The sequence below is a fragment of the Mixophyes fleayi genome, chromosome 4, assembly GCF_038048845.1.
Source record: "Mixophyes fleayi isolate aMixFle1 chromosome 4, aMixFle1.hap1, whole genome shotgun sequence".
NCBI lineage: Eukaryota > Metazoa > Chordata > Amphibia > Anura > Limnodynastidae > Mixophyes > Mixophyes fleayi.
Window position 1 is genome coordinate 234233867 of NC_134405.1, and position 104358 is coordinate 234338224.

The window sequence follows — 104358 nt, forward strand, 5'->3', positions numbered from 1 at the left end:
AGTAAAAATGAAACAGACAGCCCCCCCCCCCCCCTCCCACACAATATTGAAGTGCGCCAAGGGAGTAGGCATGCACAGGATATGGGGGCAAGATGAAGTTGAAAATAACAAACCAATGGTTGTTCTCTGACAAACATCATCTAAAAGACAGTAAAGTTTTCGCTTACGTGAGGATTCATGGTTGAGCTCTGCTCTTTGTACCTCGAGATGATTCTGTGTTTCTGTCCTGGAAGTCTGTGGAGAGTCCTGGAATATTGGCATCTGTTTGGAAAATGTACAGGTACAGGAAATATAAAAAGATGACCAATAAGTGAGCACAGCACATAACACAGATGACTCAGTATATAATACATACATCCTTCAAAAAGGACAGCACATACCCTTAATTTAGACAATGAAAAAACAGTCCAAAAAACATGCTCCTCACTTGCTTCTATATTCCACTCAGACCTCCCACATGCTCCAGAAGAGCAAAACATGCCCTCAGAACCCCAATGCGACATTATGCAACCTCATGTACTCAGACTTTCATAAATCCTCACATCCCACATGTACTCCAAAGATATAAGCGTGACATTATCATCACATGAGGTCCATTGTCACTTTTATGGGCAGGGCACGAGGCTGGTGATTCCTTCCATCTGTGACAGTAAATCAGAAGCAGTTCAAGTCTGGGATCATTGGTGGGGGGCCTCCTGGTTAGTCTGGGCGCTTTACAGGTGTACATCCTGATGGCAACCCTGCCTAATATCATTGATATACATACTTATTGTCACGGGCACTAGGAGTTCTGACCAGGATTCACCAGTTGACTATGCTTACCAGAGGGGCGGAGTTTGCACAGCGGTCCTCTGGCAGCAGGGTGAATAGTGGAACGTATATAACAGCAGATGGAGAGAGGATGCCAATGGAATTGATGATAGTCAGTGACTTGCAGCTATACTGGTAGATGAGTCAGCGACTTGCAGCTATACTGGTAGATAAGTCAGCGACTTGCAGCTATAGTGGAAGGCAGGTTTCAACCACGGAGAGCCGGGTGGACGTGAGCAGGTGAAGGAAGGTAATGGGTAACAGTCAGTATTTAACTTATGTGCAAAACAGAAAACTAGTTTGCACCCCTTGCATTGTAACATGGTTTTGTCCAGGGGATACCTCTTAATTTAAGATCCTTAATGAATCAGGCCCCTAGTTATTTATTTAGTACATATTACAAAATGACAGCTAGAATCTGAATGGTTGCTATAGGCAACATCGCCACGTTTTTAAACCCACAGTTTAGTAAATATATCCCTAGAAGCAAGGAGAGTACTGCTGTTGATATGAACTTGTTTTGTTTATTTGTGAAGTAGTCCTCAACATACATTCTGCTAATTTCCTGCTTTTGTATAACTACATTTGACAGAGTTAAAGTGGAGGTTAAAAAGCATAATAATATTATGTGTGTGGTGTGAAGATTTGTATAAACAGCTGCGAAGGATATCCTTATCTCTGTCACTCTACATCACTTGTCATCACATATTATAACATTTCTCTATTGTAGCCAACTCAAAAAATCAGCAGCAGCCCCTCCATGCCAGAGAGTAACAAATATAACAACATATTTCACAACTGTTAATACATTATTAAAGTAATTTTATGAAGCACAGAATGAAAGCTCTGCAATGAAAAAAGCAGCTTTGCACCTAAATGAGCCCTACAGACAAAATCCGTTCACAACACACAGCTGAGGTGTCTGTCAGCTTATCTTTCACTCGTTAAAATAAATATAAATTAAACTAAAATAAAATGGTATTAACATATTTACATTTGAATGTATTTGATAAAAAATACTACTCTTCTAAGTAATTATGCATCCCCTAATGTGGAATATAAAGCTATTTAGGAGTTCTATACACCGTATACAGGAATGGCTTGTGCATTTCTATGGACCTGAAACACCTCTGTGATTTCTAATATCATTGTATTTCACAGTAGAATGCGTATTATCCCAAATATAATCAGTGAATTTTGACATCACAACACACCAATTATGTTATTTTGCACAGACATTTACAAGTTTATTATTGACGAATAATAATAATAACCAAAATAATTTCCCCATATTAAAAAGTACTAGAGAATAAATATTTTAACTAATGTGATAAAGTGAATACACCTACTGGTTGACTGATATGTTGACTTATAATATAAAATAATAGGAACAAACAACGAAATGAGAAAATATGATCTGATTATATACAACATTCATATAATCTAAAATTTCTACAAAGAAACTCAGGAATATGTACACAGAACACATTATAAACAATTAAATTTATTTCAGTATAGTTGTATAGTGTGCATATCATTTATTTGGGTATGATTAGTAAACTGTGCTTGATGAACATGACTAGCATGTCAAGCTTTTCCTCTCTTTGATGTTTTAGTGATGTCTTTGTTACATTGCAGTATAAACCCTTTTTTATTACCCTAATTAGCTAATGATTACTTGGTTAATGGCTGTTTTTGCTATCTGCAAAGCACTTTTCTTAATAATGTTTGTAAACTAATTAATCACATTTGCTTTATATATTTTCCATTTCTCAGCAGTCAGCTCAGTGTACAACCAAACTTACTTTTGTTTTCTACTTCTATAACAAAAATATTTGCAAACATTCTCAATCAAAGTAAAGTAATATTAATAGAATTATTTATGGCATGTCTAAAACAGACTACGGGGAACAGTCTATGGAGAAATGGCTGGAAATGGTGATGTCCAGCAGCATATCGCGGCCAATTGAATTTCTCCCTATGACAAGAAACTGTGGATTCTGTTGCATGAGTCAACCAAGGCAAATAGAATATAGGCCATAAAAAACACTGGTCAGATACACTGTCTTGTAAAATGTATGTAACGATACCCAAATCTGTAAAAATTAAAATACTTCTTTGATCCATTTCTTGGCAGTAGCCAATTAACCTACTACTATGTTTTGGGGCAGCACGGTGGCTTAGTGGTTAGCACTTCTGCCTTACAGCACTGGGGTCATGAGTTCAATTCCCGACCATGGCCTTATCTGCAGGGCCGTAACTAGGGCTGTGCGACGGGGCAACCATTCAGGGCGCTGTTACGAGCCGCGGCGGTGCCCAGCCGCCGCGACTCACTCACCTGCGTCCCGGCCGTCGCTATGGCGACCTGGACGTCACTTCCGGCCCTGACCCGGCCGTTGCCGGGGCAACGAGAAGACGCTTCGGCGCTGCGTCCCGGCAATGAGAGGAAGCCGGGCGCAGCGCTCACCATATGTTCTAGCCTGTGGGCTAATTAATGCAGCCTATTAATTATGCTGGGGGCTGTGTCTAATTCAGAGCTAGGCTCTGATTGGTGGCCACTGGTATTTAAGGCAATGAGGTCTGCTGCCTCATTGCCGGTTATAGCTTCTGTTTTCCAGTCTGCTAACCTGCTAGTTCCTGTCCTGTATCCTGATATCTCTATTTGACTCCCTGTGTATGACCCTTGGCTTTGATTTGGACCTTGCTCGTGTTTCCTGTGACCCTGATCTTTGGCCTGTTTACCCGTTCTGCTATTTGCCTGTGACCCCTGACCTCAGCTTGTTCATCGATACCGTTGTCTGCTCCCGGCCCTTGACCTTTGCGTGGACCTGACTCCTCTTGCCTGGGTTCTCCCCAGCTGGTACGCACTTCACGACCCTCTGTCAGTCTGCGGCCCAGTCTGTCCCCACCATCAGGGGCTCCAGTGAACACCTGACTGGCAGAGTAGATTCCGGGTTATGTTGTGCCGGCTGGAGGGGTTCCTAACATTATAACCGGCCCACTCACGGAGACGAGGTTGGAATGGATGCAAGTGGATCCTCACCGTCTCCGGCACAAGCCCTAGCAGCTCATGTTGAGTCCTTATATCAGATGATCCAGGGATTGGCTGAGCGTCTGTCTGTTCAAGAAGAAGACGCAAAAGTGTCACAACTCACTCCAAGTTCCGTCTGTGAACCTAAGATGAACTTGCCGGATCGCTTCTCTGGAAATAGGTCCCTGTTTCGGAATTTCAGGGAGAGCTGCAAGCTCTATTTCCGATTGAGACCCCGCTCCTCCGGGTCAGAGCATCAAAGAGTCGGGATTATCATTTCCCTTCTACAGGGTGACCCCCAGTCCTGGGCGTTTTCCTTGCCGCAGACCAGTCCTGCCATGCAGTCAGTAGACGCTTTCTTCGAGGCGTTAGGTCTACTATATGACGACCCGGACCGTACTGCCTCCGCTGAAACTCATCTACGGGCCTTGAAACAAGGCCGGCGCTCGGCAGAGGAATACTGCGCTGAATTCCGTAGATGGTCACCTGATAGTGGATGGAATGATCCTGCCTTGCGGAGTCAGTTCCGTCTTGGCCTGTCGGAACAGGTCAAAGACTCTTTGGTGCAGTACCCATCTCCTACCTCTCTGGAGGATCTCATGCACCTCTCCATTAAAATCGACAGGAGATTTAAAGAGCGGAAAATCGAAAAGGAGACATCATCACCTCTATCCGGCTTCATTCCTGTTCCCACGGATGGTGAGGAACCCATGCAATTGGGGGCGTATCGTCTCTCCCCTGAGGAAAGAGACAAGAGAAGATCACGGGGCCTATGTCTCTATTGCGGCACAAAAGGCCACTTCTCCCGTTCCTGCCCGAATAAGCCGGGAAAAGAGCATGCCTAGGGAACGAGGGGAAAGTTCACCTAGGTCTGCAGATTGTCTCCCCGAAAAACGCCGTATTGATCCCTGCACAGCTCATGTTTAGTGCTCGTTCAATGGACCTGTCTGCCTTCGTTGATAGTGGAGCTGCAGGCAACTTCCTGGACATCGGGTTCGCCCGCGCTGCTAAAATCTGGATGGTAAAACTCAAGTCCGCTATTACTGTCTGTGGCTTAGATGGAGGTCCGTTGCCTGGTGGCAAGATTTCCTGGGAGACCTCGCCACTACAATTAAAAATCGGAGCTCTCCATTCAGAGTCAATAACTTTCCTTCTTATCGATTGTTCATCAGTTCCCTTGATCTTGGGCCACCCATGGCTTTCCCGTCATAACCCTGTCATGGACTGGGTAAAAGGAGAAATTGTCCAGTGGAGCTCTTACTGTACACAGTCCTGCTTGTCACTGCCCCTGCGGGTGATTCAGTCTATTCCGGAGCAGCTTCCCTCACAATATCATGAGTTCTGGGATGTGTTCTCCAAGAAAGCTGCTGACACCTTACCACCTCACCGTGACTTTGACTGTGCCATCGAGTTTATTCCTGGTTCCAAGTTGCCTAAGAGTCGCCTGTACTCTCTCTCTGGTCCGGAGACCAAGTCCATGCAGGAATACATTGAAGAAAATCTGGAGAAGGGCTTCATCAGGCCATCTAAATCTCCCGTAGGAGCAGGATGCTTCTTTGTATCCAAAAAGGACGGAGGACTAAGACCCTGTATTGATTACCGGGGATTGAATCTTATTACAATCAAGAATACCTATCCCCTTCCGCTAATCTCCCTATTATTTGATCAGCTGAGAGGTGCTACTGTCTTCTCAAAAATCGATCTTCGTGGAGCATATAACCTCATCCGTATCAAGGAGGGAGACGAGTGGAAGACGGCATTCAATACGCACTCTGTCCATTATGAATACTTGGTTATGCCGTTCGGTCTTAGCAATGCACCTGCAGTATTCCAGGACTTAATCAATGAGGTTCTTCGGGACTTTCTTGGTAGTTTCGTGGTCATCTATTTAGATGATATCCTCATCTATTCCAGATGGCTGTCTGTACATCAGAATCACGTTAAACAAGTTCTACGAAGACTGCGAGAGAACCACCTTTACGCCAAACTAGAAAAGTGTGAGTTCGAGGTGCAGAAAGTATCCTTTTTAGGTTACATAATCTCTTCTGAGGGATTCTCCATGGATCCAACTAAGGTTCAGGCTATTCTAGATTGGGTGCAACCAAACAACCTTAAGGCGGTGCAGAGGTTTCTGGGCTTCTCCAATTATTATAGAAGGTTCATTCCAGGTTTTGCGGACATCGTGGCTCCCATTGTCGCCCTAACCCGTAAAGGAATGGATCCAACTAATTGGTCGCCTCAAGCAGTAGCCTCATTCGAAAGCCTGAAAAAAGCCTTTGTCTCCGCTCAGGTCCTTAGACACCCGGATCCAGCTAAATCATTTGTTCTTGAGGTCGACGCCTCTGACGTCGGTGCTGGGGCTATACTATCACAGAAGGACCCTCATACTAATCGTCTACACCCGTGTGCCTATTTCTCCCGTCAGTTCTCTTCAGCAGAAGCCAACTATGATGTCGGGAATAGGGAACTGTTGGCAATCAAATGGGCCTTCGAGGAGTGGCGACATTGGCTGGAGGGTGCTCCACATCAGATCTCTGTCATTACCGACCACAAGAACTTGCAATATATACAATCGGCCAAACGTCTAAATCCCAGACAGGCCCGTTGGTCGTTATTCTTTACCCGGTTCAATTTCCTGATCACCTATCGACCGGGTTCCAAAAATGTCCGGGCAGATGCTCTGTCCAGAAGTTTCTTGGCACACCACGTTCCAGTTTCGAACCCAGAGCCTATTATTCCTCCTTCCATAATCCATGTTGGATTAACCCAAGATCTGAGTATCACACTTCAGAGATTCCAGAAATTAGCCCCTGATACTACTCCGGAACAACGTCTTTTTGTTCCAGTCCATCTAAGGAAGGCGTTTCTTGCAGAGGCGCATAATAGTAGGTCTGCTGGACACCCTGGAGTTTATAAAACGCTGGAGATCCTTTCCCGTACGGTCTGGTGGCCATCCTTGTCCGCTGACGTCAAAAGTCATGTCCTCTCGTGTGAAATTTGTGCCAGGAACAAAGTCCCCAGGACTCGCCCGGTGGGTCAATTGCTTCCATTGCCCATTCCTGCAAAACCTTGGACACATTTGTCCATGGATTTTATTGTTGATTTGCCACCTTCTGCAGGACATAATACTATTTGGGTTGTGGTGGACCGTTTCAGTAAAATGGCACATTTCATCCCATTAACCAGGCTTCCTACAGCTCGAGATCTGGCCATTCTCTTCATACAACATGTTTTCCGGCTCCATGGATTTCCTTCCGATATTGTTTCTGATCGTGGTTCACAATTCATAGCACAATTCTGGAAATCTTTCTGCACCCTCCTCGGAATCCGGATCAGTCTGTCATCGGCATACCACCCTCAGTCTAACGGGCAAACTGAAAGGGTTAACCAAGCACTTGAACAGTTCCTCCGATGTTATTCCTCAGAATTCCATGACAACTGTTCATCTTTGCTGCCTTGGGCAGAGTTTGCCTACAATAACTCATCTCACTCATCTACTCAAACTTCCCCGTTCTACTGTAACTTCGGTTTCCATCCCAGGTCTAATTCTCTGTACTCTCTCAAATCTGCTGGTATTCCGGAGATTCATTCCACAGCTGCTGATCTGAAAGTAATTTGGGGGAAAGTTCAGTCCTCCTTGAAAAAATCCTCATTGTCGGCTAAAAAAAATTCGGATCGCCACCGTACCACCTGCCCATTCAAAGTGGGCCAGAATGTATGGCTATCAACTAGAAATCTTAGGCTCAGACAGCCTTGTAAAAAACTAGGGCCTAAATTTATTGGGCCGTTCATGATTACCAAACAGATCAATCCGGTAGCTTTTAGATTGAAGATTCCTAGCTCACTAAAAATTCCGAACACATTTCATTGTTCATTGTTGAAGCCGGTATTGTATCCTAGCCAATCCTCAACTGTGCCTGGGGGAAGTTCGAGTAAGCCACTAAGATATGTGGTTCAAAGGATTTTAGATTCCAAAAAAGTGCAAGGACAGGTGCACTTCCTGGTGCAGTGGAGGAATCGCGGGTTAGAAGAGCGATCTTGGGTTCCGCGAAGACAACTCCATGCCCCTAAACAATTGAAGGAATTCTTCAGGAGGTTCCCAAGAAAACCTGGATGTCGGGGTCCCTCGACCCCTCCTCAAGGGGGGGGTACTGTTACGAGCCGCGGCGGTGCCCAGCCGCCGCGACTCACTCACCTGTGTCCCGGCCGTCGCTATGGCGACCTGGACGTCACTTCCGGCCCTGACCCGGCCGTTGCCGGGGCAACGAGAAGATGCTTCGGCGCTGCGTCCCGGCAATGAGAGGAAGCCGGGCGCAGCGCTCACCATATGTTCTAGCCTGTGGGCTAATTAATGCAGCCTATTAATTATGCTGGGGGCTGTGTCTAATTCAGAGCTAGGCTCTGATTGGTGGCCACTGGTATTTAAGGCACTGAGGTCTGCTGCCTCATTGCCGGTTATAGCTTCTGTGTTCCAGTCTGCTGACCTGCTAGTTCCTGTCCTGTATCCTGATATCTCTATTTGACTCCCCGTGTATGACCCTTGGCTTTGATTTGGACCTTGCTCGTGTTTCCTGTGACCCTGATCTTTGGCCTGTTTACCCGTTCTGCTATTTGCCTGTGACCCCTGACCTCAGCTTGTTCATCGATACCGTTGTCTGCTGCCGGCCCTTGACCTCTGCGTGGACCTGACTCCTCTTGCCTGGGTTCTCCCCAGCTGGTACGCACTTCACGACCCTCTGTCAGTCTGCGGCCCAGTCTGTCCCCACCATCAGGGGCTCCAGTGAACACCTGACTGGCAGAGTAGATTCCGGGTTGTGTTGTGCCGGCTGGAGGGGTTCCTAACAGGCGCAACACTGAAGGGGGGTGCAATCTAGGAATATTTTAGGTTCATTTGGTTAAAATTGATGGCATGGGGGGGCGGCATTTGTCTTTCTCGCCCCAGGCGCTAGAATTCTAAGTTATATATAGAAGTGGCGCTATGGGAAAAGTAAGTGCATGAAATCTGATAGTTTTGCAATCAAAGAAGAGAAATGGTGGTATGGCATACCAATGTCTACCAGCCCACTTTGACCAATATATATATTGGAAAATTATTATTTTATATAAGTTAACTTATTATTTTTTTTATTTTAGAGAGTGTTCTGGTTCACATCGGTGTCCTTTGCCTCCACCCTTGTTGCCCAAAATTGTTCTAATCTATATTAAAACTACTGTAACTAACAATGTAAATTACGCCTATTGTGAAATCCAGCCCATTTAATTAATCTAGAATGTAAAAATGAGATGCATTTCTTACAACAGAATTTGCCTTTCCATCACTGAATCTTACCCCCTAATCATGATCTCTGTGTCCTTTGATTTGACATACCTGTGTCAGAGCCTAGAACAAAACTCAGTCAAGATAAGATGAGGAAGTTAGCAGTAAAGATGAACTGTTAAACATGTCAATGAAATTGTTCCATGTGGAAAATCTGGATTCACGTGATTTCCTTTAACTTTTCCACTTCCAGTTTTACCAATGAACGGGAAGGAGATACTGCAAACTAAGCAAACACTTTTTTTAAAAAACAATTTATGCATCAATGTGTTTGTAATGTACAATTGTTTTTTAGAATAAAGAATAATAAAGAATGAATCCAATGTAAACCATATTAGTGAGGCATTGTAACCCGTATGCATGACTTAAACCCTGATTAACATACACATTTTGTTTGATCTAGCGAGGTGTGATATATAACTGGGGATTGTGTGGTTTCTTTTAGGACACTGTTCTTAATTTGTTGAAAGAATTATAAATGTATGTAAAAGAGTAAGTAGGGTAGTAAGAGTTTCCTTTTTAACAGATCTGCAGTAGAGTGTCAGGATAATGTTAAACAATGTATTTTGCCCTCATGGCGTATACATACTTGCCCACTCTCCCGGAATTTCCGGGTGACTCCCAAATTCCGGGTAGGTCTTTCAGACTCACAAGAAAGCAGGCCATTATCACGCATCATGCCCCATTCTCAGTCATACTTGACCTCCCATCCAGGGGTTCTCTGAGGGGTAAAAATTGGCAAGTATGAGTTTATATCTGAAAGTTTAGATGTTTAAATATTCTGGTTTAGTGGTCCTTTAAACCTCTTATAAACATTTTAACAGAGAGTCTGTCTGACCTGTAATCAGGGGCTGGCTGGGGTGAAGGGCAGGGGGGCATATGCCGCCCGGTCTGGTCCCATAGTGGGCTAACTTGGGCTGGGTCACTGGACTACATGCATTTATTTTCCTTTAAGACGTTCCTAATAGGCTGCTGAGCTGAGTCTTGCCCCATGGGCTAAAGTCTGCCAGCTGTTATGACTCTGCCTTGACTTTGTATGTGGCAGCAGTACCTCAAATCCACCGGAGATGCTGCTGTTCTGTCCCTGAACTTTACACCATGCCTGTAGGAGTTAAACTCCTTACCTGATTAGAACTGCACCTGTCTCACAGCTTCTAATACCTGCCTCAATCTGTGCTCTGGGCAGTTTATCATTTATACCTGGCTGCTGCTTGTCTCCTGTTTATGCCTGTTCGAGTTTTACTTTGCTGCTGTCTGATCTCCTGTTGTGATCCTCTGCCTGTTTACTGGACCCTGCTTGTTTGCTTGTGACCCTGACTTCAGCCTGGCTACTGGATTCTGCTTGAACTCTTGTTGTCCTGACCTCTGCCTGGTCACTGGACTCAGCTAGTCTGTCTGCTTCTCTGGACTGCCTTGTACCACTGGCAATCTGGAATCCTGACCTCTGCCTCCTTAGTCTGGAGCCTCACGCCTCCTGGCAATTGTGTAACTCATTATACTTGCCCCTGCATTTAAACTGTATTTGTCATTGCTTGGAACCAGTTGCTTCTATGGACTATTCCTGCCATTCATCACACCTGTTCATAATTGAGTATTGGAGTATACCTGTTTATTCTGCTACCTAAAATCTGCATTTTCCACGAACGCAATCCTTCTCCACATATTATGCCTAAATAAAGACACTTGGTTTTTCTATTGCTATTGCCGTGTCCTGAATTCGCTAGGAATCATAACACCAGCCCTCCCCTGCCTATAATGACAGCAGAGAAGTCCTCGACCTGGGTGATGCTCTGCGATGGCCAGATTTTGGGTAAGCTACATTGCATCATCAGGTCACATCATCATTTTGCATCATCCGGTCACCACATGTATTCCCAACCCAGCTTTTTGAGAGCATTTGCACAATCCAAAAGCTTAGTCTACTCTCCCATGCATCTGTGATGTCTCCCAATATTTTGGGAGTCTCTGTTTTGGGAGATTCTTCTATAATTATAAATATATTCCCAACTGAGACCAGTGTGAGAGCAATGTTAATTTAATATCCGTCCTCTGGCTGCAAGGCCAGCGCCAGCTTTACAGGTAAGAAGTTGTAGACCAGTAGTGGGCAACAGGCGGCCTGCAGGCTTTAGCAGAGAATAAGTTAGTGTGGGGGCAGCCGACTTCCATGTCACATGACCTCACGTGATGCAAGGTCAGACTGCATAATGGAGGAGGAGGGAGTTAAGTGTTCTCCCTCTCTTTGCTCAGTGTGCCCTTTGTCTTCTAGGATGGCGGCATCAGATTTCCATCACTGCTGTAGACTGATAATCCTTCTTATCAGATGCCATCGCTCTGTGTATATGGGAGCATAATGTCACTCATCCAGTTTAGAAAACTGGATGAGTGACATTATGCTACTTATTCTGTGTTTTAGGCATGAGGTGGATTGGTCACAGATCTTACAGGGAAGTTTCCCGGTAGGCTGGTGGCCTAATAAGGCCGTCTCATGTATCACTATCACTATTTTTAAAAATTATTTTATTTCTTTTTTTGTTGACACCCGGCCTGGGGCATGGAGTTATGTGTATGGGGGAGTCCACAATCAAAAAAGTTGGCCATATCCTATGAGGGGGCGGGGCAGTCCCATCAGTGGAGAGCAAGAGAAAGCGAGTCGCAAGGCAGCCTGTTGCTGAATGGGGTCCCACAACAGAGTGCACTCAGACAGGAACTATTCACTTCCTGTCTGATCTGAGCAGCATAGAATGAGTATAGACAGTGACAGCAATCGCAACGAAAGGTAAGGGGGCTGTAGATAGGACTATAGGGAGGGGGCTCTAAATAGAACTATAGGGAAGGGTCTGTAAAGAGAATTATAAAATTATAAGGATGGTCTGCAATAACAGCTAGAAGGCAGCAATGAGAGAGACATGGAGGGGGCAAAGGGAGACGTGGCGAGGGACAAACGGAGAGATGTGGAGAGGGCTCAAAGGGAGAGATGTGGAGAGGGGCAAAGGGAGAGACGTGGAGGGGGCAAAGGGAGAGACGTGGAGGTGGGCAAAGGGAGAGACGTGGAGGGGGGCAAAGGGAGAGACGTGGAGGGGGCAAAGGGAGAGACATGGAGGGAGGCAAAGGGAGAGATGTGGAAAGAATCAAAGGAAGGGGTGTAGACGGGGCACAGGGCGGGATGTGAAGGGAACAATGGGAGTGACGTCAGGGGCAGGCAGAGCTGGAGGGCAGGGGGCATCTGCCCCCAGGGCTGGTCCCATAGTGGGTTACCCCTTGGGCCGGGTCACTGGACCATCTGCATTTTTTTGCCCTTTAAAATAGCCTGCTGAGTCGAGTCTCGCCCCCCGGGCTAAGATTTGCCAGCCCTCTCCTGAGAGACGTGGAAGGGGCAATGGGAGAGAGATGGAGGGGGTGATTAGAGAGTTATGAGGGTAAAAATAACAGTTTTTCTCTTTCTTTTTTTGTGAATGATGAACCTATGCCCTTAATTTTAGATTATAGGGGCCCATCTGTCTTTAGTGCCCGGATCCCCCAAAGCCTTAATTCAGGCCTGTTCGCACGAGACTTCATGCAGTGGTGTTCTGTTCCACCCATACGGATACCAGCGGTGCCACAGAATCAGGATCAACAGTGCACGTGTCTAGACAGGTAGGAACAGGCAACAGACTAACAAGCTAATTAAATACATAACTTATACTGCTGAAAGTCTTTTAGGGCAGATATATTTTTTTCTTGTTTTCTTCATGTAATGGCTTTTGTTATCAATAATGGGTATTTGCATTCCTTACATCAACATTAGAGATTAATGTGTCAGAGCAATAGCTTTCAAAATACAACCTTCCATCCACAATTGGTCCAAAAATCCCACAACAGTTTGTAATATTTGTACAAATTGTAATATACTAAACAGCTTGCTAAGTTGATTTTGCAAAGGGAAGTACATCTTATAGCATAAAAATATCTCTTATATTGCAGAAAATAGTTGTAAATATTACTCCACCTACCATTGCATGTTGTATTAGCCTTACCTACCACAGATGCAACTGCGAATGACTGTGCTTGGCCCCACCTACAGTCAGGGCCGGTGCTAGGGTCCATGGCGCCCTAGGCATTTTGAAAAGGCGGCGGTGGTGAGCAATAGCCTCTCCCCCCTCCCCCGTGCATCTGAATGCTGTGCGGCGGCCGTGACAGGTATGGTCAGCGGTCGCCGCACCGTTTTAAAGTAATTTACATTCTTGTGGCGCCCTCCAGAGCCCGGCGCCCTAGGCAAGTGCCTAACCTTGCCTAATGGGAGCGCCGGGCCTGCCTACAGTTGATTTGGTTCCACCCACAAGAGGACATTTCCAGAATTTTTTCCAACGGCAGTGGCGCACGCAGTGGGGGGTTTCTGGGTCACCAGAAACCCCTCCCCTCCGCTGACAAAGTGCTCCTACATACGACACTGTACTATACAGCAGCCACGGCGCTGTCAAAGAAGCGTCCGCAGTGGTGTTGTACAGCATGTGCGGGCACATACGCAGCAGCTCTCTCGCTGTTTTTTGGGGTTTTTTTCCCCTTACAATCCAGCGTGCGCCCCTGAACGGCCATTGTAAATTCACAATCCACCCCTGGTTTTAAGTGTCCTTGTCCTTGTCCCTGTCCCCTCCCCCTAGAGATGGATATAACAGAACAGGCATTGTGGCTGTACTACCAGCTGTGATACTTGTTAACAGGCTTCCCCGTGCATACATTTCTAAACCACTTTCCATAAATCCTGAGTTTGCCCTAATACTACAACTACATATAAGTATATGGGAGGAGAGAAATGATTGGCTCCAGTATCCTGAGAAGAAAGAAATGTCAATAACAAAGAAGCTCACAAAGGACGATTAATATTTGCATGACTTTTACCGATTCTTATACTTTGATTTCTTTTGTCTACAGCTTGATGTTATGTCATTGGACATGTATGTTTTTTTTCAATGTGAATGACATGATCTTGTTGACCTTAAAAAAAACCGCTTTAAAAGGAGAAATAAGTACAGGGACATATGTAGTCATCACGGCGGAGATGTAGGGTGTAAGCTGCCCCACCCCTCGCAGTGAATGGGTTAACTTGTCCGAGGCTGGTGCGCATGCTCCGCTCTCCCGGCTACGGGAACGCGCACAGTAAAGGAAGGGTCGCCTTTCAGAATCTGAGCCGCGGGAGCGCGCACGGAGTGAGCGAGGCTGGCGCGGTGACGTTACGGGGGGGAGAGCTGGGAGCCTCACCCAGGCTGGGCTGGTGGCGCTGTGTGTCCCGAGCTGAGGAGGATAAGCGGGAGGCGGCGGGGATCCCAGGCAGCGCCCGGGCCCATCCAGGAGAGGGAGGACAGCAGGGTGAGTGCATCGGGAGCGGATTTTTCAAGCGCAGAGTATGAGTAGGGCGCCGGTTGTGGGGTAGTGAAGCGAGGGCCGAGCCCAGGCACTGCACAAGACTGAGGCCGGCCGATGGACACTGATGTGATGTCCTGATACAGGGCAACTCTTTGTGATTAAGGGTGTGGACAGCATCTCCCCATGGTTAGACAATAGCTCGCTGTAGGTAGACATGACAGTAGCTGTGGATGTGCAGGGGATGGGCACTCTTGGAAGTGATATCAGTGCTTGCCATTTTCTGCATACTTGCAATGTTTGTCATGGCACTCCTTTATGTGTGCATACATAGTGCCAGGATGTATTGCCTGCGAGCGTGTCATCTGCAAGCGAGCCTTTGTGGTAGTGATCAAATCTCAGCTGCACTTGGATCCTGCCTTGCTGCATAGCTGCTGCTAAAACAATTCTGTACTTTCCGCTTTTTTTAAGTGTTTGACATCTACAGAAACGACAGGAGAACATATATTGTGTTTATCACAGTTCGGTAAGATGAGTGACCAATTTGTTGCATTTTAATTATTTCACAGTACAGACCCACTGTCATTATATGTCCTAAACGTGTCTTGTCTTGTAACTCTTGCTTGAAGCTTTTCTTTCAAAGTTACAGTAATGTAAGATGTCTTCTGCTGCGGAAATTCGGTGATGCAGGCAGTGGGTGACCCCCTAGGCAGTGATTGGCCAGTGCAGTGGTAGCTTGACACTAGACTTGTCTATTAACCCTTCCACTGCCTCTGGATCTTTCAGGTAGACAGACAATATTAGAATTTTTCTCTGGAGGGCAGTCAAGGGAAGGTAAATTAATCTAATTACTGTACATTAAAATGACTGAAGATACAATATAGTGACTGCTATGTGAACATATAAACTACCAAGAAAAATGAGCCCCACCTAAACCCTTTAGGAGACACTGTTACTGTGTAGATTGCCAACTCCCATCTGTGGCCTGCAAAAGGAAGAGCGATCGGTGCGTTAGAACAAAATTGAGTTTCTGATGATTTTTAGTGACTGTTTTCATTGTTGAGAAATTTCACCTTTTTCAAATCATGTTATAACCGTGTGATCATTGTGTAATCACTGCTACCAATCATGCAATTATGTTTTGTATGGCTGCCTTAAATCTTAACTACACAATTGTTAAATTGGCAAGAGATAGCTCAATAAGGCTTGCTTGCAGAAAATGAGACAGGGTAACTGATTAATGCCAGATTATATTAGATAAATTGATGTATCTCACTAGACATGTATCATTTATGTTTCTTAACTAGAGGAGTTTGTGTAGTTCCTTGTGGCATAAGCTTTATAATTCTGTATAATGTCTATGGTTTTTTGTTTTGATTTTTAAAGATAATGGCAGCTGGAATAATGGTGCTCTGTACATTTTAAGGTAGTATTTATTTTTAGTATTTTATTTAGTAGTTATGTTAACTTTGTACATGGCTAGACACCAAAAAGCAAATATGGCTGAGGGATATCCAAAGTAGTAAAAGTTCACAAACCACTGATGTCAAAGTAAACATAACTAACAGCTTAGTAGGTAACAGGTAACCTATATGCCATCTGGTATAGAGGACGATGTTTTGGAGAGCTTAGCATTTTAACTTCTGAAACTTGACTCTTTGATATGCTTATACCTGATTGTAATAAAACTATACTTTTTTATTTTTGTTAGCAAAACCAAAGTTCATTTAAAAGTAATTGTGTTCTTCATATAATTTACCTGATTGTCATGAAGGATATTTTTTTTCTGTTCTGAGTCCAATTTAGCCACTACACACTAGAGGTTTTGTTTTACCTTGCTCTAGATCAGTGATGGCTAACCTGCGACACTCCAGGTGTTGTGAAACTACAAGTCTCAGCATGCTTTGCTAGCTATCAGCTAGTTATCTACTGGCAAAGTATGCTGGGGCTTGTAGTTTCACAACACCTGGAGTGTCACAGGTTAGCTATGACTGCTCTAGATCAACACAAAATACATTTTGAATGTATATCAGATGCTTTGTATTACTACTGAGCTATTAATAATATTATCTGAGATGATATATTTAAAATAACTTGTGTTTAGCACTGTTCAGTGCTGCCGAATTTTGTAGCTCCCTATTAACAAAGTAATATTAATTAACACAATCTCTGTTCTGCAAGCAGTGGTATTCAATTGATTTTTAGCCTAAGACCCCAATCAAAAAAAATTGTTAGAACACTATCGGTCTTAAAATCTCTATGCATGCTGCTTGCCACCAGGAAACAGGTCAGTTTTGCAAAACAGAAAGCAGTTATTGTGAAGGATACTGCAAATAAGTAAATACTTGTCTTGTATGTCATGACGATAAAGAATATGCCTAGAGTGCTATGGTTAGTTAGAATATAATTGGCATGCATTGCAACAGACCTAATTGTTCATCATGTTATATATCTTCATTCAAACAATAGGCCACATGGCACTGCCACGGGGTAACCAGCAAACCATAACAATTACAACAATCTATTCCAATAGCGATATCTTTATTGGCAGTGGTTTTAAAGAATAGCTTTATTAGTTAATGTTTAAGGGAATTTATTCCTCTTCCCCCCCCCCAATATTATTGTGGAACCCAGTTGGATCATGCCCTGCAGATATTTTTCTTTTTGTATCCATGTAATGTAAATATTAAAGAATATATGTATAATATTATTCTTAGTGAAGAGCTTCACCTAGTTCCTATGAAAGTGCTGAAAGATGTTAGTAAGTCCGCCTGTACGACTCGCTGTTTTTTGCAACATTCTTGACTTTATTATTTTATTATTATTATTATTACTACCATTTATTTATATAACGCCACTGATTCTGCAGCGCTGTACAGAGAACTCATTCACATCAGTCCCTGCCCCATAGGGGCTTACAGTCTAAATTCCCTAACATACAGAGATGGACAGACACACACACAGAGACACAGACTAGGGTCAACTTTTGTTCCCAATAATCAATTTACCATCTCCCAGGGCCCTCACGTTCTCTTCGTTTAGGTGTGGTAATCCTATACCAATGCAAAAGTGTGGCAAGTGGGTAGTTGTTGCTTCATTTGGAGCATAGTATGGAAAATATGAGCAGACGAAGTAGCATCAGACACTGCTCCCTAAGTTTGTTCATCATCTGCGTCAAGGGATAGTATGAAGTTGTGAGCACCACATATAGTCCCCAATTAAGCAAAGAAAAATGACAGTCCTTAAAGGATGACACATATGTCTTATATAACTGTCAGTTGACTTCATATACAGGGACAGGTCCAGTGATGTCATAGAATGTCCACAGTTGCCATTGACATATATTTGATTCCTTTTACATACTACCCAAGTGCTGTTGGGGTGACCATAGCTTTTTATAAATGAAGTTGGAGGAAACCATTAGATTTTATTGTTTTCCAAAGCTGAAGTGGAGAGTAGTGGTAAGACTGCAATGTAACACCTAGGTGTACGAGATCTAATTGTAGCTGGCACAAAGGAATGTATATACTATACATAGTTTTATGCTATCTCCGTGGACATGTAATTATCAAACTTGGGGAGTTTGAAAAAGGTCCGAAAAATATGAGAGGAAAGCATTCAATGTCACACACGTCACTTGCCATTTTGTCCTAAGCTATTGTATTGTGTGAGGATTATTCCACCTCAGTTAGATTGACAGTAGAGCTTTTTGAGAAGATAAAGGGATTACGTGGAAAAGAATGTCAGACAACCTGCAATGTTTATATGCCAGTTTGGCTCAAAGAGCCTAAAAGCGATAATCGTGACATAACATTTGGGATGTAGGTCCAAGCTTGTTGTTCATTTTTATAGTTTAGACTATTATTAGTTACTTATTGGTACCTGTGTGGAGGTTTGAGTTGTTTTTTATCATAAGAAGAATCGTTGGGTTATGGGAAATATTATTGCAGGATTAGTAAATAGTAGAGGTTTTTTTTACCTATACTAAACTGGATGCTTTAAAGGAGGAGACGATAAGTGGCTCTGTATTTAATTGATAGTCGTCATAGGTAAATGAGGACTGAAGTGGAAGGAGGACACTGCTGCACATCGTCTTCAAATCATAATTTTGACAATAGATTGGAGAAACTTTGTGCGTTATAGTTTTGTGGCCGAACAGGATTATTTGCGGAGGTGCCATGTTCTGGCAATACGTTCTTTGTGTTCTGCTTTTGCTTCACTGTATTTTTGTAAATTCAGATGTCGCTGAATTTATAGTCTATGATTAGAGCTGGAACGACAATGGTCAATTCATTCTTCTGTGCGGGATAGGAGTGGGACTAAGAACTGAAAAAGCTAAGTTCCGCTGATAAATGGTGCAACCTTTCACTGCCAAATGTGAAATAAGATTAATATTTTGCTCGTTGAGTTTGTCAATGGCTTTTGTTCTATTTTATTTGGCTACAAAATGGCAATACATATGTATTATTTAGAATATACAAACTGATCTTTGCTGTGTTTTAGGGCAGAAGGAAATCTGATAATGTGGAGTTTAAATGTTTATTATTTAATGGCTAAAAGTTAACCTACACAGTCCACCTTGTCACAATGTATTGTTCCAATACCTTCTTTCCTCACATGACTGTTTGAATATGGATGTGTGATGAGACCCATGGTCATGTTCTGTGACTTCTGGTTTTGATGTACTTGAAAGCAGTGGAATAGGGGCTGTAAAAGAAGATTGCATAGGAAGCATGCTTTAAAAGGGCAGCAACTCAAGAATAACAAGGGTTAATAACAATGTCACAATCATGTACTCAACAGTTAACATTTAATTAAAAATAAAACATCTATGTTTGTGACCCATGCATCTTCTAAAAGACTAAGCAAGCAGGGTTTTCATTTACCCAGTGCAGACATGTAAAATTTTGTGGTCTTTTTGGACCTGACCCCCTGAATAACACCATACACTGTCCCTCAAAGATGGCACACACATCTATTTCCTGTCAGTCTTGTAAATTTACAGTAGACCAATAGGAAGGAAAAAGTGCAAACAAATAGATATAACTTTTTTTTATTATTCTTTTATCAAAGGTATCTAAACGCTAACATGGTGGACATAGAAATTCAGTTATTATAATTTTTGTTCATTAATACACATGGTTTTATACATTAATGTCCATTTGTGGTTTTGCTTGCTATTTAATTAATAGTATTTTGAGAAATAACATTCTCTGTGGCGATTTACTTTAAGTATTTATCTTTCTACGACTGTCCAGTAAAAGCTAAAGATCAAGTAAACCAACAATTAAATAAAGCTTTAAAAACTATGTTGAGCTGAATAATATTGCTGCATTTACTGAAGAGTTTCTACTTGGCTAAATTTGTCCACCATTGTATTTATTTCGCCCCTTTTTTTTGCAACAGGCTATCCTGTTAAGTTGCTTCTTGCAGTAAGGTAACTGGAATGCTCTGCCTTGCAATTTCAGCTTTTGGCCTGTATCGGATTCCTAAACATGTCTACGGTTACATGTTCTATATTGTGTTTATCTTTACAGCTGCTGTAGAAAGCTATAGTAAGGCTAAACTACATTTGACCATATACTTCATATTTTTTTTTGGGCACTTTAATATAGATTTTATTTGTAAAGGTGTTTACAAATATTGAGCAGGTATACATTTTTTTGTGTCGCTGGAATATGCATCATGTATAATTTTCAAATAAACTTGTTAAATCCTATTCAAAATAGGCTTTTAGCTAGTGCAGGGTTTCTTTCCCAAACCCAGTCCTCAGGGCTCCCCAACAGTGCAGGTTTTCCATATCTCCTTGCTGGAGCACAGGTGTAGTCATTACTGACTGACACATTGTAACAGATCCACAGGTGGTCCTAATTATGTCACATGTGATCCGGAAAACCTGCACTGTTAGGGAGCCCTGAGGACTGGGTTTGGGAAACCCTGAGCTAGTGAATATGTGATATCTTTGACTGTGGCTAATGTAGTTCAACTAAATGAAGTCATTTTAGTTTTCCTATTAGTACTTTTTTTAATTCTCAATTGTGACTTAATTAATCTTGCGGGCCCCACCATTAAATATCTGTCATATTAATATATTTTCACATACAGAGAAATATTTATCATTGCATAAATGAGGTAGACAAGAAAAATGTAAACACTGTAATAAAGTCGCTTACTAGTGCGTTGGCAACATTATTATCCTTTATTTATAAAGTGCTGATATGACACAACGTTGTACATTGAGGTTTTCTGCTGGCTTGTAGTAGCTGTCTGTAGCCCAGTGTATGTGTTTAGCATCATGCTCACTGCTGAGATCAGTCTGGACACTTGATCCCCATGTTCGGCAGCAACTTCTGCCACCATGGATGCAGTGGGGATCATGAAAGGAGGAACAGAGATGGCAGCAGCGCTGACATTTGCACTTTCTGGGTCCAGCAGCTGAACTGATGTGGCTTTCGGTAGATCTTCTAAACAACTGTCCTTGGTGTGATGACAATCCTCCTCACTGCCTTAACAAATTGTTAACATGGCCTGAAGATGACCACACTGTACCATTAGTTAATGATTAGGATTGACATTGCCTTCTAAGGTAAAGACTACACCTAAACCATTATTATCCTTTTTTCATAAAGGGCCAACATAGTATGTAGCGTTGTACATTAAGGGGTTCATGAAACAAAAAAGACATGAAACAGAAGGAAAAGATGGTCCTGGCCAAATGAGTTTACAATCTAAGAGCTGTGGGCAAAGTACTGATACCGAAGGAAAGTATCCTACTGTTGGGCAGAAGCATTTCCAGGTATCAATGGTAAAGCATCCTTTGGCAGATGGAGTCACTGTAGAAATGTATGGACAACCAGCTGCTGACAACCTTGACTGTCCTTCATCATTTTTCTCAGCTGAACTTCCTTCCTCTTCTGGCAAAAGATCTTGCTCTTGTGCTGCATGGGTACTCCTTTGGCCATCTGTCAGCTCACAGTAGCTGTGTGCCCAATATTTTTCTTTGGTATCATGCTCTCTGCTGGGCACTTGTTCGCAGAAAATTGTGGTAGCAGTTACCGTCACCAAGGAGGCCAAAGAGAAAATCAAAGGAAAAGCAGAGATGGCAATGAATGCTGAAATCTTTGGGTCTAGCAACTAAACTGAGGTTGTATTACATTAGATCTTCAAAATAACTGTTCTTAGTGTAATGACATTCCTTGGTACCACAAAGCTTTTGCTATGCACCGACACGAGTTATCCCTGACTGGATCCAATGTTTAAATGACTGTCACGATAGGCCGGGGGGAAAGTCCGGATTGTCAAAAAGTGCCGTCAAGGGTGAGTGCTTTGTGGAGATGTTTGGGGTAGAGCGCAGTTTTGACCATCTGGCCAGGGTGGGAGATATAGTTGGATGCTTAACAGTGGGAAGAGAAGACTGCCATGGAACAAGATCGATCGCTGTCTCTAACACATAATCTTCGATCCAGACCCACTGCCTGTTCCCTCCTCCTCGTGACCAGTCTAGGACCCTATTCAGCATAACAGCGTCATAATATGTTGAGAAATGTGGAAGCTGTAGACCACCATCACATTTGCATTTATATAGTATGTCATGTCTGAAGCGAGGTCTCCTACCCCTCCAGACAAAATGTCTGATGGCCTTATGTAGCTCATTGAACCATGAGGTGGGAACATGAATTGGTAGCGTGTGTAGTAGGTATAACACCCTCGGGAGTAAGTTCATTTTAACAACATTGACTCAGAACCTATCAGGGAAAAGTCCTTCTGAAACCAATCCCTCAGATTGGAGCGTATAGTCGCAGTAATAGGTAGGAAGTTATCCGTGTAGATCTTTGAATTGTCTTTGTTTATGATCACCCCCAAATACTTAAGATGCGTGGGGTGCCAGACAAAGGGGAAAGCCGACCTCAGACTGCTCCGTCCTGTTCTATGATGAAGTTTATTATGGCTTGTAACACTTGTTTAAAATGCCTGCTTACATGTTATTACAGGTAGGCCTCTCTTTAAGTGTTTTGTTTTAACTTATTACTAAAGGTGAGCGGACCCCACTTGAAGTGTATCAGGTTGGAGATGATTAATGGATGTATAAGCTCCTCCTGCAAATAATATTACTTTGTTTAACAAAACTGCACCAACATACATCTCCTCACTTGTCTTAAAATATCTCCCAACTCGACACCTTCGTTCTGCACAAGATCTACGTCTCTCTTCCACTCTCATCACATCCTCCCATTCCCGGTTACAGGACTTTTTTAGGCTGCATCCACTTTATGGAATTCCCTCCCTCGCACAGTAAGACTTTCCTCTAGTCTTCAAACCTTCAAGCGTTCTCTGAAAACCCACCTCTTCAGACAAGCTTATAATATTCTTCTACCACACTCTTAATGTCCCTAGGTTACCCTATTACCACCCTCTACACAGCTAACACAAGACAACAACCCTCTGACCAACATTGCTGTGTGACTGATCACACAGCCCACTCAATCCTTTTACCTTTGCATTCTAGTTGGTCCAATGTGCAATATGATGTAGCACGTGCCCTTGTTTTCAAACTCCCATTCTCCCATAGATTGTAAGCTTGCGAAAAGGGTTCTCTTACCTCTGTCTGTATGTATTACCCAGTATTGTTTTATTACTGTTTGTTCCCAATTATACAGCTCTACTGAGTTTGTTGGCGCTATATAAATAAATGATGATGATATCAACCAAACAACTCTGAACTACAAATGACACATCAATTAATAAATGACATTAATTTATAAATCTTATGATTCCTAGCAAATTCAGGAAGCAGAAACAGAAATTTAAAGTACAATGTCTTTATTTAGGCAAAGTAGGGACCAGGCAGAGGTCAAGCTTAAACCAGGATACAGGCCGAGGTCAGGGAAACGAGAGGTCTTCTATTTACAAAGATGTTCCAAGCAGTTCTGGAGCATTGTTCAGCACACGTAGCAGGAGCTGGTTCAGATATCCCTCCAGCTCCTGCACGCAGTTCTCCAGCTGGTGTAGATGGGCTGCCTGCTCTTCATCTTCTCTTTCTCGTTAAAGCATTAGTTTGATCAAGTCCTCCTTACTTAGGTGCTGGTATTTGGAGGCAGGTTCTAGAGGGGACAGATGGTCTTGCTTTATGTTATCTACCGCTATCATCTCCTGGGGATCTGCTTGCAGTTCCTCCTTATTCTTGCTGTTTTTTGGGCTTCTGAATCTTCCTACCTGCCACCATTTATTTCCCCTGCGGGGTGTCCTAGGTTTATACTTTTCATAGTAGGTGTGGCTGCCGTTGACGCACAGATATTTTGGGTCCGGCTCAGTGTTTTTACCCCTTAAGGTCTCCCACATCCTCCTTAATCGACTTTTCTTTTCTATATCTCTATCCATTTATTTTTTTTGTTCAATATCTAACCCAGCAGCAGCAGTGGTGACCTTTATATACAGGGGGCTGCATTGTTGCATGTGGCTATTATGATGCATTGTACTGCTTTGTGATGTCATCTCTATACCTCACCAGGCAGTGAGACTAAATACACAGCTCCTGGATATATTACACAGAGTACAGCAAGGCCATATTCACATAATTGCAACACAATTGTATATGGAGGCATTTTAGGATGTATTTTTTGTGGGTGCTGGAGGCTGGTGAATGTGATGACTGTTAGCAGAGCTATTCAGCAGCTTCTGATTGGCTGATTCTGTATTGACCCCTCCAGCTGATGGTACTTCATTGGTTAGCAATGGGGCTAAAATATATATATATATATATATATATATATATATATATATATATATATATATATATATATATATATATATATATGCAGCACGGTGGCCTAGTGTTTAGCACTTCTGCCTCACAGCACTGGGGTCATGAGTTCGATTCCCAACCATGGCCTTATCTGTGTGGAGTTTGTATGTTCTCCCTGTGTTTGCGTGTGTTTCCTCCGGGTGCTCCGGTTTCCTCCCACACTACAAAAACATACTGGTAGGTTAATTGGCTGCTATCAAAATTGTCCCTAGTCTCTGTCTGTCTGTCTCTCTGTGTCTGTGTGTGTGTGTCTACATTAGGGAATTTAGACTGTAGGCTCCAATGGGGCAGGGACTGATGTGAATGAGTTCTCTGTACAGCGCTGCGGAATTAGTGGCGCTATATAAATAAATCATGATGATGATGCACCCAACACACATTATATTTCTAGGTGTTATCATTACAAGTGATCTTGGTCATTTATATAATGCCAGCTGTGAGCCACTGCTCCACAAACTCCATATATAACTTAAAACTTGGCTTTTTTTTTGTTCTAGGTGTGGTAGAATTAACATTATTAAAATGAGTACCCTTGCAATCTTATACCTAATTCAATTCTTGCAGACTAATATTCCCCCAAAATTCCTTACTTCCGTGACTTTGGGGGAGGGAGTGTAGGGTTTGAGGAATGTAAGATTCAGTACAAGACATCCTATTTAGATATAAGTATATAGGCCAGTATTGTGGTTCTACCCACAAATTGGACATTAGCTCTTGAAAACTGGCCCACTCTTGTGCTCACCTCTTTGAAGAACTCTGTGAAGCACCACATCTGGTGGCAGTGCTTTTGAATTGTTCCAATTTGGCAGAAAATTAAGCAATGTGCAAATTAAATCTTTGGTGGGGATATCTTTGTTTGCTCAAAACACTTAATACTGCAAAAGTGGTAATCCCAGAATGCTGGGATCTCCCCTATATATAAATAGCTTCCTAAGATATTCATTTACATGAATATGACTGATGTATCCATGGCAATGGCCAGTTGTTATACAAGCATTAGGGCAACCTGCCTCAACTAGAATTTAAAAGATAACCGCTTATACATTTGTAATTTGTGCTTAATTCATTTCGGGTCTAAATATTCATACCTCCATGTGATTCACTCTCCGGAGGACTCCAGACTCACATATTCTTCTCTTGTAATGGGAGGAAAAGATGGAGGTTTTGTTCCCTACAGGAAAGCATACTCTGCAGTTGCCAGTTTTGAAATGCCCCACACCTTACGAGACCCCAAATTTTCTACTTGCTAGCCCAACATCCTAGTTTCTTCTGTTCCTAACACTTTTTCCCCTTCCATGTGCGTTTCCTCCACTTCTCATGTTTGAGTGTGTATTTTTGATGTACTAATCCTAAAAAAGGATTATCATGTTTGAATATTTACGTTATGTCTTGCTTTGCTTATTTCATACTTCAATAAAGAAAGATTAAAGTAAACAAAAAAAAAGGTATATATTTAGACTGTGAATGTACTCCATTGTGGTCTCTTTCAAAAATGAGATCTGAGAATATTGCAAATGGTGATATGAGTTTTTTTCTAAGGACCGTCTTGTCTACTTCCTGTATTTATAAAATGGTTGATGGAAGTGCCCAGTCAGAATGAAAGTTTTATAGTCGGCAGTTATGTCTCAGTCTGTTCTCGTAGCTGCCTTCTCCCTGCAAGAGATATTTCTATCTTCTTCTTTTTTTTTTTTTTTTTTTTTGTCATCCGTAAAATACACATCTTGACTGTGAACAGGAAATGGGGGTGGGAGGGTCAGGCTTTCCACAAGACTCCGGTTACTGGTTTTGATCTAATGCAGCCTGTACATGCTTTTATTTGAAGCTGCGTACATCTTTGCAGAAAACCCTGTAGTCTTTACTGCAAAAATAATGTAAGTAAAAGTAACTTAATTTGCTGTATTTGAATATACTCCACAGTGTTCTCCCCAGCATCCATTTCCTTGGTGCTTCACCCGGCTGTTTTTACTTGTCACTCGGCTCTTGGAGCCCAACAGAGTTCTATTATAGTAGAATAAACCATTGTTTCTCATATAGTATAACACTCTCTATGTGCGCACTACAGCCAGTAGAGTGTGTTAGACCACTGACCACCAGTCTGACCAGTCCTATCAGGTATGGGCAATACTCTCCAACATTTTTCATTATTATTGTAAAGTTTTACAACTGCCCCCACCCAGCTACTTCTTATTGTCGTCCGGCTGGCAAAATTTTCTGGGTAGAACACTGTTCCATATGGTTTTATGCATTTTCTGTCTGCTTTTAAAAACTAGTGGTGGCTGCTGTATTGCTTATCCCATAATACAAGGATACCTGCTACTTCCTGAAAATGGTGGTGTTCTGCATCTTCAGTGAGGCATACATACATGTTTGTTAGGGTAATCACACTGCAGATTTGGTTTCAACTAGCTATGCTGTGATATCAGGATATTGTAGTGTTTGGCTACAAGACTAACTTGATACCTTGTTTTAGTAAATGCTATTGGAAGAACACCTCTATTGGCCTATGTGTAGTCCTCTTATTTCCACGCTAACAGGCCACAGTAACTCTAAGGCATCTGGCACTGCAACTTCCCGTTTGCCTTCCGATGTGTTAATTACATTATTCTATGTTATGACTTTAACTGGGGATAGTCTATACATTTTTTTTATTTTTTTTTTTTAAAATAAATTCTTTACTAGTGCATATTCCCAAGCCATATAAAGGGATATCTTTTCTAGATAACCACTTCCTTTCAAGCATCTGTCGTTATTGATTGAGCAACTTCTAATTTGTGTGTATATAGGCCCGAACCAAGCCTATAAAAACACAATGATTGCAAGAAACTGTTGCTGTATTTTTGCATTCGTACAATATGATTCATAAGAAGGGGTATTGGAGCTTTCTGTCAAAGTTAGGACTATCTTTTCCTTCATATACACATGACCAGTTTAACTTCCACACAGAAATGTACATTGGCATGAATGCGTAACTTGTGATCCTTCACCCTTAATGCTTCAGATAGACAACAATCCATCTGTGTATTGTCTTGTAAAAGATGTGTGTTTTATTGGGCTTTAAGTTTCACTTGACAAAGGTACTTTCTCTAGGTTATGTCAGATTTCATACTGTTGATTCTCCAGTTGAGGTAATCTATTATTTTAGTGCTGTTTTTAGACAATTTCGTTTATGCTAACATAGAATGTCTAGTGAAGGGTGCTAGTAAAATTCTGTTTACATGAAGAACGTGTGTGACTGTTTTTGAAGTGCTGTTCCCTCTGTATTTTTAAATTTAAGTCTTTAAAGTGATGTAGCAGTATAATGGTTTTATATTACTATGAATCTTCTTGGGAGCTGATGGTGCTCTGCTTCTATTTGGATGACATTTCACTTTACACAAAGGTGAAACAATGTGAGCTGTATATTACAGCGTTTCATACAACCACTTGTTTTGATTTACTAATATTTTATATATAGGCTTTTAAAACTCATTCTCAATCATAAGTGGTAAATATTTGTATTTATTGCAGCTCTGTTCTCACATTTGTGTAGCTACTGGAATCTGATTTTTGTTGGGCTTGGACTAACTGGTCTCGGCAAATTCAACATTACAACCATAAGTTCTGGTGTCTGTCCTGTATCTGGAGCTAGAGCTTAAATTTGCAATTGTGGCTTCTAATCTGCCCCCTGATCTCTGAGAACCCCACTCCTATACATAACATGGAATTATATGGCTGGAAGAGGAGAAGTACATTAGGCAATTGACATCGCTAGTGACACAGCTGTGTGGATACAATGGAAAGTATAGTATACACAGCTACTGTATGTTTGTATAGTATACACTATTTGTGTTCCAACATGAGATTGGTTTCTAACTTTTTAGACAATTCCTGGTCATTGATACCTGTGTCTTTTTTTCGTTGATCAGCTGTAAGGGCAATGATTCTCAGTATGATTTTTTTAATTTATTTTTATTGTGTAGCTTCGTGCTACAACTGTATTGTGAACTATTCACTAGTAATAAATGTTACAAATAATCCTATAGAAAGTGATTCAAAAAGTCAGGCAGTAAATATTGGAGGAGGTTGGTGTCTTTGCCACCTGTCTCTTGCAATGTCTAGATCAGTGGTCAGGGAACAGGGGTAAATTACCCCAAATGGGGTAAAAATGAAATTCCTGGGGGTAATGCTGCCGATTCACATGCTGTCAGTTGGATTGTAGACGCCTTTACATGTGAAATTGCTGTTGTACCAGCAGAGCCTCAAGGGTTGGCAGAGGCACTTCTTGAGCTTCGATGCAATAATGAAGCACGTATTACATCTGAAAACAAAGCAGATCTGTCATATTTTTGGATGTCAACAGCTGCAAAGGCATCAAAATTGCACATGAGGAGGCAGTCAAAAAGTTGCTGCCTTTTGCAACAACCTACCTTTGCGAACAAGGATTTTCCACTCTAACGAACATAAAAACAAAGCAGAGAAATTGATTGGATGCTGACGACTGTATTCAAATTGCTCTGACATCAAAATGCCCCAATATTGATGCTTTTGTATCAAAAATGAAGCAACATCAAGATTTGAAGTTGAAGCTTTCAAAGAAATTTTGAATAGATTCAATAAAATTTTGAATTCCAATAATTAATAATATATGATTTCCTTCCTTTCAAATCAAGGGGGTAACGTCGGCGTATCTAAATATATTTTGGGGTAAAAGGTAAAAAAGTTCCCTGACCCCTGGTCTAGATCTATACTTCTGATTAGGTGAAGTGAGCGTAGTGTTATGTGTATGGATTGTCATGTCCCGTTGCTTCCAATAATCACTGAAACACTTGTGGTTACTGTTCTGATGCTCTGCATTATTTAAATATCCACATAGCACTGAGATAGCAATGTTAATAAGTGTAGATAAATACTATTGAATGAATTACAGCATCTACTGAACCAACATGTTTGTTTTTAATTACTGACATTTTAATGGCTTGTCTTCAATTTACATGATATTGTCTACAAATGATAAAGGTGGAAGAGGCTTAGGATTTCTAGGAAATGAGCATGACATTGAGAAAATGTGTACGTGCTCGGGGTGAACAGTTTGAGAGGCCTCTAAAGACTGAGAATTCAGGATTTGGCTGTGCATGACCATATATGGCAGGGCCAGTCTATTCATAACCCAGTATTAGCTGAAGTAGCCTGTGCAACATAATAATGGGATTTTCTCACTGGTTAGGAACCTTACTGCAGAATCCAAGCTAGTACTACTCATTCCGTATAGTTTTTTTTGTGATACATGACCTACAGTTTCCTCTAGGGAAAATTATTGCCAAATTAAATTGAGAAAATATGGACAATAAAATGAAGGCTGCTTCTTATATTGGGTATATTTGTTTTTAAATTGACTCAAAATAACCAGTTAAGATATTTGCCACAATGATTACGCACAATGGGCAACTCAAGTTTCAGCACTATTTAACCCAGGCATAGAAAGTTGAGCAATTCCACATCTTACAAATCGCAGCTTAAGAGATCCCCAGAGACACAAACAAATTCATTGTTGCCTTGTTGTTTTTCCAGAGAGTTCCTTATTAGGATGTGCAGACATAGCTTTTGTAAGATCTGTTTTGTAGTTGACAGTATGCTGCACTCTTCATGCAGCAACTTTAATATGAGCCCTTGTCTAATAGTGAGTCCAGCACTTACCAGCCTTGTCATGCTGGAACTTTTTTAGATTTAGGTGACCCTGTGTTTATCTCAAACATCAACTCTTGAAAACTCTATAGACAGACAGATGACAATTATTTGACATATATGAATATTCACTTATTTGCTTATTTGTCCTCTTAGGCTAAGTTTAATCTGCAATTTACTGGTTAGATTCCAAAATGTATTCTATATTTAATTTTGCAATACTGCATGTTCTACCTTTCATGACTTAACATGCATTAATTGTATAGTAAATAGAACTTCGTACGTTTTAAAATCTTAAAGCTTTGAAGATTTCAGAACTCAAAAGTCTGACCTTCAGAGTTTTGTTCTGTTTCCAGTACGCATCTCATGCATCAAATAACTTCTAGAAAGTACTTGGATGTGAAGAAGCCATAAAGCAATTCTGCTTGTTCATTCTTTAAGGGCTTCTAATTGCTGGCTACATGTTTCACTAGTGTGTGTGTGTGTGGTTTTGTTTTTTTTCCGACAAAGCGCATGTACACAGGTCTGACATTAAAAACCATTGTGTTCTAATATTGCCATTGTTGCTGGTGTTTTGTTTTTACTAGTGTTCCAATTGCATCCCATTTTCCAGAATGCATCTTGTTCTATTTTTTTTTTTTCATGGAAGCCTACAGTGAACGCTAGATTTAAACATATGTCAGGTATGTTTTGCTTGTGTTATTACTAGTGTTTTTAAATGCTAAAAAAAAGGCAGTGGTTATGAGGTCTAACTCATGGTTTTGTTTTTGTTTTTATCTTTCTTTTTTTCACAACTATTGACCAATGGCAACTATTGTTTTAAAAACTTTGTACACCCATCTAGTTTACTAATGGTCCTAATGAAATAAAAATATACCATTAGCTTGCAACCAGAAGTAGTTTAAAAGCTATACATTATAAATTTGTCACTGAGCCATTTGTCCCTAAATAAAATCTAGACTTAAAACTGACCTGTCGTGGGGATGCTACGATTTAGTTTGGTACAGTGCAGCCCAGTAGTTGCTTTAGTATGCATATAACTTTGTTTACGCTGTGACTGCTCATTAGTCATGTGTCTGCAGCATTGCTGCCTTTGACATTCTGCAGATGCGGAAGGGTTGTGTTCTATCCTCTGTGCAGCAGGAGTGACATCAGTGCCTTATCCCTGCGCCTCTGTGGTAATGGAATCCTAACTTTCACAATGTTAATTCAAACGCCGTGCATCGAACATGACCCAAACAGCCTAAAGCAGGGCTGCCAAACCAGTTATGTTTAACTTTTGTTGACTGTAAAAAGAATAAAAATAAAACCGACCAAGTAACAGCTAGTCCTAGTAGTTTAGTATAGTGGTAAGCATCTGCGTTTATTTATTGCCTGTGGTTCAATTCACCAACAAAGAGGCTTTATTTATTAGCTTTTATTTGAATTTTATTTTATATATTACATTAGGGAAATCTTGTAACATTGCCTCCCTATTGGAGAATGGAAGCCGCGGTCCTCCTTTCACAAGGGAGACATGACTAGCAGTATTATAACAAGGCCTTCCTGTTACTTTTGTTTGTTGATGCCTCTGCAATGAAAGCGAAGCCTAATCGCTCTGGTTGCATAGCTTTACACGTTTTGGGAGCATGTTCGATTGCAGACCGTTTGTGAACATTTGGCTTTCCCACTGCTACTTTGATGATACCTAATGGCTTATGTTGTGTTTTGTATGCCTAGGTAAGGTTCTAGAAGCTAGTGCAGAATAGTTATGTTTTATTTTGCTGTGTTTATTTTATTTAAAAAATGTGGGACTTCCCCGCTTGTTAAGTGGTTTATATGGTATGAGTACTTTACGAATCACAGCTCAATCTTTGATCCGTGAGTACTGTGGAATGGTGTTTGAGTTAAGTTGGGTACTTGGGCTAGACCCACTTGTGCACTTTCTATAACCGGATAGTCTCTTGTCTTGTCTTGTCGTCGTCCCCTTTAGCCGTCTTTTTTTCTTGTCTGTTCTCTTTGCCGTCTTCGGCTTATGTATACTGGGTCATAAGATGTGTTGTTGTCTGTACCAATATTTTTTCTCATTTTTATTTACTTGTTTGATTGTTTATCTAAGCAGTGTGGATTGTTCAATATAACTGATCTGCTGTATGTACTCTGCAACCACTGCTATGTTTGTAATATGCTTTTCTAAAAAATTCAATAAACCTTTTGAGTTAAAAAAAATAAATAAAAAAATGTGGGACTTTGAAAACTTCTGTCACTTGCTCTAAAATGCTTTATTATACTACAAAGTGTTTAATTTAACTGAAAACTAAAGCAAATAAAATGGTGAAATTAAATACAAGTGTAAAACTCAGACCTTCAAAATTCTGTGCTATATATTTAATGGTCTGGAATGAGCAAGGTTGCTGAATTCATTTTGGTCTTACAGAATGTTTACACCTATGACCAATGCAGGCTAAGTATTACATAGGGCAAGGCATCACCTTTTAAAACTTCTGTGCTTATTGACCTTGATTTATGTATGCAGTATGGCTCGCTTTGGATCTTATGTTCTTAACTTAAGTTTTATTTGATATGTTTAGCTTATTTCGCCAGCCTTGTTTTCAACACTATTCAAATACAACTAGTTTATTTTATATAGTTTATCCTTTTTCCTTCTTCTGAGTGGCGTGACACTACTCAAAGGGTGGTATATTGTACTTTACAGGAAATTAATTGTGCATTATGATAGTCACACGATGGTTTGTGTTCATTCCCACGAAGCAACTCCTGTTGTACAGTCTGCATTAAGAAGAGCTGCTGGATTAATGCAAGAAATGGCTATAGCACAAGATGGTTTTGGGTACAGAGAGAATGTCTGAAAATTTGTGGTAATGTCACTTTAATTATATTGTTCGATTCACAAAGGGGAGATTCTAGTGGCAGGTCTGTAAATCCCTTAATACATTTTCCTCAATAGTGATGTAAACATGCCCTCAGAGCAGTCTAAGGGTTCATTTATTTCCAGTTCCTGAGTAAGTGCTTCTATATATAGAAGGTTAATGAGGTAATATGCTTCAGGCTGAAGAGCCTAGGAGGTGGGAAGAGAACAAACTTAATTCAGCGCTTTGACTGTCAGTATTGCAGATTCTACCTGGCTGAGAAGGCACAAGATATGTGCAACGGGACTCAGCATTTCTTGTGTATCAGCTACTTATTTCGCTGCCAGTGCATTTTCATATTGGGATTGAAAAATGTTCCTTGACTGATTTCTATAGAATAGAAAGCTGGGGTTATTTTTTTCTAACTGTATTTTAGGGTTTTTAAGACTGTTTCTGGACATGAATACTAGACAGTCAGAGTAGTTTACTAGGCCTCTTGTGGCATGTGTTTTGACACAAACAACATGGGAATCCTTACATTTGCTGTGGTGAAAGCAAATAGAATAAATGGATGGTAAGATGCTTTGAGAGATTATTGAATGTTTTTAAAGACACATTTATAAAATAAAACCTGCTGCAATAAAATGTAAGAAAATTGGTTACATATTATTTGAATTTGTTCCCCATTGAGTAAGATTCCTTTACAGCAGTGGTCAGGGAACAGGGCTAAATTACCCCAAATGGGGTAAGAATGAAATTCCTGGGGGTAATGCTGACGATTCACATGCTGTCAGTTGGATTGTAGACCCCTTTAAATGTGAAATTGCTGTTGTACCAGAAGAGCTTCAAGGGTTGGCAGAGGCACTTGAGCTGCGATGCAATAATGAAGCACGTATTGCATTTGAAAACAAAGCAGATCTATCGTATTTTTGGATGTCAACAGCTACAAAGGCATCAAAATTGCACATGAGGATGCAGTCAAAAAGTTGCTGCCTTTTGCAACAACCTACCTTTGCGAACAAGGATTTTCCACTCTAACGAACATAAAAACAAAGCAGAGAAATCGATTGGACGCTGAAGACTGTATCCAAATTGCTCTGTCATCAAAATGCCCCAATATTGATGCTCTCGTATCAAAAATGAAGCAACATCATTTCTCCAAAACCTGAAGTTTTGAAGTTGAAGCTTTCAAAGACATTTTGAATAGATTCAATACAATTTTGAATTCCAATAATTAATAATGATTTCCCTCCTTTCAAATCAAGGTGGTAACATCGGCGGATCTAAATATATTTGGGGGTAAAAGGTAAAAAAGTTCCCTGACCCCTGTTTACAGTGCTAATATTTTCTGTTAAGTGTTAGTTGGGCATAATTTTATAGCATAACAATATTTGTAATTTTAGTTTATTAATACTTGTTTCACACACAAAGGTTCTGAAAGGATTTATTTAATTATTGAATAATCTTCAGTAAATGGGAACACTTGCATAGTTTTGATGGTATTTTTTTTTTTTTGTTTCATACCTCTTGAATATAGCTCTCTTTAGAGTTCCACAGAATAGTTTCTTTGCTATATGGGCAATGTTATATTAAAGAGGGGCTGTCCAAAAGTAAACCTCACCTTTTAATATAGGCTTGCCAACTTCTCAACTCTTCTCACAGTGCTGTCTATAGATTGACACCATTATGAGCTGACCAGTGAGTAGAGTCCTTTGTGAAAAATTAGGTTAATTTAAAATTGTTTGGGCAAGGGCTGCCATTTAGTCCCAGACTGGCTCTGTTTCATGTCAAAGCTAAACCTCCTTTTATTTGCAAGAATAGAAGCCTCGATACATCTCCAGGTTAAACGTTTATTACAGAATGGGCTATCATAAGAAATATATTGTTTCTGTAATTTACACAGCAGTAGCCAAAAGGTTTGATAGTTTTGTGTAAGTGAGTGTCCCTTTTGGTCACTAATATTTTGAATACAGCTCTGTGCATCGTGCCAGCTGTATCAAGATATTAGAATAAAAGGTTATTGCTAAATGTAATTTAGTTAGTTTAACGTTTAATACATTAACTTTTTCGCATCCACGGTTCCATGATTAGAAATGGAGTCTTGCTCGGCTCTTATGTCACTTTGCTTTCTACTCATGCTAAGGGCTGTAAAAGGCAGTACTCTAGTAATCATTTTGTCTGCTAGTTTGATAAATGCTTTTCCTACTGACTGGTAGGAGGTTTAAGAGTTCAGTTTGAATAATAAAGAAACATGATCCATAAGCCAAAATAATCCCGCAATTATCTCTTCCTTATATTATATAAAAATATGCAGTAAAGACAATTTGTTTAGTGTATATTTTTGTTTGGTTGCTTTATCCAGGATTCTTTCTCTAGAGGGGATTCAATTGGAAGTGATGTGCTGTGGAGTCCTTCCGGAACGTTCCAAGAAGGCATTCTGCAGTCATTTTTCTCCTCGCCTCATAGAGGTGCGAGGAGATTCTTTACCGAAATAGGTGCTAATGTGCAAAGCCATGTGGTGGTGTCTGGCGGCACATCACTTCCTTTTGACTTTACCCCCCCCCTTAGAGTTTCACCAATTAACTTGCTCACTTTAGGGTCTTCTAGTGGAATTAATGTCTTGGGATCTCTTGCTGCCACCATCAGCCTTTTTCAAGGAAGGCATTGCAGCGTTGACAAAGCCATTGCTTGTCTATTGTTATATGCCGTTATTGAAGTGACCCAATGTCTTTCATATGAAAAATGAAAATGACTGCAGTGGGGTCACACATTCCAAACTGCCAAAGCCACAGTAGCATCATAATATAGGTCTTCAGAAACTGTATAATTGTAACCCCTCCAGCTGTCTCTGACTTTCCTTTAAAATTGATTTTTATGCTGTAAATATTTTCATATAAACTTCTTGATAACTGGTGAAAACCTATTTCTACTATTGTGTATACATATTCTTATTTTATCCATATATTTCATTGTAACACGACAGTACCTACTAATTTTTTTTTTTTTTTTTTTTTAAAAGCACCATAGACTGGTTAAAACTCAATGTATGGCATTGAACGGTAACCCGTGCAATGATTGCTTTATCAGTCCTGATGTTAAAAAGTAATCAGTATGTTCATCTAGGATTAGTGTTTGCTATGTGCATTTTAAGAATTCATTTTGAAAATATTACAATACCACACCTCCTTTAAATATCCATTTTCTTAAGTGGCAACATCTAAATTGATGGGTAAAAAGTAACTTGATGTTGCCAAAAGTGAGTGATTAATAAGTTAACTAGCACTATAATATCATAGTGGCCTTCTTCTACCAAACTATTATTGAAAACCAAAATTGTACTTGTTTTCCTAGTCATGAATGACCGTTTAAGTGAAATGATGCAATCGCTACTTTAAATAATCTTCAAACATAATTCTAAAGGCCTAAAACCGGAAAACAGAACACAGTAAACTATAACTTATTTTCTTTATCTATACTGCTATTTCCTGCAGCATTGGGTGTTGGTTACATGCAAAACAAAGTTAGCCTGTCATTCTAAAACAAGTCACATTTGGATTTAAAGAGCTACAAGATTGTATTAGATCTGCCAACTACATATTAAACATATATCAAAACATACTAGCAAGAACATACTCAGTATTCCTTGAAAAACATTGTGACACTATCTACTCAATGTATCATTGCCATTTGTATGTGCAACTTATTTTAATTAATTTGTTAATATAAAGTTCACTTAGTCTATAGGACTATTTACTTCTATTGCCATTCAGTCACTCCACTATTAACAGCTAATCCTGTGAGTTACCAACTAATGGAATTGTGTTATGATCCTTGGTTTGCCTTTTGTCTTCCTGCTTTAAGCCAATAGGTAATGGATGTTAACTATGGAATGGAAGTGATTGAATTAGAGAGTAGAAAATCCGTTTTCATGTGGACTATTCCATGTTTACAGGTTTGTTTATCAGAATACTGATATCATGTGTGGAAATTCAAAACCTTCCTCTCCAGGCCAAATCATTCCTTTGTGTTTTACTGTAGTTGGTGTGAAATAGCACATAATTACCATTCTAAGTTATGTGAACTAGTCTCTGCCACCTTTCTTGTGTTCCCATTCTACGTAATAACTGGACAGTTCTTCCCATATGACTTGGGTTAGTGAAGTGTCCTGGCATGACCTTTGCTCCCTGACTACAGATGTAAACTTTGGTTGCACAGTGCATGTCTAATGTGATTGTTTCACAATTTAATTTTGGCGTTATCTTAACACCCTATCATTTCACACACCCTTCCTCTCTAATTTCCTCTAAATGAGAATACATTTTGTGGTTATAGAAAAATATACAGTAATATTATGCAAATAAAATGTAATTCGGTGGAAATAACTTGTTTAAAAGGGAAGTTAAACTCTGGTAAAAGTGACCATTTTTAACTCTTCATACACGAAAACTGTTAAATAAAATTGTGTTTTGTGCCATGGAAGTTATGTATTGGAATAGTGCTACTATTAATGTTTTAAAATTTAAAGGGTTTTTTATTTCCACGCTCGTCCAGTCCACTTCCCACTGACAACCCTGTGCATAGTTGAATTCATGCAGGCATACATCATAGGAGCTGGTGCAGTTGGGTGGAGAATATATTCTGAACCATAGAGAATCCCATTCATGTGACCCTTTTTTTTCCTTCTTGTTACTGAACATCATTTTCTTTCATGGAGTTTAAACAAAATGTGCCCAGTAAAATCACTGTTCCTTGTAATATACGTTTACCATGTCTCTACAGTTATGACATTCAATAAAATCCCTGGCAACTAGCAGCATTGCAATGCTTCCCTTTCTCCTACACCTGACATGGAGCCGGTCTTAGTTATTGTACAGTGATCATCAATGCTCCAATACTCCTGTGTACATGTTCTTGTATATGATTTGTCTACCTTTATTGTATAAGATGAAGTTCTGTCACATTGTGGTCCCTTTACTTCCTGCACCTATCATCATCATCGTCAACTATTTATATAGCGCCACTGATTCCGCAGCGCTGTACAGAGAGAACTCATTCACATCAGTCCCTGCCCCATTGGTGCTTACAGTCTAAATTCTCTAATGTAGACATACACAGACACACAGAGACACTAGGGTAAATTTTTGATAGCAGCCAATTGACCTACTGGTATGTTTTTGGAGTGTGGGAGGAGGAACCCCATGGATAGAATTCCCGCTCCATGGTTAATAAGCAGATCATCTCCTGTACTCCATGTGCAGGGGTCTTCCCCTTCTATCACCTGCCTGGGATGCATGGCTTCCTCACCTGCCACATGACTATTAAATTCAAATAGCCTTCAAAAGTAATCATTTAGAAAACATTTTTAAAATGAATAATGCATGAGCTCTGAATTTGTTTGAAGATGTTTTTGACATTTGTATATGTAACCAATAACAATATATTATGTTGCAGAGTGCTGAATCCTTAGTTGATATGTTTTAAAAAATATAATATGCACAAGCAGCATCTCTCAGATTACTTGTAAGTTCTGTGTACATCAGGTGCTAAGTAGTCGGATATTATGCTCTTCATGCCTCTGGGCTGGATGCATAACCTCCTGTGCCTATATAATACTATATCAGCTGGCTGTTGCAGACTATATCCTGCATTAGCTTCCACTGAAAAATCGATATAAATTATTGTACATTTGAAATGCATATTTAATACAATATTTAATGCTATGTTGCCCTACCTAGCAAAATGTTTGTAGAAAATAATCTACTAACAGAAACAAATGTGGGAATTCTCTAATTTTATAATTGCTGAAGCATATGCCATATTTTGGTCTCTGTTGCATTCATAGATTTTTTTTGTGCTGGCAGATGTTTGTTACAGCAGATTTTCAAAATGACATTATTAACTGTTTAATATCAGTGCCGCAATATACATTTACATCATTATTGTGAACTCTTTGGTAATTGATTCTTGTGAAAATCTAGAGTTGCAAGTACATTTCTTGCATTTGGTTGCAAACACTCTATCCTGTTGGTTTTGAAGTTCTTCCATCCCTCTAAGTTAGGTCTCTACTGCACAAGCTTGCAGCAAAATTTGCTCATTTAAAGAGGACTTGTCAAGTGACAAATTGCAATAATAGATCTAGCATTAGCAATGCAAACAGCATACTTGACTCAGATCTGCTCAACATAGTGTTCCTCAATTTGTATTTAATCCAGTGGTAAGTGATCCTATGGTAAGATGTCCCGAGGCTGTGCATGTACATTGTATGCAAATCTCCATACCCGTCCAGCAATTGTAATCTCCCACAAGTGACCGTTGCCAATCGCCAGCCTGTTGTCACTGCTGTAGGTGTTGCAAAATGCAAGAATTCGTATTTTCAAAGAAGGTAGGACTAGTGTTCAGGTCACCATAAAATACCCAGCTTTAGTGAATCTCCTTAGAATCCTTATTTAACTGTAAAACCTGAAGAATAAAAACATGAGTGGCACGCTGTGGAACTATGATAAAGCAATCGCAGAAGAGAGAGAGAGTAGTCAAACATTGACATGCATTTATAAAACATGTGGCAGGTTGTGCGTGAAAATCTTTTATACTGGAAGAGTTTGCTTTGAAGACAAGATTTTAAAGTGTCTGCTGCAATTTTTTATTTAGACCTTGGACAGCATACTTGCTTATGTCGCACTTAAAGAAGACTAAAACAATGTGTTGTTTTTATAAAACTATTATAAAAATGTAGCATTGTTAGATTATGTGGTGACATACTGTAAAATGCAGCATAACATACTAAAATTGTCACCATTAAAATCCCATTTTTCAGTGCCTGACAAAACATTTCTTGAATTTAAATGTGTTTCAGAGTAACAATTTATAAAGCAATCTGGATTTCAAGACTTTGGGGCGAACATTGCAAATGATAAAACTAGCCAGGAATAAGGGATGCACCCACCTAGACAAAAAAAAATACAAATGAAAGTACAACAAGCTAAACGGCACGTGCTTTTAAATGCTGATCATGTTTAAAAGAAGGTCAAACTATTGACTGGTATTGCTTGACAGCAATAATTTATGAACTACGGTGCATCATTTAAGTTATTAGGTGATACATTGGATTCCTCATACACTATTTCCCCACTTCTCCTTTTATAAACAATAATACCCAATTTTAGCTACCTAGGAGTAGATTTAGTAAACCTTCTAAAAAGGAAAGGTGGAGGTGTTGCCAATAGCAACCAATCAGATTTGAGCAGTCCTTTATCTAGTACTTTCTAGATAATGACTATAATCTGGTTGCTATGGGCAGCACCTGCACTTGTCCTTTGTAGAAGGTTTAGTAAATCTACCTCCTAGTCATTTTTTCTGGCACACGCTATTCTCGTTCAAAATATGCTTTTTGTTTTATATTGTAAAAGCATGGTCTATTTTTATTACAGTATGAGTACTCTGATCCAGATTAGAAGTTAATGTAACTGGCAATATAAATCTAGCTGTAGGACATTTGTAAATCCAAATATTTCCTAGTTTTGGACATCATCTTGCCATTTCAAATGATCCCTTTATTGTCTAAAAAAATGTTCTTGTCAAATAACCAAATTTTTTTTTTTTTTTTTTTTTGCTGGCTATCCACTTTAATTATACACTGTATAGTTTACTGTAATTGTGTGTGTGTGTATGCAAAATTAAAACACTACTATGTAACTATATAATTTTCTCTGTTGGTAAATACAGTTTTGCACAGTCCCTCTGTGCCTCACTTAGAAGTTCCTGGAAGTTAGGTAGCTGCAGAGCAAGCCTTTCTGTCACTGTAGATGGGTGTGTACCATCATGCTTTGAAGTTGCTCGTTAAACTTGGGGCACATTGGAATCCGTAATCAACTATAAAGTGACATCCCTTGCTTTGACTAGAACAGCCATTCAGAATTCAATATGAAAATGAAATGGTTTTTGCTTAAAGTATCTAGACTCTAGTCCAGTGTCTAGCTATCACATTGCCAAAACACAGGGCTGGTACATAAAATGAACAGTTTCTACCCATGTTGGTAATCATGTGTATATAAGGGCACTGTACTTTTCATCTACCTTACTCTAATTTTCCTAATGCAATTAGATATCTTATCTAGAATGTCTTCCTATATTGTCTGGGTTTGTAGTATTGATGATTAGTGGCCTTAGTTAATCATGTTTAGGATTGTTTAGTGTCAGAATTTTTTTTAACTTTCCATGTAAAGGAACATTTAATACATTGGCACTCAAATACTAAGATTCAGATGCATTTTGTGTGCAAAAGTTAACACCTTGATTGATTTGGAAGCATTTCATAGATGCCATTGAAATTGCAAATAGCCCTCTTGTACAGACAGGGTGGATCTGATTTAAGGGAACTGCCTGGAATCATTGTGTGTACTGTAAAGAATGGGATAATACCTCCAAGAATTAAGACTTGCTGCCTCTACTCTATGTTGCTTATAAACTTTATGGAATATTAGGCTGCAATATTTATAATTGAAATTAACTTTGCAGTTTGGGATTAAGGACATGAATGAACTTGAAATGTTACATATTTTCTTTAAATAGTAGTAAATAAAAAACATTTCTTTGTTCTATCTGTAAATGGTATTCACATTTACAGTATATGTGCATCCACTTTATACAGCTCCTCATTGTACTGCCACCCTTGTTTATCAGGTTATAATGGCTGTTTGTGTTCATGCTGGCAGTATATACTCTGATCACTATACCTGCTGTAGTGTATCCAGCTCAATGTTTGGTCATATTTCACTTTGTATTTTCTTAATAGAATTAATTGCCTTCGACTGCTTGGTTTATTGTGAAGTACCATTTGATTTATTACTTACCAGCATAGTAAAGAAATGGTGTATATAAAATCCAGGAGATGTGTCCTGCGCAAATTGAAGCAGCTATAAGTAACTGAGCTGAGTCATCACACACATCCTCCTTTCCATCACCTTGCTTTCTTGCTGAGCACTCCCTTTTGTTCTTATTGTAATGCCCTTTTTTTTATGCAAAAGAATCTTCAATCTTCTACATTCGGTTTTGACACCAGCTTTTACAAATTCTAGCTGACTATATGGACAAAACTGCAACTTTTGAACTTGCAAATTCTTCATTTTTTGATAGAATATTACAAGCAATGTGCCAATTTTAATGGTGTTAGATGTGATGACATACACTTTCTGTAGTCTTTTGGTTTCATTGAATAACCCCATAATTTTGCTTACCACAAAATTGGTAAATGAGGTTAACTTGTTAAATCTTCATGCAAAACTTTGCAAGGTTATTTTGTCTACGGTGTGTGTTCATTACACCAGGGCCGCACAGTGGCGCAGTGATCAGGGAGCCGCCTGTGTGGCGTTTGTATGTTCTCCTTGTGCTTGCACAGGTTTCCTCTGGGTGCTCTGCTTTCTCTCATAATCCAAAAACATATTCGTAAGATAATTGGCTGCTCACCAAAAATGGATCCGCGTGTTTGTTTTGTGGTAGAGGATTTAGACTGTAAGCTCTGTTGGTGCAGAAACTGATGTGAATTAGTACATTTTTCAGTAGAGTGCTGCCTGATGTAGTGTATATAAATTCTAAATATATGCTGGTGTCCTTTTTCTGAAGTGCCATATTTACCTGGCTGTACAATCACCCTCCAACCAGCCTACCCTATACAGCACACACACTGTATTTTCAAACTTGCTTCCTGCAGATTTCTGTTTTCCGTATAGAATTGTTAGATAATATACTGCTAAACACACTTTTTTTTTTTTTTTTTTCAATAAAATCTACATATTTACCAATCTAAAATAGTTTTGGTTTCTTGCAAAAAGCTCCCTTACTGAAAAAGCACTTCCCTTATTTCTTAGCGGTAGCTGTTGTAAGGGATTGTTGCCAGCCTTGTCCCAGCCCTACAAAAGTTCCTTATTTAAGCTGTAGTTAAATGGAGTAAAGTAAACTAAATTGTTTTAGTGGTTTCATTATATTTATGACCTTTAAAAAGCTATACTTGGACTTCAGTTGACCAACTACTTTTAAATGATCACTTTAGAGCAGGCCTGTCCAACCTGCGGGCCTCCAGATGTTTGTGAAACTACAAGTCCCAGCATGCCCTTCCAGCTATCAAAAGGTTGTTTAATGACAAAGCATGCTGGGGCTTGTAGTTTCACAACACCTGGAGGGCTGCAGGTTGGACAGGCCTGCTTTAGAGTTTGCTGATTGCCATTGAGAAGAGGTTCTCAATGTCTGTGTTCACTCTCTGTGGCAGTCCACGCTAAAGAAATTCTAACACTTTCATTAGTGTATCGTTGTTGCTTTTAAATTACTGGTTAAATATCTTATTTGCTTTGCAGTTTTATTCCTGAACTGAAATATAATTATATTTTGAGTAACTATGTAGGAAGAATTAGTTAGAAGACATGCTGTTAAAAACGTGAAAATAATAAAAGAAATAGTATGTTAAGTACTTATTCGTGTTGTTTAAAATGATAGCCCTTGAGTCACCAGGGTTTTTTAGAGACTTGGTCACACACACACACACACACACACACACACACACACACCCTATAACGCTCCTTTATTTAAGCCATATTTTATTTCCCCCAACTCGCTAAAAATATATTTTGTTTTGGTATGTAGCTAAATAGCGTGTGTTTTATATCTCACTTCAAGATATTTAATGTGACCTTTTTGTGTTTTAGGTGTGGAGTTGTTAAGTCAAAGCCTGCACTATGCGTGAGTACAAGCTGGTTGTCCTGGGGTCAGGTGGTGTCGGGAAGTCTGCTCTGGTAAGTGTTGGTTTTTGGTTTTTTTCCCCCTAAGTTTGTATAGAAACTTTATGAAATGTGCTTGCAGTTAGTGATCATGCTAAATGTTTCCTTGTTAAATGACGTGTTGTGACTCAGCGGCTGAAGATGGTGATGTTACACGATGGGACAGTCCGTCAATGTTAGAGGTAAAATTTTATCTGTTATAGATTTCACTCTTCAACTAAAATGCTGTAAACGTTAAGGAGATATCTTAGATATGTAATAGTAATTGGTTGTTATACTGCCATAACATTGATAAAACTCTGAAAAAGATATCCTTTCAAAGCCTGGCTTCAGCTTGTGATTTTACTTATTAGATTTACATTTTGAACCTCTGTACTGATTTAACTTTTATCCGCTTAGTGGAACAGCTCAAATCAAGCGGCTAAACTAGGACAAAGTTAAAAGTACAGAAACCTTTTGTATAATGTAGCAGTTTCTGAATAATGAAGCTGGTGGTGACCTTTAGAAAGAATGGTGTCATTTATTTGTCTGTGTTGTCGCATGCGCTTATATTCTTTTTTAAACTTGCACAGTGAGTTGAAGAATATCGCTGACAGAGGCAGCTACTGTGCTTCAGCTATTGGAGAATTGCTTGGTTACTTTTTTTTTTTTTCTTCATAAGTGTGTTTGTTTTTTTTGTTTTGTTTTTATTATGAGTTTAAAAAGAAATGCTCCTCGGAACAAAAAATATTGGTACTCAAAATTAAACTTGGCTTATAGCCATAATAAGGGTTTAGTTTTGGCTTACCTGTCGTAATAGGTTTCAGTTTTGGCTTCCTTTTGGCAAGCATGCTTGGACAGTTATACATGCACTTTACATTATACAAAGCACATTTTTTAATTGGAATCCAACATATCAATCCATGTATTTGATTTTCTACTAATTCATACAAAGCTGTACCAACAGAGGAACTTTATCTGACAAAATGAATTGTAGTAGACTTCCCTAACAATACTGCCAGATTCTATAATCTGTCTATTTTTGCAGTTCCGTACCTCCTGCCAACCTGTGAATAATGAATCCCTGCTGTTAATGTGTTTGCTGATATACACCTCTATAAACAGCAATTACATTTGATTTCGTAAAAGTAATGCACACTGCAAATGGAAACTTTAAGTGATATAATACGGACATAATATATAGGTGTGCAGATGTTTCCTTTCTGAATAATACAAGGGAGATTGAGACCTATTGAATGAAGTTAGCAATTAGATTGCTAACAATGTCTGGAAATATCCCAAAGAGACGCTCCAGAAGAAGACGCCAAGATCACCAAGAAGAGAAGTGACTCGATAAGTCTGCCCTCCAGACCTTCCTGTCCACAATTTCTTTAACATCTCTTTGATAACATTGGGGAATATCTTATTGAGCCTAGTTGGAGTGAAGAAACAAGAATACTTAATTTTGTAGAAGTATGCCTGCTCAATTGTTTTCATGGATAGAGAATGGTTTGAAGACCTTTCCACCAACATACATATTGATTATTACTCTTGTTGATTTCTAATTAGCTCAAATTTACTTGCGATTGTTGTCTTTATTTTAAGTTTTTGGTAAGAATGCAAGAGGAAGAACGGAGGACTGTTAATAAATGGGTTGGGATTGACCCCAGACATCAAGGGAATGTAAGATGACATGGTTAAGATAGGTGCACACTGCAGAATATCTTTGAGAATTTTACCAACCACTGAAAGTCCCAATCAGCATGCCGAATAGTGTGTACACACTATACACGTTTTACAAGATTTAACTTCTGTGCTCTTCATCTTTCATAACCATCTGTATACCAGCTGTATCTCTGAAAAGATTGTGACTCTGTAAACTCTATAGAGATCTGCCTTCACTGCTGGTAGTGAGTGCATACACACTGCAGAATTTGCCCGACATCATTCATAGTGATTTTTAGTCAGTTTATAAAATAATACGATACGATGGTTTATATGATAAAACATGATTGTGGAAGCATACACACTAATCCAATATCGTGCCTAACTGTCATTTATTGTGTGATTGGCATGATGATAGGGTGAAAAATCTGTAGTGTGTACCCAGCTTTAGCTCTTAAGGAAGAGGGCCAAGCTCTTTATGGGAACAAAGAACAGAGTTGTCAGGGACACCTTTTAAAGCAGTCCTATATCCACTGTTTTACACCTATAGGGCAAAACTAATGGGTAACTTGTACCAATTGAGCTGCTCTGTACATTTCAAAATATATGTGGGCCCCACTTCTAAATAGAAGGAACAGGCTTAGTAACCTAGTGTACGAAATAGATATATTTTTGGCATGGTGTCAATTTGAATGCAATCTGACCAAGCCAAGAGTTTTCCAATTCACTCCAGTGATTTAAAAAACAAAACAAAAAACAAAACAAAACTATACATGTAACTAAGTTAGGGGGGAGGGGTTGTTCACTCTATGCAATTCATATGACCTTATAATCTGTATGCATAATTATTTATTTAAATGACTTTCCAAGAAAGGTGTTTTTAAGAGTTTGAGTTTGCAGGGGCCAATTGAGAAGTATTTTATGGTTACTTTAAAATTTGAGCTTGTCAGTCAGTGCATGAAATAAGTTTGGAAGGGAGATCATAGGCAATAGGAATTTCATCCACAAACAATTTATGATCATCAGAATTTAGCTGAAACCCCCAAATGTTTTGATTGACCTTTATAAAGTGGCGAAGCACTCTAGATGTACAGCAAATAGGAGAATAAGGGGGACCAAACCTGTCTTGTCCAATTGGTTAGAGAAAAGGGTAGAGCAGTATTGTCCCAGTTTGACATAATTGGAAGGATTAGAATATAGTGTGTGGATTTCTAAGAAAGGAATCTCCAAAATTCACACATTGAAGTGTATCAAATAGAATTTCTTGTTCTCCTTGTCAATATATTGAGAAAAATATCCATTATTGTTGGTGGAGGGCCAGTGTGTTTTGAAGTATTGTCTCAAAGGCATAGCAGGAACTGCATCTATCTCTATTGGGATTTTGACCCTGCAAAAGGACTTTTTGGGATCCAAGCTGGTAATTACAGCTGGTTTCTTTTGGACATTAATATAGTATATAATATCGGTAAGTCTTCTGTTATCCATTGACCGAATTTGGAGAATAAATCCAACTGGTCATTTTGGATTGAAGTAAGTAGTATTATTTAGCCTCAAAGCGAAAATCTTTAATTTTATTGGAATGACTGTTAAAATTGCCTTCACAATTTTTTTTCTAGAATAATGAGCAGATAAACTGTCAAGGCCCAGGTCTTATTTGACTTCAGGTCTTTGATAACAGATAGTACCTCATCAACAGAAATTGGCTTATGAAGGAGTATTTTGACATTTCTAGAGTTCTCCGTAAGCTTACAGTCAGCCAGGCAGGAGGCAATGGGAATATATTTAATATGAGGATTCTGTGAATGGGGACTGTGTAAGTTGTAAAATTTATTTTTAAAAGAGTCTCTAGAATATTCCCAGAACATGTGCAATAGATTTGCAAAGTACAAGAGATTTCTAATCCCATCAGGAATGGAAGGCCTTGGTTTATATGGCAATAAAGAATCCACTTTATTGATTTTTGAAAATGCTTAACACAGAGCATCTGCTTTTCCGCAACATGCGTTGATAAAAATTTTGAGTTTCCCTTGTTTAGAGATATATAGATCCCTGGAAATAGGGCTAGGGGTGAATTTGTGTGTTTGTTTGAACTCTATGATGATCCTGGATCTTTCCTATTTAATTTCCTATTTAATTTACAAAGCTGAATTTATGAGTCCACTCATGATGACCTTTTTGGGCTTTCCAAACAACTACAGGTTTGAGATCAGAAAGATAATTTCATAGCATAATGAGCTTAGAGTTGTGATTTGAATTTTAATCTGAAGATCACGGCTATTAAGCATATTTGCATTTACTTTATAGTGAAAATTGGGGAGCAACAAAAACATTTGGCATGCTAAGAATTAGGTTTAATGAGGTGGTCATTGAAGCAATTCTAGAAAGTTCTAATGTAATAGGAAATCTATACTGGAATAGGTTTGTGCACTGCAGAATAATAAGTGTGGTCCCTCCCTCTATTGTTGGAATGCTTCCATCTTACAAAACTTATGAACATAGAAAGCATATGTGACCTGCATTCATGCCCTATATGTTGCTAAAAATGTAACGCTGACAGAGGTAATATTTTTATAGATATAGCACATCAGGACTTTACAACAGTATCTTCTAGATTTAGCCAATTTGAGATATGGTAATCTCAGACTATCAGGCTTATGATTATCATCTAGCAGACCAATGAAGCAATGGCTGCTCTCATAGCACTGAGATGACAATTTGTAGCATGATGTGACTTCTAAGTCTTTTCCTGTTTGACCAGTTAGAATTAAATTCAATTCATAGCATAGGCGCAGTGTGGACCACACAGCTCACTTGATAGATAAAATTATTATATTTTTATTTTTTCTAATTTTTTTACACTCAAGTTGGCCTAGTGCTTACCCCATGATCGTCCTAGATATATGCCTCCTGCATATATATATATATATATTTTATATTTATTTATTTATTTTGTGCCTACTTTATACTGTGTTTTAGACTACTTCCATCCCTCTATCGGTGAACTTGGTGTAACACATAATACAACACGTGTTACATTTGCCTCTCTATGAAGTGAAGTTAATTCATCCGCTTTGTTAGATATTGTGCACAGAGATAAGTGACCAAAGCATACATTTCTTGCTGCCTGTTTTGACTCTATAGATTAATAATGTTATATTGCTTATTACGTCTGCGCTGCTGATGGGAGTAGACAGATGTTGCACTGCTTTTTCCGGACACATTTAGATAAGCTAAGAACAGTATGTGACAACATTAGCTGTACAAGTGAAAGATACTGTGTACTTTATCTGTTTGTATAAGTCTGCAAGGCTTCCTGAGGTGTGCTTAATGAAGAGGAAAGTCAGGTATTCGGATAACAGAGGAAATATGGTGCTTCATAATGAGAAAAGTGCTTTACAAGCCATTTATGCCTTTCCAGTGACACCTGCGTCATACAGGACTAATCTGCTATTGTATTTTGTAAAGGATCATATAGGACATAAGGCTTTCATATAGAATTTTTATATAGAATTTCCAAAGCTAGATTTACACTTGTGCAACAAGATTAAGTGAGATTTCACGTTCTTCCATGAAGGAAGCTTTTTGCGTATTTTTGTAGAAATATTCTGAAGTGGTGATTGCTGATCTGTGAAAATGAAGCTTCAGGGTTCTTATTTATTAAAATTTACATGCAGTGGTACACAATTGCTGTATGTGCTACTGATCTCTGCAAGCTATTCCATATTTCATTGTAACTGCACTTTATGTTTGTTTTGACGTGCTTGGTTTAAAATAAATGTATGTTGTTTTTTTTTGTCCTTTTTGTTTTATTTTAATAAAACCCTGTTAATATCCCTGTCTTTACAGTAGCCTTGTAAAGCAGCAAACTATCACTTGCTCTACATAACATATAATACATTGGGTTTTTTTCTTCTTTCTCCGTTACAGACTGTCCAGTTTGTCCAAGGAATTTTTGTTGAAAAATATGACCCCACAATAGAAGACTCCTACAGAAAGGTGGGTTATATTGGACTGTCTGTGGCTATAAATGTTAGATTTGTATTAATGTTGATGGTGAAGCTTTGAATAGAGCTACTCATACATGCATTGATTTAAACCATTACTGGAACATTTTAGATCAAAGTGGCCCAAATTACTGCATATGTGGGGCTAAAGGGACTGACACTCCTGGACAATTTGTTAGTTGGATGTGGAATGGGACTTGTGACAAATCTGTTTGGCCAGTTGCCACAATCTGCTGGTGTGGCAGTCATTGGCAGACTATCCAGTTTGGTTACCCTCACAGGTGACCAAAGTGGGTTCAAACACTCTGCTCGGTGATGGGTAGCTTTAGTTTATGTTAAAGGTAATGTTGACCCAGAGAGTAATCGGTTGTGGTTTAGTAGTGTATCAGGAAGTTATTTTTGGCTTTTGTGCAACTTCCATTGCATTACAACTGTCTTGCCCCTCCCTTTCTCATTTTCAATACCAAATTGGTATGTTCATTTGTAGGCCTTCATTTAAATTCCGTTCACTTTAAATTGTCCAGTCTTCATGATTACGATCTGAAAGTCCAAGTAGTAGTCTGAAAACCAAGACTTGGCATTTCAAAGCTTTGCATGGTTAATATCGAAAATGCGCTAACCTCATGGGCATACCTCTGATCTCTGCATGAAGCTGGTGAAGGCTTTAGTACCACACTTTTCATAATATGTGAGCAGGTGCCATATATTATCTTTGAAAACCTCAATACGGATTTGAAACTGCACTGCGTGCACAACACCATTGTTGTAGGCAACTCATTTTACTAAGAAAATCAATTGCTCAGTGTCTTTTCTCCCCCCCCCCCCCCCCCCATGAAATCTGCCCAGCATCTGAAGTCAGGAATTTGTACGAATGAGCAGCCTGCCCCCTTCAGAAGCAACATGGGTTTTAACCTATTTTACCTGTTTACTTCTCATACTATTTTTGTAAACAATAGAATAAATAAAAAAAATTATGCCTAACATTTACATCACTCTGAAATTTCCCTTGATCTCTGTATACACCACAGTGCTACGGCCTATTTGATAATTAATCATGAGAGACTCTAGTTAGCGATGGATTATGCAAGACAAACTGGTACAAGTGTTCGCGTTGGTCTTCTCAAAGTGCTCTGTTTTGCTCCTACAGTCAAAAACCAAACTGATTGGCTGTTGCCAAAATTCAATCCTAGTTGTGTTTGTGTGCGACAGTTTAGATTGTAAGCTGTAATGGTGCTGGGATTGATGTTGATTTAATATTCTCTGATTCCTGGAGACTTCAATATTTGTGGTGCATCATTAAGGGAGAAAAGTGGCTTTAGACCAGGGTTCCTTGATATATATCCTTGTGTCAATTGTTATGATGGTGAATATTTGCCAAGTACCCCCTGTTGAATGAAAATATATTCCAAGTACCCGCTAAATCACCCCTTACCCATAGGCATACATGCATCACAGGTTTCAAACTACTGCACAAGACGATTAAAACAAGTCTGGCAATACATAGGTTACCCAACAAAATTTAAAAAAAACTTTAAGCTTGTTATATGAGCTTGATCTGTTCATCTAAGCTTTACAAATGCAAGTGCAAATACATTGTTTGAATAGTGTGTGGTCAACAGTTCCTGTAGAATATAGCCTGCAGCTGTGAAAAGCAGGGATAGTGCTTGCACATCATGGTGACTGCAAGTGACATTTTATTCTTCACATAAGTGTGATGAGCTATTGCTGGACATCAGCTAGACAGGACTTGGCGTATATAAGACAAACATGGAAGAGTGGTAAGATCATAGAAGTGTCATCGATTATGAAAGTGAAACCCTTTAATATCGATCTATATTTTGTGAGATGTAGGCATTGCATTAGAGAATCTCACTAGCATGACCTTTTATTACTAAGTCAGACAATGGAGAACACACATCTTTGAAAGTTTAATGTTTGATCTAAAAAAGTATGAATGTCTTACCTTTTATTCAGCTTTCATAAGTCTCCTCTAACACTATTGGAGGGTCTGCATCCTCAGCCATCGGAAGTTTGTTAATATTACAGCATAGCTGTGCTGCTTCAATTTTTTTATTTATTTACTAGCAGCAAATCAAACTAATGCCTTCCATTTAGTAACTAAAGCTATATTAAATATTTTATGAGGGCCATAATATCCAGGTATAGGTTTAAACCAATTACCCAGGCTTACGTATCAGCTTTGATTAAATATGTACTAATAGAAAGTTGCCTTACATGTATTGCAGTTGTTACCAACAAATGCTCCATCTAATTGAACATCTGTTAATCTGATACCATTTTGAGCATACAGTGGTGCCCACAGATGTTTAATGCGATGTGCACTATCTGAGGGCAGGGCTATATATGCAAGGCAACATCTGATTCTCTGCTATTATTCATTAGTTCAATGCTTGCTGGTAATGTATGAAAATGAGGAATGGCGATCCTATGCTGCATGAGGAAGTCACTTTGCTTGTTACTAACTGATGTGGTGTTTATATACACAGGAAGGAGTGACTGAGTGGAATTTTGTGGGGGGTTTTTTTCAGTTCGCTTTTTTTTTTTTTTTTTTTTTTTAAAGCTTCCTGTGCATCTTATAACCAATATAATTATCATTGCTTAACTATGAGTTTCCTTTTTAAAGATTAATTTAGGGATGAGATCTTCAAATATTTTTTCCCCAGTTTGTGTAGTTTTGCACATTGGGTTTCAGACCATTTATGGATGCACACACCTCGATAAGCAGCCTTACCATTACTTGCCATGTGTGTGCCTTATAACCACAGCTCTCTTCATATGTTTTTAGTATTTGGTTACCTCCATTTTGTTTGTGTGTGGGTGTGGGCAGGGGGTTGGCTAGTCCTACACTAAATGTTGGGATTCAGTGTTTTACATAAATAGTAAGTGGGCCATACATATTGGTAATGCAGTTGCATATTAGTTTACTGAACAGAGCAGGATGTCTGTCTGCATATATGCTGTGAGGGAATACCTGTCATACATTAAACTTCTTACTAATTACTTTATAGAAGTTTTACTTTTATGCAGCACCTGGTACATTGAAATCATTTGAAATATAAATATAATCTGCAATATTGGGTCAAGGTTTTCGTAAATCATTTGTAACAGAATGGTACAAAAATATGGTTGGACAGTGATCCTAAAAGGATTGTGCAGTGGCAGGCTGAATGCTGAATGTTGCACTCCAGTTCCTCTTTGTGGCCTTAAGCTTACTTGGGAATTATTATTATGATTATTATTTTTTTTAAAAATTTAAAACATGTTTTTTAACAAGTTTGTTGTGTCCTACCCAAGAAAAAAACGACAACACTGCTACATATTATGTCTATTTTTATATTGATATTTATCGTCATACTGGTATGCGGGTGAGGATTTCATAATCTGTCATTTTATATTAGTTTGTGATTTATTGGGTGACTATATATTTTTTTCTTTTTCTTCTACAGCAAGTTGAAGTTGATGGTCAACAATGTATGCTCGAAATTTTAGACACTGCAGGAACGGTATGTTTGGCTGTTAATGCACAAATTGTAGTTTTGGTACAACAAGATTTTACAACACTTTCTCTAATCTGCTGACATCTTTATTTTACTATGTCCTATGGGTTAGTGACACTGATCTTGTTTGCTAATGGTTACAGTTATGGATCTATGAAACTGAAGCAGATATTCATGCTGTATGCATAGCAAATGGCTAAGTACAGTTCTTTCTCAAAACTAGTTACCCAAATAGTTAAAAAAAAAAAAAAAAAGTAAATTGCAGCTGTTCTGTGATTGTCTTATGGACAGACATAAATTTTAAGTATTTTATCCTATAGTTGTTATGAGTTCTGGTAAACAACTTAATGAGGAGAGGAGGAATGCCCATGGAAATGTGCAAAAAGACACTGGTCAGTTTTTTTAAATGCAAAAAATTAAAATCATAGGTCCCAAGTATTCTGGATCATAGATCACATTCATGCATATGAAGTATTTGTTACCAAATGGCCATATCAGTTTTATTGCAGTCTCACAGGAGTCTTTAAAGTAAGCTTTTTAGCCTTTAGCCTTTCAGTCACTTCTATGTTTGCCTCTACAGTTTGTGAATTAGTTGGAAATGTAAACGCATTCCCGTTTGCAGTACTGCAAGCTTTTCTATAAACTGGGAATGATTTTGGTTGTAAATAATTTGTTACTGTTTCCATGTCTTACACAATTAACACCCAATTGATTTAGGTTTTTTTTTTGTTTTTCATTAACTTTTTTATTTTTTTTGTTTTACTCCATGGCATCCTTTACTGGTGGGTTATCCCTTCAGCAGAGAAAAGACAGCATTTGTAGGGTGTCAACCTTTTCCTATGTGAAATGGTAATCCTCTATGCATCACCTGTCTAGCTGAATAGGGCTGTTGTAGTATTTTATTTGTTTTTTAGGATTTGGCTTACCTAAATGTTCCCAGTGAAAACTAGAGGGTCCTGGTGTCAGGGCAGGCCCACTGATAGGGGTGACTCCCCCCGGGCAGAAAACCCACCATCTTGCAGTATGGAAACAGTGCTGGATTCTGAGGGCCCCAGGGCAGCGTCATCGGAGCGCTAATAGGAAGCTAATTCCAGGGTGGTGGTTAGGAATAGCAACGGCAGCGTTTGTAATCTGTGTCAACCTGACTGGGAACATTGTGAGTCTATGTACACAGCCTGCAACATGAACTGGGAGCCCGCCCCAAAGTAGCCTAAAGACACCTGTTCTAGGTTAGCTCCTTGCTAGGGATATTATTTCATATTATGAATTGGTTAGAAATTCTGACACCTTCCATATTTTTAGTATTCTTGTAGAGTCTGTAGAGGGGAAGACTACCAGTAAAACTCATAGCAGAATATGTAGAGCCTGTGGCAAGGATCTGCCTAACAATTAAAAAAAAAAAAAAAAAAAAAGTCCTGTGTAATAAATTTTGTGCCACACAGAGGGGATACTGGGCAACCTCTGGAAGAGCTTAAGGAATTGATTGGATGGATGACTAAGTATTTTGTGTCAAAGGAGGAGCTCTAAGCTGTATTAAGGGGTGAAAAGGGCCAGGTCACAAATGTGGACAGCTTGCAGGCTTTCTCCTCCATTGAATCTGCATATTTAAATGGCCAGGAGTCTTCAAATGTAGAAAGAGAGATCAAGGTCGTTTAAACCAAAAAGAGTGAACACAATAATTAAATTTTATTAACATGACTATGGAATGCCAAGACATACCAGATCCAGCAACCTTACAAGACACCACATTCTTTGAAGATAAACATCAGACACAGAGGAGGGTTTATAGTAAATAGAGTGATTAATGAAACCCTAAAAAAGAATGAGAACAATTGGAAAAGAGACAAACAAATGTCAAAAGATTAGATATTAAGGGCTAGATTTACTAAGCTGCGGGTTTGAAAAAGTGGGGATGTTGCCTATAGCAACCAATCAGATTCTAGCTGTCATTTTGTAGAAGGTACTAAATAAATGAAAGCTAGAATCTGATTGGTTGCTATAGGCAAAATCCCCACTTTCTCAAACCCGCAGCTTAGTAAATCTAGCCCTAAGTATCCTTTTCAGAAGGAAGTAATCACTAGATGTGACTCTGTTCCAAATGTTGTTGCTGCATTAGCTTGCCTTTCAGCTAAAACTGCTATTTCTTTAGAAGATAGGGGACCTCTAAGAGATCATATGGACAGAAAGATAGAGACGTGTTTCAGGAAACGTCATGCACCTTCAGGAACAGTGGTTAAAACAGAAACAGCGATGAATTCAGTATCCTGGGCATTGAGAATTTGGATGGTTAATTTATATGGAGATGTGCAAGGGAATATAAACACAGTCTGAAAAATATGGATATAGTGAAGAAAGGTATTGATTTAATATCGGCAAGGTATGCAGATATTTTGGATAAAGACTGCACAAGATCAGTATATTGTAAACAAGGAGTACAGAATAGAATTTTGTATAGTACTCGCGAAGAATGAAAAGGTCTAATTAACATGATATTGCCTGCCTTCAGACAATTGCAAAAATACATTTCCTCCACACATATATGCCGAATTGGGATTTCCTCTAGAAAAGTAACAGAACCAAATCATGACATACTGTATCAGAAATCAATACATTTCCATATAAAATACATACTAATATAAAAAATCAGTACATCTGTAATTGTATAAACTGGCGCACTGCGCTATTAATTTAAATACATGTATACGATAAGTTATTTATAAGTGATACAGCCACAGCATCCCTAATACTCCCTCCCATTTTGCAGATGATTATGTTCTTTTTCAGAGACATCTTTTGAAGTTTTGGAAAAGCAAACTATGGCAGGATGAGTTGCATTATATACTTTCTGGGGGCTATCAACTGTTTTTTAGCCTCTACTCAGCTGAATAAAGGATAAACAGTAAGGGCTGCCATGGAGTATTTTGAAGAAAATAGAGTATAATTTGCTTATATTTTCTTGCACATTGTAGGGTATGTTATAGTTCATCCAGTAAGACACATTGATATTTGCATCTGTCAAGTCCAATAAATTTTTTCTCCGTGTCTTCCATTTTCAGATGATTACAATTCAACAACATACATATATCCTCCCGTGATATTTACTGTATATATGCTACCCTCTTTTTCTAAAACCTCTTAGAACACAGTGCAAAACTGGTGGTATAGTGAGACTTGTGGAATAACGAAACTTTTCAGTTCTCTAGTTATATATAATTGGACCGTTTATGTCAACTGTTCTGCGACATAGCATAGCTAAGCTGTGCTTTGGATACAATTGCTTTGACACAGATGTCCTATCCATCGCAAAAAGTAGATTATTCTATGACTATTAAATGCGTGGCTTAAAAGCACAGAAAGGGCTAATCATAAAGCAATGTCTTTAATAATGGTTGTAGGACATTATGTACAAGCCAGTAAATTAGTCATTTTGAAGGTGAAAAGCATTTCTAAAATATTTAAGGGGGATTCCAAGGCACTCTGGGCTTTGTTTTAGTTGCAGTGAAGCTGTCACAATGTTTTGATATCAACACAGTCTTCTCAAAGAACTGTCACAACTTATTGTATTGAATATTGTCTAACCAAAAGTATAAACTGCAGTCTTTGACATGCTGGTTGATTGGAAAGAAAATAGCTGTTGTGTAACAATTCAGTTGGATTTAAGGTAAATCACTTCATTTTAAATGACATGGAAAAGTGTGTTTGGTTTTTTTTGGGGTTTTTTTTTTAGTGAAACAATCACAGCCTGTTGCACCATTTGACATACTGATGAATATTTGCAATCCACATCATACACACACCTGTTATTATATAGTATGACATTTGAGGAGTAGTGCAAAGGAAATGATGGTGTTGCCCATAGCAAACAATGTGATGTTTGCCTTGATTTTGTGAATTGCACCAGAGAAATTAAAGTAGAATCTAATTAGTTGATTAGTAGAGTAAAGCTTTTTCATTTGCACTAGTTTTTTAAAAAATGTCCCCCAGGAGAACAAGAAAATAACTCAAAAACTATGCAGTAAATAAGTTGCAGAGGACCAACTAACACTCTTGGGCACCTATTTATCGAATTGGGAAAGTCACTAAATCCAGCTGAATACATATAGGGTTTTTGTTTCCCCCCCCCCCCCCCCCCCCCCCAGTTTTAGGGATTCTCCTTATTTATGAAGCCTTCCCTGCTAGTGATCGCTTATTGTCTGTCTGCTGAAGCTTGTTGAAATCCATTTAATATGGACAGCGGCAGTACATGCTGCTGTTCTATTGCCAACGTCCTCTCAGGATGGAGATAGCTGGAGGTCCTCACCAGAAAAATCCTTTAATAAAACAAGTTATTTTTTCTTTAACCTAGTGCGCTTGCACGAGCAGACAAACCAGCTCACACAGGCCCAGTGGTATGCTACATTGGCCTGGTGAGAGGGAGTGTAGGAATGATCAACAACACTTTTTTTTTTTTTCTTTTTTTTTTTTTTTTTGCCGTATGGGACTGTTCACATCTTAGGTGAATGTGGAAAAACGTCCAGTTTTGGAAAAGCAATTTGAATTGACCATGTAACAGGTTGGAAAATAAGTGAATCTAGACTGCAATACAATCCACAATATGTTCCAATATATCACATCTTCAAATATAACCCATGTTTTGTTCCCTTTTGTTTGCTACAGGAACAGTTCACAGCCATGCGGGATCTTTATATGAAAAATGGACAAGGCTTTGCATTAGTGTACTCCATAACTGCACAGTCTACATTTAATGATTTACAGGACCTCAGAGAACAGATCCTCCGAGTCAAAGACACTGATGATGTAAGCAGTTTGTTTGACAGTACTGTTGAGAGATTAGGAACGAAATGCTCCATACATTTGCTGTCCTTAACTGTAAAATCTAATGACAGAGAGGAGATGGAGATATAAATACTGCCACACCCTCCAAAGATAAACCTTTTTTCATTTTCAAACTTTAAAATTTTCCTGGTTTGCGTTATAGATCTGCTAGTGCACATTGCAGATTACTGCCACCGTGCTCGTCACACTGTTTGTGTGAAGAGTACCAGCCCGACTTGGATACATGTGAAAAAAATACATGCCTGCTGTACAGTTGTTGTTAATTATTTATAAGGCGCCACAAGGTTTCCGCAGCGCCGAACACAGTACAAACAATGGACAGTACAGGCAATAACAGGTACAGAACAATAAACGAGTAATACCAAGACTTCAGAGACTCCAGGCAAAGCAAATATAATGGAGTTGAAGCAGAAGAGAAGGTAGAGAGACAGGAGGGAGAAGGGCCCTGCTCATAAGAGCTTACATCCTAAAGGGAGGGGAAACACAGCCGGCACAAAGGGAGTCGGAGGAGGGGAGCAAGCGCACACCTCTACAGAGGAGGAGCCAGGAGATGAGATCGAGCATGGAGAGAGGGTTAGGTGGAATATGTCGTAGGCTTTAAGGAAGAGATGGGTTTTGAGTGCCCGTTTGAAGGAGCACAGGTTAGGGGACAAACGGATGGAGCGTGGGGGGGTCATTCCAATGCAGGGTGGCAGCTTGGGAGAAGTCTTGAATTCTGGAGTGGGATGAGGTGATCAGAGTGGACGAGAGGCGACGGTCATTGGCCGAACGCAGGGACCGGGCGGGAGTGTGGATGGAGAGGCGATTGGAGATATAGGGGGCAGTAGAGTGGGAGAGGGCCTTGTAGGTGAGGGTAAGAAGTTAGAAAAGGATACGGTAGGGGAAGGGGAGCCAGTGAAGGGCAAGGCAGAGAGGTGAGACAGAATAGGAGCGGCGGGAAAGGAAGATGAGCCTCGCAGCTGCATTGAGTATAGAACGAAGCGGGGGGAGGCCAGTGAGGAGAAGGTTGCAGTAGTCCAGCCGGGAGATAATAAGCGCATGGACAATGGTTTTGGTTGCTTCATGAGAAAGGAAGGGCCGGATGCGGGCGATATTACGAAGTTGGAAGCGACAGGATTGGGCAAGGGATTGATTGTGGGAAACAAAAGAGGGAGGAGTCAAGGGTGACGCCCAGGCAGCGGAGTTGGGGAACAGAGGAGATGGTGGAGTTTTTAACAGTAATGGAGAGATCCAGATGGGATGAGGATTTAGACGGAGAGAAAACAATGAGTTTGGTTTTAGCAATGTTAATTTTGAGAAAATGTGAGGACATCCAAGAGGAGATGGCAGAGAGGGCAGTCAGATACACGAGAGGAGGGGGAGGGGGGGGGGAGAAAGATCAGGGGAAGAGATGTAAAGTTGAATATAATCGGCGTATAGGTGATACTGAAGGCCGAATGAGGTGATGAGAGCACCGAGGGAGGAAGTGTAGAGTGAGAAGAGTAGAGGGCCAAGAATAGAGCCCTGAGGGACTCCTACTGGGAGGGCAGAGGGAGGGGGGGGGGGGAGGATGAACCGGAAATGGATACAGAAAAAGAGCGGTTGGTGAGGTAAGAGGTGAACCAAGTAAGGACAGAACCAGAGAGGCCAAGAGAGTGAAGGGTCTGCAAGAGGAGGGGGTGGTCTACGGTATCAAAGGCTGCAGATAGGTCCAGGAGGATGAGCAGGGAGAAGTGACCCTTGGATTTAGCAGAGAGGGGATCATTAGTTACACTGGTCAGTGCGGTTTCAGTAGAGTGGAGGGGGTCAAGGAGGGTATAGTCAGAGGTGACGAGTGAGGCGATTGTAAACAATTCGCTCGAGGAGTTTGGAGGCGAAGGGGAGAAGAGAAATGGGACGGTAATTGGCGAGTGAGGTGGGATCAAGATTAGGGGCTAGATTTACTAAGCTGCGGGTTTGAAAAAGTGGGGATGTTGCCTATAGCAATCAGATTCTAACTGTCATTTTGTAGAAAGCACTAAATAAATGAAAGCTAGAATCTGATTGGTTGCTATAGGCAACATCCCCACTTTTTCAAACCCGCAGCTTAGTAAATCTAGCCCTAGGTGTTTTGAGAATAGGAGAGATAAGGGCATGTTTGAAGGAGGAGGGGACAGTGCCAGTGGTGAGAGACTAGTTGAAGAGGTGAGCTAAGTAGTCACAGACAGTGGGGGAGAGAGAGCGAAGAAGGGGAGAGGGGATGGGATCCAGGTGGCAGGTAGACGGGGGAGAGGAAAGAATGAGGGAGTGGACTTCATCGCCCGAAGTAGGGCGGAAGGAGCACCAGGGTGGGACAGGGGGGGAGAGGGAGGAGCGGAGAGGGGGGCAAGAGAGGAAAGGGAGGAGGAGATATCAAGATGGATGGTCTTAATTTTGGAGGAGAAAAAGGAGGCAAAATCAGTAGCGGAGAGGGAGAGTGGGATAGGAGGAGGGGTAGGGGTGAGGAGAGAGGTGAATGTGGCACTTCTGGAGGAAGCGGGTGAAGTTGGAGTGCCGGGGTTGGGGAATAAGGCGGCGGACAGAAGTGGCAGGGGCGAGAGAGTGGTTATAGAGGGTGGTGGCTTGGTCAGGGCAGACCAGGGAGGGAAGAGGGGATAGAAGCGTTTCAAGAGGAGGAAAGGGAAGAAGGGTCAACAGCATCAAGATTGCGCCTAGTGAGGGTAGTTTTAGGGAGAGGGGAAGCAGGGGAAAGGGACAGATTCAGGAGAGTAGATGGTGATTGGAGAGTGGAAAGGGAGAGTTGGAGAAGTCAGATGTAAGTTCATCTTAATTGATTTGAGAATATACAACAATGTATAAGTGCATATCTGCATTATTTTAGAGGGTGGCATTACACCTATTCGCTTTGGAAAGCTACACTTTTCCTCTTCAGATGAAATGTCCGCATAGGCAGCAACGCTAATCCTGACCATCATCTTTTGAAATAGTGTTAATTGTAGAAGAAGAAAATGAATGAGGTCATGTCATGTAGTCTCTTACAATTCATCTATCTTATATAGCTAGGACTGCGGCTTGAGTCCTACTTGACAAACAAATGGTTGGTCTGATTTCTTTACTGCCCTCCACATTGTACAAATGTAGATGACATGCATCTAATCTCTTGTGTGGGAGGAACTGCTTTTGAAATTATCTTCAACCTCCATTTTCTACAGCGAAGCTCCTAAGAATTTTGTATACCAGAATTATTTTTAAGCTTTTCTGGCATATATTCCAATATTGCTGTATTCAAATAATGAAATGTGTTTTAAATGTAAATTAATTTGAGCAAAGTTGGTGTTCTTTTCTGATTAACGCACACAGAATCACTGTTTCAAGTCTTACACTTTAACTCAAACCATTTATAACCGCCCTAGCAAAACCAGTGTAATGAAATAGTCACCACATCCTCCTGGTATGTGCAGTGAATGTACAGAGTGGTGTTCTTGTTAAAGTGGTTTTAATTTCCCAGTATTGTTATATCTACATATCGCCACACATAGCTCTTGCACAAACGCCTTGATCTCTGCTAAATGCGGCTCTTTGTGATCATGATCGATATTTGAGGCACAGGTTGCTAGTGAAGTGGCCGATTGCGTTTTCATGAATATTGATTGGCTATGTGTAGGTAACTAGTGCACTTTAATGCCTCACTGTATGGGAACTTTTAAATACATGCTTATTGTTATAATTGTTCTTTCATGTTCATGTTATATTGGGGTTAAAGGGCAAGTCTTATCAGTGCATCTAAACTTGCAGCTGAAGGGAATCCTATTTTTTTATTTTTTTCAGTGCATACATACAGTCCCAACCGCAGCATAATTTTTCACACCAGTGTTGTCTATACCCCCAGCATGTAAAGTTATTTATGCCGTTAAATTTGAATCCACCAAGGTCAGGGAAAAGATTTAAGGGGGGGGGGGGGGCACGTGTGCAGAAAACCATATGAGGTAACATGAGTCAAACTCATAGGGGCATATTCAATTATGATTTGCGGATGCGATTACGCACGGTGGCACGGGTCCTGGTACCACAACTTTGTGCATATGGGGTGCACACAGAAATCCGAGATATTGCGCTACCTTAATGACGCTTTATACGTGCGGCCGCAAATTGTAATTGAATATATCCCATAGAGCGTTTATTTAGCTAATAAAATGTGTAGGAATTTTTAGTTCCAAAATTGATTCTTTTGGGTCTATTAAGGCTAGCTTAGTTTATTTATTTTTATCTCTGCTAGAAATGCTATTTCACATGCATTTCTTGGCCTATCAAGAAAAAATATTGTCTTAACACTAATACTTGCTGTTAAAACATTCTGTAAACATATCGGATGTAAATTTTTTAACCAAGTTCTTATATTTAGGTGCCAATGATTTTGGTTGGGAACAAGTGTGACTTGGAAGATGAAAGGGTTGTGGGCAAAGAACAGGGGCAGAACCTAGCAAGACAGTGGAACAACTGTGCATTCCTGGAGTCTTCTGCCAAGTCCAAGATTAATGTCAATGAGGTAAAGTTTAACTGTATCTTTACAGGTGTGAAAATTAGATAACATCAGAAGACATTTCTAGCACTTAAGACATGTTAATTTAAACAGGAAAAAATAGCAGTAGTGTTATGCTAGGATGTTTTGTATATTTTGGTCCACAGCCACAAACCACTACAGCTACTGACCTTTGTCTTTTTATGGGTCTTTGACTTTTTTTTTTTTTTAATTTTTTACTATTATTCAGTCTCTGGGCAATTTTAATATAGTTCTAAAAATGCCATTTACCCTGAGCTCATCAAGACAGAGGAGCCCACTATTAGTCAAACTAGTGAAAAAAAAAATAACATTCTTAAATGTAACCCACTGTAAAAGTCTTCTAACCCTTAACACCAAATTTCATACCAAATTGTACCTTTAGATCTGAGCCTAGCCAAAAAAACTGAGCGTTGCTTCCATATTTAGGATTTTTTGTTTTTCTCTTAGTACTCTTGTAGTTCTCTTTTTTTAGAACACATGGTACACTTTAATCTTGGGATCCAGCTACTCCTGTTCAGCTTAGTTCGCAATAGGGTAAAGGGCCTCTTTTGTCTGAATTTAGTTCTGCACACCACATTCCTGAATTTGGAGCTCTCCTAGTAGCTTTCCTAGTTAGTACCTTATAGCCAAGTCCATTGTACTCCTACCAGTATGATGACTATCTTTTTTTTTTTTTTTTTTTTTTTTTTTCTTTTTGTGATCTGAGTAGTAGTCTCTTTAACTTTTGTAAGAATCTAACCTTTGTCTGTATTTACAGATTTTTTATGATCTTGTGCGACAAATTAACAGAAAAACTCCTGTACCGGGCAAGGCACGCAAAAAGTCAACATGTCAGCTTCTTTAATACACAGATGTGCTATAGCTCTGAGCCAGGTAACTCACTTTGTTGTCCTCTTCTATATTAATGGAAAGCATTTCTCTTTTTCTTGACCAGATACATTATGGTAGTTATGCCTTTATAACCAACCTGTTAACTTTGTTTCATTAAATGCTTTTTTTTTTTATGACAAAATATTTTTACATTAATACTGTTACTATAGAGAGGAATGGATACTTTTAAAAATGTTCTGCACAATATTTGCCTTGTCCACATTTGTCAGAAAAATTGCACACATTTCACAGACCAGATATGGCCTTATTGGTACAACCACAGCACAGAGTAGAATGAATTGCCAATTGTCGTCAAAGCTCTATTCACAGACTGCAAGTGCTGGAAATTGCAAGTTTACAAATACAGCGCTAAATGGCGAACTAAAAGTGGAATACGAAGATTGTATCACTGGAACTTTGCACCTCTGTGCCATGACCTAACCCGCCACAAAACTTGATTAATGCAGAATTTTGCAACTTGGCTCCTCTTACGTATGTGTCTGTTGGTTTTACTTATCCACTATCTTTTCCTCAAATGTTAAAGCGGGTACCACAGTATTTTGCCTCCTTGTTAGGACTGCATTCTTTTCTTTTTTTTTTCTGAAAAAAATAGTTAATAGATTCTTACAAGTCAACATATATAATAACTACCAAACAATACATGTTATTAATAGAAGGCATTGACAATAAGAGCATGAACATTGAAGAAGGCTCAGATTTGTTGTAAGCAGGCAGGCATGTTATGACAACAGGGAAATGTACTTTAAGGGTAAACAAACAGGCTGAAGAGGGAAGGGGGAGATGTGGGAGGTTTATTTGTGATCTTAAAGTAGTATTGAAACTGAAATACAGTAATATTCAGGAGTGCAGAGGAGTATGTAAGTCATGTATATCTGGAGGGGGAAGTATCATTAAGAATAGCTGATATGTTTTCCATCCGATAAACTGACCAAATTTTATTTATGGCAGATATTGTGTGTGGGGGTTGGGGGTCGGGGGTACGCAGCTAATAAACATTTAGCCACATTCAAGATTTGTTTGATAAGCTTTTGTATAGACCGGATGGTGCCGGGCAACCATCAAGGAAGAAGAGAATATAACGGGCAGCCAGGCATTATAACCTGACTAATAGATTCAATAAGCGTATGGATTTGTTACCAATAGGGTTGTATTTTTGGACAACTCCACCAAACAGTCAGCAGGGTACCGCATAACCCACATCCTCTCCAACATCGATCTGTGCAATTACGAAATATAGTGTATAGTATAGACGAGAGGGGACTAAATACCATTTATAGTAGAGTTTGAGGGAATTTTCCTTTATTTCTAACTGAAATCGATGTCATAGCTAAATTAGATTTAATTTTTGACCACTCCTTTGGGAGTCAGGGTTTCGCCCATATCCTGCTCCCAAGCCTTTTCATCGGGTTCTTTATCTGGTAGGTTAAAGTTGTTAATCAGTTGATACAGAGTAGATATTAGGCCCCTAGTATTGGGAGAATTACGACAGATTCTAGAGGTGAGCATTGGTCCAATGGGAGAGGTGGGGAACGATAAAAATGTCTGATTTGGAGATATTGATAGAATATTTTATGTGATAAGTGTCTGGAGGGAGAGGGAGGGATCAGTCTGCCTGCTGCGTGCAAAATAGATTGTATGAGTGAGAGTCTGTTTATGTGAATTGCAATAGTCTGTGCGACAGATGAGTGGATGGTCAATAATAAGAAATCTGCATTACAAACCTGTTAAAGATCTCCAAAGACTCGGGCATCACACATTGTATGCCCACAGGTAATACTCATTTGTGTTTACTTGTTACAGGTCTGAAGAACTGTTGTCAAACAGTGCCAGCATTCCAACTCAAATTACCCTGTCAAAAACTCCAATGGACTTTCCTGTGGTGGTACCCTTTTACACAATATGGATGGAAGTTGCAAGCTCAGATTGTACACCATCAGATCCCCTCCTAAAGTCATGAGAAAGACGCCTGCTTCGAAATGTTCTTCATGTATGCAACTGGGAACAGAGCCCACATCCAGTATTACTGCTAACAGATATTGTTCACCCAGCAATGTTTTCACACGTCCAAAAAACGTGTACTGTATTCTTTCACAAGCCCTTCCTTTCTATCGGAGTGTACAATGAAAAGCACCACTATTTTAGCTTACTAAACAAGAAAGTCCAAAGAGCTCCTCTATAGACTACTCCTGATGATCTTGCATCTTTGGTATTTGTAGCTTCTTGTAACTATTTTTTTCCTTCCTTTAAAGAAATACAAGAGCAGCATCTATTGTGTTTTACAAAGTGCTTCTCACAACTATGATTTTTCCTTCCTTTTCCTTCACTCATTTTTAGGGAATCCTGTGGAGACTGTATTGCACCTCTTCTGGAAGCAAAGGAGTCGTTACATTAAATGTAATTCTCGTAGTCTGTTTGTTGAACATTCTGCCTTTAATATCTCTTTGGAGGGACAGTCCTGAGTTCCTTTTCTTTTATTAACCAAGTGGTTCCATTTCCCCACTCTTTGTTTACATAGGGAATATTGTTTATAGATGTGTATACAGTGGGGGTCTACAACAAGAAGTGTATATTTTAAGAGTTCTTTTATAATGATTTATTCATATTTTGTAAATCATTTTCAGGCTTCTGCAGCTGTAGATTCTCACTGTCAGACTGTGTCCTTTCCCTTGCTTGCTCATGCATATGTGTATTTGCAATACCAAATATACAGATTTAGTACATTTTCCCTGTCGGTGGTTTTCACATGTGTATTGTTTTGGTTGCGTTGTTAAATGGTGGAAGAGTCCAGTGGATGTGAATGTGGGACGTAATTTTAAATCCTGTGTTATTGGTCACCAGGCCTACATAGCAGTAATTGACTTTTTTGCTGATTTTTATTTATCAATGCCTTGTTGCTTCGTATGCATTAACGTTTGGGTGTAAAAATTGTGTATATATCCAACACAGTAATTCAATTGACCAACTTAATGCTACAACTTCTTTGAGGTGGCCAAATATGAACTAAAAAGCCTTAAATAAAGTGGTGCAATTTTGTATAGTTTAACATCAGTTCGTTAAATTTGGATTCCCATGCAAGGGCTCGCGTTATAGTTATCTGCCAGTTTAGTGCTGTGGGCAATATATTAACATTTGTTATGAAATCTGCCGTCACTTAAGTGCACCTCATACACATTGCAGCCTACTCCTCTTCTGTGCCAAATAGCAGGCACATCATATAGGGCCCTTCAGTACTGCAATCAGTGCTGCAGAATTCTGTATTGGCATTTCATGGATGCCAGAGTTATTCATTGTTCTGAAAGAGACATGTAGCAGTATGACAAACAGGGCGCTTCTTGGCAACCATCACAAATAGGTGAAAAACACGTAATGATTTCTTGAATTGCAGGTGTTTTTGTTCACATTATGCATTAAAGGTCAATTATCACTTAATTTTCCTCCTGTGTATTTTGTCCAGGCAGCAAACTAAATAATACAGTGGATTGAGGATAGACTCTTATTTCATCCTAGTCTTCATGTGACTTTTATTTGCAATGCCACAGTGGCAACCTCTTACCCAATTCTCCTTTTTCCCTGCTTACAGATCCCCCCTGCCCCTGCAAATTGACATCTGAACTCTGCTTATACACAGACAAAAAATAAAATACTGTACTTTCTTGTATGCAAATTTGTCATGATCTCTAACTGAAAGGCTGTGGCGTGTCTACTTCAATTCTGTTTACTAGTTCCGTCTATATCTAGCCACAACATATGTCTAAATCTGTAGTGTCTGTTATAAGCAAAGAGTCTCTTATTTACCAAAATAAAAAGTCTTTGGAATTAATGTGCGGTTATTCATGTTTCATCAAAGTGATTAATGCTGTGTGTGTAAATATCAGAGTACAATTTCTGTATGATTCTTGTATGAAACTCCAATGAACACTTGGATCTTATAACCGGACATAGGTGGATAAGTTTACTCTAAAATTAAACAAGATTCTTAAGCAAGCCATATGCTGCCATATCGCAACTGATTTTGCTGCATAATGATTCTTTCTAAATCAGTGGTATTCGGACATGGCAGTAAAAGTGGTTGAAGATGATGTCTACTGTCATCCTGTTACGCAATCATTCTCCAACTGCTATAACCCATACATCCCAACTGTCTCGATTTAGGTGGGATAGTCCCGATTTGAAGGTCCTTCACACAATCCCCATCAGGACAGCTTTGTCTTGCGGGACGGAAGGTTGTGAGGTATGTCCCATTTACGGTTGCTCTGCAAAGCAGCAGTAAACAGGTGCCACGCAGACCTGCCACTGAAGCCATGTTTTTAAGAGAAGAGCTGACAATGCAATGTGACACATGACCATGCCCACTTCATTCTGTTGTTCCAATTTTCCAAATGCAAAAGTTGGTAGGTATGCAAATGGGGTCTAGGTGAGGCTAGAAGTAATCCGTCCCAACCACCAAACAGCTGCCTCTTATGAGAATTGGCTACCCACATGTCATATCACTGACGCTTTGGTTGAGCAGCAGAATCTACCTGTGTGTATACTCGTCAATAAAAGTACTGAAGCAGGTCAAATGCATGTCTCAGTGCAAGATTGAGTAGAGCAGAGCACTTCTGAGGTGTGTTTTTGGTTTTTTTTTATATGTATATATTTATATGTAATATCTTTTAGTTAATATATTTATAGAGGCATAACACAAAGTTTCTCTTTACATGATGTTTGATCAGTTTTTTTGGTTTTTTTTTTTAGCAATAAAACAATCTAGTGAGACATTGGGATATAGTAGTGGGACTAATAGTTTAGGCACTTATCAACTTCTTTGATCTTCACTCTTCTCCGTTACTATGCCGCTCCTCTTCTGTAGATACCTCAGGTTTCTTTTTTAAGTGCCTAAGAGATAGGTCACTTCGGTATAGGCTCCTTGCCTATACTTGTATTAGTTATAGGTTCTTTGTTTTTATTTTATTCCCTATTCAGGTGCAGCGCGGGACTCTATCTCAAGACCCAGAGGAGTGAATAGGACTGCAGCTCTGTTCACTCTGGGTCCCGGCGCAGGTAAGAAGCAGCCTAGTCTCCCTTCCCTGGAACCTCTATCGGCAGTCTCCCTTCCCTGGCACCTCTGTCGGCAGTCTCCCCTAGAAACGAGCTGAAGGGCCATATTTTCTTGCAGTTCTGCCACCACCAGTACAAGAGGCAGATAATTATTTGATCGGCTGTTTAGAAGATTGCCGCCCCATTATTTTAAGGCGCACGGGAGTGAAGCTGTATCAGCCTCTCCTCCCCGCCCACCCATCCGCTCTACATGCCGGCAGTATTTCCCTGCCCCTACCCCTAGATATGAGCAGCGGGGGAACGGAAACAACGATCGCACTCAGGAGACGATACCGTTGATTTATAGAATACACGCAGCCTGGGCAGTCACTCTCGCGTGGGGACTCTCAAATCTGCCATATATGGTTTGGGTGACGCACGTGATTCATGGAGGTAGCCATTTTTTGGTTGGTCTCTAGGAAGGACGGCCTCCCTACTTCCTGGCGCGGAAGCAGCCATCTTTCATTGTTGGAACACGGAGATCATCGTGCTGCACGCTGCTCCTCTACTGGTATCGTTGAATTCTAATTGTAATATTTAGAAACGATTGTAATACCTATCAGGCTGTTACACAGTCAGGACTATTATTTCAGTGCCTTGAGACCGGTGTATTCGCAAAGATTTACCTGGTATTAAGACCTGGTAAAATCTTTTACTTTTTGTAGTCAGACTCTAGCTCTCAGACCTATCTAAACTTAAAGAAAACAATATTTTCATTTTATATTGTATTTAATCAGTACGCATTTTAAATATGCCTGAGAAGGGGATGTCCACAAATAAGGGACCCTCTTGTATGTTTGCACTGCATTACACTTGTGCCAAATGTAAAGCCAAATTATCTGTTGAACAGCCTAACCAGGATGCTCGCTGCATGGCTTGTGAGGCCAAGATCCAGGAGCGATGCGCCCCAGCTCAAGGTGCAGCAGCTATGGAAGAACAGCCCTGGGCTAAGTCACGAACAGCCATAGCAGATCTCACCCGGGTGATGATACAGTCCACAGAGGTATGTGAGATTTCTGTTTCCCACACTTCTATACAACCAATAGCGGTCGCAGGCACAGCTTCTCAGTCCTAATCAGTTTAGGAAGAGGAGCACCTGTTTTCAGTATACCTCGGAGCCAAAAGAATCATTTCGGATGCGTTTCAGGGTCGCAATCATAACTCGGACCATTCCTCAGGAGAGGAGGGTCAATTGGACACTGATCTGCAGGAGGATGACTCGCTTACTTATGCAGATTGTGGCCCTGTCCATAATGTTGATGATCTCATTTTGAATATCAGACATACTCTAGGTTTTGCAGATCCAGAACCCACACCCCCCCCCCCCCAGGGTTCTCTTAGTTTAAAAAAAATAATTTACAGGTGGTGGCTTTTCCACCATCTCCTCAGAAGATGGAAATGGTAGCAGATGCCTGGCTGAGGCCAAATAAGCAGTTTATGAGGCCGAGCAGATTGAAGTCTCTTTAACCTCCGCCGGCAGACGATTCCATAAAATGGGAGGCCACCCCCCACTGTTGACACCACTGTAGCACGTTTGTCCTCTTCAGCATTCCCACCCAGGAGCGGGTTTCACAGGATAAAAAGTGTAATAAGGCCCTCCGCTCAGCTTATGAGGCATCAGGCAGTATGTTTAGATCCACTATGGCGGTGGTCTGGGCCAACAAGGCTATTCAGCTGTGGGCTGAGCAGTTGGAGGCATTCAGGATAACGTCCCATGTGCGGAAATTCTCTCCTTGGCCGAGCATATTCAGGAGAAGTCTGATTATGCAGGCCAGGTAGCCTTGGACACTGTGTCCGTCAATTCTAGAATCTCGGCCCTTATTATTGCAGCTTGTCATACTTTATGGCTATGCTCTTGGACAGCGGACGCTGATTCAAAGTGAGCTCTGGAGGGTTTGACCTTTTAATGGGGTTACTCTGTTCGGATCAGAGCTAGAGAAGGTCATTCAGGTGGCCACAGGAGGAAAGCGCAACGCTCTGCCCATGGGTTCCAGTAGACCACAACAGGAATGTTTTTGGTCCTTTCGTTCCTTTGCTCGAGGTCTGGGCACCCCGTCAAGAGGCCATTCCTCTGCCCCCAGTAGAGTGTATAGCAGAGGCAAGGGTGCTATTAGGCAAGGAACCTCGAGACTGGGTGATAAGCACGCAGTGTGAAAGTCTTTCCCCATAGGAATCTGTGGTGGAGGCACGAGTTCTTCGTTTCCAGCGCCAGTGGCGGGCATCCACCATGGACGCTTGGACACGAGGAATGTTGTCCCGGGGCAATGTCATAGACCTAGTTGAGTTCCCACCACGAAGGCTCTTCACCAGAGCAACCCCCCTTTGTCCCCTCAGGCGCAAAGCACTTCAGGAAGCAATCCAGAATTTGCTGTCAGCCGGTGTTATTGTTCCCATTCCAACACAGGAAAGAGGTGAGGGATTTTACTCCAGTCTCTTCCTAGTTCCAAAACAGGACGGATCATTTTGTCCAATGTTTAAATCTACAGTCTCTGAAACAGGTAAAACTCAAAAGTTCAGAATGGATTTCGTATCGTCATCGCCGGGATGGAGCAGGGAGAGTTTCTGGCCTCCATAGATATCAAGGATGCCTACCTGCACGTTCCAATATGGAGGGGACACCATTGCCTTCTCCACTTTGCGGTAGGAAACTCACACTTTCAGTTCAGGGCCCTACCTTTCGGGGTATCTACCGCTCCCCGAGTGTTTACCAAGATCATGGCAGGGCTCCTGCAGCAGAAGGGAGTCACAATAGTTCCCTATCTAGACGATCTCCTTCTGAAAGCACCGTCTGCATCGCTCTTAACTCGGCACATCCAGACTACTATGCAGTTTCTGTAAGCTCATGGGTGGATCCTGAATTTACCCAAATCATCTTATTCCAGCACAGCGAATGTGCTTCCTGGGTCTCGTGTTTGACACAGTGATCCAGAGAGGTTTTTTTTTTTACCAGAAAATAAGGTCCTCGCTCTCTTGTGAACAACCAAGACCCTTCTTGTGCAGAAAGAGGTATCTCTCCTCAGCTGCATGAAACTCCTGGGAACTATGGTTTCGGTGTTCGAGGCCGTGCCCTTTGCACAATTCCTCTCTCGCCCTCTTCAAGTAAAGATTCTTCGAAAGTGGTTTGGATCTCAAGAGCATTTAGACAGGTCGATCATTCGTCTGTCGAATCCCACTTGTCTTTCCCTGGCGTGTTGGTTATCCAGACAAAATCTGGACAAGGTTCAGACCGGCCCATGGACCTTAGTTACGACAGACGCAAGTCTGTTAAGCTGAGTAGGGGTAACATGGTCCCTGAGATTTCAGGGCCTCTGGTCCCCCAAAGAGACCACACTCCCAATCAACGTCCTACAGTCAAGTCCATAAATATTGGGACATCGACTCAATTCTCATATTTTGGGCTCTATACACCACCACAATGGATTTGAAATGAAACGAACAAGATGTGCTTTAACTGCAGACTTTCAGCTTTAATTTGAGGGAATTTACTTCCAAATCAGGTGAACAGTGTAGGAATTATAACAGTTTCTATATGTGCCTCCCACTTTTTAAGGGACCAAAAGTAATGGGACAAACTAAACAATCCCACATCAAACTTTCATTTTTTTAATACTTTGTTGCAAATCCTTTGCAGTCAATTACAGCCTAAAGTCTGGAAGGCATACACATCACCAGACACTGGGTTTCATTCCTGGTGATGCTCTGCCAGGCCTCTACTGCAAATGTCTTCAGTTCCTGCTTGTTCTTGGGGCATTTTCCCTTCAGTTTTGTCTTAATCAAGTAAAATGCATGCTCAATCGGATTCAGGTCAGGTGATTGACTTGGCCATTGCATAACATTCCACTTGTTAGCCTTAACAAACTCTTTGCTTGCTTTTGCAGTATGCTTCGGGTCATTGTCCATCTGCACTGTGAAGCGCCATCCAATGAGTTCTGAAGCATTTGACTGAATATGAGCAGATAATATTGGCCGAAACACTTCAGAATTCATCCTGCTGCTTTTGTCAGCAGTCACATCATCAATAAATACAAGGGAACCAGTTCCATTGGCAGCCATACATGCCCACGCCATGACACTACCACCACCATGCTTCACTGATGAGGTGGTATGTTTTGGATCATGAGCAGTTCCTTTCCTTGCCCATACTCTTTTCTTCCCATCACTCTGGTACAAGTTGATCTTTGTCTCATCTGTCCATAGGATGTTGTTCCAGAACTGTAATAGCTCTTTTAGATGTTAGCCAAACTCTAAAGTGGTCTTCCTGTTTTTGTGGCTCACAAATTGTTTACATCTTGTGGTGAACCCTCTATATTCACTCTTGTGAAGTCTTCTCTTGATTGTTGACTTTGACACATATACACCTATCTCCTGGAGAGTGTTTTTGATTTGGCCAACCGTTGTGCAGGGGTTTTTCTTCACCAGGGAAAAAATTCTTCTGTCATCCACCACAGTTGTTTTCCGTGGTCTTTTGGTGTTGCTGAGCTCTCGGTGTGTTCTTTCTTTTTAAGAATGGTCTAAAGAGTTGATTTGGCCACACCTAATGTTTTTGCTATCTCTCTGATGGGTTTTTTTTTTTATTTTTCAGCCTAATGATGGCTTGTTTCACTGATAGTGACAGCTCTTTGGATCTCATATTGAGAGTCGACAGCAACAGATTCCAAATGCAAATGTCACACCTAGAATCAACTCTAGACCTTTTACCTGCTTAATTGATGATGAAATAATGAGGGAATAGCCCACACATGTCCATGAAATAGGTTTTGAGTCGATTGTCCCACTACTTTTGGTCCCTTAAAAAATGTGAGGCACATATAGAAACCGTTGTAATTCCTACACCGTTCACCTGATTTGGATGTAAATACCCTCAAATTAAAGCTGAAAGTCTGCAGTTAAAGCACATCTTGTTTCATTTCAAATCCATTGTGGTGGTGTATAGAGCCCAAAATATGAGGATTGTGTCGATGCACTTCACCTTTCCTGATTTTCCACGAAGATAGAGCAGTTCTTTGCACCAAAACCTCCTTTGTTTCGAATGTTGTGTCCAGGTTACACTTAAATCAAGAGATTGTGGTCCCAGCTTTCTGTTCTCTGCATTCTTGCTCCTCCTCTTCAAGTGACGGGTTAGTGTTGATGGATGTGGTTCGCGCTCTTCGGTGTTATGTTGACCGCACAACCTCTGTCCGTAGGACCAACAATCTTTTTGTTCTTTACTATGCTCAAAAGTGGGGTTGGCCGGCTTCTAAACAGTCACTTGCCCGCTGGATCACTTCCACTATTAGACTGGCTTATGCTCTAGCATCTTTGCCTGTCCCGGTATCGTTGAAGCTCACTCTACCAGAGCTGTTGGCGCTTCTTGGGCAGCACGTCATGGGTCTTCGGCGGAGCAGCTATGCAGAGCGGCTACATGGTTATCGTACATACATTCTCTAAATTCTAGAGGTTGCAGGGCTTTGCATCCTTTGATGTGAGCTTTGGGTGCAAGGTATTGCTTGCAGCTGTTCCAGAGCAATATCTCCCTTAGAGGCAGCTTTGGTATGTCCCAATGTATCGCAGTGTCCCCCAATGGTAGGAAATAGGAAAGACTTTTATTCACCTTTAAAATCGATTTCTCTTTCTCCATTGAGGGACTCTGCGCACCCTCCCTTGCTCTGTAAATAGTTCTGTTGTGAGTTTTTTATGTTTATAGTCTTTGCCCTATAGGGCTCCCCTTCCTCATACACTTGGTTAGTCAAAACTGAGGTATCTACAGGGGAGGAGAGTGAAGATCAAAAAAGTTGATAAGTGCCTAAACTCCTAGTCCCTCTACTATACTCCAATGTCATGCAGTGTCCCCCAATGGAGTAAGAGAAATTGATTTTACGGTGAGTAAAAATCTTTATTTTTGCTTCACTGAGAGTGCACAAAACCATACAGATAGACAGTTGTCTGCAAAGTAACTGAACTATCTGTATCCAACTTGCCTTCTGTGATAACTAGCTGTTCCTTGTAGAAAGAGAATTCACCATGCAGGGTTTTACGGTACTCTTCAAGAGCACAGTTTTGTATTAAAAGACAGGATGATTACAATCACAAGGTGATGGCCAGTAATGCAAAATGACATGCTGGTTTTGATAGTAGCCAAGTAATCAAGACTGACCATTTGGAGACAACCACATGATCTGCCATGCAATTTTTATGGGTTTTTTTTTTTCATTCCTATTCCTGTGATTGGATGCAATTTGTTACATGACTGCTCTAACAGAACAAGGTTACATCATAATCGAACTTTATTGTAGTCTTGCCCAACAGTCCTAACAAACTCTTGCATGTTGGCAGGTCCTGCGATATGTCTGCAATGATATCTCGTACATTGCAAAGTGACATTTCAAGTCCACAGCCATATTTCAGCATTTACCCACTCAAGAAGGAAAAAAAAGCTTATGAGCAGAATCCTATGAGTTATTGATCACTCCTCCAGGCCATTTTCTGGTTGTTACCTCACAATATGGTGCTATTGTGATGAGCGGAATACTAAACCGTTTCATTCAAGGAGTATTTTGTGTTCAGACACTTATAGATAGCGGAATACATATATATTTGGATATTAAAAGGGGGTAGCAGAAAAAAAGTATATCTAGTGCATGTTAAGTGATTAAAGAAAAACCCACAATTCTACACATTTATGTTAATTTTTATTTTACAATTTGCTGGTTTGTTGCTTGATTGACAAATGAGTTTGCAAAATGTGTCCATCTTGAGGCAAAATCGGCTGACAAATATAGTTGCCTCTCTGCTTCGTAAAAAGTATATTTTTGAGTTGTCCCATTTATGAAGATTAAGTTCATAAGCCCATATTCTATAGAATGGGATAACACTAGAAATATGCTACGACGTCTAATGTTATAATGCCAAATATAAAAGTAAAATTAGAAAATGTGCATCACTAATCAACACCTAACTAAAATGTGCAAATGTAGGTATAATTAAGTGTAAAAATGATCAACAGATTTTAATAAATGGATAATGCTGCAGGCCTAGAACAAAAAAGGGGGCACAAAGTACCCATTGATTTTATATTGTAGCTAAATAGCAAGGGTTCTATTCAAGTCAAATTATTTTTGGTAATACATCTCTGGAAACCATTGTCAGTAGTCCCAAAGATCTTAAGCAAACACCTCTTTCTAATTAAGCTTCTGTGATGCAAAACCTAAATCCTCTTGCCAGCGCACCAAACTGTGCCGTGTTTAGAGAGAAATGTATCCATTGATAGTGCAGAATCAGTGAAAGGTTTCACTTATTTAAACTGAATGTACAGCCTTTATTTAACATTAAAATTTATATATATATATATATATATATATATATATATATATATATATATATATAAAAGGTTGTGCATTATCGAGCTGAATAATAGATCTGAAGTGTTGATTTAACCCAGTATGTTCACCATGCTCTTACTCTTATACAGCAGATTGCCTTGTTAGGAGGGGAGATGCTTATTTAACTATACCAGCAGACAGTGACTGACAGCATTGCGGAAATGTGTACAATGTGGTTTAGATTAATACACCGGGGCAGGGATGTCACAGCTATTCTCTACTTGTGTGCCTGTATCAGATCTTATCCGGGACACTGTCGTAAACAAGCTTTAGCTTCCTGTAATGGCGTGGAGAGCTAATATCTGACTAAAAGCTGTTTTGGGGCGTCTGATCCAAAAGATCAGTAAATTGTCTGAATTGTAGTCAAATTCATAGCAATACTGTAAAGTTAAGCAGCAGAATTTATCTACCACCCAATTGTTCCGTTACGCTTTCCTGTTATGAAACTATATTTTTGATGCACACACTATACTTAGTGTAATATGCAAACTTTTGTGATATTCTTGCAGAGGTTTGAAAATCAACATGTTTACCCAGCTACAATGTGAAAAATTTTGCCACTTTAAAAAATGTTTTTTCATTTTTCATCTTCTGCTCATCTGTGCCCCAGTTCTGACCAATTAGACCATTGGAACTTTTACAAGAAAGTATTGTGTCCACTCGCATCAATGTTTGTCAGGAAAAAGCTGCAAAAGGCAAATTTGAGGCCACAGACTGAGAAACTGGAAGAATCCGGATCCTCAAACAGCACAGAGTAGTGATGTGAGACTTCTGTAAAACACTTCTCTATGAAACCTTTCATATATCCAGCTTGCCACTTTTTTGTGTAATTACGTGGACGGCTCAAGAGGAACAAATGGGCGTATCGTGTAAGGAAATAGTTATGTAATTTACTTTTAAAATAGATTCATGTTTAGCAAGGTGGCAAAGCATACAAATTATTCCATAAATTGTGGAAGATGTTACTGAAAGGAAGGAAGAGGGGAGAAGTAAGGGATATAATAGATGCAATATCCAAACAATCCTTCTAGATCAGTGTTGGCTAACCTGTGACACTCCAGGTGTTGTGAAACTGTAAGTCCCAGCATGCTGTGCCAATATATAGCAGCTTACTGCTGGAAGTGTATGCTGGTACTTGTAGTTTCACAACACCTGGAGTGTCACAGGTTAGCCAACACTGTTGTAGATGGTGGGTTTGCTAAACTCCCTTTATAATTAAGGCTAGCATGGGAGGTTCTGTATTCTTAGCAGTAATTTGACATTTAGCTGTGTTCAAGATATGCTCAATCAGTGTGACCAAGAGCTTATAAACGTCCAGGATGGAAGCTGGATTCCAGTGATTCTGTTGATAGGAATGTGGATTTTATTTTATTTTTCTACAGAGACTTTCAATATTGGGACAGGAGCATCAAATATAGGACATAGTACCAACCTCTCCACAACTCCCCCAGCATAGAGTAGATGAGTTTGTATAAATTGTGTTGGCCTAGGTACCATCTATATATTTGTAGCAGTTATCTTTAGTTCAAATGGACATGGAACTTTTAGTCGCATTAGCCCTAATTCCATGTTTGTGTCCAAAGTCTCAAACAGAAATTAGAACTTTGGAGTGAGTTCTGTAAACAGAATTGGGCTTGGATGTCACTGAATGCCAGAAAACATTATAGAGTGATATCTATGTTTTCTGGTCCAAAAGTAAAAAAAAAAAAGTTTTTGAGTCCAGGCCATATTATTCTGGAGCGGGATTAGAGATCAGTTTGTAGACATTTGTGTATCTGTCCCATATTGAAAGATAAAACAATAGCATAGAAAGGAGGTGGTGTGTGTGGGCCTCCCTTTTTGCTTAATTCACAGAAAAGTAGAATGGTGCAGCCCAACTAGGTCTGTCTATCTATAATCAGAATGTGGTAACATGGCAAAGGATGCATTGCGTTAAATGTGTGGCTTCATACTATTTTTCAGGAACCCCTAAGCCTGCTTTCTGGTGTGTTTTTAAATAAAATCTGCATATGTATTCTGGGGCCTCCTACCTGACCAGATGAATTTAGAGAATTGTTGCTACAGGATTTTCAGGGCGAGAGGTGAGAACCTAATGGGGGAAGCTTTTTAGGGCTTTAAGAGTCTGGGAGGGCATTCATTTTTATTGCTACAACATGACCTATCTAAAAAAAAAATGCATAGGTTATCCTGTATACATTAATCTATTTTTGTTTATTGTCTTGAACATGGTGGGAAAAATTACTGTGTGTAATTAGCTATATGATCTTGCAGGTAGGGGCATTTCATTTTAGGTGGGTGCTGTCAAAAGGAAAATTAGCCTTGAGGTGTTGTACATTAGTTGTTTGGTTAAGGTAAAATAGTTAAGGAGAAACCAAGGGGTTTGAGGGGGTGTGATAGGTGGATATCATCCATGTATAAGAATGTTATGCTCCAAGGGGACAGTCATTGGTGCCTTTGTTTGTACTCTTGAGGAAAGCATCTCAATACCTAGAGCAAATATTAAAACTAAGAACACCCCTGTTTAGTGCCATTTGTTATTTGAAATGGAGGAAGCAAATCTGTTTGTTTATACAGCAAACATTTCTCAAAAGTTTTAGTAGTCTAAAGGGCTACAATGTTGAAAGATTTTTCTCCATCTAAGGCAGTGGTGGGATTTAGTCGGTTCTCACCGGTTCGCCAGAACGGATACCTAATTTTAGGCTCTGTTCGGCAAACCGGTGACTACAGGCTCCACCCATTTCGTTGGTAGGGGAACAGGCTCCTTGGGAAAAAAAACTCACCTGTCCGTGCCGCCTGCACTCCTCCTCTCTGCTCCGTCTGCACTGAATGTTGGGTGTGACATCACACCTGACATTCAGTGAGCGGGGCGCAGAGAGGAGTCGGCGACAAGTGACAAGACGAGAAGAGAAGAAAGAAGCCGATAGAACAGGTAAGTGAATGAACGGAAGCCAAGGCAGCGTGGCAGTGTTTTGAAGGACAAAACACATTTTTGAATATTTAAAATGGTCATTAGGGCAGAGAACTGGTTGTTAATTTATTTGAATCCCGCCAGTGATCTAATGTACCACCAGCGTGGGAGCAGCGGTTTTATTTGCAGCATAAATGAGCTATATGTTCCTGGAACTCTAATATCGCATAAGCCACACTCTCTTTATTTTCCTTTTTAAAGTAGAAGTATTAAGGCAATATCATATGGGATATATTGGAATGATGTAAAGGTTATTACAACTGCTGATTGGTTGGACCAGGACAGAAGTGTTAAAAAATTTTTTATTTTTTTTTGTTTTTAAAAAAAAAAAAAAGGAAAAAAAAAAGTGTCTACAAATACAAGGTTGCTGCATGAGTAGAGATTACGGGGCATTGAAAAACACACAGGTTATGTCAAAGAGGAGTAGCTTGATCATATAACGCTTTTTTATGTAGTTGTAGTAATTTTTTTTTTTTTAATTCAAATCTTAAACACTGGTGCTGGTCTGCTCTATGAATGAGCACTGTGGATGTACACCATAATTTTTATGGACCCTGCACAGTGAACCTGTATTGTCATGTGAGCACTGACTGTTTTGAAAACGTATACATTATGTAAAAGGGATGCAGGATTTGCTGGTCAAAACTTGGCACTTGCACAAATGTAATAGTAGTTTGACTGAAGTCACCTACCAGTATCGTGTATATTGCCTGTGAGTCTAAGGTGGATGTAAATATTTTTACCTGGAATTTTGTGTTTAGAAATATGGTGGTACCTTTTATGCGAGTTATCTGACATTGAAAGCTGAGGAAAGCTTTTATTAGTTAAACCAGGATATGTGTGCAAGAAATGTGTTCATGGAGAAACCCCATATCTATTTTTTACACATGAAGTATTGTAGGGCCATGGTACATTTTTGGGGGGACATCGAGGCCATTCACGTGTGGGAAAATATTTTTAAAGTCATGTAACCAACATCGAGAGCCAATCCAGCGCTATTTAGCTCTCATACATAGAGAACCATATAAGAAAATACTTACATTTGATGGTGAATAATCTTTATACTTTCTCAATGTCTAATATAAACATAAAATAGAAAAACAAAACAATACTGCAACAAATATTGTATCATAAATACACCAAATTTCAATCAATTGAAATTTGGTGCTAATTTCAGCTGTGACAGCCCTCTTATGAATACACTTACACTAAACCCACTTGTGTCTGTACATCAAACAAGTGCTTTTATTAGCCACCATGCAATGTGTACATGCCCCTGTAGGTAACACACTCGCCAGATTTCTTCTTGAGGTTTTTATATAGAGTATTCTTTAAAAAAAAAAAATCCAATTGTGGTTTTGGACCAGAGACAAAATTGTAATTGTCTCATTTCCAAATCACATTGGCAATATGAAGAGAAGAAAAAAACAGGAAGAATCTAGTGTCTGTTTTGCAACTCAATAAATATTTTTATAAATACACTAGATAGACATTTGTTAAAAAAGCTAAAATATTACTGAGGGGTACAGCAAATCCCTCATGTAGATGTAGTTTTCCCGGAAGAATCTTTCTCTCAGAGTACGCTATCAAACGCATTTCGAACCCAAACGGATCTGTTTCAAGGTAGCACTTCTCGTTATACATTTTTAAAGTTATCATTGTAGCTAAAAAGAAAAAGTTGCAGTGTGGGGCTTAATGTTTGAGGCTGGAGATTGACAGTGGCTTATGGAAAGCAAGAGATCAAACCTTTACCTCTCAGAGCAGGTGTTGGCTTGACAGTTATTTATCTCCAAACACCGATTTCAGCCGCCTTCTTAGTGGTCATCTGTAGCAGAAAGGAAAGTTGGTGGGAAAAGCATTCAGACGGAGCTATGGTCTGAAAGCAAAGAACATTGTTTATTTCCCACTGACGTTTTGCACATTTTAAATAAGTGTTAATGGAATAGGCTAACTATTCAGTCCGACCCTGCTGAAAAGCTGCCTTGCTTTTAAAACACAAGAAAAGGATGTATTTCAAGCGCAGAATGTAAAAACCAATCTTCACACAAGAAAATAAAAATATAAACCGTAAAAGAAATACTTAGGCTGCAGTCAATTTAAGAGACTGCCAACATGTATCTTCAATAATACCCCATTCATACTGCACCAAAATCCCGGGTTTTTGCCGGGGCGAGCTCAAACGACTCGGCTCTTGGTGCAGTATGAATGGTACAAGTCAAAAATCCCAGGTCTAAAAACCCGGGTCTTCAACCCGGGATTTATCGAGGCGTAATTCCCGGGTCGGACCCGAGTTGCCTGCACTATGAATGGTGCAACCCGGGTTTTTCAACCCGGGTTGCACAGAAAACAAGCTGATTGGCTGTCTGCCTGTCTCTGGAGGATGATGTCATCGGTTGGAGCCCGTGGAAGATACAAGACGGAGTTTAGGAGAAATGGTGGAGTGCAGATCAAGCTGAAGCAGAATCGGAGTTTGTTGGAGATAATTGCTTTTATTTCACTGAAAAAGTGGTGTATTAACAGCAATTATGACACATTGGATGGAGGAAGAGGTGCGTGAGCTGCTGAATGTCAGAGGGGAGGAAGAAATTCGAAGGCAAGTGACTGGGACTGTGAAGGATGCCACAGTGTACTACAACATCGCCAAAATACTCACACAACGTGGCATAAAGAGGACACAGCAACAAGTCCTGAACAAATTGAAGTCCCTGAGGAAGCAGTACACTAAAGTCCATGACCACAACAGGCGCAAAAGTGGCGCTGCAAGAATGGACTGGCCCTTTTATGACCAGTGCAATATGGTCTTTGGACATTCTCCTCTGACAAATCCAATTGCACTGTCATCTTCTAGCAATGTGGATGCGGCTATACCAACACCACCAGAGAGCACAAAGACAAGCGAGGCCGCAACGGTAATAATAGAAGATTCTATAGAAGACACCCCAGAACTGGAGTGCTCTGCCACAACAGATGACACCAACATTTCTTTGGACGAACTGAACGATTCACAGCCATTCCCTGCTGCGCAAGTCGTTACAAATACTTCGCAAGAAACGCAGCCAGAACCAGTGCCGGTGTCAAAGTCTACGCCAGGTCCCAGTTTACGCTCCAACAGTAAGTATCTTTAATAATCTCACCTAATAACCAACTATATATACATGCCAATATATCTACATAATTGGCAAAAAAAGAATTCACTGTATAAACATAACTGCCAAAAACAGAGAAGTATATCAACATAAATGCAAACCAAACACCAATATATCTACATAACTTAAAAAAGAGAACTATATCAACAAAAAACCCAAAAGACAAATATAATACACTCCAAAGTATTAAAACATTAACACGCACATGTTGCAGTGCAAAACTACTGGGCAAGAGGGAGGAGGCCTCAAGCACATATCAGCTTACAACACTGCTTTTTTTGTTCTGCCACATTATACTAATGTATGTTTTACTGTGTTTTTTTCTACGTACAGTTTACAACGTTCCTAAAAAACGCAAAAGGCCCAACAAAATGGAGCAAGCAACTAAAACAATGACAACTGTCATGATGGATCAACTGCGGGAGATGGACAGCACCATGAGGGAACACGAGAATACACAACTGCAGCGTTTCATGGAAAATGAGCGGGATCTCCAGGACTCTTTCCTCATGCAAATCATGAACATGCAGGAACGCGTGTTAGCGAAAATCGTGACTGTATGATGGGATTCATGGACAGACTCCTCTCACGGGTGCAGGCACCTCCTCCAAGTCATTACTATTATGACGGACATTATCTTATGTATCAGTGGGGGCAACACATGTTAGGCAATAATAACCCTCCGAACCCGGTACAGAATACACAACATGCTCAACCTATGGGTAACCCCAACATAGAATACCCACCTGGTAACCAAACCACTCCACAACCAGAAATGCCACAATATCGGCAATTGTAATAATCATGTTTTATGGACAAATGTTTAACAGTTAATTGTTATCATGTATGTTACGTGTGATCTGGAAATGCGCCGTTAGCTTCACATATTACGTGAAAAGCAAATTTGCACTTACTGTTTGGGCACATTTGTGTCTTCTGTTTACTACTTGTGTGTATATATATATTTTTTTTTTCTACATGCAAGTAAGCACTTTTGTATTGTGTCATTTTATATTTTTGTGAAGAGACATATGAGGAAATATGTACAAAACAAAATACAATATGTGAAATAAACATTTTTTTTTTTACTTTTACATTTGTGTGGTACATTCAAACAAGTGAGGTCAAATTGGCAGTGAGGGTGGTCCTAATAAGTTCAGCAGAGGTATTGGTGCGCTCTCCTTCAAAAGTACTGGAGTCCACTGACAGCACTGGCATTTCAGAATACTGCACATTCCACTCAGGTATCCTCCAGGCGCTGACCTTGCGGTAATGAGATGAAGCGATGATACAGGGCTTCCAGCAATGCCGTGGTGACTTCATGCACTAGAGTGCACACCGTGGATATCCCCACTCCAAACAAGCAGGAGATTGTCCGGTATTCTCCAGGGGTAGCATACCACCACAACACAATAGAAAGGCGCCTACATGGTGGAATAGGTTTCCCAAAGTTAGTGGCCTTCATTTGCTGCATAAAACAGAAAAAACACACTAGTAAACATGAACTCTGGGCTACACAAAAGTGAGTCGTCGGCCATGATGAAAAGTAATGTGGTAAACAATCACCACCCACTTTTGCATCATCTTTATGCGTCAAAAAACCAGTCACCTTTGAATGACATCACCATTTTTCAGCCAATGAAAATTGCTCTGGTGATGACTCCCAAAAATTGCCAGGGCACAGACTTGTGCAGTATGAATGGGGTCAATCCGGGAAATTCCCGGGTCCGAGGTGCAGTATGAATGGTGTTTCTGAGCTGGGATGCTCTGAGCCCCGGCAAAAACCCGGCTTGAAAAACCCGGGATATTGCCGGGGCGGCAGTATGAAAGCGGTATAACAAATAATTACAAAAACTACCTCAAAACAGCACCCTGTATAGTCTGTTAAAAACACCAAACACAAATGGTAGTGTAAGGAAGCTGCATTAGTTTAGATAATATACATAATTTTATTGTTCATAAAACATAGAAATCAACTATATATATATAATTACATATGAAAAATCATCTTAATTAAAATACATACTCAGTAGGTTCTCTAATTTCTACCATTACATTCCTAATAAACACTGAGTTCTAATAACCAAATGCTCTGTAGTCTAGGAAAATCACTGTAACTTGTGGAGTATATGACGATAATTAAAATTCACAATATAGCATATAAACGTTTTTTTGCCATCATGTAAAGTGCGTCTCCAATTCCCCAAATCCTGAGACAATATCTCCAATTAGCGCAATTGAATTTAAATGCCCATATGCATATATATTTCCTATCTAATGTGATTTCTTTATTCTACATGTTATGTGCGTACTGTCGCTAACCAATAACGATTGTCGAACCTCGATTTGTGTTTCCAACGCACAAAGATTTATTCGCAATAAGTGGAAAAAATATGCTCAAGCGATGTAATAGTAAATACAGCCGTTACTTATCGCAGGCGCTCTGGATCCAGTGCAGTCATTCAATCCTGAAGTCTGGGGACAAGATGTCTGCACTCTGGATCACAAGCTGCTGCTTATATACACAATCAAGTACAGTAATACAATGAAGATGGTATGGCTTGCATCTATTGGTCCGGGTCTCAGGAATGTCCAAGGGGTTGTCAATCATTGGCTGGTTCATCCTAAGGAATCCAAAGGAGGGGGTCATCTCTGCAGGGGGTATGCTCTGCTCTTCCCGCCAGAATTCCTTAGTCTTAAGTAGTTCATAATTCCCTATCATTCATAACTTGTGCATGCACTCTGCGATTCCCTCGCAGAGCGCACCAAACAATAGGATATGTAACAAGGTTCATTATGATACCACTCATGATGTTATTCCTTTAACCCGTTCTGTGTATTTCACTAATATGCATGTAGCTTTGATATAACATATAAATACTACTATATTTCGACATAACAGACTATGTGTTGCTACTACCAATAATGTGTACTATTTTATAAGTATGCGTGTTTGTGCGAATGTATGGTAAAAGACCAATTACTGTTGCTGCCACGTGTAGTGGATGCGTACGCCCTTTCACGCCGTAGCGTGCCCTTGTACGTCATAGCGTACCGTACGCATCTTTTCAGACAAAGACAACCAAGTTTGCTAGACTTTAATTGAAATGACTTTATCCAATTTGCTGACTTCGACAGTTCCACCCTTTGTTAGTGTAATAAACTATCACCCAATCACCGTTTCAAGTTCAGGATTATACAATACTTCTTCACAGACCATGATCTCGGTATCTGGTACCACCCTTTCAGTCTCTTTCTCAGTGTTACTCTTATGAGACCGTTTTCCACACTTCAACACGGTAGGAACACATTTGACAACTAAACCAATTGCTAAGATGGCACCCAGTATAAGGAGAAGGAGCTTACCTACACTCGCAATCATTTCCTGTACCCACTCCCCCAGACCGGAGAACCATTTTGCTGGGTTCAACCATGAGAACCAACCCGCCACCTTTTCCCCGACCTCATATAACGAAGAATTATGGCTCTTTCGAAATTCCCATTTCAGCTGCAAAATTTCATCCATCTTCCGGTCTATAACCTCTTTAGGGTCTTCCGTATTATTAGTAATGTACGTGCAACATTTGACACCGAACTGGGTGGCCAGTGTCACACAGTACCCACCAGTAATAGAGGTGAGATAATTTAGTACCAGTCTATGTTGCACCAACTCCTTCTTGTACGCTTGTAGCTCCCTTCCAGTATACCTGAAAGTGTCATCATACATCTCGGTGATATTATCTATTAATTTAGCTAGGTCTTGGATATATTTAAAGTTTAATGTTCCCCGAGCGGTCCTGGTGAGATCTAGAGCAACCATAACTTGGAAACCAGCAGTTTCACTAATCAATTTTGTAGCTATGGGTTCCTCACCAGGAATCATATTTCTCTTGCCACGGTGTTCATACTGTGTGTGTATGTATGGTGGTGATGTAGTCTTGTGAATATCTACCATTTCTTCATGAGTAATAGTCATGATTTCAGGAACCAGTTTAGCTAAGAAACACAAGCCCTTGGAACTCGGAGTCACCCAGGAATAAGCTTTCCTCCCACAAACAAAATACACATCATCAGGGAGAACATAAGGAACAGTATGCCCATGAATTATATCACACAGAGTTTTGATAAAACTACCCATGCCTAGTGTCTCCATCTGCTCTAGACACGTGTCGGCATTAATGATATTTTCACATTTATCTGTAGAGACTTTTCCAATAGATACCTTCTTATGTTTGGTTATGCGCCCTAACTTGTGACTTCCATCAGCATTCCTGCCTAGTAGTGACCTTGTGAGTCTCTCTCTAAAATGAGTGTGGCGAGCCATTGTCTGATCTGATAGGTCAGCCTCCCAATTCTCCAGGCGCTTTGCATGAGATATGTTTAGGCACAGCAACGATCTGCCTATGGAGTATTGTCGAAGCGTCAGACTAGGGGACCTAGCGTTATTGTACCTCCCTTCTATGGGCCTCCCACCCCTTAATTCGAGTACTTCGGATATGTTTAGCGGGAATGGCACTAGTCCTATGTTATGCTGCCCTTGAGGCACGTGAGAGCACACCCAACACTCAGTTTGGTTTAGCACCTTACCCACCAGGGAGTGATAATCCTCCAATGGATGCCCGCCTATATTCAGAGTACTGGGGGACTGGCATCGTTGGATGCATCTCTCGTCAACTAGGGAGTTGCAGAACTTGCAGATACAATACTCATCAGACAATAGCCCCTCACACTGCCTCCGAGTTCCTGAGCTAGCAGACCTTTTCATAACCCCTGGACCAAGTTTGATAATGGGCTGCTCAGGATATCCTATTAACTTTTCTTCGGCCTCCATTTCATCCGTATCACTCCCAGAACTCTCCTCCGTCCTCCATCCTCCTTCACAAAAATAGAATGTCCTAGAAAAAGTAAGAACAAGGAAAATCCTGGAACAAAAGAAAAACAAAAACCGCCACTCCATCGCTGGAAAGATAGTTCTGAGGCAACGTCTCTGGTTCAGGTGTCTTAACTGCAGGCTTTAGGTCTCCCGGAACAGGCTCACAAGTGACAGCTCTATGTCGTCGGTCTGAGTCTTGTCTTGCACTTTCTCCGGATTATGGACTCTCCTGCAGTGGGTGGAATGGACCCAAGTGTCTCTCTCTGCAACCTTCAGTGATGTAGTACTGGTCAGCAGCACTTGGTACGGGCCTTCCCAACGGTCTGTTAAACAACCTGAACGTAAGAAATTGCGGATCATAACATAGTCTCCAGGTTCAACATCATGACAGTTCGTTTCTGGCATACCAGGTGACAGCATTTTTAGTTTTTGTTGTTGTTGTTGTTTCAGCTGTCTACTCATTCTTATAAGATATTGTACAGTCACTTCATTATTACACTTTAAGTCGTCTTGTGGACTCACGATCAAATGAGGTTGTCGTCCGAACAGTATCTCAAAGGGGGACAGATTAAGAGGAGGTCTAGGAGTGGTTCGAATGCTGTGGAGGACCAACGGCAAAGCCTCAGGCCATGCCAACCCAGTTTCAGCCATTATCTTACCTAGTTTGTTCTTGATAGTACCGTTTACTCTCTCCACCTTACCACTGGCTTGTGGTCGGTAAGGGGTGTGAAGTCTGCTACTGATTCCCATGAGTTTACACATATTTTGGAAGACATCACCAGTAAAATGGGTACCCCTATCACTTTCAATGATTCTAGGGATACCGAACCTACACACAAAGTCTTGTACAATTTTCTTTGCAGTGAACACAGCAGTATTAGTGGCTGCCGGATATGCTTCTACCCAACCGGAAAACACATCAATACACACTAACACATACTTCAGATTCCTGCACGGTGGTAGTTGGATATAGTCAATTTGTATTACCTGAAAAGGTCCGTCTGTAGGAGGGATGTGGGATGGCTCAGTTGGAATAGTTTTCCCAACATTTTTCCTCAAACAAGTAAGACATGACATTGCTTTCTTACCAGCTTGAGAGGAAAATCCGGGAGCACACCAGTATGCTCTCACCAGTTTGCACATACCTTCTTTACCCAGGTGAGTCAGGCCGTGTGCTGCTTCAGCCAGGCTTGGATAGTATGTTCGGGGAGCTACAGGCTTACCTTGTCCATCCCTCCAGAGTCCTGAGGACTCTTGACCACATCCCTTCGCCTTCCAGACCGCCTTCTCCTGCAGGGAACACAAATCTTGCATTTCAATTAATTTCTGCGTGTCTAATGTCTGAAAAACCATCATAGTCTCGGTCGATACAGTCATAGGTTGCCCTGCTGCCCATTTAGCAGCTTCGTCTGCCCTGCTGTTGCCCAATGACACTGGGTCTTCTTCAAAGGTATGGGCTTTGCACTTTATGACGGCTACTGTTCTGGGTAACTGTATCGCTGTCAGAAGTCCTTTTATGTGTTGTGAGTGTGCCACTGGTGTACCTGCTGCTGTCGTAAAGTTTCTAAGACGCCAAAGGGCCCCAAAATCATGCACTACCCCGAAGGCGTACCTAGAGTCAGTATATATGTTGGCTGATTTACCCTCTGCCAATTCACACGCTCTCCTTAGTGCTACTAGTTCCGCCACCTGGGCTGAGTGAGGTGGACCAAGGGGTTCAGCTTCTACCACATCCTGATCGTCTACAACAGCGTAACCAGTACATAGCTCTCCTGTCTCTGTCTGTCTATGGCAACTTCCGTCTGTATAAAACGTAAAATCTACATTTTCTAAGGGGGTGTCACGTATGTCGGGCCTTGCAGTAAAGGTCTGATTCAGGTGTTCCATACAGTCATGCGTGTCAGTATTCTTGCCTAACTCATCATCAACCAGGGTCTCCTCACCTCCCACCCTTTGTGTCTCTTGAGACACATACGGAAGGTATGTAGCTGGATTTAGGGTGCTACATCGTTTGATGGTGATGTTTGAGGGTGCCATCAGGGCTAGTTCCCACTTTGTGAATCTAGCTGAAGAAACATGTCTGGTTTGGGCTGAATTTAACAGAGCTGATACAGCATGGGGTGTATAGATGGTTGAATTATGTCCTAATACTACATCCTCGCTCTTACTTACTAGAAGGGCCGTTGCTGCTACACTTCTGAGACATGTTGGGAGTGACCTTGCCACATTGTCTAATTGTGCACTGTAGTATGCTACCGGTCTGCTAGCGTCACCATGTTTCTGTGTGAGGACACCTGCTGCACAGCCATCAGCTTCTGTACAAAATAGCTCAAAAGGCTTTTCATAATCAGGTATTCCCAATGCAGGTGCTCTTGTCAGACTATCTTTAAGATTAAAGAACGCTTGCTCTGACTCTTCTGTGTGTACGACACGTTCTGGTTTTGAGGAAGAGACTAGCTCCTGCAATGGTAATGCTAGAATAGAAAAACCTGGGATCCAGGACCTACAGTATCCACACATCCCCAAGAAAGTACGAATCTGCTTCTGGCTCTGCGGCAGGGTCATGTGTTGTATGGCCTCAATTCTGTCGGTTGTCAGGTGTCTTAGCCCCTTAGTGAGGCAGTGTCCTAAGTATTTGACCTTAGTCTGACATGGCTGTAATTTATCCTTTGCCACCTTGTGCCCTGTTTGTGAAAGATGAAGCAACAACAATTTAGTATCATGTAAACATGACATAAAAGAATCAGAGCACAACAACAAATCGTCCACATATTGAATTAGAACAGACCCATTGTGGGGTTGAAAGGATTGCAAACAGTCATGTAAGGCTTGGGAGAAAATACTGGGGCTGTCAATGAACCCCTGGGGTAGTCTGGTCCATGTGTATTGCACTCCCCTGTAGGAGAATGCAAAAAGGTATTAGCAGTCAGGGTGAAGAGGGACTGAAAAGAAAGCAGAACATAGATCAATGACAGTAAAATGACTGGCAGACGGTGGAATCTGCATGAGGATGACAGCTGGATTCGGCACTACGGGGAATTGGCTCTCAACAACTTTGTTAATTCCCCTTAAGTCCTGGACTAATCTATAGCCCCTCCCCCCACTCTTCTTCACAGGGAAAATGGGACTATTTGCTGTACTGGCTGTACGAATTAAAATCCCTTGTTGTAACAGCCTCTCAATAACAGGATATACCCCTAGTTCCACCTCCGGTTTTAATGGATACTGTGGGATTTTTGGAGCTATCCTACCACTTTTTAGATTGACCATGACAGGGGCTACGTTTGCCATCAGTCCAGTGTCCTGTCCATCTCTGGTCCATAGGGAACCTGGTATTTCCAGCAACATCCCCTTTACTTGAGATGGACTTTGTTCTATAACAGGAGAGTGTAACATTAACCTTGGAGGGGTGTCCAATATGTCCTGTACCTCATGTGCAACCTTCTCGGGTATATCTAGGAACACACCATCTGAAGTACAGTATATGACACATCCCATTTTACATAACAAGTCTCTCCCTAGCAAGTTAGTAGGAGCCGCTGCAGCCAAGAGAAACGAATGCTTAGTATGCAGAGGCCCGATAGTAACTTCGGCGGGTTTAGTTAGAGGATAATGTAACACTTTTCCCGTCACCCCCATAGCTGGAATAGTTTTGCTGGTCACCTGTAGATTGAAAGGAGAGGTTATCACAGATCGGGCCGCCCCTGTATCTACAAGAAAAGTTTGTTTCCTGCCAGCTATGTCAACTATCATTGTTGGTTCTTCACTCTGACTCTCAGTTAACCTCACTGGCTGTAGACTACAGGTATGACCTGACCCCTAGCGCTGACTATTGATTTCCCGCGCAGCATTTGCTGCCGTAATATGCGCGGGTAGATGTGAGTCTTCTAGTCTATGTGAATCCTTTCTTGGAGGATATCTATGTGACCCACCCCTATGTGTATTGGGTCTTTCTTTATTACAATCTCTCCTGTAATGTCCTTCCTCGTTACAGTTGAAACACCTGATCACTTTAGGTTTCCTGTTATATGGGTTGTATGCTGGTGGTCGTGTATGCACCCCTTCTAGAGCCTGTATACTTACCGTCATTAACCTATCACTTTTCTCTTCCCTTTTTCTAAAAAGGTTCTTGTCATGCTCCACAGCAGACTCCCTAAGGAAGTCTACCGTGACGCCTCTCCAATTAGGTAATGTGGTTTGTACTCTCGTCTTTAAATTTTCCCTAAGGCCATCCATCAGTACCCCTACAGCTACCTCTCTGTGATGTGGGTCCTCACTTATATTGGATATCCCAGTAAATCGTGCAATCGCTGTTATAGCTCTAGCAAAGTAATCTGAGGCAGTTTCACTATCTTTTTGTTTAATGGTGAAAATCTTACTCCAATTTACTACTACTGGAAAACAGATGGCTAAGTGTTTGACAATTTGTTCTATATTCCGTTGGTTAATCTCATCAGTCAGGGTGTCATCTTCCTCCAACAAACAATCTCCAATAAATTTTTGTATGTTAGTATTGGGAGGAAGACACGCCCTCAACACTACCCGCCAATCCTTACTGGTTGGTTCATGAGCATTCCCTAAGTCTTTAACAAATTTCTGACATTTAGCTAACTCTTTTCTAGGATCTGGGAATTCAGTCATAATGGAACGTAATTCTGATCTAGTCCAGGGACAATGCATTGTAACATTTCTTAAAGGAACTACACCATCCTTATCCGGTTTCCCATTGGGAACTGATATTGTGCGGACCGGGAACACACCCTCTGGTACACTAACTTCAGGGGACGCTACAGGATTTACAGGCCCTAGATTTAGAACACTTTCACTCCTAGTGATCACGCTACTCTCACCTATCTCAGCCATTTTCTCATACTTGCGCTGAGCCTCTAGTACATTAACAGCATGGGCAATGGCCGAAATCACAGTGGGTTCATCTTCGTTTTCAGATACACTTGATTGAAATTGATTTAAAACAGGGTACAATTTAGTAATTTTTCTATTTTCAGTTTTAACAACGGCTGTACTTACCCCTCCCGCCACATAAGGTGGCGGGGGCGCGCTTGCGCTGAGTTTGCCACGCTTCTCAATGGTTACATCCGCCTTGCGCGCGCTTTTCGCCACGCCTATTTCCGGTTTGCATTCGCCGCTCTGCCACGTGTTACCTTCCATTTGCCACAATTTTAAACAATCATTATGTCTATTTCTCTTTTTCGTTGACTTGATCAACCATATTTTATCTTTTACAGTATTCAGTACCTCTGCATTAAAACTCCCTATTGTTGGGAAAGGCCTATCACAAGCTTTGGTCATCCCGACCCACGTGTCACAATACACAGTTGCATATGCACCATACTTCTTACACATGAGAAACCTCGCTGAACCAATAGGGCCTTCCTTAGGCAGTACACTGACCATCTCTAGCGTATGCTTAGCACCCATGTTGAACAATATACCTTCTACCCGGAACACAGACACACCGCAATGCTCTGTTCCTTCCGGCCAAATGTGAAATACAGACACACCGCAATGCTCTGTTCTTTCCACCTAATAATTTCAACTCTGTTGCTATACTCACCGCTAGAGATCTATAATCCTCGGTGAACGTATTTCCTTTAGCCGCGCTCACTCGCTTTTCCCTAATACAGAAATATCACTGTGGGCCCCAAGGGCTATCAGCTCCTCGATACCCTGGCTAAACCACAAAAATCTGCTGAGTTTATTATCGCTGGGAGCACAAAGTCGATACAATCAACCTGCCTTTCCAGTATAATTCCTCCTAGCTGCTTCACCAATTCGCACTAACGGTGCGACCGGATCGCACTGCCTACCAATACTAATTATTAGCAAACCTTGCGATCTATTGGTAGCGCTTTTGCGAAAACTTCGTTTTCGCATTCGGTATACCTGCCCTGTATACCGTCCTTCAGTTGGGCAATCCGCCTCGTCAGACAGCAACTGAGCACCTCAACAATAAAACAGTGTATCTACGTTACAACATCACACACTATACACCTTTTCTGCGCAGAAAATCAAAAGTTCCCAACAATAGTAATAATGTCTCAGAGGCTTTCACAAGTAATTATACTATGCATGTATAATAACTATCAAAACGATTGTTTAACCACGTGGCAAGTTTACCGGAAGTTCGCGTACGCACAGCAGGAAGTACACATACGCTAAACAATGCAATACAGTTAAAACGCACAATGACAGAAAAAAGAAAGTTTTCTCTTTTGTCCCTAGGTTCTAGTTAGCGTGCCCTAGATAATGCAAAACGGACATTCGGTTTCACAACACAGAGTAAAATTCAGGTTTTGAACACCATGCGTTCTTACCCGTTTATGACGCGTCTCCACCCTTTGTTGAGGAACCGAAATCCGTTGGTCTTGCGTATCATCGGCAACGAAACCTCCAAGCTCACGAGCCCCCAATTGTTATGTGCGTACTGTCGCTAACCAATAACGATTGTCGAACCTCGATTTGTGTTTCCAACGCACAAAGATTTATTCGCAATAAGTGGAAAAAATATGCTCAAGCGATGTAATAGTAAATACAGCCGTTACTTATCGCAGGCGCTCTGGATCCAGTGCAGTCATTCAATCCTGAAGTCTGGGGACAAGATGTCTGCACTCTGGATCACAAGCTGCTGCTTATATACACAATCAAGTACAGTAATACAATGAAGATGGTATGGCTTGCATCTATTGGTCCGGGTCTCAGGAATGTCCAAGGGGTTGTCAATCATTGGCTGGTTCATCCTAAGGAATCCAAAGGAGGGGGTCATCTCTGCAGGGGGTATGCTCTGCTCTTCCCGCCAGAATTCCTTAGTCTTAAGTAGTTCATAATTCCCTATCATTCATAACTTGTGCATGCACTCTGCGATTCCCTCGCAGAGCGCACCAAACAATAGGATATGTAACAAGGTTCATTATGATACCACTCATGATGTTATTCCTTTAACCCGTTCTGTGTATTTCACTAATATGCATGTAGCTTTGATATAACATATAAATACTACTATATTTCGACATAACAGACTATGTGTTGCTACTACCAATAATGTGTACTATTTTATAAGTATGCGTGTTTGTGCGAATGTATGGTAAAAGACCAATTACTGTTGCTGCCACGTGTAGTGGATGCGTACGCCCTTTCACGCCGTAGCGTGCCCTTGTACGTCATAGCGTACCGTACGCATCTTTTCAGACAAAGACAACCAAGTTTGCTAGACTTTAATTGAAATGACTTTATCCAATTTGCTGACTTCGACATACACCACAGTAAAACAGCTATCTCCTGTAAAAAAAAAAAATAGTCACTCAGAATTAGTAGGAGGAATTGCCAAACTGTGTGTATTTAACACACAAAACAGTTTTCTCATAGCCTTAAATTTTAAGCTGATTTTCATTACCCAAATCCTGGAACGGCAGTATCAAGCAGTATGAAGCAGTAATAAAGTCCACTCAGCAGCGATAATTAGTTCAGGTGTCCACCAATATAAAAACGTCTTCTTCACTATGGACATAAGTGTTTCAGTTCTTTGGCTGGGGTACATACTACAGAATTTTCCGACCAATGGGTTATCTACAACGATTTTACCTACGACTGAATTTCCAATCACTCTGCCAATTCATGTGTATTCACTATACACGATGTGAGGATACCACACTTAGCTGGGATGGCAGTTACCCTCTGTGGGATTCAACTCACTCGGGTAGACCAGAATATATCCAAAATAAGACTTTATTATGACAGCACAACACCACAAGACGTTCACAAGTTACAGGGTAAATAGTAGCATGTATCCTCCAGCAGTCTCTTGCAGTCAGCACTCCAAAGTAATAATCTCTGTCTCTTTCAGGGTCTTATCCTCCCGCAATATTACCACTACCGATTAGCAAAACAGTTAAGGTGTCCCCCGGCCTGGGATACTGGCTTACACCCCCCCTGTCCTGGTAGGGTTTCCTCCAGCGGCACTATGATGCCTGGCCCAGAGTCCTTTTCGTTGATGTCTTGTACACCAGGATCCTCCAAACTAGAATAGCTCCCCTGGCATTCTCCTCTCCCTATGTTATTTTCTGTATACACAGGAAGTAGGGTCAAATGTCTCAAACCTCCCCTTTACAGAAGGGGTCTCCCAGTCAACACTTTAGCTGCTAGACATACTGTCCCTGTTATCTTGATTATACAATAGAATGGCTTGACTCAATTAGCTGTTTTGGCTGGATACACTACACATGGGGTTACAATAGTACATCAAGGAATGACACTGCACGCTTACATGGAACAATAAGACTTGACACATTATATCGGCAGTGTTACACAATATAAGTCTGTGATACCTTTTGATACAATTACATTTATATTGATACATATTGATACATTTCCCTATGCTATTTCAACCAATATATTACTGTGGAAGCACATTGCATATCATTTAGAAGTTCTAAACTCATTACCTCTCAGATTACCTGCCAGCTAGTTTACTCACATTGTTCTGATTACAAACCAAATCTCAGCTGCACCTCATACAATAGACATTTGAGACAAATGGTAGTTAAATTAGCTAACACAAGCAAAATGACTGCTGCTGTTCTGTTATTTTCACACAGTATGGCAATATTATTTATATTTATACTACATACAATATCGCAGGTAATAGCAAGGGCAAAATAACCTAACATGAAATACACATAATACACCGATGCTCTGGTGTATATACTTAGACTGGGCCAAGGATTAAAAAGTACATTAAACTGTGAGAAACGGGTGATGAATACAAAATTCTCAGTCCAGTAGCACCCTGTTCCATCACACACGATTTACCTTCTGATCTGTACTCTTCATCTGGTCCAAGAGCAGTGTAGTCGGTCGTTCCTGTTGCACTGATTATAACACACAAAAGAAACTGACTTTTCCACAGTGGTATTATAAATTTTGTTAGCTTCATTGACGCTAAAATGAAATATTCAGTCTCAGAATGGACAAACAAATTATATCACCTACAGCACTCTACATTTAACAACACAGACATAAGGGGGTATTCAATTGTTAGCGAGACGGGTGAAAATACCCGCGCTTGAAAAATATTACCGTTAATATGGTAATTACTCGCTGAAATCCAGCGAGTAAATTACCGTATTAATGGTATTTACGCGCAATATTACCGTATTAACGGTAATATTTTTTGAGCGCGGGTATTTCACCCGTCTCGCTAACAATTTAGTACCCCCCTATGTCTGTGTTGTTAAATGTAGAGTGCTGTAGGTGATTTAATTTGTTCGTCCATTTATATAATAATGTATCCTATACAGAGCTGTAGCAGCTCTGAATTATTAATATTTATATAACCCAAGCCATATTATGCAGTGCTTTACAGAATCTGAGATGGAATCCCCCTAACATTTCCAGGAACAAATCTTAAAATCATGGGCCTTGTATACATTGTTACTATGGGAGTGTGATTTCTAAAAAGAATATAAAATAAACGTGTGCATGAAAATGGGGGTCATTTAGAATTTACAAAATTGAGGAAAGGGTCTCAGAAAACTGGAAAAGTTTTCCCCAATTTTTTTTTTTCCTGAGACTGTTGGGAGGTATGCCTCTAAACACTGTTGTGCTGATAAACATATTATAAAATCATTCAATTGAATAAAGTCCAAGAACATTCATGAAACAGCCATCTAAAGACAACCAAAGGTATAAATATAGTACTTGATTTCTGTAGTGGTAGAATCCCAGTAACTTTTCTATCAGAAGTGTTCATCAGTGCAAAGTATTCTCTCCATTTAGTATGGAAACTGGAAGAGAGGTGAGCAATTCACAAAGTATTTTCACCACCAGGGCTTCTCTATGAAGCCATTTACTAAGGAGGAACCAGAGGAGTAGGAGTAGGTTATATAACCCAAGCCATATTATGCAGTGCTTTACTGCAGGGGGGATCAAATTTTTTTTAAAAAAAATTAACTCACATTTTCTTGTTACTGCAAGAGGACGCTGCAAGAAATTTCTGTGCTCAAAATTACAGCAATGACTTTTCAAAATAATATTCCTTACCATTATCATCCCTTATCGCATATATGGTTTATGGCTTAATTTATAGGCCCCTATATCTGTAAATACTTTTTCACTGCTTCTCCTCTTGACCATGGAAAAACTCTGAGAAGGATCATGTGCCGGAATGAGACAGACAGCTGTATACAACAGTGACTGAAAGTGATTAGCATCTGAGAGTTGCTACAAAGCAGAAAATTTGAAATTGTATTGTGCAGTGAATATTGAAAGACCGGGACCAACCTTTAAAATCTTGACTGTCTCATAGTTGGCAACTATGCTGGTAACAGAGGGTCAGCATAGCAGGTTGTTTGGGACAGTAAATAGTAAAGAAGAGAGTAAGAAATACTATTTATGAGGGACTCTCCCAGCGCACAGAGTATTGATGTATAAAAAATCCTTGTAGATCTATAAGGGATTCCAGATTATGACCAACTACTTAGAGACAGTTGAAAGTTCTATTTAACACCAATGAGGACAAAATAAAACACTAAACATAAATAAAACCTAACTTTTATTTTGTACCCTTAAAATTAACTACTTTTTTAGAAGGTGAAATATTTTAAAATAAGTGAGTGTCTAAAGAGCTTAATTTCTAATATAGACCTGAAAGGTCAATTATTTGGGAATTTATTGGGATTCAACCTAGCCGCAACTAATGTATATGGGTATATTTTTATTCATAGACTTGATATAAAGATTGCAGGATCTGGGTGGTGGTGAAGAGGCTAATAAATGTTTCCAACATTTAAATTACAATTGGTATCATTCTGTTCACAATTGCATGAGAGCGTTTCCGGCATTACGAATGCTAGTTATAAATATAATCCCTTTTCATACACCAAATAGCAAGTCCAGAGTTGTCATAAAAGAACCAGTTTATACAGGTCTAGAGGTGGGAGCCTGAAGGACACCTGGCCACCTGGCCACCTCAAGGGACAATGAATAATACTGTAACTGTGTATCTTTTGTCATGTCACTGCATTTCACAACTGTACAGTGTATAAATTGATCACCTCTGGCTTTGGAAACCAGAGCATTCTGATAGAAGCTTGTGTAGGTACCAACGGCGCAAGCGTATACATGCCAAACTTTGTCATGTAATATTTTGTGAATGAAACTTTTGTGCTTTTGACCCACTGCAAATCTTTTATTACAAACGATACATATGACCATAACAGTTTGTGTGCTCGTGAGCGGACTCCACTCTACTCTAGACCTATGGATTTTGGTTTCTCAACAAAGGGTGGAAGCTGTGTCAAAGGTGGTAAAAGCGCATATCGTTCTATACTAATTTATATTATGTGTTGATAAACCGAATTCCTGCTTTGAGATTCTATCAGAGGTGCTGGAGTGAACCTGGAGGGACAAAGGTACATTGTTTTACATAGTCTCATTTTGCGATAGCTATGACAGCGTTTGTTTGTTTAAATGGGGCATATTATGTTTCTATACTGCCACAGATTTAAATATAGATAAATAATAGGTTCTGTTTTGCTATTATCTAATAAGGTACAATGTTAAACATATCTAGGAAAGAAAGCTGTCAACAATAACAAATTCTACTAACAGTGTGTTTGTGATAGTATGTGTATGTGTGGGGTGAAGCGAAGGGATTAGTTTGTATTGGTACACTACACGGACAGTTAATAGTACTGTCTACCCCCGGCTTGGCTAACCTGTGGCACTCCAGGTGTTGTGAAACTACAAGTCCCAGCACACTCTTCCAGAAATAAGCTGCTATATATTGGCAAAGCATTCTGGGGCTTGTAGTACAACACCTGGAGTGCCACAGGATAGCCAAGCCTGTTCTAGCCTAACAATTTTGCATTAGTACGCAACTGGAAGAAAGCATTAAGACGAGTGGGAAGAGTGAGGGAACATCACTTTAGAAACGTTTAACTCTGCAGACGCGCAATTGTGGGAGCATACCTGTCTTGGTTATACCAAAAGAGGTAACATCTGGGCCTCCTTCAAATAGGAATCGTTATTGTCTTGACCTATCCTAAAAGTTCTGAAGCTTTACAGACCATGGGAGCCAGGCAGACCCGACAGTGGGCCACATTAAAAATTGCAGAAACCCAAGTGTCTGCTACAAAAATAGCAGAACCCCAAGGGTCTGCAATATACATTATGAGCAAGAAATGTTATACAAATGACACTGTGTACTGTGAGAAGTGGACAAAAATAACTGCTGAATTTGTATGACCTTTTCCTAGTGTTGGTAGCTTTGATTCTGATATACTGAATACAGTAAAAGATCACATTTGTATATTAAGTTCAAGGAAATCAAGACTTAAACATATCATGTGTTTAAACTTGTGGCAGTGTGAAGGCAAAGTTTAGTGTGAAAAGTTAGCACAGGCACAGAAAGATAAAGAAATTTGTTCCAAACCTCAGCATATCACTTGGTAATGACAGAGCAGATGAGGCCACTAAGAGAACAGCTGGTTCACTCATAAAAACAAATGTAACTAAATGAATGACTTTTGAAGCTCTCAGTGTACAGAAATGCAGGATTTGTGTACCCTACAGAAGAAGACTGTCTGGAAGTCGAAGGAATATGGTCAAGAGGACTCTGGAAGATGGACAAGGTAGGCCAGTAGCTACCAAGGCATATCTTCCAAGTTCCGCAGAGATGGCACATGGTTTGACTCGCCTGGGTAAGGAGGGTATGTGCAACGTGGTAAGAGCAAATGTGTGTGCACCCATCTTCTCTTCACAGGCTAGTAAGAAAGTAATGTCTTGTCTTACTTGTCTGAGAAAGAATATTGGGAAGAGCAATACCAACAGAGCCATCCCACATTCATCCTACAGATGGACCTTTCCAGGTCCTACAACTCTACTTCATTCAATTACCACCCTGCAGGAATCTCAAGTATGTATTAGTATATATCGCTAACTAGGTACAGGCTTATCTAGCTGCTTCTAATACTGCTGTTTTTACTGCTAAGAAAATAGTTCAGGAATTCATTTGTAGGTTTGGTATTCTCAAAATCATTAAATGTGATCAGGATAAGTAAATTACACACTCCCTGTAGGCCACAAGCCAGTGGGAAAGTAGAAAGGGTAAATGGTACTATCAAGAATAAATTAAGTAAGGTGATGGCCAAAACTGGATTGACGTGAACGGAAGCATTGCCACTAGTTCTCCACAGCATCAGAATCACTCCTAGACCACCTCTTAACCTGTCACCTTTTGAAATACTTTTTGGCAGACAACCTCACTTGATGGTGGATTCCCAAGATTATTTAAAATGCAACAATGAAGTAACAGTTCAATATCTTATAAAGATGAGCAAACAGCTGAGACAGCAACAAAAGAACCTCAAGATACTGTCTCCTGATATGCCAGACACTAACTGTCAAGATGTTGAACCTGGGAAATATGTTATGATACGCAATTTCTTACACTCGGGGGCATATTCAATTAAGATCCCGATCTGCGGGATCGCACCGAAACGGCCACGAATCTAATCCGCGTTAATGCGGTACCGTATTAACGGCCGTACTGCGGATCGTAATTGAATATGCCCCAGGTTGTTTAACAGACAGGTGGGAAGGCCTGTACCAAGTGTTCATGACCAGCACATCTCTGAAAGTAGCTGAAAGAGATACTTGGATTCATTCCACCGACGTCAGAAAAGTCAACAATCCAGAAAAGGTTCAAGACAAGGCCAAGGCTGACACTACAACCCCGTCACTCGTGAATCTTTTCTGTGAGACTTTAAATCACAGTCAATAACATCTGAGCCAAGGATTCTGCAAGGTCTACTCTCCCATTATGGAGCAACAGTTTTTCTGTTCTTTTTCTATTGCTTTTATCATCCTTATTTTTTCCAGGATTATCTATTTTTGCAACAGTGATGGAGATTAGTTCGGGTCCTGGTACTGATATTGTGGAGATGAAGGAGAATATATTAGCACAATCAGTTCAACCTAACACTTTATTCAATTCAGGTGTAAAGAAAAGGTCTGCTAACCTTGGTCTCAGAGACAGTGTGAGGGGCTATTGTCTGAAGAATATTGTATTTGTAAGTACTGTGACCCCCATAATAGAAGAAGTGCAACCAGTGATGTCAGTCTATTAATAATTTGAACCTGGGCAGACATCCATTAGATGATTATCATTCATTGGTGGGCAAGGTTTTAAACCAAATTTAATGCTGGGTGTGTTCTCACGTGCCTCAGGGACAAAATAACGTAGGACTAGCACCCTTTTTACAATATCTCTGAGGTTCTTGAATTACAAGTGGGGGAAGACCAATAGAAGGGAAGTATAACATTACAAGATCCCCTAGTTTGACTCTTCACCAATATTTGGTAGACAGGTCTCTGCTGTGTCTGAATTTTACGCACGCAAAGAAACTTGAGTATTTGGAAGCTGAACGGAATGATCAGACAGTAGCCCGCTCAACAAGTGTTGATGAAAGACCCATTGATAAAGTTAAAGTACAGTTAACAAAAAAGGTTGAGGGGTATCATAAACAAGGCTATGTTACTAGACATAAAAAAGTGTTGGTTGGAAAAGTTCCTCTGAGTTACTGTTCAAACGTTATCCAAGCTGAAACTTGTCTTAAACAGATGGAAATGCTAGGCATGGGTAACTTTACTAAGGTTTGTGTAGCACTATAATAGACCATTTCGTACTTTGTATCCTTCCAGATTATGTATATTACATTTGTGGACAAAGGGCTTACAAATGGTTATCTCCAAACTCCAAAGAAATATGTTTTCTAGGACAGATAGTTCCTGAAATAACTATTTCCCATGAAAAAATGACTGACATTCACAGAACAATCTCACCTCCATACGTACACACACACACACACAGTATGAACACAGAGTCAAAAGAAAATATGATTCCAGGGGAAGAACCTATAGCTTCAAATTTAATTACAAAATCCACATGGTTTCAGATCATGGGTGCATTGGACCCCATCAAGATTACTCGGGGAACCCTAAATTATAGATACACACAGGATCTGGCGATAATATTACCGAGATGTGTGATGTCACATTCAGGTTTACGGGTAAGGAGCTGCAAGCTTATAAGAACGAATAAGTACAGCATAGATTGGTAATAAATTATCTCACTGCAATTACTGGTGGATATTGTGTAACATAGCCACCCAGTTTGGTGTTAAGTGTTGCACTTATATCACTAATAATACAGATGACCCTAAAGAAATAATTGACCGTAAAATTGATAAGATGCTGCAGCTAAAATGGGGATTTCGTAAGGCCCACAATTCCTCTTTGTATGAAATAGGGGAGAAAGTAGTAGGATGGATCTCATGCTTGAATCATGTTAAATGGTTTTCAGGTTTAGAGGAATGGGCACAAGAACTGATTACTGATATATGCAAGCTCCTTATCCTTATAGTTGGTGTCTTTATATTAATTGGCTTATGTATCAGATGTGTTACTGTTGTGTTGAAGTGTGGTAAACATTCGACAGAGGTGACCCCAGAAAATGACAATGTGATGGTATTAAGGACAGGTATCTCAGAAAATGAAATCTCAGGCACACAGGGAGCACTCATAACTCGCTAACCGCTCCTTCTCAGTATCCACGTCTGGCTTCTCCTCCACCCCCTTCCCTCTCCCTGTTGGTGTCCCTCAGGGCTCTGTTCTTGGCCCTCTAGTCTTTTCGCTCTACACCTCCTCCCTGGGGGCTCTCATCTCCTCATTCGGTCTTCAGTATCACCTTTACGCTGATGACATCCAACTCTACATCTCCTCGCCTGATCTCTCCTCCTCCCTCCTCTCTCGTGTATCTGACTGCCTCTCTGCCATTTCCTCCTGGATGTCATCGCACTTTCTCAAAATTAACATCTCCAAAACTGAACTGATTGTCTTTCCTCCCCCTAGACTCCCCGCCCACCACATCCTCTCTATCACTGTTAACAATACCACCATCTCCTCTGTCACCCAACTCCGCTACCTGGGCGTTACCCTCGACTCCTCTCTCTCCTTCGCCCCCCACATCCAATCCCTCGCCCAAGCCTGTCGCTACCAGCTACGCAACATTGCCCGCATCCGGCCCTTCCTCTCCCAGGATGCCACCAAAACTATCATCCACGCTCTCATCATCTCCCGCCTTGATTATTGCAACCTCCTTCTTACCGGCCTCTCCCATTCCCATCTCGCCCTCCTCCGCTCTATACTCAATGCGGCTGCAAGACTCATCTTCCTTTCTCGCCGCTCCTCGTCTGCCTCCCCTCTCTGCCTTGCACACTGGCTCGCCATTCCTTACAGAATCCTTTTCAAACTCCTGACCGTCACTTACAAGGCTCTCTCCCAGTCTACTGCTCCCTATATCTCTAACCCCCTCTCCATTCACATCCCTGCCCGCTCCCTGCGCTCGGCCAATGACCGTCGCCTCTCCTCCACTCTGATCACCTCTTCCCACTCCAGAATCCAAGACTTCTCCCGTGCTGCCCCCCTTCACTGGAACGACCTCCCTCGCTCCATCCGTCTTTCTCCCAATCTGTCCTCCTTCAAGAGGGCACTCAAAACTTACCTGTTCCTAAAGGCTTACCAACCTTCCACCTAACCTCTCCTCCACCTGTTCTTCCCCTCTCTCCTCCCGCCACCCTGTTCTCTCCCCACTTACTTCAACTTGCTCCCTGTGTGCCTGAGATCTGTCTACCCTCCCTTAGGATGTAAGCTCATTTGAGCAGGGCCCTCTTCCCTCTGTTCTTCATACCTGCTCTTCTGCTCCGTCTTTACTGCATTAGCCTGCCTGGAGTCTCTGAAGTTTTGGTATTTTTTGTTAACCGTTTGTAATGTGTCACCTTGTTTAGTCTACTGTTTGTGCTGTGTACGGCGCTGCGGAACTCTTGTGGCGCCTAATAAATAAAGGATAATAATAAGGATGGACTGTTGAAGTTTAATAATTGAACAAAGGTGGTAATAAACAATTTCTATACACTACAATCCGTTGCGATGCGAATAATACGCATAGGAATTATTATCGTAGCAACATTTAAATTAGTTTAACTTATTTCTATCATTTTAATATAAAATATAAAGTGGTGAAAAGGCTAATTAATGTTTCCAACATATAAATTACATCAAGTTTGGTATCAAGTCTGTTCATAATTGCATGTTTCCAATATTATTTATGTAGTGTTCGCACATTGCAAATGCTAGATATAAATAATATCAATTATCATACACCAAATAGCAAGTCCAGAGACATCATAAAAGAAGCAGTTTATACAGGTCTAGAGGCAGGAGCCTGAAGGACACCTGGCCACCCAAAGAACACTAACCAGAGGAATCAACTAATGGGGCATCGAGTTCTTGGGAGGTCATGACCCATCAGCCTATGAATGTGGACCTCAATACTGTAACTGTGTATCTTTGTGAAGTAAAGAAATGAAAGTTGCTCAATCAATTTATAGGCTATAGCAGGTGCGTGAAAGGGTGGGGTTATCCTAAAAGGAACAGACACACGAAAAGAGTTCCCCCAGCACACTGCTATAGCCAGCAACAGATCTGCTATTTCTACTGTAGATAAAAATGCAAAAGTCTCAGTGAAGTCACTGCATTTTAGAACTGTACAGTGTATAAATCATACTTGCCAACAAGTTTCTGGGAGAGGGGGACATGACTGGAGGGCGGGGCGAGGCCAATCGCATCATTTTGTTCCCGCCCCCCCGCGAAAACGTAATTTACATGGTGGGGCGTGGCCAAAATGACACGATTGACCTCGCCCCGCCCCCTCCAAAATGGCATGATTTGCGTCATTTGACGCGATTCTCTGTGATATCCAGGATCTGGGAGAAATGCCAACTCGCCCGGGAGCCTGACCCGAATTTCGGGACAGTTGGCAAGTATGGTATAAATTGGTCACCTCTAGCTTTGGAAACCAGAGCGTTCTGATAA

The 104358-nt window shown here is 40.4% G+C and overlaps 1 protein-coding gene across 3 annotated transcripts; it reads left to right on the forward strand.

Moving 5' to 3' along the window:
* Window positions 1-14352: 14352 nt before the first annotated feature.
* On the forward strand, window positions 14353-66805 carry RAP1B (RAP1B, member of RAS oncogene family). Of its 3 annotated transcripts, none has more exons than XM_075209495.1 (8): window positions 14353-14501; window positions 43502-43588; window positions 49145-49213; window positions 52689-52745; window positions 57396-57536; window positions 61936-62079; window positions 62852-62967; window positions 64786-66805. In XM_075209495.1, exons 2-7 carry the CDS (start codon window positions 43532-43534, stop codon window positions 62936-62938), a joined length of 555 nt encoding a protein of 184 aa, XP_075065596.1. In that variant the 5' UTR covers window positions 14353-14501; window positions 43502-43531; the 3' UTR covers window positions 62939-62967; window positions 64786-66805. The 3 variants fall into 3 exon arrangements, with proteins under 3 accessions (XP_075065596.1, XP_075065597.1, XP_075065598.1); XM_075209496.1 differs by lacking the exon at window positions 14353-14501 and adding an exon at window positions 14961-15021; XM_075209497.1 differs by lacking the exon at window positions 14353-14501 and adding an exon at window positions 32794-32816.
* Window positions 66806-104358: the final 37553 nt, after the last annotated feature.

Excerpts from the sequence above, each read along its gene's own strand:
- RAP1B (XM_075209495.1), top strand. The coding sequence starts at position 43,532 with ATGCGTGAGTACAAGCTGGTTGTCCTGGGGTCAGGTGGTGTCGGGAAG. Across the intron at positions 43,589-49,144 it reads GTGTCGGGAAGTCTGCTCTG|ACTGTCCAGTTTGTCCAAGG; the intron begins GTAAGTGTTGGT and ends TCTCCGTTACAG. Across the intron at positions 57,537-61,935 it reads GAGTCAAAGACACTGATGAT|GTGCCAATGATTTTGGTTGG; the intron begins GTAAGCAGTTTG and ends TCTTATATTTAG.